Below are 144,179 nucleotides of genomic sequence, written 5' to 3'. Positions count from 1 at the left end.
ATCACCCCAGTTTATGCCTTTGTTTCTACCCTGTTTTTTTTGTTGAATTAGCTTCCCTCCACATCTACACTGCTTTAGCCCCTAAACATTAGAGATGAGCGAACACTAAAATGTTCGAGGTTCGAAATTCGATTCGAACAGCCGCTCAATGTTCGTGTGTTCGAACGGGTTTCGAACCCCATTATAGTCTATGGGGAACAGATACTCGTTAAGGGGGAAACCCAAATCCGTGTCTGGAGGGTCACCAAGTCCACTATGACACCCCAGGAAATGATGCCAACACCTCTGGAATGACACTGGGACAGCAGGGGAAGCATGTCTGGGGGCATCTAACACACCAAAGACCCTCTATTACCCCAACATCACTGCCTAACAACTACACACTTTCCACATTCAAAAAAATCTCTATCAAAGTGGGAAAATACCTGGAAACCTTCTTTACTCCCCAAATGGATGGACACAAACCCCAATTTAAGCTCAACAAACAGTAACAACCACCCCTTTAAATCACGTTCCCCATGACAACCACAAATGGAATAGGCAATGGGAATTCCAAAAGCCCTCACCCTTAACTGTCATTTTGAGTGTGTGTGTGTGTGTGTGTGTGTGTGTGATGTGGTAAGACCTTCCAAAATTCACTTTTCTAGCCCTTAACATGAGCCCTTCCAAACAAAGTTACATGACCTTAAGCTGAGCTACCAGCAGAGATTGAGGCCCTTGGCATGAGTAGAGCCTTGCACCAGCAGTGTTTTTGGCACTTAGGGTGAGTTGAGCCTTGTACCAGCGTGTGTCCCTTAACATCAGGCGGGCCCTAAGTTCTGCGCTTTGCACAAAAGTTCCACATTAACTAGGCTGAATGGTACAAAGATTAGTAGGCCCGAGAACCAGGAACAGGTCTTGCAATGGCTGTCGGATAACGCTTAAAGCACATTGTCCACCAGCCAGTCAGCCTCTACCTCCTCTTACCCAACAGTCTTGTCCTCCTTCCACCCAAAATTCCCAATCTTCCCAGAACAATAACCCCAACTGTCCCTGCTCCCCAGAGCTGTTCTCCCTTCCTTTGACTGTACCGCAACCTGCCCCTCCATTTCGCGATTCCACGGACCTAACAGACGAGTATCTGTGTCCAGATGCTCAAACACTAGAGTCTCCTCCATTCCATCTCCGGTCGATTTGGTGGCGGATGACCAGCAACCCACCCTCATCGACGACGATGAGACGCAGTTGCTGTCAGGGCAGCCAGTTGACATGCGCATTGTGCAGGAGGAGGAGGCGAGACAGGAGTTGGAAGAGGAGGTGGTGGACGACGAGGACACCGACCCCACCTGGACAAGGCAGATGTCAAGCTGGGAAAGTAGTGTGGATGTTGAGGCAGGTGCAGCACCAAAAAGGGTAGCTAGAGGCAGAGACATGTCCAGAGGCAGAGGTCAGCTGCTTTGCCGAAGCCAGGCCAGACCCGGAATGTCCGAAGATGTTCCCTTTTGTACCCAGCCCAGAAAAACTCCCCCATCGAGGGCACGTTTCTTGAAGGTGTAGAGTTTTTTCAAGGAATGCGCCGAGGACAGATATAGTGTCGTCTACACAATTTGCCTCTCGAAATCGAGTAGGGGCCCTGAGAAGAGCAACCTGTCCACCACTTCAATGCACCGTCATTTGGAATCCAAGCAATGGAATCAGTGGCAGGCAGCAACGGCAGGACAAACGTCGCCCGCCGTTCATGCCACTGCCTCTGCTCACAGTGCTGGCGATGCACTCCAGAGGACGAGCCAGGACATCACTTCATCTGCCTCCGCCACTTTGTTGACTTCTCCCTCATCCTCCCCTGTTTCTGTCTTATCTCCTTCTCCTGCACCATCAAAGGCACCATCAGGCGCTTCTTTACAACAACCCACCATCTCTCAGACATTGGAGCGCCGGCAGAAATACACCGCTAACCACCCACCCACGCAAGCCTAGAACGCCAACATCGCTAAACTGCTGGCCCAGGAGAGGTTGGCGTTCCGGCTTGTTGAAACTCCCGCCTTCCCGGACCTGATGGCAACTGTGGCACCTCACTATGCCGTCCCTAGCCGTCTCAACTTCTCCCGGTGTGGCGTCCCCGCCTTGCACCAGCACGTGTCACTCAACATCAGGTGGGCCCTTAGTTCCGCGCTTTGCTGCAAGGTCCACTTGACCACCGACACTTGGACAAGCGCCTGTGGTCAGGGATGCTGCAGTGCTTATCTTTAATGACAGGCAGGGTGAATGTGGTGGAGTCTGTTCCCCGGGTGCAAACTGGGGTGGCCTATCTCCTCTCCCAGGCCAAAATTCATGGCAGGAGTAGACTGAAACCCTACGACGCTGCAACCTCCACCACAGCTACTAGCGGCAAACGCTAAAACACTGGTGTGGGGAGACGTCAGCAGGCGGTGCTGAAGCTCATCAGCTTGGGGGACAGACAGCACAGTGCCTCCGAGGTCAGGGATGCCATCCTGGCTGAGATGGCATTTTTTTTCCCTGCTACACCTGGGGCCTGGCATTTTTACGCCTGTGATAATGGCTGGAACCTGGTAGCGGCTCTGGAGCTTGCCAGCCTCCAACACGTTCCATGTTTGGCCCACGTCTAACCTAGTGGTGCAAAGTTTTTTAAAAACATACCCAAATGTACCGAAGCTACTGTTGAAAATGCGGCGCTTGTGCGCTCACTTTTGCAAGTGCACAGGAGTCGCTGCTAGCCTAAAAACACTCTAGCAAGGCCTACATCTGTCCAAACACAGGCTGTTGTCCGTCATTCACACACGCTGAAACCCTACAATACCATATCTTGAGCAGGGTGTGTGAGCTGCACAGACCTTTGATGGAGTTCCATCTACAAAACCCAAGGGTTCCTCAAAGTCAGCAACCAAAGTTTCTGCACCATGAGTTTCCAGGGGTGGCAGAGTTATGGCTAGGGGAAGAGGCATGGATAGGGATGATGTCTAGGGGCAAAAGCAGTGTGGATGTGGAGGCAAGCTAAGCAGGAAAAACTGGGGGTACAAGCTAAGGCATGGACTGGGGTGATGTCTAGGGGCAAAAGCAGTGTGGATGTGGAGGCAAGCTAAGCAGGAAAAACTGGGGGTACAAGCTAAGGCATGGACTGGGGTGATGTCTAGGGGCAAAAGCAGTGTGGATGTGGAGGCAAGCTAAGCAGGAAAAACTGGGGGTACAAGCTAAGGCATGGACTGGGGTGATGTCTAGGGGCAAAAGCAGTGTGGATGTGGAGGCAAGCTAAGCAGGAAAAACTGGGGGTACAAGCTAAGGCATGGACTGGGGTGATGTCTAGGGGCAAAAGCAGTGTGGATGTGGAGGCAAGCTAAGCAGGAAAAACTGGGGGTACAAGCTAAGGCATGGACTGGGGTGATGTCTAGGGGCAAAAGCAGTGTGGATGTGGAGGCAAGCTAAGCAGGAAAAACTGGGGGTACAAGCTAAGGCATGGACTGGGGTGATGTCTAGGGGCAAAAGCAGTGTGGATGTGGAGGCAAGCTAAGCAGGAAAAACTGGGGGTACAAGCTAAGGCATGGACTGGGGTGATGTCTAGGGGCAAAAGCAGTGTGGATGTGGAGGCAAGCTAAGCAGGAAAAACTGGGGGTACAAGCTAAGGCATGGACTGGGGTGATGTCTAGGGGCAAAAGCAGTGTGGATGTGGAGGCAAGCAAAGCAGGGAAAATGGTGGCTAGAGGCAAAGGGATGTCCATAGGCAGCAAGGGCAAAGATGCAAAACTCTCCCGTTTCAAGAATTTTCCTGACTTGTTTCCCCACAAAACATTCCTGGGAGGAGGGCTGAAACACCACCCTCCTCCTCCTCCGCTGTTAGATTTACCCCAGCTACGAGCTGAAAACGCTGCAACACTGGTGTGGGGAGACGTCAGCAGGCTGGGCTGAAGCTCATCAGCTTGGGAGACGGACAGCACACTGCCTCTGAGGTCAGGGATGCCATCCTGGATGAGATGGCAATTTGTTTATCCCCGCTGCCCCTGGGGCCAGGTTTTTTAGCTTGTTGGAGGCTCTGGAGCTTGCCAGCCTCCAACACGTTCCATGCCTGGCCCACATGTTCAATGTAGTGGTGCAATGATTTTTAAAAACATACCCCAAATTAGCTGAGCTAAGGGTGAAAGTGCGGCACTTGGACACCCACTTTCCCAAGTCTACAGTACCTGGAGCTAGCCGCAATACACTCCAGCAAGGCCTACATCTGCCTGAAGCACCTACTGTTGTGCGAGGTCACCACACGCTCTAACCCTAGATACCGTATGTTCAGCAGGGTGTGTGAGCAGCAGAGACCTTTGATGGAGTACCAGCTACAAAACCCAAGGGTTCCTCAGAGTCAGCTCCCTCACTTTCTGCACCATGAGTTTCCATGGGTGGCAGACTTATGGCTAGAGGCACAGGCATGGATAGGGGTGATGTGTAGGGGCAAAAGCAGTGTGGATGTGGAGGCAAGCTAAGCAGCAAAAACTGGGGGTACAAGCAGCCGGTGACATCATCACTGACAAGCACAGCTGTCTGTCAGCTGACAGGCTGACTTTCACCAAAATGAACAGACAATGGATAGACTCATCATATACATGTCAGTTACATGACAAATTTAGTGCAATTTGCAAGTCCAAGATGGTTTGGAGATCTGCGGAGAGGAATCTCACCACCTCTTGCGGGTGCCATCATTTGGAAGGCAAGCCCTGGGCTCAGTGGGTGAGAGCAAGCGCAGGATAATCGTCGTTTGGCCTGGCGGCCACTGCCTCTTCCACTGTTGACAGGGCTGGCGCTGCAGTCCAGACCAGGAGCCAGGACACCTCCACATCTGCCTCTGACACTTTGGGGAGTTCACCCTTATCCTCACCTTTTCCTGCCATTTCTCCTTTTGCCCGCGCCATCATGCGCCTCTTCCCAGCAACTCCCCATCTCCCAAGCCTTTCATTTCATGCTAAAGTACAGCGCAACCCACCCACATGCCCAAGGCTTCAACGGCCTCATCTCAAGAAATCTGGCCCAGGAGATGTTGGAATCCCGGCTGGGGGACACTCTGCCCTTTTTGGGCAGAGTGTCTACTGCGCCACCGCACTGTGCCGTCCACACCAGCACTTTCCCCCAAACATGAGGCGGTCCCTAAATTCAGCGCTTAGCCCTAAAGTTCCATGTGACCAGTTACGAATGGACAAGTGCATGCGGACAGGGACGCTACCTTTCAATTTGGGCACAGTGGTTGAATGTAGTTGAGGCGTGGACCGGGTCGCAAAATGTGGTGGCCTGACTTGTCTCCCCACACAACATTCCTGGGAGGAGGGCTGAAACACCACCCTCCTCCGCTGTTAAATTGACCCCAGCTACGAGCTGGAAACGCTGCAACACTGGTGTGGGGAGACGTCAGCGGGCCGTGCTGAAGCTCATCAGCTTGGGGGCCAGACAGCACACTGCCTACAAAGTGAGTCATGCCATCCTCGATGAGACGGCAATGTGGTTTTTGCCACTGCACCTGGGCCCAGGCATGTTGTCATGTGTGATAATGGCCGTAACCTGGGATTGGCTCTGTAGCTTGGCAGCCTGCAACATATTCCATGCCTGGGCCACGTTTTTAACTCATTGCTGCTAATCTTTTGAAAAAGGTACCCCAATGTTCCTGAGCTACTGGTGAAAGTGTGGCGCTTGTGCGGATAGTTTTTAAAGTGTATAGTTGCCGCTGCTAGCCTCTATGCACTCCTACAACGCCTGTACCTGCTGGAACAACGGCTGTTGTGCGACGTCTCCACACTGCTGGCACTAAACATATCATGTGTTGAGCAGAGTGTGTGAGCAGCACAGACCTTTGATGTAGTTCCAACTCCAAAACCCTCGGGTTCGTCAAAGTCAACTCCCTCAGTTGCTCAACCATGAGTGGCCATGGGTGGCAGACTTATGTGAAATCCCATCCCATCCATTGCACTGGACACGAAACATTAGCATGCGCTCAGCACAACTTCGGATATGGCAGATGCGTTAAGCAGGGTGCAGGGTACAACACAGACCAGGCCCGAGCACCAGGAACAGGTGTTAGAAATACTGCAGCATCTGCCATTTCCTTCCAATTTTGGGGTTTTGGACCCGCCACCGACTTGTCTGGACCTAAGTGGGGATCATGAGACACAGTTGCCATCAAGGCAAGCTGTGGTCATGTGCGGTTTGCAGTAAGGGGGCAGTGCGCAATTGGAAGAGGAGTTGGTGGATGACGAGGCCACCGACCCCACATGGACAGGGGTGATGTCTAGGGGCTAAAGCAGTGTAGATGTAGAGGGAAGCTAAATCAACAAAAAACCTGGGTAGAAGCAAAGGCATAAACTGGGGTGATGTTTAGGGGTGAAAGCAGAGTAGATGTGGAGGGAAGCTAAGCAGCAAAAACAGTGGGTAGAAGCAAAGGCATGCAAAACTCTACCCTGTTGGAAGACTTATTCCTAGGTCTGGAACACGTTAATGGCCCCCCTGGACAAATTACTGCCACTCAGGGGCCTAGTGTCACCAGGAGGGACAAGTATAGGCGCATGTTGTGGGAATACCTGGCCGACACCAGCTCTGTCCTCTCCGATCCCTCTGTGCTCTACAGCCTAAACTTATTTTCTCATCTTTTTTTCTGAACTGCACATCTCTTGCCTGCTTCCTTTGGGATCTTAGAAATGGTGGTCCACTTCCACAGATGGTAACTTCAATAGACAGTGTAACGGAAGTAGCTGAGGGATCGCTGTCTTAACCACTTTTTGGCACAAAATTAACTTCCAAAGCCAAATATGGTGCAAGTATATGATGCAAGGACACCTACACACCTATCTCTGACACATTGGGGAGTTCACCCTCATGCGCCCTTTTGGCCTGCACCATCATGCGACTCTTCCCAGCCACTCCACATTTCCCAAGCTTTTCATTGCAGGCAGAAGTACAATACAACCCACCCCCATGCCCAAGCCTGTAACAGCCTCATCGATAGACTGCTGGCCCTGGAGATGTTGGTGTTTGTTTATGCTTCTGGAGACCCAGGCCTTCCGTCAGCAGATGGCAGCTGGGGCACCTCCCTATGCTGGGCCTAGCCGTTACTACTTCTCTTGGTGTGCTGTCTCTGCCTTGCGCCTGCATGTGTCCCATAACATCAGTCGGGCCCAGAGCTCTGCGCTTTGCTGCAAGGTCCACTTGACCACCGACACATGGACAAGCGCCTGTGGTCAGGGATGCTGCAGTGCTTATCTTTAATGACAGGCAGGGTGAATGTGGTGGAGTCTGGTCCCCGGGTGCAAACTGGGGTGGCCTATCTCCTCTCCCAGGCCAAAATTCATGGCAGGAGTAGACTGAAACCCTACGAAGCTGCAACCTCCACCCCAGCTACTAGCGGAAAACACTGTAACACTGGCATGGGGAGATGTCAACAGGCCGTGCTGAAACTGATCAGCTTGGGGGACAGACAGCACAGTGCCTCCGAGGTCAGGGATGCCATCCTGGCTGAGATGGCATTTTTTTTTCCCTGCTACACCTGGGGCCTGGCATTTTTGCGCCTGTGATAATGGCTGGAACCTGGTAGCAGATCTGGAGCTTGCCAGACTCAAACACGGTCCACGCATGGCCCACGTTTTCCAACTTGTTGGTGCCATGTTTCTTTGAAACCTACACCATTGTGCCTGATATACAGGTCAAAGTGGGGCCATTTTCGTAAGTGAGAACTAGCCTCTGCTAGGCAGAAAACATTCAGAGCACACTCCTCTCATCTTCGCACCGTTGGCTGGCGGAGGAAGACGAGGGGGTTGGAGTGGCATCTGATGTCCCTATCCCACACGAGGCTAGAGGGTGCACTTCAGTGCATCCCATTGCTTCACCACAAATGGTGTGAAGGGGAGTGGAAAATGGAGGAAATGGAGAGTGACCCTTACAGTTGGGGCCAGCAAAGGCATGCCAAGTAACACACTGGCACACATGGCTGACTTCATCTTGGGTTGCTTTTCAACACATATTTCACATCATGAAGAACAAATAATACTGGATTTTTTCAAGCCTCGAACCCCGGTCTAGGTCTAATGTCTGTTCCTTTCTTATATTAGGGGAGAGGGAAAAAAAATTACTTCAGTGATACGTTTAGCGTACATAGACTGACTATTAATGTGTATCCCACTTAGTGTTGTTAGGGTTACACACCGTCACAACCTGGCTAAAGCTTCTATAGCTGTTAATAAAGTCAACATAACTTTACGGTATCCAAAAAGACAGCTGGTACCGACAGAGAGCAAGACAAATGTCACCCAAAGCTGTGAGCTCTGAACACCCACAGTGACTTTGGCGTCATCATCATTATAAGGGAGCGGGTGGTAATAAATAACTTGGCAGTGCCTAAAACCCAAAAAGCTTATACAACTATATTTACATTAAGATACACAAATGAAACTTTTCAGTAGCATGTCATGAGACAAGCTGATAAGCTCTTCCTTTGTGCAGTGCTATTTGAAAGTTAAACGCTGCCTTTATTTTAATTCTGGAGAAGGTGCAGACATTAGATTTAGAACATGTTGTCTTCATTGTCCAAATCCTCTATATAGGTAACGTGTTTTTCGGGCCGAGCTGTCTGGGAACGAGCTGGTGCAGCACTGACAACCTGGGTGAATATGGCAAGAGCCTGAGATGTAGGGTGAATGAATCCCCAAATTATTTGTGGAATTCCCAGTGAGACAATGGCACTGTATACCAGTATTAAAAATTGTGGGTGCACATAACCCCCATATATTCTTTGAATTCCCAGTGAGACAATGGCACTGTATAGCAGTAGCAAAAATTGTGGGTGCACGTCACCCCAATATATTCTTTGAATTCCCAGTCAGACAATGGCACTGTATACCAGTATTAAAAATTGTGGGTGCACATAACCCCCATATATTCTTTGAATTCCCAGTCAGACAATGGCACTGTATACCAGTATTAAAAATTGTGGGTGCACATAACCCCCATATATTCTTTGAATTCCCAGTGAGACAATGGAACTGTATAGCAGTAGCAAAAATTGTGGGTGCACATAACCCCAATATATTCTTTGAATTCCCAGTCAGACAATGGCACTGTATACCAGTATTAAAAATTGTGGGTGCACATAACCCCCATATATTCTTTGAATTCCCAGTCAGACAATGGCACTGTATACCAGTATTAAAAATTGTGGGTGCACATAACCCCCATATATTCTTTGAATTCCCAGTCAGACAATGGCACTATATACCAGTAGTAAAAATTGTGGGTGCACATAACCCCAATATATTCTTTGAATTCCCAGTGAGACAATGGCACTGTATACCAGTATTAAAAATTGTGGGTGCACATAACCCCCATATATTCTTTGAATTCCCAGTGAGACAATGGAACTGTATAGCAGTATTAAAAATTGTGGGTGCACGTAACCCCCATATATTCTTTGAATTCCCAGTCAGACAATGGCACTGTATACCAGTATTAAAAATTGTGGGTGCACATAACCCCCATATATTCTTTGAATTCCCAGTGAGACAATGGAACTGTATAGCAGTATTAAAAATTGTGGGTGCACGTAACCCCCATATATTCTTTGAATTCCCAGTCAGACAATGGCACTGTATACCAGTATTAAAAATTGTGGGTGCACATAACCCCCATATATTCTTTGAATTCCCAGTCAGACAATGGCACTGTATACCAGTATTAAAAATTGTGGGTGCACATAACCCCCATATATTCTTTGAATTCCCAGTGAGACAATGGAACTGTATAGCAGTAGCAAAAATTGTGGGTGCACGTAACCCCCATATATTCTTTGAATTCCCAGTCAGACAATGGCACTGTATACCAGTATTAAAAATTGTGGGTGCACATAACCCCCATATATTCTTTGAATTCCCAGTCAGACAATGGCACTGTATACCAGTATTAAAAATTGTGGGTGCACATAACCCCCATATATTCTTTGAATTCCCAGTGAGACAATGGAACTGTATAGCAGTAGCAAAAATTGTGGGTGCACGTAACCCCCATATATTCTTTGAATTCCCAGTCAGACAATGGCACTGTATACCAGTATTAAAAATTGTGGGTGCACATAACCCCCATATATTCTTTGAATTCCCAGTGAGACAATGGAACTGTATAGCAGTATTAAAAATTGTGGGTGCACGTAACCCCCATATATTCTTTGAATTCCCAGTCAGACAATGGCACTGTATACCAGTATTAAAAATTGTGGGTGCACATAACCCCCATATATTCTTTGAATTCCCAGTCAGACAATGGCACTGTATACCAGTATTAAAAATTGTGGGTGCACATAACCCCCATATATTCTTTGAATTCCCAGTGAGACAATGGAACTGTATAGCAGTAGCAAAAATTGTGGGTGCACGTAACCCCCATATATTCTTTGAATTCCCAGTCAGACAATGGCACTGTATACCAGTATTAAAAATTGTGGGTGCACATAACCCCCATATATTCTTTGAATTCCCAGTCAGACAATGGCACTGTATACCAGTATTAAAAATTGTGGGTGCACATAACCCCCATATATTCTTTGAATTCCCAGTGAGACAATGGAACTGTATAGCAGTAGCAAAAATTGTGGGTGCACGTAACCCCCATATATTCTTTGAATTCCCAGTCAGACAATGGCACTGTATACCAGTAGTAAAAATTGTGGGTGCACATAACCCCCATATATTCTTTGAATTCCCCGTCAGACAATGGCACTGTATACCAGTATTAAAAATTGTGGGTGCACATAACCCCCATATATTCTTTGAATTCCCAGTGAGACAATGGAACTGTATAGCAGTAGCAAAAATTGGGGGTGCACGTAACCCCCATATATTCTTTGAATTCCCAGTCAGACAATGGCACTGTATACCAGTATTAAAAATTGTGGGTGCACATAACCCCCATATATTCTTTGAATTCCCAGTGAGACAATGGCACTGTATAGCAGTAGCAAAAATTGTGGGTGCACGTCACCCCAATATATTCTTTGAATTCCCAGTCAGACAATGGCACTGTATACCAGTATTAAAAATTGTGGGTGCACATAACCCCCATATATTCTTTGAATTCCCAGTCAGACAATGGCACTGTATACCAGTATTAAAAATTGTGGGTGCACATAACCCCCATATATTCTTTGAATTCCCAGTGAGACAATGGAACTGTATAGCAGTAGCAAAAATTGTGGGTGCACGTAACCCCCATATATTCTTTGAATTCCCAGTCAGACAATGGCACTGTATACCAGTATTAAAAATTGTGGGTGCACATAACCCCCATATATTCTTTGAATTCCCAGTCAGACAATGGCACTGTATACCAGTATTAAAAATTGTGGGTGCACATAACCCCCATATATTCTTTGAACTCCCAGTGAGACAATGGAACTGTATAGCAGTAGCAAAAATTGTGGGTGCACGTAACCCCCATATATTCTTTGAATTCCCAGTCAGACAATGGCACTGTATACCAGTATTAAAAATTGTGGGTGCACATAACCCCAATATATTCTTTGAATTCCCAGTCAGACAATGGCACTGTATACCAGTATTAAAAATTGTGGGTGCACATAACCCCCATATATTCTTTGACTTCCCAGTGAGACAATGGCACTGTATAGCAGTAGCAAAAATTGTGGGTGCACGTCACCCCAATATATTCTTTGAATTCCCAGTCAGACAATGGCACTGTATACCAGTATTAAAAATTGTGGGTGCACATAACCCCCATATATTCTTTGAATTCCCAGTCAGACAATGGCACTGTATACCAGTATTAAAAATTGTGGGTGCACATAACCCCCATATATTCTTTGAATTCCCAGTGAGACAATGGAACTGTATAGCAGTAGCAAAAATTGTGGGTGCACGTAACCCCCATATATTCTTTGAATTCCCAGTCAGACAATGGCACTGTATACCAGTATTAAAAATTGTGGGTGCACATAACCCCCATATATTCTTTGAATTCCCAGTGAGACAATGGAACTGTATAGCAGTATTAAAAATTGTGGGTGCACGTAACCCCCATATATTCTTTGAATTCCCAGTCAGACAATGGCACTGTATACCAGTATTAAAAATTGTGGGTGCACATAACCCCCATATATTCTTTGAATTCCCAGTCAGACAATGGCACTATATACCAGTATTAAAAATTGTGGGTGCACATAACCCCAATATATTCTTTGAATTCCCAGTGAGACAATGGCACTGTATAGCAGTAGCAAAAATTGTGGGTGCACGTCACCCCAATATATTCTTTGAATTCCCAGTCAGACAATGGCACTGTATACCAGTAGTAAAAATTGTGGGTGCACATAACCCCCATATATTCTTTGAATTCCCAGTGAGACAATGGCACTGTATAGCAGTAGCAAAAATTGTGGGTGCACGTCACCCCAATATATTCTTTGAATTCCCAGTCAGACAATGGCACTGTATACCAGTAGTAAAAATTGTGGGTGCACATAACCCCCATATATTCTTTGAATTCCCAGTCAGACAATGGCACTGTATACCAGTATTAAAAATTGTGGGTGCACATAACCCCCATATATTCTTTGAATTCCCAGTGAGACAATGGAACTGTATAGCAGTAGCAAAAATTGTGGGTGCACGTAACCCCCATATATTCTTTGAATTCCCAGTCAGACAATGGCACTGTATACCAGTAGTAAAAATTGTGGGTGCACATAACCCCAATATATTCTTTGAATTCCCAGTCAGACAATGGCACTGTATACCAGTATTAAAAATTGTGGGTGCACATAACCCCCATATATTCTTTGAATTCCCAGTCAGACAATGGCACTATATACCAGTAGTAAAAATTGTGGGTGCACATAACCCCAATATATTCTTTGAATTCCCAGTGAGACAATGGCACTGTATACCAGCATTAAAAATTGTGGGTGCACATAACCCCCATATATTCTTTGAATTCCCAGTCAGACAATGGCACTGTATACCAGTATTAAAAATTGTGGGTGCACATAACCCCCATATATTCTTTGAATTCCCAATGAGACAATGGAACTGTATAGCAGTATTAAAAATTGTGGGTGCACGTAACCCCCATATATTCTTTGAATTCCCAGTCAGACAATTGCACTGTATACCAGTATTAAAAATTGTGGGTGCACATAACCCCCATATATTCTTTGAATTCCCAGTCAGACAATGGCACTGTATAGCAGTAGCAAAAATTGTGGGTGCACGTCACCCCAATATATTCTTTGAATTCCCAGTCAGACAATGGCACTATATACCAGTAGCAAAAATTGTGGGTGTATATAGCCCCAATTCTATTGCTAGGGGACTTGCAGGGTATTTCTGAGGTGAAGGTGGGGGGGCACACCGTTGGAACGGGGATTTGGGGTGTATATATGGGGTATACGGGAATACACTGTCAGTGTGTTCCATTCAGGATCCTGGGAAAGCTGGGTTGCGGCGATTGAGCCCGTCAGTGCCACGTTACACTGACAAGCTTCTCCCTGGAATTGAAGTTATATGTAAGCCCAATATATTCTTTGAATTCCCAGTGAGACAATGGCACTATATGGCAGTAGCAAAAATAGTGGGTGTATATAGCCCCAATCCTATTGCTAGGGGACTTGCAGGGTATTTCTGGGGTGAAGGTGGGGGGGCACACCGTTGGAACGGGTATCGGGGGTATATATCGGGTATACGGGAATACACTGACAGTGTATTCCATTCAGGATCCTGGGAAAGCTGGGTTGCGGCGATTGAGCCCGTCAGTGCCACGTTACACTGACAAGCTTCTCCCTGGAATTTAGCTCTTACAAGAGCTGTTGGTTGTCTTCTCCTTCCTATCCTAGCCTGTCCCTGCCTACCCAGAATCTAAGCCCTAGCTAGCTGGACGGAAACCTCCGTCCTCGGTGAATTGCAAGCTCAGAATGACGCGAAGCTGGGCGTCGCTGTTCTTTTAAATTAGAGGTCACATGTTTTCGGCAGCCAATGGGTTTTGCCTACTTTTTTCAACGTCACCGGTGTCGTAGTTCCTGTCCCACCTACCCTGCGCTGTTATTGGAGCAAAAAAGGCGCCAGGGAAGGTGGGAGGGGAATCGAGTAATGGCGCACTTTACCACGCGGTGTTCGATTCGATTCGAACATGCCGAACAGCCTAATATCCGATCGAACATGAGTTCGATAGAACACTGTTCGCTCATCTCTACTAAACATCACCCCAGTTTATGCCTTTGCTTCTACCCTTTTTTTTTTTGTTGAATTAGCTTCCCTCCACATCTACACTGCTTTAGCCCCTAACCATCACCCCAGTTTATGCCTTTGCTTCTACCCAGGTTTTTTGTTGATTTAGCTTCCCTCTACATCTACACTGCTTTAGCCCCTAGACATCACCCCTGTCCATGTGGGGTCGGTGGCCTCGTCATTCACCAACTCCTCTTCCAATTGCGCACTGCCCCCTTACTGCAAACCGCACATGACCACAGCTTGCCTTGATGGCAACTGTGTCTCATGATCCCCACTTAGGTCCAGACAAGTCGGTGGCGGGTCCAAAACCCCAAAATTGGAAGGAAATGGCAGATGCTGCAGTATTTCTAACACCTGTTCCTGGTGCTCGGGCCTGGTCTGTGTTGTACCCTGCACCCTGCTTAACGCAGCTGCCATATCCGAAGTTGTGCTGAGCGCATGCTAATGTTTCGTGTCCAGTGCAATGGATGGGATGGGATTTCACATAAGTCTGCCACCCATGGCCACTCATGGTTGAGCAACTGAGGGAGTTGACTTTGACGAACCCGAGGGTTTTGGAGTTGGAACTACATCAAAGGTCTGTGCTGCTCACACACTCTGCTCAACACATGATATGTTTAGTGCCAGCAGTGTGGAGACGTCGCACAACAGCCGTTGTTCCAGCAGGTACAGGCGTTGTAGGAGTGCATAGAGGCTAGCAGCGGCAACTATACACTTTAAAAACTATCCGCACAAGCGCCACACTTTCACCAGTAGCTCAGGAACATTGGAGTACCTTTTTCAAAAGATTAGCAGCAATGAGTTAAAAACGTGGCCCAGGCATGGAATATGTTGCAGGCTGCCAAGCTACAGAGCCAACCCCAGGTTACGGCCATTATCACACATGACAACATGCCTGGGCCCAGGTACAGTGGCAAAAACCACATTGCCGTCTCATCGAGGATGGCATGACTCACTTTGTAGGCAGTGTGCTGTCTGGCCCCCAAGCTGATGAGCTTCAGCACGGCCCGCTGACGTCTCCCCACACCAGTGTTGCAGCGTTTCCAGCTCGTAGCTGGGGTCAATTTAACAGCGGAGGAGGGTGGTGTTTCAGCCCTCCTCCCAGGAATGTTGTGTGGGGAGACAAGTCAGGCCACCACATTTTGCGACCCGGTCCACGCCTCAACTACATTCAACCACTGTGCCAAAATTGAAAGGTAGCGTCCCTGTCCGCATGCACTTGTCCATTCGTAACTGGTCACGTGGAACTTTAGGGCTAAGCGCTGAATTTAGGGACCGCCTCATGTTTGGGGGAAAGTGCTGGTGTGGACGGCACAGTGCGGTGGCACAGTAGACACTCTGCCCAAAAAGGGCAGAGTGTCCCCCAGCCGGGATTCCAACATCTCCTGGGCCAGATTTCTTGAGATGAGGCCGTTGAAGCCTTGGGCATGTGGGTGGGTTGCGCTGTACTTTAGCATGAAATGAAAGGCTTGGGAGATGGGGAGTTGCTGGGAAGAGGCGCATGATGGCGCGGGCAAAAGGAGAAATGGCAGGAAAAGGTGAGGATGAGGGTGAACTCCCCAAAGTGTCAGAGGCAGATGTGGAGGTGTCCTGGCTGCTGGTCTGGACTGCAGCGCCAGCCCTGTCAACAGTGGGAGAGGCAGTGGCCGCCAGGCCAAACGACGATTATCCTGCGCTTGCTCTCACCCACTGAGCCCAGGGCTTGCCTTCCAAATGATGGCACCCGCAAGAGGTGGTGAGATTTCTCTCTGCAGATCTCCAACCCATCTTGGACTTGCAAATTGCACTAAATTTGTCATGTAACTGACATGTATATGATGAGTCTATCCATTGTCTGTTCATTTTGGTGAAAGTCAGCCTGTCAGCTGACAGACAGCTGTGCTTGTCAGTGATGATGCCACCGGCTGCTTGTACCCCCAGTTTTTGCTGCTTAGCTTGCCTCCACATCCACACTGCTTTTGCCCCTACACATCACCCCTATCCATGCCTGTGCCTCTAGCCATAAGTCTGCCACCCATGGAAACTCATGGTGCAGAAAGTGAGGGAGCTGACTCTGAGGAACCCTTGGCTTTTGTAGCTGGTACTCCATCAAAGGTCTCTGCTGCTCACACACCCTGCTCAACATACGGTATCTAGGGTTAGATCGTGTGGTGACCTCGCACAACAGTAGGTGCTTCAGGCAGATGTAGGCCTTGCTGGAGTGTATTGCGGCTAGCTCCAGGTACTGTAGACTTGGAAAAGTGGGTGTCCAAGTGCCGAACTTTCACCCTTAGCTCAGCTAATTTGGGGTATGTTTTTAAAAATCATTGCACCACTACATTGAACACGTGGGCCAGGCATGGAACGTGTTGGAGGCTGGCAAGCTCCAGAGCCCTCCAACAAGACAAAAAAGCCTGGCCCCAGGGGCAGCGGGGATAAACAAATTGCCATCTCATCCAGGATGGCATCCCTGACCTCAGAGGCAGTTTGCTGTCCGTCTCCCAAGCTGATGAGCTTCAGCCCAGCCTGCTGACGTCTCCCCACACCAGTGTTGCAGCGTTTTCAGCTCGTAGCTGGGGTCAATCTAACAGCGGAGTAGGAGGAGGGTGGTGTTTCAGCCCTCCTCCCAGGAATGTTTTGTGGGGAGACAAGTCAGGAAAATTCTTGAAACAGGGGAGAGTTTTGCATCTTTGCCCTTGCTGCCTATGGACATCCCTTTGCCTCTAGCCACCATTTTCCCTGCTTTGCTTGCCTCCACATCCACACTGCTTTTGCCCCTAGACATCACCCCAGTCCATGCCTTAGCTTGTACCCCCAGTTTTTCCTGCTTAGCTTGCCTCCACATCCACACTGCTTTTACCCCTAGACATCACCCCAGTCCATGCCTTAGCTTGTACCCCCAGTTTTTTCTGCTTAGCTTGCCTCCACATCCACACTGCTTTTGCCCCTAGACATCACCCCAGTCCATGCCTTAGCTTGTACCCCCAGTTTTTCCTGCTTAGCTTGCCTCCACATCCACACTACTTTTGCCCCTAGACATCACCCCAGTCCATGCCTTAGCTTGTACCCCCAGTTTTTCCTGCTTAGCTTGCCTCCACATCCACACTGCTTTTGCCCCTAGACATCATCCCTATCCATGCCTCTGCCCCTAGCCATAATTCTGCCACCCCTGGAAACTCATGGTGCAGAAACTTTGGGAGCTGACTTTGAGGAACCCTTGGGTTTTGTAGATGGAACTCCATCAAAGGTCTGTGCAGCTCACACACCCTGCTCAAGATATGGTATTGTAGGGTTTCAGCGTGTGTGAATGACGGACAACAGCCTGTGTTTGGACAGATGTAGGCCTTGCTAGAGTGTTTTTAGGCTAGCAGCGACTCCTGTGCACTTGCAACAGTGGGCGCACAAGCGCCGCATTTTCAACAGTAGCTTCGGTACATTTGGGTATGTTTTCAAAAAACTTTGCACCACTAGGTTAGACACGGGCCAAACATGGAACGTGTTGGAGGCTGGCAAGCTCCAGAGCCGCTACCAGGTTCCAGCCATTATCACAGGCGTAAAAATGCCAGGCCCCAGGTGTAGCAGGGAAAAAAAAATGCCATCTCAGCCAGGATGGCATCCCTGACCTCGGAGGCACTGTGCTGTCTGTCCCCCAAGCTGATGAGCTTCAGCACCGCCTGCTGACGTCTCCCCACACCAGTGTTTTAGCGTTTGCCGCTAGTAGCTGGGGTGGAGGTTGCAGCGTCGTAGGGTTTCAGTCTACTCCTGCCATGAATTTTGGCCTGGGAGAGGAGATAGGGTACCTCAGTTTGCACCCCGGGACCAGACTCCACCACATTCACCCTGCCTGTCCTTAAAGATAAGCAGCATCCCTGACCACAGGCACTTGTCCAAGTGTCGGTGGTCAAGTGGACCTTGCAGCAAAGCGCGGAACTAAGGGCCCACCTGATGTTGAGTGACACGTGCTGGTGCAAGGCGGGGACGCCACACCGGGAGAAGTTGTGACGGCTAGGGACGGCATAGTGAGGTGCCACAGTTGCCATCAGGTCCGGGAAGGCGGGAGTTTCAACAAGCCGGAACGCCAACCTCTCCTGGGCCAGCAGTTTAGCGATGTTGGCGTTCTAGGCTTGCGTGGGTAGGTGGTTAGCGGTGTATTTCTGCCGGCGCTCCAATGTCTGAGAGATGGTGGGTTGTTATAAAGAAGCGCCTGATGGTGCCTTTGATGGTGCAGGAGAAGGAGATAAGACAGAAACAGGGGAGGATGAGGGAGAAGTCAACAAAGTGGCGGAGGCAGATGAAGTGATGTCCTGGCTCGTCCTCTGGAGTGCATCGCCAGCACTGTGAGCAGAGGCAGTGGCATGAACGGCGGGCGACGTTTGTCCTGCCGTTGCTGCCTGCCACTGATTCCATTGCTTGGATTCCAAATGACGGTGCATTGAAGTGGTGGACAGGTTGCTCTTCTCAGGGCCCCTACTTGATTTCGAGAGGCAAATTGTGTAGACGACACTATATCTGTCCTCGGCGCATTCCTTGAAAAAACTCTACACCTTCAAGAAACGTGCCCTCGATGGGGGAGTTTTTCTGGGCTGGGTACAAAAGGGAACATCTTCGGACATTCCGGGTCTGGCCTGGCTTCGGCAAAGCAGCTGACCTCTGCCTCTGGACATGTCTCTGCCTCTAGCTACCCTTTTTGGTGCTGCACCTGCCTCAACATCCACACTACTTTCCCAGCTTGACATCCACCTTGTCCAGGTGGGGTCGGTGTCCTCGTCGTCCACCACCTCCTCTTCCAACTCCTGTCTCGCCTCCTCCTCCTGCACAATGCGCATGTCAACTGGCTGCCCTGACAGCAACTGCGTCTCATCGTCGTCGATATGGGTGGGTTGCTGGTCATCCGCCACCAAATCGACCGGAGATGGAATGGAGGAGACTCTAGTGTTTGAGCATCTGGACACAGATACTCGTCTGTTAGGTCCGTGGAATCGCGAAATGGAGGGGCAGGTTGCGGTACAGTCAAAGGAAGGGAGAACAGCTCTGGGGAGCAGGGACAGTTGGGGTTATTGTTCTGGGAAGATTGGGAATTTTGGGTGGAAGGAGGACAAGACTGTTGGGTAAGAGGAGGTAGAGGCTGACTGGCTGGTGGACAATGTGCTTTAAGCGTTATCCGACAGCCATTGCAAGACCTGTTCCTGGTTCTCGGGCCTACTAATCTTTGTACCATTCAGCCTAGTTAATGTGGAACTTTTGTGCAAAGCGCAGAACTTAGGGCCCGCCTGATGTTAAGGGACACACGCTGGTACAAGGCTCAACTCACCCTAAGTGCCAAAAACACTGCTGGTGCAAGGCTCTACTCATGCCAAGGGCCTCAATCTCTGCTGGTAGCTCAGCTTAAGGTCCTGTAACTTTGTTTGGAAGGGCTCATGTTAAGGGCTAGAAAAGTGAATTTTGGAAGGTCTTACCACATCACACACACACACACACACACACACACACTCAAAATGACAGTTAAGGGTGAGGGCTTTTGGAATTCCCATTGCCTATTCCATTTGTGGTTGTCATGGGGAACGTGATTTAAAGGGGTGGTTGTTACTGTTTGTTGAGCTTAAATTGGGGTTTGTGTCCATCCATTTGGGGAGTAAAGAAGGTTTCCAGGTATTTTCCCACTTTGATAGAGGTTTTTTTGAATGTGGAAAGTGTGTAGTTGTTAGGCTGTGATGTTGGGGTAATAGAGGGTCTTTGGTGTGTTAGATGCCCCCAGACATGCTTCCCCTGCTGTCCCAGTGTCATTCCAGAGGTGTTGGCATCATTTCCTGGGGTGTCATAGTGGACTTGGTGACCCTCCAGACACGGATTTGGGTTTCCCCCTTAAAGAGTATCTGTTCCCCATAGACTATAATGGGGTTCGAAACCCGTTCGAACACACGAACATTGAGCGGCTGTTCGAATCGAATTTCGAACCTCGAACATTTTAGTGTTCGCTCATCTCTACTTATAAGCATGAACACACACCGGACATCTGGTAGTACCGCACTTGAAAAATCCTGACTGTGCTAGCCATGTTTTTGTATTGCTGTCACCTGTAAGCATGCTAGGGGATAACATGTTACCCAGAGTTCTCCCTCTGCGTGAAATGAAACGGCAGCCTGATTTAAGGATTTGAGCTGTAATGTCATCCTGTAATAATAAAGGAATGTATTTCTTTACAATATCAGTAATTTGATTATAGTTGGGACTATAATCAGTACAAAAGTATACACTCTGAATATTTTGTTTAGAATTGGATGATTTCCTGGAGGAATCCAATAAAAGAGTAGATCTATTCTTTTTATCTATCAACTTGTCCGCTCTATGGAGGGACCATTGTGGATAGCCTCTTATTTTTAATCTATCAAAAACTTCCTGTTTCTTGACTAAGAAGTCCCCCTCCTCTGAGCAAGCCCTTTTGGTTCTAGTGACTGCACCTAAAGGTATGGATTTGATGGTGTGAACAGGATGGCAACTGGATGCGTGAAGAATTGTGTTGCCAGATGTCTCTTTGCGAAATAAAGATGTGATAACACGGTTGGAGACAACATCTCCTGTCGTGGTCACATCCAAAAAATTGATAGACTCTTTGTCCATAACATGGGTAAACTCAAGGTTCATGTCATTCCCATTCAGATATTGTACAAATAACGGTACGGCCAATATATCGCCCGACCAAACTATCAGTAAGTCATCGATATATCGACCGTACCAATGAATGTAAGCAGCATAAGGATTATAGATGGAATAAATATATTTCTCCTCCCACCACGACATGTATAAGTTGGCTATTGAAGGTGAAAAATGGGCCCCCATAGGGGCACCGCATATCTGCAAATAAAAAGTGTAATTGAAAACAAAGTAGTTGTGTTGTAATAAATACTCTGTCACCATTATAATAAATTCACAGAATTCCTCTGTGTAATCTGAGTAACTGTACAGGTGGTGGGAGAGTGCAACTAAAACCTTATCATGTGGGATGCATGAATAGAGAGATTTGACGTCGCATGATACCCATGCAAAGGAATCATGCAATTCAAATTTATCAAAGACCTGGAGCACCTGCTTAGTATCCCGGAGATAACCTGGGGTGCGCAAAACGAATGGTTGTAGAACGCCATCCAGCCAGTCACAAGTCCTCTCGCCGAGGGAACCAATGCCCGATATGATCGGACGAAGTGGTGGCTGGATGGCATTCTTATGTAATTTAGGCAAACCATGGAATATAGCCACCGTTGGGTTACGCACTAGCAAGTACTCCAGGTCTCCAGCATCCAAAATACCTAATTCCAAGCCTTCATTTAGAATTTTCTCTAGTGTAACAAAAAATTGCTTGGTAGGATCTGTATCCAAAACTCTATAGGTATTCCTATCCTGTAAAATTGTCATGGCAGATTGAATGTAGAAACTCCTATTGTCCCTCCTTTGTCAGCCATCTTAATAATTAATGACTGATCTTGAGTTAATGTACGTAAAGCTGTTCTTTCCCTATGGGTCAAATTATCTTGAACTCTAGTAGACACCAATTCAGATTGTAACTGTTTAAGGTCCCGCACCACTGCATGTTGAAAAGAATCAAAAGCGGGCACTCTAGAGTGCACGGGGTAAAAAAACTGATTATTTGTTTTTACCTTGGCATTATGTACACAGCGTATAGGTGTAGAGCTCTCAAGTTGTAATTTGAATAGTTCTACAGTACTAAGTTGTTCCTGAAAATTAAGATTTTTGAAATCATTAGTAATAACATTACCATCAACCTGTGTTTCATTAATGTTTATGAATTCATCATCACGAGAAAAGAAATGTCTTTTGACAGTGAGGGAACGTATGAAACGGTTAACGTCTAATAAAGTTTCAAACGAGTTAAAACGTTCCACGGGTACAAAATTTAGACCTCTACTTAATAATGTTAGCATCTCTGGTGACAAAATTTTGGAAGATAAATTAGTAACAATTTCAGGTTAAAGATGGATCTGCGACACTCCTCTTCATTAATAAAACTTTTACTTTATTCCATTATCCAAGACAATACAAAAACTCCATGTAAAAGGTAGAAAAAACAAAAAATACAAAAAGACGCAATAAAAACCGCTGTCAGTGAAGCATAGCTGACGCGTTTCAAGACCGTCTAGGTCTCTTATTCATAGCTGTTTGAGACCTTAAACAGCTATGAATAAGAGACCTAGACGGTCTTGAAACGCGTCAGCTATGCTTCACTGACAGCGGTTTTTATTGCGTCTTTTTGTATTTTTTTGTTTTTTCTACCTTTTACATGGAGTTTTTGTATTGTCTTGGATAATGGAATAAAGTAAAAGTTTTATTAATGAAGAGGAGTGTCGCAGATCCATCTTTAACCTGAAATTGGTATATACATTATCCTGGTCTTGGAGTCCCAAAGGCAGCGGATCGTGCACCTCCCTAAGAAATTTGTGCAGGTGAGCTTTTTCATGACCAAAGTTTTTTGCATTTATAAATTAGTAACATTGGAAACATTTGGTACATCGAGTCCAACATTACTGTTGACAACCAGTACTGTATTCTGGGAAAAATCATTTGCAACATTTGATGCCAAATATGAATGAGATGAACTTGGAAAATCCATTGAATCAGAAACAGAATAGGTCAATTCAGTTGTCCGTTGAGTAGAGCTTTTTATTGGCGCATGGACCTTGTTTTCCTCGAGGATTGTCGTGGATTTCCTTGTATGTTTGCGGCCAGCCCTGTAAAAGCGTTTTTTGACCGAGTGGATGATGCACTATGATTGGAAGAGTGGTTGGTTTCACGTGAAACATCCATGAGACTCTCACCATCCGACATATCCAATTCCAAGGAGCTAAAGGACACGCGTCTTGATGAATTGTTGGTACGATCCTGATAATTTTTATATTGATTTTTATTTTTATTTCTATTTTGAGAATTTTTCAGAATAGAGCGAGGAGTAGAAGAATGTCGATTGCTCCATCTGTAAACTTGACCTAATTCGTAATCCTGTTTATCACGGATAAACTTCCTCTTTTTAATAGATATGATGTTATTCTCCAGATCACGAATTTTGGTTTCAATCTTTGGAAAAATTTCCTGGTAGGATTTAGACTCCTTATACTTAACAAGTATATTCATTCACTCATTTATTGATTGAGAACATTATACAAATTGTTGGCAAGCTGTTGTGCACACGGTCTTAATTTGCTGACAGGTGTATGTGAACATGTGGACGATTCTCCTGCGGTTCATAGGTATGTTTTTAATACACCGTAATGCGCACACTGACAAGTGCATGATTTCCTTGTGGTTTATTGGGTCTTGTATTTCGTATATGGGTTAGATAATAATTTTACAATATAATCTTCGTACATGTAAACGTTTCAGGCCATGCCAATATTTGAGCCAGTTTAGGCGTCTGGGTGTAATTGGATTCATAATATGTTCATATTGATTGATATGTCTATGTCACATTAATGTTATATTTATGTTTGTGTTCTAAACGTATTTATTTTCACGTGTGTTCGTTTAAGATCTTGTGAATTAATTATCTTTAATCATGGTCTGCCTGGAGGGGTATATATTGTGCGCCTTCAGTCTTACCATTTATCGCTATGACTAAGAGGTAACTACACCTCGAAATGCGTCAGCGGCACTTCAATGTAATGTAGGTCTTGTTTTTGTTTCATGTTCTGTGTCATCGACATGTTTTTACATTTTTCCACTGAAAAGTTTTTTCAAATTCACTAAGGTGATTGCGCTATGTTTTTATGATATAGCAATAAAAGCTACGTTTTAAACAGTTGACAACCGGTTTGGGTGCTGGATCGTACTTTACTTCTTTGTGGTTCATAGTGCCCTTGTCCGGAGGGCATATCCGTGCACCACTCAGGTGTCATTTATATATTTCAATTGGCTGTGGATCAACTTTACTATGTGACTCTCACTGCTGTCACCCTGCTGACTCCCGGCCACGCTACTGACTTGCTGGCTATGCCACTGCCTCATGCGCAAGATGCCACTTTCTTCTCCCGATGATGATAAAGCCCCTTTGTCAGCTGGTACTCAATTATGATCAGCTACTGCATCATCGACTACAGTCTGCAGGTCACTGATGTGCTCCTCAACGGTCTCTGAGCCAGGAGCCTGACATGTTCAACCCAGACGACAGGTCAGGAAGACCCATAATATAATTCAGCAGAACTTAAAATTTCCAGGATCAGGATATTGAAGGCCTATCCTCAGAACAGGACATTAATATCAGATCGGTAGGGGTTCAGCTTTTTACATCCCGATCAGCTGTTTGATGGGGACGTGATGCAAATTGCTACAGATTATTGTGAAAGTTTCTTTAAAACCATCACTATAGATTTTGAGACCCAGGTACAACCATGTTTTGGCTTGTGAGGACCAAGCTGAAAAAGTTTCAGAAGCCCTGTTTTAGACTGTATAAAAAAGAGAATTTGTAAGAAACCAAATTTATTAACAGTAAATCATACTGTGTTTATATGTCCGGAACTCAATGTGCAGAACATATCTACAGAAATATACAGGACAAGGTTTGTGTGAGATCAAGTTCAAATAATAGACCAAAAGACAAGCCTATCAAAACCTCCCACTGTCCTGGTTTGGAAGAATCTCCTTCAAACATATTTGTTCCCTAAGATCATATATGTGATAATGATGCTCCCGATCCATCTTCCAAAATCTTTCTTCACTTCTGTGCGCAGCTTTTCTCACTTCATATGGAAATATAAACCCCCTAGAATCTGTTGGACTCTGCTGACTAGGGGTAGAAGTCAGGGAGGAATTGGACTACCAGATGTAAAAAAGTATTACCAAGCAATTCAACTGTGCTGGTGGGCCCATCTGACATTCCCTCTGGCATTGACCATATTTGATTCTTTTCTAACAGAACTGCAGAACTTGTGGCTCCCTTCCAGATTTCTAAACACTAATGCAGCGAGGAACCCACTACTGATTGGTGCTATTGAAACCTGGAGAGATCTTTGGCATCACCTAGCACCGACCCCATCCCTTTGATGCCAGCAGGCCTGGTTCCCTTTGCTCTGAAGACGGAGAAAACTCCGTATGACGATCTGTGGTCATTACCCAACACCATCTCACTTAGAGAAATATCAAAGGACACCTCCTTAGTCACTGGAGATGAGGTTACCAACCTTAAACCGATGCTGAAGCTCTCCTTCTTACATAAACAGCACCTCCAGCACTTCCTTATGAGATTTGCAAGGGATCTCCCTGTGAGAACCAAATTAATGCCATTCGAAAAGCTCCTCCTGTCTAAAACTAAAATGCTTCGCAAGACCTCGGTCTTAGTATAAAGATTTGTCTCACCTGAGGTACCTTACAAGCCTGCTTTCTTACACAGCTGGGAAAAAGAGCTTAATATAGAGCTATCTGAGGCGGATGTCTCACAGATGTTGCGGACGTCACAGATGTTGCGGACGTCAAGGGTTTCTCGCCTTGCATTAGAGTAAAAGAAGGTCATTACAAACTAATTTCTAGGTGGTATGGAATCCCAGACTGGCTCTACCACAGAAGCCTCTCAAGCAAGAACGAATGTTGGAGATGATCATCCCAAGAGGGAACGTACCTGCACATTTGGTGGACGTGTCCACTCATTGTGCCCTACTGGAAAGAGGTCATGGAAAATCACATCGACAAAATTGACTCTCACCCCAAAAGTACTCTTCTTATCCCTTTCTAACAACACTTATTCTCCCAACAAAGACAGACTTGTTACACAATTGCTGGCGGCTGACAAACTTCTCATTCCGCAGTTCTGGCTGCAACCTGTCCCACCACTGATTCAGCTATGGGAATCCAAAGTGCAGGAACTCACACCTTTCAAGGAGCTCCTCTGATGGTCCAACAGAACATATGAGAAATTTCAAAAGATTTGGTCCCCTTGGCTGTCATACCGAAAAACAAGACCTCCCCTCACAGGAAGAAATCCCTGAGGATAACACAGCTGATGTCCATGTACTTGTGGTATCTTCTTCTCAAACCTTCTTCACCCTCTTCTCCCCCCCCCCCCCCTCTTCACTCTCTTCTCACCTCTTTAATTCCTCTCTCTTTATTTTTCCACAACACGTATATGCTGATGCAGGACATGTTTTACTTGATATTGCTCATAAGAATCTTTCTATTGCTTAAGATGGTTATTGTCTGAATGATTTGTATTGCTATATGTACCAAATCGTGATACACCCCTCTTCTTTTCTCTACCCGTACTTGTTTAGAAAAACCAATAAAACTTGTTGAATTAAAAAAAAACAAAAAAACAATAGACCAAAAGACATTCATAGTCTAGACTATGTCAAGTCAGCTCCTATTGTTTTAGTTGTATCCTATATGTAGGACTAGATTTTACAAAGAACCATAGAAAATGTACATAAGTTAAAATTAAGTGTTGCAGGAATTTTTGTATTCTTATATTGTTGCCATATTCTTATATGGCGCCACCAATCTGTTCAGTATTTTCATCATTGCAATTTTGACTTCTTTATTCCTGAGACAGTAAATAAAAGGATTCAATAATGGAGTAATAATTGTGTACATAACACCCACCAGCTTATCCTCATCCTTCCCATAACTCGACTTTGGTCTCAAATACATAAAAATGACAGAACCATAGAAAATAGTTACAACTATTAAGTGAGACGTACACGTAGAAAAGGCTTTTTTCCTTCCAGTGGTTGAGTGAATGCTCAAAATTGTTGATATGATTTTGATATAAGAGATAATTGTCAATATAAGGGATCCAACGGTCATCCCACCCCCAAAGATGAAGACCATAAGTTCATTGAGGAAAGTGTCTTTACAGGACAGCTTCAGTAATACTGGAACATCACAAAAGAAGCTGTTAAGTTTATGAGATCCACAAAAAGGTAAAGTGAATGTTAATGCGGTGTGAATCAAAGCATTTGTTGCCCCAATGGCCCACGATCCAGCGATGAGTTGAATGCAGGCTATTTTTTTCATAATCACAGTATATAGCAAAGGATGACATATTGCATTGTATCGATCGTAAGCCATGGCTGCAAGTATATAAAATTCCGTCCCAGCCAACAGTAGGACACAGTACAACTGAGCCGCGCAGCCATAGAATGATATGGTTTTATCTTCCGAAAGGAAATCTGACAACATTTTTGGAGCTGTAGATGAAATGTAAAAAATTTCGAGAAAGGAAAAGTTGGTCAGAAAAAAATACATTGGATTCTGAAGATTGGGGCTGAAATTATATGCAAGAATTATAGAGAAATTTCCAAGCAACGTAATTATGTACATGAGAAAAAATGCAGCAAAAAGAAAAAGTTTAAGCTCCGGCTTCTCAGAAAGTCCCACAAGTGTAAAGTCTATCTCAAGGGTCTGGTTATGGTTATGCATTGTAAATCCTTTGTTCTGTAAAGAAAGCCGTTTACAAATTGAATTGTAGTAGAATATTATATTATAATGGTTTAGTATATTCATTACTAGAGATGAGCGAGTACTATTCAAAACTGCCATTTCAAATAGCACGCTCCCATACCAATGAATGGACGCGGCCGAACTGCAAGGGGTTAAGCGGCCGGACGCCGGCTCTGGCTGCGTGCTGGATGCATCCATTCATTGCTATGGGAGTGTGCTATTCGAAACGGTAGTTTCAAATAGTACTCGCTCATCTCTATTAATTACCCATAGCAATGAAAAAAAATTCATAGTAATGAATAAAACCTGGTGAATCTTCTATGATCTCTAACTGTTTTTTTAAAGGGGATATTTAGGTTAGCTGAAGCATTGCTTCTTACAGGTTCCGGAAGATGAACAGCTCATGGGAATGACTCCAATAAGTTTTCATAAAAACCACTCAACCATCAGTTCCTTTCATCAAGCAAAAGGTTCTATGTGACTTTGACAAGGGGCAAATTGTTATGGCCATGTCAGGGTATCTTAATAACAACAGGTTTTGGAATTTTTCCTAGTATGCAGGGTTTAGTACATTACCTATGAAAAGTGGTCCAAAGATAGACAATCATGATCTGTAGATAAGTCCAAGGACCATTGATATGCCAAGGGAGCAAAGGTGGTCTATTGGTCTGAAGAACAATTATATCACAAATTGCTAAAAAGTAGAGATGGGTGAAACAATTCCTACTGAACTAGGTCTGACCCTATATTCTAGATTAGTTTTTTTTTCCGAAACCAAACAAATTGACATTTGTCTCAGACGATCTTAAATGGTCGCCACATTGTAATCTGGGGTCTCTATATGAAAGTGATACTATCATATTCTTGAGACTATAATAGGTGGAGGCCCAGAGGAAGTGAAAAAAATATGAAAACATGCCTACTCACCTTCCATTATTTATTTGGGCCTCTTTATGGCATCCGATGCTCTCCTGTTGACGTCCAACACTCTTCTGTAACGTCATCAGTCTGTGTTCAGCGCTGTGATTGGACCTCAGCAGTGGCCTGGGCATACCGCGAGTCATAAAGCCAAGAAGCCATTTCATGACCACTGGTGGCTTAATCACAGGTCTCAGTGGTGACCACCAGGCTTGACGACATCACAGAAGACAGCTGGATGACATGAGGAGGCCCAAAACAGGTAACAGAAGGTGATTATGATTTTTTTGTTTTATTTTATACATCTCCCCTGGACTTTCACATAACATTTGACATAACTTTGGCTGTGTCTGCCTTAGAGAGCTAGAAATTAGGATGTTGTAATGCTTAAGGGGTTTTTACTCAAACTATGGAGTGCTGGGGTTGGGGTAAAAAAAAGGAAGGATACTCATCTACCCCTGATTGTAGCATTGGGCCACCCATTTTATCCTGTGCTGGCACGGGCCAGAAATGAAGTGGTTCAGTTGACCTCAGCGGTTACATATTGGTGATCAGTAACATATTAGAGTGGTGTCATTGTTACCCAATATGTAACTACCGAGGAAGATATATATCTGTTAGATTTTTCAAGGTTGTCCCCATTTGCTTTGATGACAGCTTTGCACAATCACGGCATTCTCTCATTCAGGTTCATGAAGTAGTCACCTGGAACGGTTTCCCAACAATTTTGAAGAATTCCTGAGAGATACTGAGTACTTGCTGGCTGCTTTACTTCAAGGTACCATTTCTCTCCTACCAACCCCTAGAAAATTGCTTTCATTTTTGTATTTTTTTGTCTCTTATAGATTTCACTTTATCTTACATAAGGAAGTTCCAACATAAAGAAAAGCAGATTCCACCATAAATCTGAGGCAAATCCATAGTGAATACACAGAAAAATCAACACGTGTTATATCCAAATAGCATGAAGTGCTCAGCAAACATTTCTGATGAATAAATTCACTAAATACATTCAATAATTCAACACATTAGCATCTAAGCATCGATTGCATGTCTAAAAATGTTACCTAATATTTGTCAAACAAACCTGTCATATAAAGACTATATAAATGCCACGTATCACATATGTTGCAGCACATTTAGTAGCAATACACTAGTTACTGGATCTTATATACTGTTTATGAGACACTGGGGATCCTGGAAATCTCTTTGGGCTTAATTTACACCAAGGTGATAATTTCTAAATAACAAACAAGATGTGCACATCAATATACACAAATGTATCCCTTTAATTACCCTTAGGACGAGGCCTCACGTGCAATTTAGAACAACATCAATTACATTTTTGTAGTGCCTTTTGATTTAACCTTTTAAATGGGGAAGTCCAGGATTAAAAAAAAAAAAAAAACATGACTTCTGCTTTCCCAAAACCAGCATGACACCTGTGCATAGGTTGTGTACACCATTACAGCTCAAGCTCGCGGACTGCAAGAGAACCAAACTGAAATAGCACATATGGGATGGCGCAGAATAAGGGAGGTGGGGGCAAATATGCAACACACAAAACTTTACTGACTAATGTTTACAGGTCCAGTCTCTGACCATGAGGGTAATGACTATTTGATCATATCTAATACATAGTTACTGTTATTTGGTTTTAGGCCTGTTCTTTGTCTCGGGCCTTGACTTGTTTGTTTTGGACCTGGTCTTTACATTTGGAATGGTCGATATTACAGCCGTTGTATTGGCAGGCTGGTCTCTTGCAGGGTACACTTATTCTCCTTCTGCACACGTTGGTCTTCAGGCATCACTGCCATGGTATCCATCAGAAATTTACTGCTGGAAAATCTGCCATTACAGGGAAGGAGACTCTAGCGTCTCCTCTTTGTGTTTTTGCCTGCAGATCAGGTGAAGGAAGACAGCTGCACAAATGGAGAGCGTGTTAGGGTTGGTTCACACTTGCGCTTGTATTTCGTCCGTAAGGAGTCCGCATGGAGACCCCCCCGGACGGAATGCAATCGCGATTGCATGCGATGTGCTTGCAAAGCACATGGAGCCCATAGACTATAATGGGCTCCATGTGCTTGCCGCGCACTGCCCGCACGAATGAATTGTGCGCGGCAAGCACACGGAGCCCATTATAGTCTATGGGCTCCATGTACTTAATTGCACAGCACTTGCATTAAGATAAGATAAGATCATTTCAGAAGGGAAATTTCAGCATGTTACAGCAGCATAGTAATACAGATACAGGATAATACAGAGTAATATATTACAGACGTAGACACACATAAGCTGAGAAGAGAAGATATACTAGGAGTCCATAGCAGCTAAGGAAAAACGGAAAAGAAAGAGGAAGACCTCATAATCATTAGTTCTCTGTGCGGAGTGATCTTCGCTTGGTCTGATGTAGATTATACAGTCTGGTCGCGGTTGGAAGGAAGGACCTGCGATAGCGCTCCTTCTCACACTTGGGGTGAAGCAGACGGTCACTTACAGTGCTGCCAAGTCCCATCAGGGTCCCATACATGGGGTGGGATTTGTTCTCCCGCATGGAGGTCACCACAGACAGTATCCTTCTGTCACCCACCACCTGTACTGGGTCCAGGGTGCTCCCTAGGACAGAGCTGGCCCTCCTGATCAGCCTGTCAAGTCTATTTCTGTCCTTGGTTGATATACTGCTCCCCCAGCAGGCCACACTGAAAAAGATGGCTGAGGCAACCACAGAGTTGAAGAAGGCCCTAAGAAGTGTCCCCTGGACTCCGAAGGCCCTCAGCCTCCTGAGCAGGTAGAGTCTGCTGTGGCCCTTTCTGTGCAGCGCCTCCAGGTGATCAGCCCAGTCTAGTTTATTATTGAGGAGCATGCCCAGATACTTATAGGTCCTGACTATCTCAATACATGTTCCTTGGATCTCCACCAGGGTCGGAGCACCTCTCCGTTTACTAAAGTCAACTACCATCTCCTTGGTCTTCCCAGCATTAATCCTGAGCTGGTTCTGCTGGCACCATTCAACAAAATCCCGGTTTAAGTCTCTGTATTCCCTATCGTCGCCATCAGTGATAAGGCCTACTATAGCAGAGTCATCGGAGTACTTCTGTAAGTAACAGCTGGATGAGTTGTGCCTAAAGTCAGCAGTGTACAGTGTGAAGAGAAATGGGGCAAGAACTGTACCTTGTGGTGCCCCCGTACTACAGATCACAGTGTCAGACACACCGTCTTGGGCTCTCACATACTGAGGGCGGTTTGTCAGGTAGTCTAGTATCCAGTTGGACAGGTGATGGTCCACACCACCAAGGTTCAGCTTCTCCCTCAGTAGCCCTGGCTGAATGGTGTTGAACGCACTGGAGAAATCAAAGAACATTATTCTCACAGTGTTCCGGGGTTTCTCCAGGTGAGAGAGAGCTCTATGAAGAAGGTGGATGATGGCATCATCTACCCCAATGCCCGGCCGATAGGCAAACTGGAGGGGGTCCATAGCGGAGCTCACTAGGGGGCGTAGGTGTGTCAGAACCAGTCTCTCTAGGACCTTCATCAGGTGGGATGTCAGTGCTACAGGTCGGTAGTCATTGTAGCCCATCGGGTTGGGTTTCTTTGGGACTGGTACCACGCAAGATGTTTTCCACAGTTGAGGTACCACTCCCAGCTTTAGTCTCATATTGTACATGTGCGTAATAATGCCACTTAGCTGGTCACTGCACATTTTAAGAACTCTTGCGCTTATACCATCAGGTCCTCCGGCCTTGTCTGCTTTGGTCTTCTTCATTTCCTTACACACTAGAGACTCCTGCAGGGTCAGATATTCAGATTGCAGTTGACCGCAGTTCAGTGGGGGTTGGGTCTTGGTGTGTGAGGAGAGGGGGGTTGGCTGACATGCTGGTGGAGGGAGCATTGGCTTGGACTTGAATCTATTGAAGAATAGATTAAGCTCGTTAAGCCACTTCCTGTCCCCTACTGTTCAATGCCCTGTCTTTTGTTTGTGCCCAGATATAGCCTTAAGGCTTTCCCACACCTCCGAGATTCTACCCTCCCCCATCTGTAGTTCCATCTTCCACCTGTAGTTAGCATTGGTATTCTGTCCGGGGGGGTCTCCATGCGGACGGAATACAAGCACTAGTGTGAACCAAAACTTAGAGTAGAAGCAATACCCAAGGTGAAATTAGGTTTATTGTACTAACAGAAAATGTGTAATATGCATTAAACCAAAATTTGACCGGTGCAAAAGTATGGGCACCTCAACAGAAAAGTGACATTAATATTTAGTAGATCCTCCTTTTGCAAAGATAATAGCCTCTAGCCGCTTCCTGTAGCTTTTAATCAGTTCCTGGATCCTGGATGAAGGTATTTTGGACCATTTCTTTCTACAAAACAATTCAAGTTCAGTTAAGTTTGATGGTCGCCGAACATGGACAGCCCGCTCTCAAGTGATCTGAAAACAAAGATTGTTCAACATAGTTGTTCAGGGGAAGGATACAAAACGTTGTCTCAGAGATTTAACCTGTCAGTTTCCACTGTGAGGAACATAGTAAGGAAATGGAAGACTACAGGGACAGTTCTTGTTAAGCCCAAAAGTGGCAGGCCAAGAAAAATATCAGAAAGGCAGAGAGGAAGAATGGTGAGAACAGTCAAGGACAATCCACAGACCACCTCCAAAGAGCTGCAGCATCATCTTGCTGCAGATGGTGTCACTGTGCATCAGTCAGCAATACAGCGCACTTTGCACAAGGAGAAGCTGTATGGGAGAGTGATGAGAAAGAAGCCGTTTCTGCACGTACGCCACAAATAGAGTTGCCTGAGGTATGCAAAAGCACATTTGGAGAAGCCAACTTCATTTTGGAAACAAAGATTGAGTTGTTTGGTTATAAAAAAAGGCGTTATGCATGGCGTCCAAAAAGAAACAGCATTCCAAGAAAAACACTTGCTACCCACTGTAAAATTTGGTGGAGGTTCCATCATGCTTTGGGGCTGTGTGGCCAATGCCGGCACAGGGAATCTTGTTAAAGTTGAGGGTCGCATGGATTCCACTCAGTATCAGCTGATTCTTGAGAATAATGTTCAAGAATCAGTGACGAAGTTGAAGTTACGCCGGGGATGGATATTTCAGCAAGACAATGATCCAAAACACAGCTCCAAATCGACTCCAGCATTCATGCAGAGGAACAATTACAATGTTCTGGAATGGCCATCCCAGTCCCCAGACCTGAATATCATTGAACATCTGTGGGATGATTTGAAGCGGGCTGTCCATGCTCGGCGACCATCTAACTTAACTGAACTTGAATTGTTTGTCCAAAATACCTTTATCCAGGATCCAGGAACTGATTAAAAGATACAGGAAGCGACTAGAGGCTGTTATCTTTGCAAAAGGAGGATCTACTAAATATTAATGTCACTTTTCTGTTGAGGTGCCCATACTTTTGCACCGGTCAAATTTTGGTTTAATGCATATTGCACATTTTCTGTTAGTACAATAAACCTCATTTCAATCCTGAAATATTACTGTGTCCATCAGTTATTAGATATATCAAACTGAAATGGCTGTTGCAAATACCAAAATATTTAGAACTAAAAATGATTAAGATTAATAGAGGTGCCCAAACTTTTTCATAGGACTGTATATACAGGATAAAATAAGATGTACAGTGCAATGTCCATATATAGAGAGCAAGAGAAGTGTTACTGTGCAGAGTCTATATACAATGCAAGTAAAGTGGTAGTGCAGTGTCTATATATATATAGGGCAATATGGTGGTATGTGCGAATATCCATATACAGGGCAACAGAAGTGTGCCAATATTAGAACTTTATCTAATCCATTTAGGACCCTACCTAACCCATTTCTAGCTCTCTAAGGAAAGCACGGGCAAAATAATGTCAAAGTGATAATAACATATGTGTCTATGGGAAAACGGATAGTAGCCAGTGGATGCAAACTGTTAATTTTACGACACATTGCAGAAAAGGTGCCAGTCTATATGTTTATCATACACATGACATCTACAGTAATGGGTTTTATTTTGCTTTTATTATGCCAACAGTATGGCCATGTTAAGGAGGACTTTTTGGGATCAGACGCCACATCAATATGGTATTGGTATTGGAAAAAGTAATGGATTTTACAGCGTACCGTATTTTCCGGACTATAAGGCGCACATAAAATACTTCGATTTCCTCAGAAATCGAAAGTGCGCCTTATAGTCCGGTGCGCCTTATATAAGGCTTGAAGCGGCGGCACGCGAGGAGTTAAGCGGCGGCCGCCGGCAAAGTCTGCATGCCGCTTCCATACATTGCAATGGGAGCGCGCTATTCAAATAGTATTCGTTCATCTCTAACTATTTGAATAGCGCGCTCTCATTGTAATGTATGGAAGCGGCATGCAGACTTTGCCGGCGGCCGCTGCTTAAAGAGATTCTACTAGAGATGAGCGAGTACTGTTCGAATCAGCCGATCCGAACAGTACTCGCTCAACTCTAGATTCTACCATTAAAAGAACCTCTTCCCCCTAACCACGTCGGAATAGCCTTAAAAGACTATTCGTCTCTTACCTTTCCCATAGCCAGCGCCGCCTTCTCCCTGAGCTGTGTTCGCGCCTTCCGTGTCGTCTTCTTTGGGCCTCATGGATGACGCATGCGCAGTCGGCTCTGGCTGCGAGAGCCTGTTAGAGCCGACTGCGCATGCGTCATCCATGAGGCCCAAAGAAGACAGAGACGGAGCTGCGGAAGAAGGCGGCGCTGGCTATGGTAAAAAGGTAAGGAGATTATTCCGACGTGATCAAGAAGGAAGTTCTTTAACTCCTCGTGTGCCGAGCGCTTCCATTCATTTCAATGGAAGCGTACCATTGAAATGAATAGAAGCGGCTGGCACGCGGGGGGTTAAGCGGCCGCCGGCAAAGTCTGCCGGCCGCCGCTTTCAATCATATAAGGCGCACTGGACAGCGCTGCGCCTTGTAGTCCGGTGCGCCTTATATATGGACCTAGGCAGGACTATAAGGCGCTCATGGGTAATGCGCCTTATAGTCCGGTGCGCCTTATAGTCCGCAAAATACGGTATTTTGATTTTATTATATCAGCAATGTGGTAGTGACTACAACAGAATTTGAAGACAAATATACACTAAAAGATCATCTGTCTGCCTGGTTGAAAAGGGAAGGTTTTATTTATTTATTTATTTTTCTAAATAAAAGAGATCTCTTTTTGGAAGTATGTGGTGAACCAACATGCATTGGTATTGGAAGAGGCTATGGCTTTTTTTTTGCGGGGGGGGGGGGGTCTCTTTTAACCTTTTTGTTATTATACCAACACTGTCTGGATACAGCAGAGTAGCTCATACACTGTGTGGCTTCTCTGATTCAGGCTCATTAACTGTAAAACTCATAGCAGCGCTTCACCTTACACCCATAAAGGGTGTGGAAGCAATGGCTTGCCCTTGTCAAGTTGGAGGCCAGAGGTAGTCCAGTGAGGAGTAACTGAAGCAGGTGGATAGGTCCCTCTGGTGTTGGAATTGGACTTGCACGTACGGGGTAGTGTTAGTATTAACATCTGGTCTTAAGTTTGTGGACTGTTACCACTGTCACTCAAACATTAATCCAGTGGGTCATAAATCTAGAAAGTCAGGCATGTCCAAAGTCTGGCCCAGGGGCCAATTGTTCAAATTTCCACCACGCAGTCTCTGTCATCAAAGTGATAATATGTGGCCCACCAATACTGTTGACCACAGCAGACTCAGACTGGCCCACCTATATATCAGATATATATGTGTGTATGTGTTTTGTACTGTTGTGAGCAAATTGAGCTGGATCTGGAAAGAGGCTCATAGAACATCACATTAGTCCATAGACCGATGCTGGTCTCCGGGCCTCTTCTTTGCCATCACAGACTGCTGAAGACTGTAATGAGGCCTCAAGGGTCTGTGATGGCACTGAAGAGGCCTAGAATACCAGTGCCCAGGAGAGATGGGTAACACTGATTTTTATGTTTCTGAACTTCCCGCATGGCTCATTATACTCTGGAGTCTGAGGAGAAAGACTGGTGTGAGACATTACACTTTTTTTTTTAATGTAGATTGTGAGCCCCATATAGGGATCACAATGTACTTTTTTTTTTTTCATTTAAGTATGACTTTGTAGAATGGGAGGAAATCTACACAAACACGGGAAGAACATACAAACTCCTTGCAGATGTTGTTCCTGGCGGGATTTGAACCCAGGACTCCAGCAATGCAAGGCTGCAGTGCTAACCACTGAGCCACCATGTTGCCCCTAGACCTTACACTTTATGGAAGTTACTATGGGATTTTATACTTGGTGAGTGGCCACAGTGGGACATTATGTTGCATGGAGGACACTATGGGACATGATCCCTGGTGAAGGGGCCACTGTGGGACATTATACTGTTTTACGGGGACACTGTTAGACTTTATACTGTATGGAGGCCACTATTGGGCAAGAAAAGGGGCCCTATACCTGTGGGGGTGGGAAGGGGCCCAAGTCAAATGTTTTCTATGGGGCCCAGTCTTTGTTATGCTCCTGCCCTGTATGTAACATATTGCAAAGCCAAGACTGAGATGTCATATGCAGTGACATATATGGTTTTGCTTTGTTTTACAAATACTGATTCTCACTGATGGTAGAATAGTGAAAGAATAACATATACACCAATAGTGCAAAATGTTCACCAATAATGCATCTAATACTGTAATTTAATACATACTCCAATATACAATATACAATGAACTATTGTATTATATCTATGACAACCTTTTGAAGGCATTATTTCCTTTCTGAGAAATGGAATAACCCCAAAAAAATCTGAGAAAAAAGGGAAATTGGATATAATTTCACACAAAACTCTAAAAATGGGCTGGACAAAATTGTTGCCACTTTTTCAAAATTGGGGGTAAACAACTTTGTTTCAAGCATCTGATGCTCGTTCAAACTCACCTGGCAAATAACAGGTGTGGGCAATATAAAAATCACACCTGAAACCAGATAAAAAGGATTGTGTCTGTGTGTGACACACTAAGCATGGAGAACAGAAAGAGGAGAAGAGAACTGTCTGAGGACTTGAGAACTAAAATTGTGGAAAAAATATCAATGATCTGAAGGATACAAGCCCATCTTCAGAGATCTTGATGATGTTCCTTTGTCCAGGCTGCGCAACATAATCAGGAAATGTACAACCCATGGCACTGTAGCTAATCTCCCTGGACATGGATGGAAAGAAAAATTGATGAAAGGTGGCAAGCAGGATAGTCCAAATGGTGGATAAGCAGCCTCATCAAGTGTCCTGCAGGCTCAGGGTGCATCAGTGTCAGCACAAACTATCAGTTGATATTTCAATGAAATGAAACACAATGGCAGGAGACCCAGGAGGACCCCACTGCTAACTGCTGTGAGAGAGGAGACTAAGATAAAGCTTTTTGGTAAAGCACATCGTTCTACTGCTTAACAAAAACGGAATGAGTCCTTCAAAGAAAAGAGCACAGTGCCAACAGTCACATATGGTAGAGGTTCAAAGATGTTTTGGGATTGTGCTGCTGCCTCTGGCAATGGGTACCTTGTGTGCAAGGCATCATGAAATCTGAAGACTACCATGTAGGGCCCCGTATCAGAAAGCTGGGTTTGTGTCCTAGGTCATAGGTCTTTCAGCAGGACCTAGGACCAAAACCTACTTTTAAAAAAGCACACAGAAATGGGTGGAAACAAAGCGCTGAAGTGTTAAGAAGTGGCCAGCAATGAGTCTTGATCTAAACCCCATTAAACACCTGTGCAGAGATCTTCAAATTACTATTTGGAAAAGAGAAGACACCCTTAAAATATGAGACACCTGGAGCAGTTTGCGAAAGAAGAGTGTTCTCAAATTCCAGTTTAGAGATGTAAAAAGCTTGGCAATGGTTACAGGAAACGATTGATTTCAGTTATTTTTTCTTAAGGGTGTGCAACCAAATATCAACTTGTGGGTGCCAGTAATTTTGTCCTGCTCATTTTTGGAGTTTTGCATGAAATGTATTATTTTTTGGCTTTTTTTCAGTTTTGTTTTTGTGTTGTTCCAGTACATAGAAACTTGTGTAATTGCAATGATTTTCTGGGAGAAATACTTCATTTTCTGGAAAAATTTCAGGGGTGCCAACACTTACAGCCATAACTGTGTTAAGGGGATATCGTCACTCCTTGGGGAGAGACCACCATATAAGTGTGTTTAGACTTATTAAGCCTTTAGCACTCCACTTTGCAAGGGACCATGGGAAGAATGTGCAAATCTGTCTTCCATTATGTAATTAGGAAGTCAGGTGCCTCAGTGTTGCGAACCAATAGAGGGCGCTCACTGGAATGTGCAAGCCTGTCTTCCCTGATGTAATTAGGAAGACAGAATCTCAGTGACATAGCCCAATAAAGGCTACTCCCTTTAACATCATGCTCGACCTTCCAAGAGGCCTTTGTTTTGCAATGATGCTGGGATTATTACCAGGTATAGTCTCTCAACCGAAGATGGCCATTTCGATGTTATTGTATCTCGTCAGCCCGGTGTAGAGAAGACTAACCTGGTAGAGGTGAGAGGCTTAGACAGGGTTAAGGGGATATCGCATTCCAGTGAGTGCCCTCTATTGGTTTGCAACACTGAGGCACCTGACTTCCTAATTACATCATGGAAGACAGATTTGCATATTCTTCCCATGGTCCCTTGCAAAGTGGAGTGCTAAAGGCTTAATAAGTCTCCACACACCTATATGGTGGTCTCTCCCCAAGGAGTGACGATATCCCCTTAACCCTGTCTAAGCCTCTCACCTCTACCAGGTTAGTCTTCTCTACACCGGGCTGACGAGATACAATAACATTGAAACGGCCGTCCTCGGTTGAGAGACTATACCTGGTAATAATCCCAGCATCATAGCAAAACAAAGGCCTCTTGGAAGGTCGAGCATGATGTTAAAGGGAGCAGCCTTTATTGGGCTATCTCACTGAGATTCTGTCTTCCTAATTATATCAGGGAAGACAGGCTTGCACATTCCAGTGAGCGCCCTCTATTGGTTTGCAACACTGAGGCACCTGACTTCCTAATTACATCATAGAAGACAGATTTGCATATTCTTCCCATAGCCATGACCGTATTATACATACTCAGAATATACCGTACATACATATATAATATAATAAAAGAAGAATAATTTTTTTAAAGTAAACTTTAATTTTTATTCACAAGTTTTTCACGAATTATCTTTCTAGCCGCTATTTTGACATCACTATTCCTTAGACTATATATAAAAGGGTTTAACAGGGGTGTGATCACTGTATACATGATTGCAACTAGGCGGTCATGTTCCATTATATAATTGGATCTGGGTTTCAGGTATATAAAAATTCCAGACCCATAAAAAATTGTCACAACAGTAAAATGGGAGACACAAGTTGAAAAGGCTTTCCTGCGACCGGAGCTGGAACGGATCTTTGATATGGTATAGATGATATTGGCATAAGAGATAATGGTTAACAATAGAGAACCCATAGTTACAAAGCCACCAATAACAAAGGTTGTAAGTTCATTGATCCAGGTATCGGTATAGGCTAAATTAAGTAAGGGCGGGATATCACAAAAGAAATAATCGATCATATTCGAACCACAAAAAGGTAAGGTAAATGTAAGTGTAGTGTGTATAATAGCATTTACTATACCAATAACCCATGACCCAAAAATATACTTTATACAAGATTCTTTATTCATAATAATGGAGTACAGAAGTGGTTGACATATAGCATTATAGCGATCATAGGCCATGGCTGCTAGAATATAACAATCTGTACTGCCTAATAACATAAGAAAGTATAACTGCACTACACAACCATAGAAGGAGATCATCTTATGTTCAGATAGGAAATTCGACAACATGTTAGGTAGTGTGGTAGAAATGTAACATATATCAAGAAAAGAAAAGTTAGCAAGAAAGAAATACATAGGTGTGCGTAGAGTTGAGCTATAGGTATAAGCAAAAATAATAGACAAATTTCCAAGAACAGCAATGATATAAATGAAGAAGAATATCACAAAAAGTAGAACTTGGAGACTAGGAATATCAGAAAGCCCTACGAGTGTGAACACTGTCGGTGTCGTACAGTTTTCCAAATTCATTAAAAAGAATTATCGAAAGACAAAAGGTTCTAAAAATTAGAAACGTACAATAAGTAACTCTCGAAGGTGTCTCGAAGGAGACTAGGAATGTAAGAAAGTCCTACAAGGTAAAATGCTGTCAAGTTTTCCAAGTTCATTAAGAATCTGTATCTGTGTGTTTGGATGTTTGTGTGTTTGGATGTTTGTTATTCAATCATGCAAAAACAGCTGAACAGATTTAGATGAAATTTGGCACATAGATGGTTTGTAACCTCAATTAAAACATAGGCTACTTTTTATCCCGGTAAATGACATGGCTTCATGACTCTTATGAATTTATGTTCATATACTATGTTACACTGCAGGAGATTTCAGCTATTTGCAGTTTTGCCAATAAAGCCTGCTCTGTTATCTCTCGATAACACTCAGTGGCTTCAAGACTAGCATCTGTGTATTATCTGATTTGCAGAAGCTGCTGACACACCAAGATGGGAAAACCCCTTTAATCTAAATTGGAAGATGTAGCAGAGCTGAGTATGCAGAGATGTAGCAGAGCTGGGTATGCTGTGCCTACGCAGAGATATAGCAGAGCTGGGTATGTAGAGCTGTAGCACAGCTGTGTATGTAGTCAGCTTCACACCAGCTTTCCATAGCAACTAACCTTTTCTTTTGGTCCCACTTCACAAACAAAAAATGAAATATAACCATGCAAAGCCGGCTCCTCTGGCTAGTTTTTAATAGACTTTGAACTCCTCATTCACCAGGACAATTTCTCTGTTCCATATTCTTCTAGGCCCCAAATACAGGGATGACAGCATACAGTAAATCAGCTATTCAGCAGGTATTACTATGGTGCCTGTGTTCATCCCATAACAGCAAAAGAAATGTAATGCAATGTCATTTATACACAGGCCAGGTCCTGCAAAGATATATGCTCTGTTATATAGAAGTCATTGTGTTCTTGTATGTCCTTTGTATGATGATTAGAAATGTCAAAACTACAATGGGAAAAAAAGCCAATTACAATGCAGGGGCACCAATCTGCCATGTATTGTCTAAGACCCTGTACATTATCTACACAATACATGCATGCACAAGATCCTGTTCATTTCAATAGTTATCTGCCTTCTGTTTCCCAGATCTTCTTTATATAGTCTTTTCGTTCTTTTTTTTTTTTTTTTTTTCATCACCTGAAGATAATATTCTAATTGCTTTATTGGTTATACACAAGGGTCTAATTATAATAACGTCAACAAAGAGAATATTCATAATATTTACGGTTTATAGAATATTGCTGTAGAACTATAGACATGTAGTATTTCTTTCATGATATATCATGGAAAGTTATTTTGGTTGTAACAAATGTCTAGTACAGTGCTTGAAGTGCACATCATCTTAGTAGATTTTAAGGGGTGGCTAAAGTAAACTGCCCCTACCATAAACTGCACAGCCCCCCATAATATATATAAATTAAACTGTAGCTGTTTTAGTGACATTAATCTGGACTTATTAAATTCTACATACAAATATAGCAAATTTTAAAAGGGATCCTATTATTGCATGCCCTTTTTTTCTGACTAACACGTAGGAATAACCTTAAGAAAGTCTATTCTTCTCCTACCTTTAAATGTCTTCTCCATGCCGCCATTTGGTAGAAATCTGGGTTTTCTTCGGTATGCAAATGAGTTCTCTTGCGGCACTGGGGGCGGTTCTCAGCACTCAAACAGCAATGTGGGCATCTCCAATGCTGCGAGAGAAATCTCCAGTGACGCCTTTATCTTCTTCTGGAACGCCCTCTCACTGTGTCTTCTTCTGTACTGGGTTTCAATCTTCTAGGCAAGCGCAGTCAGCTCTTCCATCAGGCCTCTGGCAGAGCCGACTGCACATACCCATGGCCACAAGAAAATGGCCGTTTACACCAGCTTACTGTGTAAGCGGCCACCAAAAAATGGCTGCTTACACAGCTTACTGTGTAAGCGGCCATTTTCTTGTGGCGCCGGCATTCGCAGTCGGCTCTGCCCAAGGCCCATAGGCAGAGCCGACTGCTCATGCATAGAAGATTGAAACCCAGGACGAAAGAATACACAGTGAGAGGGTGTTCCAGAAGAAGATAAAGGCGTCACTGGAGATTTCTTTTGCAGCATTGGGGATGCCCCAGTGCTGTTTCAGAGCTGAGAACCACCCCCAGTGCTGCAGGAGAACTCATTTGCATACCAAAAAAAAAAAAAAGGGATTTCTACCAAGCGGTGGCGTGGAGAAGACATCTAAAGGTAGGAGAAAAATAGCCTTTCTCAAGGCTATTCCTATGTGTTAGTCAGAAAAAAAGGGCATCCAATAATAGAATCCCTTTAATTTGACACGCATGAATGGTCACAGGACCTTTTGCTGTTGGCATGAGAGGATCGTACTGCACAGGTCAGCTATAAAATAGTGATGTCTTTTTGAGACCGGGACATCTGGAAGAATAATTTTCCACAGGAAAAAACGTTGAGCGGTACCACGAGTCCTGTGTCATGCCAAGAGTAAATCATCCTGAGACAATTCATATGGAGGGTTGCTGTCATCAAAGGGAGTGGTATCACTCACTATTTTGCCTAAGAACACTTTCCATCTGACTGGGATGTCTAAGGCCCACCAGTGGAATTGTTACTAGGGGCCAACTGGTAGAAGCCCATAAGAATGTCGTATAAATGCATCTTTTCTCCAATTCCACCCCGCTCTGATTTTTTCCAGCTTCCCAGTACATTGTACAGAATAATAAATGGTAGCATTATGAAGAACAACTTGTCCCACAAACAGTTAACCCTAATATGGCTCTGTGAATGGAAAAATAAAAAAGTTATGGGGTTTGGAAGGGGGGAGTTGAAAATGAAAATCGAGAAATGCCTCTGGTGGGAAGGAGTTGACTGTATACAATCCTTGTCCACGTTGAGTTCTATGACCATGCCTATTCCCATTTGAGCATACGATTGTGTGTACATTAATGTATACCGTATCTATGTAGATTGCTTTCTAATCCATGAAGGGTTCTATAGCTGCATCATCATTAGATAAATGGGATAAAAACATTGCTAATCCTGAATCTGCAGCCCCGAAGAGCTTGTCTTGGCGACCATATTACAACAGTATATACAAACTTTAATACATTCTGTGAGCAATTGAGGTAACTTTATTCATTTCATATAAAAAGCCTATATACCATAGGAAATATGACATATACTGATATACATGTCTGGATAGACTGCAAGTCCATTCAGTATTTTTGAGAAATCGTCATTCGATGCATCAGTCTCCTCACTGCCATCTTTACATTTCCGTTTCTAAACGTGTATATGAATGGATTTAGCAGCGGTGCAATAACTGTATACATCACAGCAATCAACCTGTCTTGATCCATTGAGTAACTGGATTTTGGTCTAAAATACATAAAAATTCCAGAACCAAAAAAAATGCTAACCACTGTGAAGTGGGACACACAAGTAGAGAAAGCCTTCTGCCTGCTCGTGTTTGACTTCATATTGATAATGGTGGATATGATCTTTACATAAGAAATCATTGTCAATATAAAGGATCCTACAATGACTGACCCGCTGATAACAAAAATGGCAACTTCATTGAACCAGGTATCAGAGCATGAGAGTTTAAGTAACGGGGGGATATCGCAGAAAAAATGATCAATTTTATTGATGCAAAAAGGCAATGTAAATGTAAGAACAGTGTGAACAAGGGCGTTCAATGCCCCAAGAAGCCACGAGCCAGATATAAGCTGAGTACAAACCTTCTTGCTGAGGATGACACTATATTGAAGAGGACGGCATATGGCGTTATACCGGTCGTAGGCCATAGCTGCAAGCATATAACACTCCGCTCCACCCAAAAGTAGAAACCAGTACATTTGTATTACACACCCATAAAAAGAGATGGTTTTATGAGTCGCGAAGAAATTTGAAAGCATCTTGGGAACCGTGGAGGTGATGTAACATATTTCTAAAAAAGAGAAGTTGGCGAGAAGGAAATACATAGGGGTCTGTAGATTAGGGCTAAATCTAATGAGAAAAATAATGGATAAATTTGCTAAAATAGTTGTAACATATATACATAAAAACAATACAAAGAGCAAACACTGAATCTGCGGAATATCGGAGAGGCCAACTAGAATAAATTCATCAATCCTAGTGATGTTTTTGCATTTCATGTCGTTGTTTGTTTCTGCAGAAAAAGAAAGACATTAAATATGCAGAAGAACATTGTAGATGTAGATCTCTAAATGTCTGGATCAGATGACTGGATTAAATTAGCACTAAATATAGAACAAAATTACTTTGTTTAAAAAAAAAAAAAAAAGACAGAAAAAAACATTTTCACAGAAGAAACTAAGTTTAGTATTGCAACTCAGCTCCAATGATGTGAATAGGAGAAAGCAAAAATTTTTCAACAATCCTGGTGAAAATCCCCTTTTTATCTTAAATGATTGCTTTGATGCAATCCTAAAATTTCTATAAAAACTCTACTATGTTGCAAAAGATCATGTCTTGTCCCATTCCCTTTTGCTACTGAAAGGTGAGAAGAAATGTGTGCATCTTCCTCCTACATTGCTAGAAAACAAGAGGAGCTGAGTAGGGTTGAGCGATCGTGTTCGGAAAAGATCGGATTCCGATCGGCGATCGAGAAAATTTCATGATCGCGATCGGAATTCCGAACACGATCTTTTTAGGTGGGATCGAGATCGGTGATTATTTCCCACAATGCTTTGCTACTGGTCAAGCATTGTGGGAAAAGCTAACAATGTTAGCCTTCACACTGAGTATACGCTCCGCTCATTCTGAGCAGAGTGTATACTCAGTGTGAAGGCTCCGCTGCGGTTCCATAGGAATGAATGGAAGCAGCCGGCACACAGCCTTAACCCCCTGCGCGCCGGCTGCGTCCATTCATTATAATGGGAGACTAGCTATCATCTCTAGTAGCTAATTACCTGCAGAGATGGCTGGTCCGGTGCCTGGTGTTCTCATTCTTCTTCGCCTCGCTGCCCCCGCCTCCCAGGTTAGTGTTAAAGAGCTAGGAAGAAGGCGGGGCTTGTGGCTTATGGGAGGGGAGACATGGCATCTCCCCTCCCAGTACCCACCCACACTCTCTTAACCTGCCCACACTCTCCTAACCTGGGAGGCAGGGGGCAGCAAGGTGAATAAGAACGAGAACACCGGGCACTAGACCAGCTGTCTCTGCAGGTAAGTGGACACCAGGGGGACTAAGTAGCCAGAGGATTAAAAAAAATCCTCTGGCTACTTAGTGATTTAAAAAAATCACTACATTCTAACAATTAAAGCATTCAATTGTTAGATTCCATGTTGTATAGTGAATAGGATTGTTTTTAAAATCCGATCTCTGATTACTAAAAAAAATCCCATTGACTTGAATTGGGATCGGAATTGAGATCGAGATCGGGTTCGAATGAAAAATGATCGGAAATCGGATTTCAAAATCGATCCTGAAAAGTCAAGATCGATTCAACCCTAGAGCTGAGCCAATGGCCATTTACAGAGTTTAGGAGGAAAGGCAATATCAGACCATGTTGCTCTGTTTGGTAGAACTATGAATAATAAAAAGGATAAGTATAAGTGGTCTAGAAGGGTTTTTGGTGCTGACAGACTCCCATCAACGCTAAATATTTGTATTCATTAATAGGTGCCGCTCCCGTTGGAATATTTCCTCTAGACTCCACCATTTCCAAGCAATTGTTTCTGTGAATTTCAGCACCCAATATGATAATTAGGCTCTTCGTCAGGTGGATGGTCCCAGGCTGTCTGCCGCAGCCCAGTAGTGGCCACTTGACATTAGAGAGTCTGATTTGCCTACAGAGTGCTGAAACCTGTTTGCTTGGGTACAGTGGTGGCTAAAGAAAAAATTCCAACTGCACTAGAATCAGCGGAGCGTCAAATATTGAAGGATGCATAGAACTGGAGCTGATGGAGGTGGTGATAGGTCATGTTACAGGCTGATGTTACATGGTCTAGTTGGCCATCCTTAAAGAAGCACTCCAGAAAATGACCCTGTGGTCAAACTCTCAAAGCCAAATCTATTAGATTATCAATCTGTCTCTCATAGAGGTGCATTCAGAACTCCAGAGGAGAGCACATAACTTCACAATAAAGCAGTCACTAACTTATTCTAGAATATTATACTACACACACTTATTTTCAAACAAAAATGACAAAGAATTTTACTGGAGGGCTTCTTTAAATACATTTTATATGGCCAGATCTCATGCATTATGTATATTGGTTAGTAAGAAGTATTGAGCTTAGACTAGATCACCTTCTGTAGTGTCTACCACTGGCATAAACTATACAATAAATTATAACGACAAAAACTATGAATCTAAAAATGTGAATTAGAAAATTTTTTAAAAGAAATCTAACAAGTGTTATATTTGTAAATCGGAATTTAAAACATTAAACAAAAATGGACAAAAACATTCCTAGAAATATATTCCATTATTCAATTCCATGAACGGATACTTACTGTATGTAACTGCTCATCTGGATCTGATAACTTCAGAAACACAACATTTTATATTAAACATATTGCAAACAAGTTTTAGTCACATTTCAAGAGCTGAAGAATAAAAAGTATTTCTAACTGATTTAAATTTCCAAATTACATGTTTTTTTGCTTGCATGTTTGTTTATGGGCAAAGAAATTTGAGCTTATTTTTGCAATATGAACATTGCAAGTTGTTATATATGAGTTGTGTAGTTATGTCTGTAGCAGGTCATTCGGGTACGATGACTGAAGATGTTCCTGAAATTCAATGTAATATATGGTACGGCAATACACCAGAGCTTAATTATGCTACTAAATAAATCAAGATTCAAGGGAATTATTAGAAATCTAAAATAAGCAATGCTTAAAATACTTTATATGTATTGGTCTTTAAAGAACTTAAACCTCTGACCAATCACAGAAGACTAACAAAGAACAAAAAGTATTAAAGCATGTAAAATACAGTATATTTTGTGTGTGTATATATATCCTATTAATATGATAAATGTGAAAGTTTGTGAGTTTGTGGGTTTGTGAGTTTGTGTGTTTGGATGTTTGGATGTTTGGATGTTCGGATGTTTGTTCCTCAATCACGCAAAACCCGCTCGACCGATTTGGCTGAAAGTTTCCACAAACATAGTTAATACACCCGATTAAACAATAGGCTACTTTTCGTCGCAATAGCACACATACGTTTGTGCCAGGACCCCCACAAAACCCAAACTCACACCACCATCTCTGCAATCTCACACACTTTGGACCATAGCAAGCCCCAAAATTCATATTGCCCTCTACAGCTTAGCCCCTAACCCCACACAATCACATATACATATACTTTACCACTTTGCCCCTCACCTTAACGATACTCCAGGAGGCTCTCTTTAACGCTCCAGAGCAGCCATGTTTGCCAACCCCCACTGCTCTGACAATCCGCGACACCACCCACCCATGTCTATACCCCTAGGCGGTCTAATAAAAGCAAAAACAAAAAAAAGGAAAAAAAAAAATACAAAATAAAAACTATTACAAATTCAAATCCCCCCCTTTCCCTAGAACACATATAAAAGTAGTTAAATACTGTGAAACACATACATGTTAGGTATCCCTGTGTCCGAAATCGCCCGCTCTACAAAGCTATACAATATTTTGCCTGGACGCTTAACACCGTAGCGGCAAACATACTGAAAAGTCCAAAAACGCCGTTTTTTCACTATTTTCATTATCAAACAAATATCAATCAAAAGTGATCAAACCAATAGCATTTCCCGAAAATGCAACAACTAAAAACTACACCCGGCCACGCAAAAAAGACATCCCCGACACAGACAAATAAAAAAAGTGACTGCTGTCAGAATATGGCAACTTTTAACAACAAAAAAATGTCAACACACTACTGGCAGAAAATAACAAATCATACAATGTTGTATATCAAAGTATATTAACTTCAAATACCTCTGTCCCAAAGACACTATGTACAGTTTCTCAGAACACCGTATAGCAGCTCAAATACAAATTAACTTCAAACACAAAAGTCTCAGTCTGAATTGCAGCAAAAACAAGATACAAAGTTACATTTCATATCCCATACCTTATACACAGTACGAAAACCTTACCCGCGCCTGTATTTACCCACTTCTACAATCACCACAGACGAAGTCGCGGGTACCAGCTATATATGTATATATATATATATATATATATATATATATATGTATATATATATATATATATATATACAGTATATATTATAGATACACTATGTTTTTGAGAGTGAGTGCACTCATAGGGTAAAGTCGGACTTGAGCACCTAGACAAATGATTGAGTGCTTGGCCTTGTGACTCAAGATTTTAGACCAAATACTTACCACTATCATAGATGTTGTCAATAAACTATCTGAAATGGGCACGCACCAATGTGAATGAATGTTTAGCTCTGGTCGTCTGTTATATGGTCAGTTACTATACTATATTTGAATGGATGATGTGTACTATAATACCTCAACAGTACAGATGAGCAAACCTTGCAAGATTCATTTTGTTTTGGGTTCAGGTGGGTCAGGTCCCAGATCCATTCCAGATTGAACAAGTTTGGTACAAACCACAGCTTAAATTGGCTTAAAACATAGCCTACGCAATTTGTAGCTCACTTAGGCAAATACAGGAAAAATATGCAAATACGTTTTTCAAGATGTAAATAGGAAAACAGTGCCTCTGCTGCCCTCTAGGGCTAGCCCTCTTAAACATCATGCATGGCTTGGAAAATAGATTTGCATATTTTTCCCACAATCCCCCAGTGGAGCAAAAATGGCTTAGTAAATTCTGTACGCCTGACAAGGTGCTCTCTCTTCAAGGAGAGATATTATCCCCATAACCTGGTCCAGAAAGTCCCTCATCTTTGCCAAACCAGTTTTCCCAACGCTGTGCCGAAGAGATTCAACCAGATCGAAACAGTGCTGTCCACAGGTGGGATTCTGTTAGAATAGAATAAATAGAATAAATTGGTTTGGCATATCCTCACATCATAGCAATAGACTTGAAAAAGCCAGTATAGATTTGCCATAAATAATACAAGTAAGGTGATAACTCCCTTTTATACATTTAAGAAATTGGAAATTAGGAGTATAAGCAGACAACGTGACAACCATTGGTGTATATACCAGGGTAGCAGATATAATATCTGCTATGTGGCCTAATAACTGAGGGAGTCCACTAGAGATGAGCGAGTAGTATTCGATCGAATACCTCCCCTGCATAGTTATTGGTATTAAAAAAGTGCCAGGGAAGGTGGGAGGGGAAGCAAATTTTTACTGTGTTTACCGCGTGGTATTCGACTGAGTACTCCAATAACTATTCAGGGGAGGTATTCGATCAAATACTACTCGCTCATCTCTAGAGTCCACCATTTAGAGATAAGATACAGTTTGTGTTGCCTGTGGATGATGGAAAGACACTTAAATACTTGGCCACATTCCAAGATTTGCTATTTTGTCTGATTATTTCTTGTTTTTGGAAATCGCAGCATGTCAATTATAGCTACGTAAATGCCAGCGGTTTCCCCATAGGTATAATTGAAACAGAAAGTCCGCAGAGGAAAACTCTGGAAACTTTCTGTCAAAAGCTCTGTGGGAAGAACCGCGATGTGTTGCCGCCACGGTTTTTCCCGCAGCGCTTTTTTGCTTCGGGACGCCCCATGTGGCCTTTGTCTTAAGGGGTTTTCCAGGCAAAAAATATGTTTTCAAAAACGTCTGTTAGTGCTATCAATAAGTTAATAAGGGCACCCAAGTACCTTTAGTAGTGTTTTGAGTGATTTCTGTGTGTCTTTGGGAGCTCCTGGCATCTTTTGCATTTGTTTACTTGGTGTAGCATCCTGTGTACCTTCCACACTACCTCGCTCTCACTACCCCCCCTCCTCTCTCACTCCATTATAACCACCCAGCTAAGGTATCCGACCCACTACTAGCCCTTCCCAATTAACTCAGTCAACCCCCTCTACCTTCCCTTATCTCACCACATCATACTTAGCTATTTACATCTCTGGGAGACAGCCCCTCCTTCTTTTTTGTGCACAAGCTGGAGACTCTCCTAGCATGTGCACAGACAGGAAGTACCTGTGACGTCTGCTCAGTATAGATGGCATACCCGCTCTACTGTGCATGTGTCGCAGGCGCCTCCAGACTGTGCAAGCACTTGCAGAAAGGAAGAGCCATTCCTGGTCACATAAGTATTGATGGGGTTGGGGGAGGGAGGACTACTCGTGACGTTCCGTTTCGGAATCGGTGAAACGGAACGTCACAGGTGTTTTATTCATTATTACCCCTAGTTCATACAATAGGCTAGTACTGGTGAAGGGGTCAGCTAGCAAAGTCATGCTGATCAGAAGTAATTCACACCTATAAATTCTATCACTACATTTTTTGCTTTCTGTGGTTTATAACAAGGGATTGAAAATTACTAGTGAGAGACACAAAGGAAATGACAGAATAATAAAAGCTGCTCAGCAATAAAACCTTTCAAGGAGCAAAGATCATCCTGTACCTGGCAGGTAATCGCAGAGATCAAATAAAAATCTAGTTACACCAGCGACTGATATGAGCGTGAACAAGGAAGCAGCTCCTTGCATAAAACACCGGCACTGAAATCTCCTTTATTATTATTATTATTATTATGGTTTATTTATATAGCACCATTAATTCCATGGTGCTTTACATTTGGGGGTTACATACAGTACACAGAATATACAGGTAGATATAATACTAACAATGACCGACTGGCACGGTGGGGTAGAGGTCATTGGAGGATCTGAGGTTACATGTGGGCAGGTAGTGGGAGATTAGGTCAGAGATATATGGAGAGGACAGGTTGTGGATGGCTTTGTATGTTAGCGTTACGTTTTTCGGGAACGTATTGATGGTTTCACATTATTGTCTCTATCATCACATCAATGGTCATTTCCTATGAATAATATTTGTATGTCCGTCACTTTCTGATGTCAGGACCAGGCAATCACACAAAGATGTGCAACTCTACATAGACACTGCTTAGCTTTCCCTGCAGACACAGTCCATCATAGATCAATTTTTTAGGAAGTTCCTTCTTCTGTGTTAACCACTGATTGATTCTTTATTGCCGGCTGGGTGAATTACGTAGTATTATGTTCCAGCTGCTGCAGAACATCATAATACACAGCTGAAACACAGTTGTTTTACATGAATAGATTAATATATTGTGGTCAGTAAGTCCTTACCTGGTCAAAAGTGGTTTTGCAGTAGTTGCAGTGTGTATTATAAGTTCTCAAACCACAAAAGTATCAGAAGGCAACAAGTAGTTCCTTGACCGGAATAACAGAACTTTGCCAGGAAAACTCCCATAAAAAGTCACATGACCTGCACGTCACTCCTGTAAACAGTTCCCTGATATTCCGTGAGCTAAAGCTGAAGACATCACAGAATATAAAGGTTTGTCAGATATCCAAAAATGTTATTATCAATTAACCAGTGTTTATAATCATATGAGATGTAGAGATTTCTATTCCCTGATGTGTATAGAAGAGGTCTTGTAGTGCAGGTTTTGTAGAAGATGTCTTTTAGATGATGTATTGTAGAAGGTGCCTTGTAGAAGGTAACTTGTAGAACATGTCTTGTTCAAGGTTTCTTGTAGAGCAGTTTTTGCAGAAGTCTTTTAGATGAGTGCTGTTCAGATCGGCTGATCCGAACAGTACTCGCTCATCTCTATAGATGATGTATTGTAGAAGGTGTCTTGTAGAAGGTATCTTGTAGAACATGTCTTGTAGATGGGGTTTTGTAGAACAGGTGCTGTAGATGGTGTCTTATTGAAGGTATCTTGTAGAACAAGATGGCTATGGCTATGCGGTAACCCATCTCTGCACTCGGAACTACACTTGGATGTTATGATTTTATCCTTGGAGTACGACTCCATCAAAATAAAAGTGAAGTTTTAATTTAATCTATACCGGACTCCCGGGTGTTGGATTTTCCACTATTATTTAATAATATATTGGGTTCAAGAGACGTATTTTAATATTTTATTTATATGAATTGAGGTCATATGTAAGGCCAATGGCAGGGTCTAAACATCACCATGTTCTGGCTAGTGAGAAAAGATAAAAACAGAAGCTCTGTTGGACAAAGCCTTGTTGGCTCCCTTCAATGTGGTGGAGTGTGTCTAAAAGCCATGGGTGCCTTTTGTGCCCAATGCAGATATAAAGAAAAGACTTAAAATGTACATGAGTTTTCATTAAAATGTGAAATATGTGCAGTGTCTTGCTAGGCAGTCTGTTCTACAACTGTATAGGCCTTCATATATTGTGTCCTATCAGTTTTTCTGCTGCTAATGTCCTCATTTTGGCTGAAGCACATTTTCTCATTTTACTTTGATGTTGTGGGTGTGTACAATAAGGAGCAGCCTTTCCCCTTCCCCTATCCATTATTACTACTTTGGTTTGTTTTCATGCACTTTTGCCAGGAGTAACTGTACAAGAGCAAACAAATTGCCGAGAAATGCCCAAGTAACCGTTATATAAGAGATCCATGAACACTGAACTGCAAATATAAAGCAGATATATGCAGATACCCACTACATTCTAGAATCTATCATTCAGGCATGACCCAGGAAAAGAGCAATCTATGAGCACTGTTGGGGTCATAATAGCCCCAGAGCTTATGTTGTTGTAGTTTCAAATTAAATAACAGGCCAATATCGGCTAAAGCCGATCTTGGACCTGGAGAATCACACAGACACATGGTGGTAGTGTATCAAAATGGATTCTGATTTATTGTTACAGAAAGTTAGCATTTATACAGACAAAAGCAGGTTGGACTTTGACATGATTGGTTATAACATAAGCTGTGGCACATGACTATTGGATAAGGTCTGCATCTCATTATTATACTCCAACCTGGGATGACCTTTCTCATGACCTACAGAAGAATTTACAATATTTATGTGTAAACCAACATCTTACACTAATTCTAGATGTATATATCACAGCACGAGAGATAATGATCACATGCTATCTGACCAGTCCGGTCTGTGGCTAAGGGTTAACTGGTTATAGAACCTGTTATGAGATTCTTACCACAACAGATAAGGAGTTATAACCCAACCATCAACATTCCACACGCCTTATCCCCTAAAGGGGTCTCTTAGACTCTAAACAGACATCCTTATGAAGCTTATATAAGAAAAAGGTTACAAGATGGCTGACAAAAATACAAGATGGAGGATGTGATCCTAACAGCACATTGACTAAAGCTGCATGCTGTCTTTGAATAATATCCCATCTGTAATCACACATAGAATACTTTATTCTTACATTATAAGCTGCAAGATGCTGCAGAATCTTCAGTTCTTGTAGTTTGCAGACATGTGTGAGGCTGCGAGTAGAATCAGACCTTCCTATCTTCATTCACTCTCATCACCTCATTGACTTTCTGTCTCACTCATATATTGTATCTAGGGACAGACTTCCCTGGTAACAAAGGCAAGAACCTTAAAGAGGTTTTACAGGCAAAAAGAAGCAATATTTTCAAATAAAGTGCATAAAGTACATTTTGGTCCAGAATCACAATTTATAAAATAAGACTAAAGTGTATAAAAGTGAGACTAAAATATAGATTATGTACACATCTGCGTTGTGTCTTACCGTTGCAGTGCCATGTCTACACTCATCACAGATGAAGCCTCCTTTACTACCTCACAAGCAAGACCTCAAACTGATGACGTGAATGCAGCAAAAGAAGGCCTGCCCCAGATTATTCAGTCCAACATACCCAACCCATTACTCATATTTTACCGTGGAGAACCTGAAGTTCTTGGAGTAAGTTGGAGTCATCTTTACAGGGGACCTGACACCACTGTATATCAGAGAAGTTAGCATTCTACATTCACTGTTGCTGATTCACTTCTTCCATCCATAGTTTTCTTTTACCTGTATGCCCATTTAGTTGTTATTGGTGCCTTTAGCTCTGTAAGTGACAGCAGTAAATAACCTAGAAAGAAGTCCTTGGCAGTTTAGCACCAGTGACTGAGGTGACATGATACCACTGAAGTACCCATTTGGCTATTATTGCCATCATTACTGACATTAATAAGAGATGAATGAAGAGCATACAAATGAAAGAAAACTATGGATGGCATCAATGAAGCTGTGGTTAGAATTGCATTTTGCTGGAGTTACTGATGTGAGATGTGACAGATCCTCTTGCAGTATCCAGATTGCTATTGCTTATACTAGATTTGTCTTTTTTGCCTCTGGGTTGTGTTTGTATGTCCTGTCTTCTGTGTTCCATGTTCTCTGTTCTGTGTGCCTGTATATTGTTTTGCAGCCACCCCCTTATTGTTTCCTGTAGTTCCCCCCTGAGTTTCAAACCCTGCACTTAGTACAACAGTGGTGGGGACTGAAGACTTTTGTCTCGTGGGAAACAATTCTAGCTCAATTCTAGTCAGTGAGTTGTTGGTCAGTTCCAGTTTGCAGAAGACAGTGAAAGCCAGCACTGTGTACTGAGCCCCAATGGCTTTCCATATAGCCCCAAGGAGGAAGACTCAGCTAAAAATACCCAAGGAGAAAGTCTCAGCCCAAGGCTCTTCCATAGGCAGCCCTGAGCTAGGGAGTTCAGCTGTGTACAGTTTAGACTTTATGCCAGGAGGAGCAGTGGATTCCTTTGATAGGAGGAGTTGTCCCTTCTCTAAAGTAACCATACTTCTGTAAGGACTACCCTGAACTACTACCTCCATTATCTACTGCTGAAAGAGACAGAAGAGAGGAGTTATAGTTGGAGTTGGAGTGGAGTTACTAGAGCCTTAACATCCCTGGGCACTCTCCTAAGACCAAGGCTGAAGAGTTGGACACTGGAAAACTACAACCCCCATTTGGAAGCTGCTTGTATTATTACTGTTAAGTTGCTGAGTAAAATGACACCCTGTTTCACTGCACATCCATCTGCCTGAGTCGTTCCTGCATTACCACCAGGGCCCTTCTGACTTCCATCATAACGGTTCAGCATAGAGAGGTCCCCTCTCCAATCAGAAGCGCCCCATGGGAAAACTACTAGAACCAACATCAGTTATTATAGCAGGCCTCCCTCATTGGTGTTCAGCCTAGGAGCAGAACTGAGGAGCGTGGTTGAGTGTGCTTGGCCTAGCTGGTGCCACATCATCTGCCATTACTACTGTTATACTCCGGTTACCTTCACCTGGGCTGCAGCACTCTTTAGTACATCTGTTCATGTAATATATGCATTTCCTAATGATATTATATCTTAAAAATAAGATCAGTGGTTCTTTACACAAAAACATAAGTCTCTGTAACTCACCTTAGACAAACAGGTCACGTTTCTGTTTCTTTTAAGTGGTCAGTTCTGATAGTGGTCTCGTGGTTATTTCAGATTTTGCAATGACATTGTCAGTACGCTTTGAAACCATTACCCTTTGGATGGTGAATCCAATAGCATTCACCACATAGCCCAATAGCATTCACCACGTAGCCCAATAGCATTCACCACGTAGCCCAATAGCATTCACCACGTAGCCCAATAGCATTCACCACGTAGCCCAATAGCATTCACCACGTAGCCCAATAGCATTCATCACGTAGCCCAATAGCATTCACCACGTAGCCCAATAGCATTCACCACGTAGCCCAATAGCATTCACCACGTAGCCCAATAGCATTCATCACGTAGCCCAATAGCATTCACAACGTAGCCCAATAGCATTCACCACGTAGCCCAATAGCATTCATCACATACACCAATAGCACCTTATTGTATCTTGTTATATTAAGGACAAATGGCTTTTATTTGTCTTATTTTGCAGACTGTTCAGATATTTCTAGGAATCGTCTTTCTCTCATTTGGCATCATGTTTTCGATTATGTGTGAGAAGCCATGCCCTTACCTAGACAATATCACAATGTCTTATGTGCTCATATGGTCCAGTGCTTTGGTAAGACAATTTACATCTAAGACTTTTATTACAGTTCTTACTTTATGCAAAGAAAGTAAAGAAAAAGAGTAAAATATTGAAAATAAATGCCCGATTTCCCTTGTTCCCTTGTTCTGTTACGTTCCGGACACATTTTGTATCAAATGTGTCCAGAGCATAACATCCATGTTTTTTCTTTGGATATAAAAAGTCATAAACCGATTTTAAAAGCTGCATGCACCCAGTCATAAAATAAGCGCATGCACTGCCAGAGGAAGGGACAGTAAGACCAGCGTAAAACATACTGGTCTTGAAAAATCGCTTTCATTGTGCTGTGCCTAGTAAATTATATGAGGGAGAGGCAGCTGGTTCCAGGTCTTTATCATTAATGGTATTTGAGTTTCCTTGCCATGCACTATACACTCAGGTCCTGCAATAGACGTTTGCTATATGCCCAGGGCCACTACTTACCATGGAGACCCAGGAAGCCTCCACCACCATCACTTACCCTCATGACAATGTTGGTTCCTTTAATTTAATAGTAAAAATCACAATTGGAGCCTATATATTTTAAAGGTACTAGCCATCACTATTTATATTGGTAGTCTGAGCTCACTGCTTACCTACTAATGACAGTTCCCAGATGGTCTTCAGAAATGCTATCTGTCCAAGACCAATATTCGTTGGTGCACTCCATTGTAGAATGGTCTGCCTATATTGTACAGATATTGCATTTTTTAACTTGAACCAATAACATATTGTATCATGATAACGAACGACAAAACTATTGAAAACCATGGGAAAAGATAAGTTAAAGTATGGCTTAGCTTGTTAATGGTAATATTACATTTTGTCATGTCTCCGGTAGAACAAAATGGAGAGAACCACATTTATGTACTATGTGCTGCATGTGGTTACAGTAGGGCTAAGGACATTTTAATCTGGCACCACACAAAAGTTTATCAGATGTTCTCATAGGGTTCCTATTCTATGTAGTGCACCCTAATCTTAAAGGGATTGTCCACAAATAGAACAAAAGGATGAGGCCGGGGAAGGTGAGACATAAAATAAAACTCATACTCACATACCTGAATGATGTCACCGGTTGCTCTCCTGTGGACATGTCCGGTGCAGAACGTTCATCAGTGACCGCACAGCACACATCGGACTGGACATTGGTGTTGGACACTGGAGCACAGGACAAGCGAGTATACATTTTTTTATATCCCACTTCCCTGAGTTCTGAAATTCGTGGACAAGCCCTTTAACAACATTCCCCCAAAAGTAGCTTAGTTTTGTTGGTTTATCCTTGGTTTCCCTATATGGCTGATCAGACACATAAGTTGTACTATTCCTATCATTATTGGTGACAACCAGCTATCGTGCATGGAAATGAATATATAGTTGACATAACCCTGCCTTTTTATTTCCAGTAATATACAGTTTCATAAGCTAAATCCGCTCTGAATCTCTGATTTTTTTTTTTTTTTTTTAACTATAGTATATTGTTTCTGGATCAGTTTCACTTGCTACTTCACTCAAACCCACAATAGTCAAGGTAAGAATATTTTTTTGCAAACAAGAAAGAAAATGTACCTAAATTGTACCTGTTTAGTGAAACAAAAACACAAGTTATATTAAGAGCAATTCCCCATTTTACTACATTTCCAAAAAACTCATCCACTTTAAAGGGGTTGCCCAAAATTACAAAAAATGGTCGTTTTTGCTTGCTCTCAAAATGAGCACTACAGTACACTTGTACACCAGTTTTATGGTATTTGTGGTAGATTTACTCCTTTGACTTCAAAGGAGCTGACCTTCAATACCATATATACTGTACAGTCTATATTCAGGTCTGGAAGAAAGCAGCCATGTTTTTTCCCCTTTACAACCACTTTAAGTGTTAGTGGGCTCATCTTGAAACCCAACACATTTTTATAAGGAAACCCAGTTGAGCATTGTGAGACTGGCTTCTCTAAGGAATTGGCAAAAATAATCCATGTCTGACCATATGGAGCAACCATGTAATGTAATGCAGGATCAGGTTGAGTCTGCGAGATCTAAGCTGCTGTTACAGAGTGCCCTCTATGATATCCAATACAGGTTTTCAAATTTTACAAATGTCACATTTGACCTGAAACTGATAAGGCTTTGACCGAGATGCCAGAAGGGTCAATGCCCACAATCAGTGCGCACCAATCGTGGACATTAGTGCTGGATGTCTGCTGTATAAAACAGCAGATCCCCGGCGGCTATGGCGGCCGCCTAACTCCCCAGTGGCTGGCGTATTTAAACACCTGGCATCTGCCGTACTAGTATGGTGGATGTCCGGAAGGGGTTTAACCCCTTCCCGACATGCGCCGTAATTGTACAGCGCATGTCGGATGTGTAACTATGGCGACCGCCTGGGAGTCGGTCGGCTGCCATAGCCGCCGGGTGTCTACGGGTGTCTACTCCGGCGCCACGGTCAAAGGCAAGACACCAGAGCAGCAGGACTGGACCACACTGGGAGGACACTGGAGCACAAGGGACAGGTGAGTATTATTTTTTTCTATTTTACCTTCCTAGTCTATTAAAATATAAAAATGCACCTGGACATCCTCTTTAACTACAAACTGCAGATACAGTCATCAGGCAAAAAATTCATTTTTCAGCATAAATAAAGTTTCAAGCCAAGATTATGAATCCTGTTTCAACCACAAAAATGTGGATTATGGAAACAGTGAGGTCCAGGAACTTCCTGTTTGTGAACTAGTAGAGTTGAGTTCATAGTTGTGAAGTAGCAGAGATAAGTTTGTAGTTGCACAGTAGCTGCATTAAGTTAAGTTCCTGGTTGTTCTTCAGCACAGCTGAGCTTGCAGTAAATGCAACAGTGGAGCATGAACCAGCAATAAAACAGAGAGGCGCCATAGTACAGATGTGGATTACATGAGCAGAGGAAGGAACCAGAACCAGGAATGCAAAGACCAAGAGTTACCAAAGGCAGATCTCCAATAGAACAAGAAAAAAATAGTTACAATGAACAGTATTTTACCCCAGATGTAACCAGAAGACACCAAGAGTAGTGACTAGGAGAAGACATCGGACCTAACCAAGTGTTACCTGAGGAAGGCATCAGTCTCAGAACCAGGAGTTGCAGGAACAGGGTCCAGGAACAGGCCACAGTTGAAGCCAAAAAAAACAGCAGTATTTAAACATGGGCCAAATCACATTGCAAAATAAAGATCATAGTAATAAGACTCGGGTATTGTCACTATACCAGGACTGGGTCATTGTCAGTCATGGTAGAAGAACTGGTGCACAGTTACCAAATCAGGACTGGAACACAGGAGTAAGACTGGGATGTAATGACCAAAGCAGGATCATTACCAGAGGAAACAATAATTAACTAACCCAGTAATGAAGGTTCAAGGCTGGAACATAGTCACGTATAGACAATATTCAGGTGATATCACAAATCCCAGGAACAATCTATAACAGAAACTAGAAACAAATGTAAAACAGGGACCTTCTAGGAAAAAAATGGAACTAGTAAGCAAACTGCATCAGAAGTCATCAGAAGTCAATGCAAATATGATGTTGTCCGGACCCAGGAAAAGGTTAGCCAATTGAACAATTCCAAGAAAGCACAACATTGTAGACCTGGGTCGCAACCAGAATATTAGATCTAAATTCATAGAGTGAAGCAGGATGAAACCAGCACAGACCATCTGGATCAAACGGCATCCATCCAGCTGAAAGGAAATGAGTAACAGTACAGTTTGTGAAGTTGCTCTTGTTTTCTCAACACTTAGGAAACAGGTATTCTGCCCATTTTGCATTCCCCTTAAAACAACCCTGCTCATCCTGTAGTCAGCACCGTTACAAGGTCTCCTTTTGCAGCCAGCTGTCATAAAGCCAGAATGGCTGATGTGCTGTGACAGGTATACAATTCTATAGAATTCTTTATATAATTGTTCACCTTAATAGTTCTAGTATTAGGTCGATATAACCCATGATTTCCAATTTCTGATGTAATGACTGTTCATTTTCCTTCCAGGTGCGAGCAAGTTTGGTGATGACTATGATCAGTATTGCTGCCGCTTCCTATGCGATACTCGTGGTCATACCTATTTTTCCTTCAGCACTATATATTCCATATCCTGATACGTATGTTTTGGCTTGCGCATATTATAACCCACATACGGAATGCATAGGAGCATTTAACCCAATGGTATATTTTCTATCATTTATCTTACTATGCAAAAGTGAATGTCCACTGTTTATCATCATGTCATGATGTCCAACATTCTACAATATGCAGTACAATACAAGCTAAAGAATATCTAATAGCTCATTCCTAAGCCCCATTCTTTCCTCTCCTGAGCAATTTTTTGTATGTCCCAGGCGTCAGCGCAAGGAACTCTTAATGTCCATTGCTGTCATCCTATGACAGAAGACAGCATCGGACATTAGTAATATCATATTAATTAGGTTCTCTACTTTCAGATGGGTGGTCCCTGTCTGTCTGCTCTAACCTAGCACAACCCACCTGGCAGTAGAGAGCCTAGTTAGGACATTGGATACTGAAACCAATACCACCAATTCCTTACGATCAGTGATGCCTAGAGAGAATTCCCCTGGATGGCCACACATATCGAATAGACGTCTTATAATAGAATATTGCAAAATAATGTTGTTTTTAAAATGTGGTCATTTTGTTACACACATATCTTGACATGTATAGCCAAGGGCAAAGGTAAAGAAAAGATGCATTCATAACATTTTATGGGTTATTTCCATCACACATATTGATAGAATATGCCATCATTTTCTGCTAATATTTCTAGAACTTATACATATCCAAATAATGGGGATCTCCTGCTAACCAATGTGTCACTTTGAAAAAAAGGAATTGATGTGAGCATACATAAGTGTGACTTTCTCGATTATAGTTTGTGAAACTTATGGAAACAACCAAGCATTTACCATCCTACATATACTGCAATGGAGAATGGAGTCACATTAATACAACCATCTTTTCCACCCTGGACTACAAAACAGAGAATCCTAAATATAGTGATGCCAGATATGGTAGATACCCACAGGTTACAGGTTGTGCATCCCTACAGAGCAGCAGTAATAACCATGGCTAAGTGGATCCAAAGGTCCCTCTGCCATACAATATAAGAACTCACCAGTATTATTATTGGAACATGGTAGGTATAGGGCTGATACAGATTTTACATTGAGGCTGGGAGCATCAAACTATCCCTTTGGCATAGACACAGTAGTTATATGTATTGAACTTTTTGATTTTGGCGCAGAAGTCTTCATACAAATGAGATAGATGAATATCAGTGCCAGAAGATGAATCCCACTGTATAGAATATATTGACAGTACTACTAGGGATGTGCAGAGTAACCTTTTTTTCTGTTTTAGGTGTGCTTAGGTGGTATCGTAATACTCTTCTTTTTACTTACCATTCTAATGTTTTGCATCACCATATCCACATCAGTGTTTGCATGCAGGACTGTATGCCGAAAATCGTATAATGAAATGGTGAGTTACTGCTCTTCAAATATACAATATGTAAAATAGTCAACAAAAATCTAGGGACATATTCACATGGGCAATATTCCATTTACTGTATATACTCAAGTATAAGCCGACCCGAATATAAGCCGAGGCCCCTAATTTTACCACAAAAAACTTGGAAAACTTCTTGACTCAAGTATAAGCCATGGGAGAAAAATGCAGCAGCTACTGGAAAATTCTGGGTGCAGTAGTTGCTGGGTGATGAGGAAGGGGAGGGGGTGTTTTGGTTGTCTGTCTGCCCCTTCCCTGAGCTTGAGGACTGTTTTTTTTCCCCAACTTGGAATTCAGCCTGGCTGAATATAGGATATCTGCAGTGCTCCTATTAACCCCTTCCCCACGGAACAGGAGCACTGCAGATCCCCTATATTCAGTAGACCGGGCACTTTCAGACACAGGGATACCTAATGTGTATGTGTCTCACAGTCATTTTCTACTTTTATATGTATTCTAGGGAAAGGAGGGATTTACAACTTTTATTTACTTTATTTCTTATTATATTTTGTTAAAGCTTTTTTTTTTTTTTTTTTTTCCCCCTCACTATTTTATGGGAGATTCTATACATTACTATTGCGGCTAGTCATAGACCCCCCCCCCCCCCACAAAAAAAAGAAAAAGTTTTTTTTTGCTTGACTCGAGTATAAGCCGAGAGGGGCTTTTCCAGCACAAAAACTGTGCTGAAACATTCAGCTTATACTCGAGTATGTACAGTATATGGTCTTCTAAAAGTGAAATTGATAATTAAAATATCACAAAAGTCAGGGGCCACACGGTGGCTCAGTGGTTAGCACTGCAGCCTTGCAGCGCTGGAATCCTGGTGTTCAAATCCCACCAAAGGCAAAGAAAAAAAAAAATCATCTTCAAGGAGTTTGTATGTTCTCCCCGTGTTAGCATGGATTTCCATCCCATATTCCAAAAAGATATACTGATAGGGGAAAATGTACATTGTGAGCTCTATGTGGGGCTCACAATCTACATTAAAAAAAAAAAAAAAATCAAAAGAGTCAGAGCTTAACCCTTCTACTGGTTCATACATTTCTACTACAATTGAAACCAAGTAATAAGTGATAGACTTAGGGGTAGTAAAAGGAACAATAATCTGACATGACTTCCTCTTCAGCTATTGGCTGAAGCTACACCTCATAGACTTCCTGTCCTGCCCGCCCCTTCATGCTCTACATATAATACTAGCAATAGTAAGAACTCTCTGCGCCACTTTAGCTTCTTCTGCCCGCATTTGTTCTAGAAATTATGTGAAAATTATGAGCGAGTTCACAGCATTGCCAGGTGCATATAGAGGGGGATCATGTTTTGACTTTACATTTCTATACGCCAATACACTAGCATTTAAAGAATACTAGAAATACTATTGAAACTTTTAGACAGAGAAATTTTCTTACTGAGAAGGGTGGAGTCTGTGGCCCAACTAATAGGGTGCCTGCTTCTCATGCACAAGGTCCTGGGATTAAATGTTAAACATTTTGATATTCAAATTTTACAATTTGCGATTGATTCTATTCATTTATTTGCTATGTATTTATTTTAGAGTGTGGTTATCTATCGATGTACACCTTCAAATGTAGCAGGTACATCCACAGAAGCGCCTCCTCCCTCTACGACTTTGCTGGATGCTTAACCAGGATTTAAAGGCACGTCCCAGGGATCTAATACAAGAATATTCATGCTAAGTTGAAGAACTCACAACCTGATGCATTTATATACCAGAGGATTCATCGTTCATAATAAATTTACAATACACAATAAAGAAATATAGTATTCAACAAGAAGACTGCACTATAGTAGTACAAGGAATATAAATGTCGTCTAACTTGGAAAAAAGGGGGATCTAACTACAAGAAGAGCTTAGCAGATACAGTAGATTGTGAATGAGGTTGGGTAGGATTCATTCCAAAACAGTATCATGTCTGTCCACCAGTTGTATATGGTATTTCAACCCAGAGTCGAACTGGCCCACCAAGGTACCAGTGAATCCTCCAATGGTCCCATGTCTTTAGGGCTCCCTACCGGCTTTTTTTCTAATAGGCAGTGGAGGAGCGGTAAGGCCCCTATTCACTTACATCTCCCCGCTCCATGTCCTGGGGCCCTCCGTACGCACTGGCATGAGACTAAATGGATGCTGGTGGTGGACAACGGAGTGCTGGGGACAGGTGAGTATGCTTTTTTTATATTTTTTATTTTTTTTATTTTACACCTTCTGCCCGCTACATGGGTAGCTCCAAATGCTGACGGCCATTTTAAAGGATTTAAAGGATAGGCCATCAATGTTACATCTGAAGGGGTCCGATAGTCAGGACCTCTGCAGATCAGCTTTACCAGGACAGTGCGGCTATAGGTAATGGTGACAATTCTAGGAGCCATGCTGTTCACTTGCCATACAGGATGTAGCAGTGGGTTTACGTGTTGCAGACCGTATGACGGGTGAACAGCATGGCTCCCAACACGTTATCTTTAGCTGCTCTGTCTCAGTACAGCTGATCTGCAGGGTCCTGGTGGTGGGCCCCTAGAAACATTTCCACTGGTGAGCACTAGACATCCCAGTCTGACACTGGTTACAGTCACCGGAAAGGAGTTTGTCACTTTGGGCCAGCATTAGGTTGCCAAATCGGGCAACTGCCCTAGGCCCTCATTCAACATGGGGTCCCCCGCCTTCAGCTGAACCATTGCAATTTAGCTGCTTCTCCTTGGAAGAGAGCTGACAGACAGTCTCACAGAAGAAAAGCACAGATGGTGAAAAGTGGCCCATTGGGTCTGACTACAACCGCCATGGAGACAGGAGCATCACCGGTTTATCTGTTAGTGTTGTCCCCATCTTTAGGTGACCTTTGACCCCTCTAAAAACATAAACATCTCTCTGTCTTTCCTCCTTCACTATGACTGCTTAAAGCTGTCTTCTGCTTTCTCCACTACCCTGTGTGCTGGATCTACCTGTCGGCATCCCAGAGTTTTGGTAAGCCAGTAACTCAAAAATAGTGTATGCATTGAAATGCTGGGGAAAGCTAGATATGATTTTTTCCCTTAATGATACACCTGCCTTGGCCCCTCTGGAAAATGTCCAATTTCTGGAAAACCTCATAAGGAATAAAATCCCATAGTTTATATTGTAAATGTCCCACATTGGCCTCCGTACAGTATAATGGCCCTTAATGACCTCTATACACAGTATAATGTCTCACAGTGGCCCTTCCATACAGTATAATGTCTCATAGTAGCCCCTGCACACACATCCTAGATATAATGATCAGTAATAGTAACAGTGTTACTCACCTCTCCTGGGCTCTGTACGTTGTATTGCAATTTATGGGACAATTGCAAGTTCAAGCCCCCTAGGAGGGGTTAATAGTGAAAAAAAAAGTTAAAAAAATATAGAAAAAAACCAAAACCATAAAAGTTCAAGTCCCCCCACTTTCCTTTTACTTTTCACTTTACTGTTATAGTTCTAATAGTACAAATTAGGTATCACCGTGTCAGAAAACGCCCCATCTACAAACTTATAACAATATTTTTTCCTGTATGGTGAATGCTGTAGCGAGAAAAAAGAAAGTCAAAAGTGCTGAACTGCCATTTTTTTGCAGTTTCACCTCTGATAAAAATTGAAATAAAAAGTGATCAAATGTTTTGTTCATGACTTATTTTTGGAGAAACACAGTAATTATATTCTGGGGTGAGCATGCTTCATTTATCCTGGGCATCCTTGCAGTTTCGGGTTGTCCACCGATGTCCTCTTCAGACCTCTTCCTAACTCTGGCTGATGTCACACACCACAGAGCCAGTGCTGAGACCTGTCACACCGCTTGGTTCCCGGGAGAGGTGAGACAAGGTGACTATAACTGTGTGCTAGTTTTGCTCACCTGCCCTGGTCCTCCACATATACTCTGGGGTCTGTCAATAGACAAGAATATAATAGTGTTTCATGGGTGATGAACCCCAAATGTTTTGGAAATTTTGGGTCCAATCCAGTTCTATCCAAATCATTTTACTCATCTCTAGTCAAAAGTAGTAATATTTGAAACAAAGCCACAAAATTGTGACTTGTGCATGTCACTTTTCTTAAAAACTTTACAACTCAACAAATCTACTGGTGCCAATAATGACTACAATATACAATCAGTCCACAGCTGAAATAGATTTCAATTGCTACTGAATGGACCACCTGATATAGGCCATTATTAACATTCTTGTATTAACCCCTCCAATTCCCAGCAGTTGTTACATGGGATATTAACTCCTTCACTCCCAGAAGCATGTACATTGTTGTATTTAACCCCTGCACTCACAGCAGCTTGTACTTACAGGCTTATTTTTATTCACTGATGCTAGGGTTGAGCGATCGGGATCGGAAAAGATCAGATCCCGATCAACGATCGAGTAAATTTCACGATCGGGATCAGCTGGAAAATGATCGGAAATCGGATTTTAAAATCGATCCTGAAATCTCAAGATTGGCTCAACCCTAACTGATGCATAACATCAATGTAAGTCTATGTCTCTCTGAAAAAAAGCAGCATGAATATGTGTGTCATGGATCCATAGACATTGAAAAGTATAGTAAACAGAAAAAAAAGTTGATCTGTTTCTCATGCACATAAAAGAGTGATGGACCATGAACAGGAAATTACCCGCAGATAAGCAGCTGCAGTGTTATCCATGATTATAACAGACATTACATATCCGCACATTGATGACGTATGAATACGGTATTGTACTGCACAGGAGTTTTCCTCACAAGTACTATAACATGGCACATGATAATGTCACATCTTAAATATAATACTTTTGTTTCTGTCCAAATATGAGTTCAGAAAAGCAAATGACAAACGCTCTTGAGCTGGCACACGTCCCAGTAACACAGAATACGCAACTGCTCCTCCTACATGAAGCAACCTGAATGTTCAGCCATTCATGTAAACAGTTTCTCAATCCCTCTGAACCAGCGGTCAGGAAAACACCAGATGAGTCTTGAGATCAGGACATAAGGTACTAGAGGAGCTAAAGAGTCTGGACTGCAGACAGATACATTAGATGTTACTAGGGAGCTAAAGAGTCTGGACTACAGACATCCTCTACGTCTGGAGGAGAGAAAGTTTCACCAGCAACATAGAAGGGGATTCTTTACAGTAAGAACAGTGAGGCTCTGAAAGTCTCTGCCCAGGAAGTGGTGATGGTGGATTCATTAAACAAGTTCAAGGAGGGCCTGGATGCCTTTCTTGAAGAGAAAAGTATAACAGGTTATGGACTCTAGATTTTAAGGACACGTTGAGCCAGGGTCTTATACTGACTGCCAGATTGGAGTCGGGAAGGTATTTTTCCCCCTGAAATGGGGCAATTGGCCTGAGCCTCATGGGGGTTTTTTTTGCCTCCGTCTGGATCAACACTGTAGGGGACTGTAGGGTTATAGGTTGGACTTGATGGACTGATGTCTTCATACAACCTCATCTACTATGTAAGTATATAATATATAAGCTTAAATTCATCAAATTAATCTGCCGATTCTTTTAACATTTAGGAGCCATGTCTCCAGACAAAGCAAATACAGGTGAATTTGTGATCATCTCTCAAGTGAGACAAAATGATAAACCTGAAGAAGGACAGTTGTCCAGTGTTCCAGCCAGCATGCCCAAGCCAGTTGTTGCATTTTATCGCGGAGAACCTGAAGTTCTGGGGGTAGGTCCATTTCACACAGCTTTTATTAGAGGTGAGCTGGCCATGGGGTTGTTGGTTTACCTGTAGGAGAATTTTGCCTTGAAACACACCTACTGCTATGATTTTCACTGAAATAAGTAGTACATGTGGATACTGTATATATGTGTAGGTGACTTGAGCACAATGCCTATATAGGATCTTTGTATGGCATGGAAATAATGACAGATTGTGGCAACCTATGAGTATACAAACACAGACTTAGATAGGATATCACTTTCCTGCCATTGATTGTCTCCCTTTCAGCTAATTTGAACTTCACTAACTGTCGCTAGAAAAGTTCCATCCATAGATACATTCATGCTTATGATGTGAGTTCACAATATGTGGAGGAGGAAGGTACTGGATTCACTTCACACAGTGAATGAAGAGGGAAGGACCTGATTTCTCCTCACAGGCTCTAGACATCTGTAGACAGATTTCTCAGAGCACATCAGGCACTGAGAGAATTCTTCAGCTTCAGCTGTGACTGAGGCACCAAAGGGGTTAATCCCCTGGATCAGTGTGGGCACCAATCACGCATCAGCACCGGGTGTCTGCTGTATAACACAGCAGACTCCCGGAGGCTATTGCGACCGCCCTGCTCCCGAATGGCCACCATCTTTAACCCCTTCCCGCCGATGGCATTTTTTGATTTTCGTTTTTGACTCCCCTCCTTCTAAACCCCATAACTTTTTTATTTCTCCGCTCCCAGAGCCATATGAGGTCTTAATTTTTGAGGGACAATTTTTTCTTCATGATGCCACCATTAATTATTCTATATAATGTACTGGGAAGCAGGAAAAAAATTCAGAATGGGGTGGATTTGAAGAAAAAATGCATTTCTGCGACTTTCTTACGGGCTTTGGTTTTACGGCGTTTACTGTGCAGCCAAAATGACATGTCCCCTATATTCTGTGTTTCGGTACGGTTCCAGGGATACCAAATTTATATGGTTTTATTTACATTTTGACCCCTAAAAAAATTCCAAAACTGTGTTAAAAAAAATTTTTTCTAAAAGTCGCCATATTCCGACGGCCGTAACTTTTTTATACGTAAGTGTACGAGGATGCATAGGGCGTCTTTTTTTGCGGGGCCAGGTGTACTTTTTAGTTCTACCATTTTTGGGAAATGTTATTGCTTTGATCACTTTTTATCCAAATTTTTGTCAGAATCAAAACAGTGAAAAAACGGCGGTTTGGCACTTTCAACTATTTTTCCCGCTACGGCGTTTACCGAACAGGAAAAATATTTTTATAGATTTGTAGAGCGGGCGATTTTGGACGCGGGGATACCTAACATGTATATGTTTCACAGTTTTTAACTACTTTTATATGTGTTCTAGGGAAAGGGGGGTGATTTGAACTTTTAATTCTTTTTATATTTTTTTATATTTTTTTTAACTTTTTTTTTTATTTTTATTTTGCATTTATTAGACCCCCTAGGGGTGTTGAACCCCAGGGGGTCTGATCACTAATGCAATGCATTGCAATGCATTGCAAAAAAGCATCCTTTCTTTTGCAGGCTGCATAGACCAGCCTGCAAAAGAGAGGCTTTGCAGACAAGCCTGGGAGCCTGTACAAGGCTCCCGGCTGTCATGGCAAAGGGACGTCAGCCCTGGAGCATGCTCCAGGAGCCGGCGATCCCAGCCAAAATGGCGGCGCCCATGACCGTGGCGCCGGAGGGGTTAATGCCTCCGATCGTTCCGATCGGAGGCATTAGAGCCGGTTGTCTACTGCTTAAAGCAGTAGACACCCGGCGGCTATGGCGGCCGCCCGGCTCCCGGGCGGTCGCCATAGTTACAGACCCAACATGCGCCGTACTATTACGGCGCATGTCGGGAAGGGGTTAAACACCCAGCATCTGCCGTACTAGATATCAGGAAAGGGTTAAATAAACCTTTCACCACCTCCAACAATTCAAATTCTCAGCATCTGTTAATAGAAGCTGCTCCACTGATTCCAGCACCATTGGAATTATTTCTCTAGCCCCCACCATTCCCAAACAGGAAGGAAGGCAGTGTTAGAGCTCAGAATCACACCCCCTTGTCTGCTCCTGCCTGACACCTCCCTCCTGATAGTACAGAGCCTAAATAGTATATCAGGCAAAATAAAAATAACAGCAATGATTGCTCGGGAACGGTGGGGGCTAGAGAAAAAATTCCAACTGTGCCAGAATCAGTGAATCAGCAGCTATTACATGATGATTACATGATGTGAACTTGTTGAAGGTGGTGGAAGGTTCTCTTTAAGGGGTTAATAAGGGAGGAAGAAAATAATTGGTTGCAAAGAAATGTAAGAAGCCTGTGTTTTGTTTTTATGCTTTATGTTTATATTATTTTCCGTCTATTTTTTCTGACATAAATATTGTAATCCCCATATTATTCACTAATATCTTTCTATTAATTTCCATATTTTTACTTGTTGACCTTCTACAGTTACTGTATACCGTAAATAGTGGAAATGAATTTCTCTTATTTTGCAGACAACACAGATATTTACAGGAATTCTTCTTATATCCATTGGGATTGTTTTGACAATACTCATAGATATAGAGAGTTTTATGGGACTTGTGGTCATCTCTGGTATCCTTATCTGGTCTGGATTATTGGTAAGATGTGCACATTTAAAGCAAATGTCCGGTTGTGTTGCTTTCCTGCTATTTATCTACCTGTGTATTTGCGGCCTGACAGCTCAGATTCAATAGGACAGAGCCAGTGGCATAACTACCACCATAGCAGCAGAGGCAGCTGCCACAGGGCCCAGGACATTAGGGGCCCAGCGACAGCTAGCCCTGCTACCACCGCTCTTATCACAGACAAACTGTTGTAACTGCGATAAGATCGGGGGGGGGGGGGGGAGCTTGTAGGACCTCTAGATGAAGGACCTTGTGTGACGTCAGCCGTCACATGACTAGGTGTCTTTATAGCCCGTGCAGTCCTGCAGGAGATGAAGAGAAGGAGAGATGTGGTGCTAAGTACTGAGGGGGAGGGGTAATGGGAGATGCAGGATGGAGAGTGTGTCTGTGTCTATGTGTGTGTGTGTGTGTGTGTGTGTGTGTGTGTGTGTATGTATGTGTGGTGTGGAGGAGGGGAGAGGACAGTGTCCTGATATCTGTGTATTAGGAGGAGGGGGCAGTGTCCTGAGATCTGTGTATTAGGAGGAGGGGGAGGTCAGTGTCAGTAGATGGATCAGTACTCTACACATTGTTTGTATTCAGACTTGCCTGCAATTGTTGTTACTAATAACTGTGTAATAGTAGTCAGGGGGCGCTCTGTGTATTGTATTGTACTGAAGGGGAGGGGGATGTGAGATGCAGGATGGAGAGTGTGTGTCTGTGTGTGAGTGAGTATGTATGTGTGGTGTGGAGCAATTGAGGAGCAACAGTAACCTAGGGGAAGATGGAGGGGAGGACATGAAAATGGGGGTAGAGATGAGGGGTGAATGAAACTGGGGGCAGATGGAAGGAGGGCATGAAATGTCATGTGACATCCATGCATTATTAAAGATGGCCAACACCACCACAGACTGCAGTGGAGCTGGAAACAGGTGTGTAGCTTTTTTTATGTCTGTGTCTCCCCTTGGTCTCTGATTATTATACTCTGGGGTCTGAAAATACCCCAGAGTATAATAATTGTTCATGGGTGTTCATTATGGGGCATAATCCTGTGTGCAGGGGCCACAATGGGGTGTAATACTGTGTGCAGGGGCCACTGAGGGACATAAAAGAGCGCGCAGGAATGCGGCATGGGGGGGGGGGTTGGTCAAGGTCTTCGGTGTCGGTCAGGAAGGGGGGGCCCCCATGTCAAAAGTTCGCCACGGGGTCCCGCCATTCCTAGTTACGCCACTGGACAGAGCATATCTATACAGTCTATAGGTAGTTATTGGTTCATGCTGCTACTCTCTTTCTCCCGTCTGCATCTCTGCTTCTTCTGGTTGACTGCTGTGTATCACAACAAACCCACCACTAGCCCACCATGGAGTCTGTGCAAGGACAGTACAAACTTCTCAGCAATGGAAGAAATGATCAAATAATTACCTAAAACGACTGTAGTAAATAAGCTGGAATGTAGTTGTAGGGTGTGAAGAAGTAGCAGTTGCACCTGAGACCAGGTACTTTATCAGCCTAAAGACCCCTTTTAGGAGCATTGCTTTATTATTACATTAATCCTATTATGGGCTAAAAATTTATTATTTACTAGAATATTAAAAATCCTCAACTCTGCACTTTTTCTGATACTGTGCACACTCAGAGAGAAATCAGTCTGACATCTCATTCTCTGGTTTTTATTCCTCTCCTCCTAAGGGGTAACAAACACACATTTAAGCTGAAATATTTTCACACTGATAAGAATTCGCTTCTGTGTTTATCACACTTTAAGGGAGTCCATTAGCAGGAAAATGATATAATTTGTTTTGGGACCCAGGAGCGTCAAGTTACACCTCTGATGCATCTATGTGTAATGATTGTGGTTGCAGGGACTGTGACCGCAACTGGCCTGGTGGGGTACGGGGCCCACCTGGTTCCACAACAAGCTGTACAAGCCTGATGTCATATTATGTCTGTACATGTCACTGAGTCCTTTAGATGCCTGCCCAGGGGAAGTGATTAAAAATAACAAATCTTTATAGTTGCCTCTCCTGGGCTTCTGACGATCCCCATCATCCTTTTCATGGCTCTTCCGGCCTGAGACTGAGGTCACGTACCCCAGGGGTCACTACTGGGGCCTGTGATTGGGCCCTGGGCCTCTACTTATTATACTCTGGGGCAGTGGCGTAACTACCACCATAGCAGCGGTAGCAGCTGCCACAGGGCCCGGGACATTAGGGGCTACCGCTGCTATCATTATGCTCGGAGGTCTTTTCGGACCCCCGAGTATAATGATCGGGGTCCCCTGTTGGTGGAATACTTTCCACCAACAGGGGGCCCCGAAGCTGCAGCAACGGCTGAGACACAGGAGCTGCAGGTCTGGCTCCTGTCAGCGCTGCAGGACGTTCCCCCTCTCTCCCCCCTCCCTTTCTCTGCTGTCCTCCGCCCACCAATGAGAGGAGGAGGCGGGGCTTATCCCTGCCGTCCAGCACAGAAGAGAAGAGGAAGAAGCTGCTCCAGGAACATGAAACTGAAGCTACACAGGTACGTACTGGGGTTACTGTACTTATTACTATCAGGCATTTGGGGGGATTACTTGTGTTTTAGTAACTCCATGTGCCTCATAGTAATAGCAGTTAACCCCATCATCTCCCTCACATTAACCCCTGTTTGCCTCACCATAAGAGTTACTGATATGTGAGACATTTGGGGGTAATAGTAATGAAGATACTTTATTATTACCTCCATGTCTCTCACATATCAGTAACTCTTATGTGAGGCACACAAGGCTTAATGTGAGGGACATGATAGGGTTAACTGTTATTAATATGAGGCACATGAAGTTACTAAATTGTAATGCACAGGACCAGATTTTTTTTTATCCACAATTTGTCCTGGTATAGCGGTCATCGGTGACAGTATTTAGTCCTGTAGGGGCCACTAAGGGACATAATACTGTGTGCAGGGGGCCACTATTGGGTATAATACTGTGTGCAGGGGCCTCTAAGGGACATAATACTGTGTGCAGGGGCCACTATTGGGTATAATACTGTGTGCAGGGGCCTCTAAGGGACATAATACTGTGTGCAGGGGCCACTAAGGGACATAATACTGTGTGCAGTGGCCACTATTGGGTATAATACTGTGTGCAGGGGCCACTATTGGGTATAATACTGTGTGCAGGGGCCACTAAGGGACATAATACTGTGTGCAGGGGCCACTATGGGACATAATAGAGCGCACAGGAATGCGTAGGAGGGACTCGGTCGAGATCTTCGGTGTCGGGGGGGCCCCATGTCAAAAGTTCGCCACGGGGCCCCGCCATTCCTAGTTACGCCACTGCTCTGGGGTCTAAGTCAGAACCAGAGGACTGAAACTCACAAATATTTGTTGCATTTCATGCAGTTCACCTGAAGCGACTCAAGGGGGACTAAAAAGATTACAAAAAAAGACTCTTTTGGTTTTCTGTCTTTTCAATTTTTTTGGTAGAAATCAACCTCACCTTGGGCCATTGGCATTGTTGTTGCATCTCAATCACATTAATTGGGAATAAGCTGCAATACCAGAAACTGGTTTTGGGCACTGTCAATAAAAGAAGAAACAAAAAAGAAAACTTTATGATCATTCATATACTTCTCAACATGTATATTATCTTCTGTATCTTAATCTATAATTATTTTCTTTCTTGATCTCATTTTTATAGTTTATTATCTCCGGATCACGGTCAGTGGTTGCTTCAGTGAAACCAGCAGTAGGAAAGGTAAGAACAAAATAGTGTAAAAGTCATCAGTGGGGTCTCCTTTAAAGGGATGCTCTGCCTAGAAATTAATCCTAAAAGTAAAGAAGAAATATAGTTGTCCTCTCTGTTTATCAGTCTGCAGAAATCCATTTCAGAATCAGCACCAAATTCATTTGTGTGAACATACCCTAACATGGTTGAAATCCAATGGTGTAGGGTATATGAAGCAGGCTCCGGAGCTCCATTACCCCATGGCAGCCACAGGAGTAGGCACTCACCAGCAACTTCCAGGGGATCTCTCTGTGTCCGAAGGACCACACCTGCAGTGCAATATGATCATGGGGATAAACCAATTATACCACAGACTGTAATATTATACTATTGAATGCACCTTCTGTTAAAATCACCAAGTTCCTATTAAATCCTGACTCTTTAGTAGGAACTACACAATGTCAGGCCTGTTAGCATTCAGAAGGCTCCTGGCCACCACAATCTCATTGCAGTGAGCCTTCAGTCATCAAAGGGAGCCTCCGGCCTCTTAATTAGCAACCACAATCATGGATATTTCCATAACAGCAGGCATTATGTTTAAAGACCCAGCATCTACAATAAATGTATGGTGTTCTTATGCCATACACACGATCACTGAGGCAAGTGACTAGATGCGGTAGTCTAATGAATGTGAAGTCATTGCTGCTGGTCCAGTATGGACTTTGGCAGTAGGGACTGAAAAAGTGGTGCTGGAATGGCAGGGTCTTTAAAGTGTTAGTAAAGGGTATTTCTCTGTGTTATTCAGTTTTTTATCAAATGGTAAAGGCTTCCAATTTCATGGGTCCTATCTAACCTGCTGGCTAATGTAAATTCAAGATTTTTCCTAAATACATTGTCTTAGCAATGCTGCTTCATTTGTTTGCTATGTGAAATTAATCCACCCATTGTTTACACAATGTTGTCAGGGTACCCGGCCTGTTCTACCTCCTTATGTAGGCTAATAGGACAGAAGAAGAGACTCATGGCTCTCTGAAAGGGAGTGAGTTCTCGGATTACATTTGCTCTTAGAGCAATTATCTCCTGCTATTAGGTCTCGGGTAATCAGGTCAGATAATTAAAGTTTGCTGATAAAGGCTTGGACAGTGTGTATCTTTCTATGGGGGATATTGAGTTTACTGCAAGTCCCTTGTCAGTCCTGGCAGCAAGTAAGTTTATTTTTCTCTCCAAACCTCTGTCATATAATATACATTTACTGTGCATATGATCTTAATTTATATTAGATTTCTAGTCATGATAATAAATAACTGTTTATGGTAAAGGCAATATCTATCTCTAGTGTCCTGTCTCATAGTGTCCTGTCCATCAAACAGTCAAAGCCCACACCCCAACTTGTTGAAGAATACAGGAAGTGAGAAAAAGATGCAGCAGGCAAACTGCTGAGAGAGGGAGGTGGGAAAACCCTTTCAAGCTCTCACTGAATTCAATGAGAGCTATACAGAAATATATAAAGCCTTACCTCTACCAACAGCCTTAGAAAGAAACTTACCTGCGGTGATGGAAGACCAGGACATATACCTTATTAAGACTAGACGACAAAAGAAAAAAATATCCAGGAATCGATCCCTTGATCCAGTTAAAACGTAACTTTTAATTGAAAAAACATCTCATTGCAAAAAGAGATTAATTAAAAACTATATGCAAAACACATAATGTAAACCGGCGTCTGGCTGACGCGTTTCGGAGAATATTTTCTCCTCAATCATGAGGTATTAAAACCCATGCATCTCCTTCCAGTGAATTGGGATCAAGTGTCGGTACAAACAACATTGGCAAATACTGTGAGTGGGCTGTGTTTTTTTCTTATTGTTAATAAGACTAGGGTATATCTAGACTTTTGAAATAGAGCACCCCCACAGGAGAAATTAAGTATTACAGAATGCCCATTAAAATCAACGTGCCATCTATGTATAACACTTACACGCTAAGTGCTCTAGAGCAAAAGACTCTTTTATTACTCTTTTGTTGATTATCATCCATTAAATATCTTGTCTCCCAACGTTCGTAGAGGAAACCTTTCTATGCGTTTCCTCCGTGGTTTTCCCACAGCACTTTTTGCTGCAGTCCACTATGTGGGGCCTTAGCCTAACTCCATATTCCCTTAAGCAGACAACTCTTATTTTGTGTTCTAGGTAACATCAATCTTGGTGATGAACATCATCAGCTCTCTGGCTGCAGCTTGTGGAATCATTCTTTCTGCGATTGATCTTAGTTTTGGACAGTTCGTGCATTCATCGTGGCCACATTGTGCACATTATAAAAGTGATGCCCAATGTCTAGGAAATTTTTATCTCACGGTAAATATTATTTTTCTCTTTTTATTTACAAAAATCAAAAACTCATTGGTAGCCAGTTGATTGAGCAACATCACTTGCAGCAGCCCAGCTGGGGGGAAGCAAAAGGCCTGGCTAAACATGGACACTGGCTCTGTCTCCTTGTACTCTCCCGAACTGTATAGTGCTGACTCACTTCATCCTCTTAACTCAGAGATGAAGAGACCAACTGTTTCTAACTAGAGGTTCCTTAGTCTTGGATTGCATTAATTGCTCAGCCAACTACAATAACTTCTACTCACCTGTACACGCTCCTGACCTGGCCGCCCTCCGCTGCTGCCTTCAGGGTGTGCTGTAGCTGACAAATATCAAGCAAGAAAGGAGTATTTCCAAATATATAAAGCTTAAATTTGAAGTATGAAAAAACAAATATGAAAAAACATCACAAGACAAAGAAAAAATATATTAAAAACCATACCATACAACAGACAAAAAACGCCATATATGAACCCGTTGACGCACTTCAGGGCACAAGACCCCTAGTCATAGCAATGTTGAACACTGAGTGAAACCAGCTAAATACCCCTGGTAGTCTGTCTGCTATAATCAACATGTTTAAAGAGGACCTTTCATCAGATTGGGCACAGGCAGTTCTATATACTGCTGGAAAGCTGACAGTGCGCTGAATTCAGCGCACTGTCGGCTTTCGCGATCTGTGCCCCGGGTAAAGCGCTATCGGTCCCGGTACCGTAGCGCTTTATAGTCAGAAGGGTGTTTCTGACAGTTAGCCAGGGACGCCTTTCTGCCCAGCAGTGCCTATAGTGCTGTACTGTGTGAGCGGGGAGGAACGCCCCCTCCCTCTGCTCACACAGCTCGTCCATAGATGAGTGTTATCAGGAGCGGGAGGGGGCGTTCCTCCCCGCTCCACAGTACAGCGTGATAGGCGCTGCTGGGCAGAAGGGCGTCTCTGGCTAACAGTCAGAAACGCCCTTCTGACTGTAAAGCGCTACTGTACCGGGACCGATAGCGCTTTACCCGGGGCACAGATCGGGAAAGCCGACAGTGCGCTGAATTCAGATGAGTAAACATTGGACAGATGGGTAAAAATTATCGGCACTTGCTTATTACAATAACACAGTAAGTAGCTGCCTATAAAGTCAGTTTATTCCATAAGGCGACCTGAAATGATGGTCTCAAGAGGAAGATGTGCCCATGATTATACTTTGGGGTGCTACAAGGATGCCCTGGTGTGGCAAGGTGAGTATTAGTGTTGCTTTTCCTCATCTCCCCTGGGATTCCGATTATTATACTAGGGGGTCCAATTGCATTGGAACAAGTTTGGAACGGCCTACCCTCACAAATAGTCACAAAACTAATCTCATACCAAAACTATCTGTATAGGTATTCTTCATTTTAGCCACAATGATGCAATGTGACAGTAGTTGTATATACATCCTTTACATATGTGCTTGTACTATGTTGTACTATGTTCAGGTTCCTCACAGGCTTTTTCATATAACATAGATAACATTCCTGTGTGCGTCTTGGTCTACAGAAATTGTAAATTTTTCCTTTTCAGACTTCTATGGACGGAATCAATTTATTTCTTTTACTGCTTTTTATGCTGATGTTCTGCATTGCTATATCTTCAAGTGCGTTTGCATGTAAAACTGTGTGCAGATCGTCATTTCAGGAAGTGGTAAGTTATCGATTTTATAGTCTATTGCAATTTTTAAAGGAACTGGATAGTAACTTCCAGAAATCCTAAGAGGACACGTGTTTGTAAAGTTAGGTCTCATGCATACACAAAGCAATGTAAGGGCTCGTTCATACGGGGACAGAGGGGGCGGATTTTGGCGCGGAATCCACATCATAATCCACCCCCTCACAATGGTAATCTATGTAGACCACTAGCGATCTTTTTTCCGTGAGCGGCATGTTGCAAAAAAGAAGCGAGTTGCCCTTTCTTCCCATGACGTCTGCTTCGCGGCAGCACCCTCCAGACTAGGCCCATTCATTTTGCGCCTACTCCAGAATGGCAGGCGTATTTTGGTTCAGATTTTGACGTGGCTTCCCGCGTCAAAATCAGGACCAAAATACGCTATTCCGTGCCCGTGTGAACTAGGCTTAACTTGTACAGTGTCCCCCCCAGAATGGACTCATTCCATAACAATGTCATTTTCTACATGTCCTTCTAAGGGTATGAGGTACCTTGTTGTGGAAATGCAGCTTTTTTGTTGCAGATTTTGGCTCAAAAAACAGCAGCAAACTTTGCAGCAAAAAACACTGTTTCCTCAACATGGGGCCTTAGCAAGGGCATAACGTGAGGGGTGCAGAGGATGCAGTCACACCAGGGCCCAGGAGCCTTAGGGGGCCCATAAGCACTGGTATCAGTATTAAGACTGCAGCTTCCATCTGGTCCATAAACCAAGGAGACCCACAGATTACCCTAACCACACTAAGGTGGATTAAACTCCTTAGCTCCCATAACCATCACTATCAAGAATTCACTGTAAGGATGAGGTAAGGGGCCCCGAAAAAAAAGACTGCACCAGGGCCCACAAGACTTTAGCTATGCTACTGGGTCTTAGGGGGCGTTCACACTACCGCCAGTGTCCGACAGGTAGTGTCCGCTCCTAGTGTCCGTTCAAAATCTCGCACGGACATTAGGAGCGGACACTAGCTGTGTCCATAACACCTGTCATTCATTTAAATGGTGATCAGGTGCGTTCTTTTGCACTCCGTGCCTGTCCTTCACTGTCCGCTTGTAAAGATGTCCGACTTTTCAAGCGGACAGAAAAACCCGACATGTGAACGCCCCCTTAGCCACATCTTGTAGATTGACCCAGTATGCTTAGTGTCCCCAAGCTACTGCCACTACTCTCTCCAGCCCCTGACTTGATGCACCTTCCTTAGTTTCCATCCCATGCTTGTTGATGGTGTTCAGTTATCAAAAAAGGATTTTGGTTACACAGTAAACAAAAAAACAAATACAATTTAAGGCTGAGGCCCCATGTAGTGAAATGGAGCAGAAAAAAAAAGCTGCAGAAAAAAAAACATAGCGTTTTTCATTGCATTTTCCTCTGTGGACTTTCTGCCCTTATTATACTTATACGGACAACGCCAGCGTTTCCGCAGGTAAATTTGACATGCTACGATTTTCAAAAATGTAAGCTTTTCCACTTTGGATATTTTTTTCTGCAATGTGTGGATAGTATTAGCCCTAATTTCATTCACTTTGCAGGTACTGTAAAATGCTGCGTTTTTTTGTTTTGTTTTGTTTTTTTGTAACATGGGGCTTCAGCCAAAGACTATTGAAGATATTTTCATACGTACAAAGGTTATTCAGTTTATATAGATTTACAAGACTATACAGTTGTTAAAGTTGGTTATGCAGGGAAAAAATCTTACCAGTGCATCCACGTAGTGGGCCACAGCCAAAAAGTACATCATGTTTTTTTCCACATCGCTTTTCACAGAAAGTTCACAGAGTTTTCCTCTATGGACTTTCTGCTTCAATTATACATATAGGTAAACCATTGATGTTTTCGGAGGAATAATTTACATGCTGCAATTTACAAAAACACAATAGTTTTTTAAATCGCAGCATGTCCACTGTGTATTTTTTTCTGCAGCGAGTGTGTGGTGTTAGGCCATCCACTTTGCAGGTACTGTAAAACGCCACGTTATTTGGCAAAAATAAACTATTAATACTTGGTTTGCAGAACAAGGTGGGATGCTAGAACTCTGTGTTCAGTCTCGTCTGCCTCTGCTCTGTGACTACAAAAGCACTTTACTCCTGCTGCTTGTACATGGAGTAGAGTGGAGTTGGTCATGTGACCAAGGGTAGAGCATGGGAGGTAGAGGAATGAAAACTTCTGGTCCCTCTCAAGAATTGATTCAGATCAGGTGGCTCAGGTCTAAAATTTATTTCAGGTCAAAAAAGTTAGGACCAAAAGTAAAATTATTATACTCTAGATGAAGGCCTGGGAGTGGGGTAAAAAATAAAAAACATTTATACTCCTCTTACCTCACCTCTGTTGGACCTCCTCGCATCGTCCATCACTCTTTCTCGGCCTCCTCTGTGACGTCATGCACCCAGAGTAATCGCTGAGGTCTATGTGGATTCTGTTTTTCGATCGCTTGTACAATATTCATATGTTTTGTTTCAGACTGTGGTCATCTATCAAACCACTTCATTGAATGTATCTGATCCAACCAGAGATCTTCCTCCTGACTCCTCGGCAGCCATGACATCTGACCTTAAGACACAGACATGAAGGCATCAGTCACAGTGATAGTCTCTGCAAGAGGAATATGAAGAAATGTGAAAATTAATGCCAAGATTCTTATATGCAAGCTGTGACTTCATAACATCCCTAGTATCTTTGTAATTAATGTACTGTATTTTTCAGACTATAAGACAAAACTTTTTTCACCATATTTGGGAGGAAAATAGGGGTGTGTCTTATAGTCCGAATGTGGGCTGTTTGGGCGGGGCGGAGGAGCAGGGATACAGCATCACCCCACTCCTGATGCCGATGAGTTCCTGCAGCGGGGCTACCTGCAGCAGGAGGAGTGGGGCGATGCCGCAAGCCCTGGGCTGAAAGCATGTCCCTGCGATGTGAGCCATCATCTGTGAAGATGATGATGGCCACTCTGCTGCAGAGTGGTCGCCATAGCTACAAGGTCTTCTGTAATGTACAGCGGAGACCCGGAGCAAATGCCCGCAATCAGAGTCCACTCTGATCATGGGCATTACTATGTTAAAACCACAACTAAAGTGTAGAAGTAGTACCCGGGGCTGGTCCCCACAGGCCCCATACCTTTCACTTTGCAGGCCAGCTCCTGCAGCATGTTTCTGTGACAGGAGGCCTGTCATAGTAATATTATTATTGTGGCTGGTTTATGACCAGCCTGAATAGCAATGTACAGAATCTCCCATAGGCTGCATGGGACTTGCAATGAAATGATTGCAGGTTCAAGCCCTGTAGGGGGACTAATAAAATAGTTAAAGAAAAAAATTATATATATATATATATATATATATATATATATATATATATATATATATATATGAAAATTCTAAATCGCTGCAATACACATACACCTCTGGTATCCCTGTATCCGAAACAAACTTATAAAAATATTTTTCCTGTACGGTGAGCATCGTAGCGGGGAAAAAAAAATCTAAAGTGCCGAACTACCATTTTTTTACAGTTTTGCCTCAGATTTAAATAAAAAGTGACCAAAGCAATAGACATTCCCCCGAAATGGTATAGCTAAAAAGTACATCTGGCCCTGAAAAAAAAATGCCTTATGTATCCCCGTACAGTTGCATGCCCCCTTGCAGCTGTTACAAAACTATAACTCCCAAATATTATTTAAGTTATTGAATATTTTACCACATTTTTTTGCTTCAAAATTTTTCTCCCTATTTTCCTCCTCTAAAACCTAGGTGCGTCTTATAGTCCGAAAAATATGGTAAATTATCCCCTTTACTATACTTAGCCACAATTAGCAATAAAAGTCCCTCCTTGTATTCTGCTTTTTATTCTGCTGTATTCTCTTATTCCACTTTTTTTTTGTCATTTTTTTTGTCATTAACACGTCCCTTTCAATGATTCTTGTTTTGTGATGTACATGAAAATAGTGCAATGTTGTGTTAGCCAGAAAGAATGATGTAATCATAAATGTGAGTATGTCAAAGAAGACAATTACTATAGAAGTAATACCTTTATAGGTTCGTACCTCCCAATTTTCAAAGGAGCGAAAGAGGGACAAAATCAGTGGCGCATGCAGCATCTGGTAGAAAATTTACATATTGCAAGCCACCTTTCAAGCCCCACCCATGCCAGTTTTGGCTCTACCAATTCCCAACCATGTCCCTTTGTGCCCCCATATTGTATTATGCTGTTTGTGGTCCCCAAACAATATAATTTCTCTTTGTCCCCATAGTATGATTCCCCTCAATATAGCCCCCACAATATAATGCCCCCTTAATGATGCTTTCATAGTATAACTTCCCCCTTTAATATGGCCCCCACAGTGTAATATCTTCCTTAACGTGGTGCTATAGTAAAACGCTCTCTTAATGTGGCCCCTACAATATAACATCCTCTTAATACGGCTCTCACAGTATAATGCCCCCCTTTATATGAACCAACAGAATAATGCCCCCTTAATGTGGCTCCCAAGATATAATGTCGCCTTAATATGGCCTTACATTATAAAGCCTCACTTAATTTGGGTCCCACAGTATAAATTCCACCCCACCTTATTTCAGGGAACATAGTTCAATTGCCCCAGAATACATTATAAGACCCCAGATAAAACTTAACATGTCTTATTAGGTGAAAATTGTCATTATCCTCCTTTCCAGCCGTTACACCCCAATGCCCTGGCCGCAAACCCTCTGTATGTGTTCAGACACTTTATCAGTCACAAGATAATCCAAAGTCATGACAGTCTGTTAGATGAATACCTATCCATCTAAGGCTTGATTCACATATGCGCATGGGTTTCTGTTTGGGGGCGTTGTTTGGGGACCCCCTGAACGGAAACCTAATCCACATAAAAAAAAGTAGTTACCTTAGGACCCCATAGAATACAATGGGCTCTTTGTGGTTTCTGCTCGCGTTCTGCACAAAAAAACATGGAGAGAAAAGTGCAGCTTGCAGCGCTTTTCTCTCCACATTTTTCATACGGAGAGGGGGACTGGAATCGCAAAATGCAGATGTGAACCGGGCCTACAGGGGCGGATCCAGGGCCGGGCGAGCCGGGCAACCGCCCGGGGCCCCGCGGCGCGGCCCGGACCTAACAAAATGGTCCCGGTCAGCATGTCCCAATTTCCTACGCACGCCGATGAGCTGAATACATAGGCGTTTAAAGCAGGAGCTGTCAGCTCCTGCTTTAACGCTGAGCTCCGGCATTTGTAGCCGCGATGTGATGACGTCACATCGCGCCTACAATATGTGTATGAGGGAGAGAACAGAAAGAGCTGCGGGGGAGCGAGGGAAGGTGAGTGTATTTTTTTGTGTGTGTGTTAAACATTTAGGTGGAAAATAATGTAGGGGGCCCATGAAACTGGGGGCATATGAGGGAGGGGGGGGAGAACGGCATGACACTAGGGCAGATGAAGGGGGAGAGAACAGTATGACGCTGGGGCAGATGAACGGAGGGAGAACGGAATGACACTGGGGCAGATGGAGAGGGGGAGAACAGCATGACACTGGGGCAGATGGAGGGGGGAGAACGGCATGACACTGGGGCAGATGGGGGGGAGAACAGCATGACACTGGGGCAGATGAAGGGGGAGAGAACAGCATGACACTGGGGCAAATGAAGGGGGGGGAACGGCATGACACTGGGGCAAATGAAGGGGGAGAAAACAGCATGACACTGGGGCAGATGAAGAGGGGAGAATGGCATGACACTGGAGGGGGGAGAACGGCATGACACTGGGGCAGATGGAGGGGGGAGAACGGCATGACACTGGGGCAGATGGAGGGGGGAGAACGGCATGACACTGGGGCAGATGAAGGGGGAGAGAACGGCATGACACTGGGGAAAATGAAGGGGGGGAGAACGGCATGACACTGAGGCAGATGAAGGGGGGAGAACGGCATGACACTGGGGCAGATGAAGGGGGGAGAACGGCATGATACTGGGGCAGATGAAGGGGGGGAGAATGGCATGACACTGGGGCAGATGAAGGGGGGAGAACGGCATGACACTGGGGACAGAGATAGAGGGGGGGACATGAAACTAGGGGTAGATGAAGGGTGTATATGAAAATGGGGGAGAGATGGAGGGGGGACATATAATTTACGGGTGACTGTAGGAGGATTATACTGTGTGGAATCACATGAAAAATGAATGAGAATGGGCGGAGTCGAGCCGCACGTTTTATTCCCTCTTTCTAGTCTTCAACAGTTGGGCGGTACAGGTAAGAAGCGCGAGACCCCCTGGTAAGTAGGGCCCCACCAAAGTCAATTGCCCAGGGCCCCGCAAACCCTGGATCCGCCACTGCGGGCCTAATACAAGATCAGCTCGAGTCTGCCAGAACAGAAGCCACTGGTACTAAATATGTCTTTGTTCTGGTTCATAGAGGGGGTCCTGAATGCACATAGACAGGGGTGCTCTTTGTGAGACAAACTCTTTCATTGTATGCACCTTTTAGTAAGTGGTGTGGCCATAATAACCGACCTCTCATGTAAGGGGTTAATATGTAATGTTATACTGTGTATGGCTCTTTCTTATTGCATCCTCTCATGTACTGTAGCTGGCACACTTCCCAGTAAGACAAAAAATGAAGCTGCTCCTCCCTACATGTAGTCACGTGATCGTTCAGCCATTCTTGTAAACAGTTTCACAAATGCCTCTGAACTAACAGCAAGGAAACAACCAGGTAAGTCTTCAGATAAGAACACAAGGTACTAGAGATACTAAAGAGTCTGGACTCCAGACAGATACATTATATGGTATTTTGTATATGGGAATCACAAGAAGAGAGTTGCTGCTGTGCTCGGCTCACACTGTAGTGTCTGTACTGGTTACATTGTATCCACTCCTCTGCTGTAACAAGTAGCCGATCTGAAAGCTTCTAAGCCTCGCAAAGTAATCAAGAACTTTATCATCCATTATCAACAAGCAGAGGAATTGAAACACAAAGTAACGATAAGTTCATAGTACTCAAATGTCTTGCAAAAACGCCAAATATATATTAAGACATCATATACATATATAACTAAGGTAGTCTACGTTATTAATGAGAAAGCATACTTTCCAATTAACCTGTTATATGCTGTGTTCAATGCTGACTGCAACACCTAAAGCTGGTTCACAACTGCGTTGTGCTTTTCTCTGCCAGTTTCAGTATAAAAATGGCAGACACCCGATGGACACCTGGCAAATCACAATCTATTCTATTGGGTCTGCAGGTGTCTGTGTGTAACAACTGTTTTTGCAGTCCGTACTTGTCATTCTAATCTCCCCACGGGGGGTGTGAACCTACCCTAAGTCGTTTTACAGGGAAAAAAAAGTTTAAATAATAGACTTTGGATGAAATATAATTACACACAATTGGTATCATCACAAATCCATAACAACCCCTAAAATAAAATAAGTCTATTTATTTATTCCACATGAAGGTCACAATTAAGGTTTTCTGCTCATTTCACCTTTCAAACAAAAAGTAATATCAACTTATCAAAAAAGTTGTACGTACCCACAAAACACAAAGTCTTGTAAAGCGACATTGAAATAAAATTTCCAAAGTTATGAAAGTGGAAATGGAGAGGGATAAAATGTGTTGGTTTGCTAAAGGGTTAAAATGTACATAAGGCACAGGAGGTGGGCCAAGCCATGTTTATTTGAGTCAGAAATTCAAAACCTTGCAATAAAAAAGGGACATCTTGAGGCCCGACATAGTGAGCCACAGCCGACAAGCTCTGCACAGTTTCCTATACAGGCCTCTTATAAATACTTCCTCCCTTATAAATAATAGCCCGTTTTGTAAATAATAAGTCCCATATATATATATATATATATATATATATATATATATGTTATGACCCGGTCTCAGCAGTCTTGGCCTGTTAGGTTCAGGCGCGGAGTGTCCGGACGGCATTCAGCGCGTGAATCACCTGATGCACGGCAGGGGAATATTCACACCAGACATGTTGTTTCTGCTCTGGCACTCGGGCGTGGCTCACGTGGTGAGTTGCCTGGTGGATCAGTGCCTGGTGTGTCTTGGCCTCTGAAGGGGTTAAGTTCTCTGCAGTGCTGAATACTTTACAGGCCATGGGCGAGGCCTTCTCCTTACTATATAAGGCTGTTGCACTTGCTATCTGATGCCGGTCTTAAACGTCTGTTCCTGTTCCCCAGTCTGTCGTCTGAAGCTGCTACCATCTGCATCCCGGCCCATCCAGTTTCTTGCTCCTGTTCACACAGGACTAGTTCGCTAAGTATTGAGCTTATATCCAGACATAGTGTTCCGGGCGCAGCGAGCCCTAGGTATTTTTCTGTTTGGAGGTTTGGAATTTTTTTGGTAGGGGTTTTTATAGTGTGTGATACTCAGTTCTGTTTTTTTTCCTATCCCTTGCTTTAGTTCAGTTATTCTGTGTTTCACGTTTATTTTCTCCCTATGCTTTTGCGTTACTCATGTTCACCATTAGTCCAAGTCTGGACATCCATGGGGGGCTTGTTCTGTATCTGCCTCTCCTTCATAAATGTGAAGCTGGACAGGGGCTCTATTTCCCGTTTGTAGGTTAGCTACTTCTCCGGCTGTGCTCGTGCCCATTCAGGCAAGTTAGTCGGGCCCACGGCTACTTCTAGTTGTGCGAGGCAGGGTGTAGGAGTATCCACACTATAAGTCCAAACTGCTCATACTTATTTTTGTTTTTTATATATGTTTTTCCTTAACTGGACTGAGAAGTTATCAGTCCAGGGCCAGTCTGTGGTCGAGGATCCCCAGATCATAACAATATATATATATATATATATATATATATATATTTCCCTTTATAATAGACTCATTATATGGATAGTGGCTTCACACAGTATAATACACTCCCCAGAGGGGTTTTGTCAATAGACTGCTCCACAGTGGCCCAACACAATATAATATGCTCCCCCCAGTACCCCCCCCCCCCCCCCAGTATAATGCTCTATAGTGGCTACACAGAGTATAATATGCTCTCAAAAAGCCACACACAATATAATACACTCTACAATGGCCCCACACAGAACAACAGGCTCCCCACACTGCCCCTTCCAACAGTATATAGCTCCATAGTGGCTCACAGTATAATATGCTCCCCAGAGGGCCCCTTAGTGTAATGCTCCTCAGTGCCTCCCACCAGTATATGGTTCATAGTTTCCCACACAATATAATAGAGCACACCCCCCTTCCCCAGTATAATGCTTCATAGTGGGCCCCACTTAGTGGCTCCCTGACTAATGCTCCACAGTGGCCCCATACAATATAATATGCTCTCCAGAGGGTCCTCTCCAGTATAATGCTCCACAATGGCATCGACACAGTATAATATACTCCCTAGAGGAGTTCCCACAGTATGATGTTCCACAGTAACCCAAAACAGTATAATATGCTCCCCACAGTGCCCTCCCAGTATAATGCTCCACACTGCCCCACACAATTATAATATGCTGCACAGTGTCCCCACACTGTATAATAGGCTCCCCACACTGCCCCCACCCAGTATAATATGCTCTCCAGAGGGCCCCCCTAATATAATGCTCCACAATGGCCCCACAGATTAAACAATATGATATGCTCTCCAGAAGGACCCCTTTATTATAATGCTCCACAGTGGCCCCACAGAATATAATATGCTTTCTAGAGGGGTCCCCCAGTATAATGCTCCACAATGGCCCCACAGAATCCATCAGTGCTATTACTATATTATACTCTTCAGACCCCAGAGTATAATAATTGGAGGCCCAGGGGAGGTAAGGGAAAGCAACAAAGCGTTATACTCACCTTGACATACCTCTCCTGGGCCTCCTTGTGCTGTTCCACTGTCCCCGCTGGCTTCCTCTTCTCTGCGGCTGATGTCGCACATTATGGACGTCACCACTGAGGCCTGTGATTGGGCCTGGCCTCAGCAGTGATGTTCAGAACATGTGACATTACCTAAACCTAAACCGTGAACAGGTGACGAAAAATGTTTGTTCGTTTTACTCACCTCGGAAAGGGGCCCTGCAGTACAACGCTGGATCCCTTTCGGTTATTGATATGGTTGTGCCTGACACCAGGATCCGGAGTCATCAGGCTCCAGGTCCTGGAGGCCTCTTTTGGGGACGGGGGTCCTGGGCAGTTGCCTAGTTCACACACACACATACACACACACACACACACACACCACTAATAATGGCCCTGGGTGTGCTATGCCTTGGAATCAGCTCCTATTAAAGCCGGTTGAACACAAGCGTGTGCTAACCAGTGGCCGTGAATTAACGGCACGGGCAGCACGTGGGAGACAAATAGATGTCACCCATATGCTGGTCGTGCACCGTTTGTGCTTCTGCAGCCCCTTTCATTCAATGAAAAGGAGCCGTGGAAGCAGGGCCGCAAAATCGAACAGGAATAGAACCTGTTCTATATTTTGCGGCCTGGACTGTTGGCCCGCACACATGACCCTGCAATTCACAGTCATGTATACAGGCCTATAGAAATGAATCGGTCAGTATGCTATCTGGGATATCCTGGATAGCACACTGACCAATCATACAGTTGTCTGTAAAGGGACTAACAGATGTTAACTGGAGCTGGTGGAGACGATGAAAGGTCGTCTTTAATCTAACTAATCTACCCTTTGCTGTTATATTTTAGGGGCCATGTCTACAACAACTGTACCACATGCAGGTGACTTTGTGATTATCTCTCAAGTGAGACAAAGTGGTAAACAAAATGAACCTGAACCAATCTCTGGTGTTCCGGCCAGAATGCCCAAGGCACTTGCTGCATTTTATCGCGGTGAACCTGAAGTTCTGGGGGTAAGTCTATCTCACATAGCTGTTATTAGCGATGAGCTGGTCATGGGGTTGCTGAATTACCTACAGGAGGTTTTTGCTATGAAGAACATCTTTATTACTGGTATTTTACCAAAAATCAGCAGTACATGTGAATACTGTATATATGTTTAGATGATTTGAGAACAATGTCCTCAATGCAGCGACATGAAGAGATTTGCAAAAACATTTAAAACTAGCCTAAAAAAGGCGCACATGCAAATAATTTAGCCAAAAAAGGGGCAGATGATAAATATCACCCCTGTACCCTCGTAGCAATCCTTGCAATATTGGGAATGCACGTGTGGAGGAGAACTGGGGTGTGCTTGTTTATAGGTTTAATTGAATGTTTTTGTGATATCACTTGATCTCCTATAGATACTGTATATTATTAATAGTTGAAATGTCATTTTTGTCATTTTATTGCAGACAACACAGATATTTACAGGATTTCTTCTTATATCCATTGGTATTGCTTTGACAGTAGCTGACAGTGCGATATTGAGCTTGACAGTCCAGAGCCTGTCAGGTATCTCTGTATGGTCTGCAATTCTGGTAAGACTTTCCAGCACTTCGCTGCTATGTATTTACCTCTTTGTTTGCTGCTTGACTGCACTTCAGCTCAGATTCATTAGGACAGAGCATTAGCGCCTACAGGTAGTCCGAGGTAGCTATTGGTTCGTGCTGCTACTCTCTTTAGAGCTTCTACCGCTCTGCTTCTTCTGACTGGCTGATGTGTATCAACACAAGCCCACCATGAGCTTACTATGAAGTCAGTAAAAGGAGAGCTTACTTCTATTACAGCAAGGGCAGAAATAAGAGTACTAACTAAATAAGAGTCTGCAGGAAGATTAACATAAATCTAATGGCAGTACCCTGTTTCTATGCTTTCCAGAGATGGCTTTCTTATTCTGCATTGCAGCTACATTTTCATGAAAATCAGAAATTATTCTTAAGCAAATGAGTTTATAATACGCAGTAGCTACAACCTCCAAAGTTAACCGTACACATTGCGCTACCACGTTCTTTAACGCATCTTAACATTTTAGGCTAGGGCCCCACATAGTGGGCCATGGCAAAAAAGCACTATGGGAAAAACTCAGTTCCATCGTGTTTTTCACTGCAGACTTACTGCTTCTATTATACCAACAGGGAAACCGCCGGCGTTTCCGTGGGTATAATTGACATGCTGTGAATCGCAGTGTTTCTGCTGCGCATATTTTTCTGCAATGGTCAGATGGGATCCACTTTGCAGTGACTGTAAAAACACTGTGGTTTTTGCAGTGGCATTTCCGCCACATGGGGTTCTGGCCTAAAGAACTCAAAAAATTGGAGGAAGTCCTTGTCCATAGTTTTTTTTTTTTTATACACACACGGTGGTTATATTGCAAAAAGCAACGGTTTTATATACAAATTAGCTCATTTTGAGGATTTGCAATTGCAATACACTTGTTATTTTGGAGTCAAATTTGAGGTTAAAGAAGTGGCTTTCCAAAATAATTTTTTTTTTTTTTTTTTTTTTTTTTTTTTTTTAAAAATTTCCCTTTATGGGAGCAGAATGCTGCACCAGCATGACGTTGGTGTTGGAAGACACAAGGTAGGTTTGTATTTTATTGTTGTTATGCCAACAATGTGACAGTGGCAACTACAGAATTTGAAGAAAAATCTATGGCACACTGTCACTGTATCTGCCAGTTGCAAAGTGATGAAAAATTGACTTTAGAAGTATAAAATATACACTTACTGGAAACCAATCTTAACCAAAAACAAGAATAAAGTTTTGGCGCTCAGCCCCATCAACTTCAAATTTTCTCCAATACCTGAAACAGCCTATGGTCAGGAGTGGAGCTATTTTAGACTAAGCCCCCTTGGCAGATGACCGTGCATGAGATCCGACTGCTATCCTTGTTTTTCGCGGATAGCATACTGACCCATTCATTTCTATGGGAACAAGCACACGACCATGTTTTTCACTGATCAGTGTGCGAGCCGTGATTCCGCACCGCATCATATAGAACATGTCCTATTCTGTTCAGTTTTTGCGGAATGGACTCGCCCATAGTAGTCTATGGGAAACTAAAAACCTAGGACAGCACACTAATGAAGTGTGTCAGCAGTCTGCCGTCCATTTTCGCAGCAAGCTAGGGATATCTTTAGACTATAATAGGTTGAGGTCCGGGGAGGTGAAAAAAATAGACCTCCTTGACACGTCCGATGTCTTGGTCTCCCCGGTGACATCAAACACCCCAGGTCACCACTAGAGATGAGCGAACAGTAAAATGTTCGAGGTTCGATATTTGTTTCGAGTAGCCCCTCAATATTCGACTACTCAAATCGAATATCGAACCCTATTATATTCTATGGGGGGAAAATGCTCATTTCAGGGGTAGGCAACGTTCGATCAAATTATACTTACCAAGTCCACGAGTGAGGGTCAGGCTGGATCCTCCGAGCAGTCTTCTCCGTGCAGCGTCCCCGCAGCATCTTCCGGCTCTGAATTCACTCTGCCAGGCATCGGGCCTGGGCAGAGCCGACTGCGCATGCCTGCACTACAAGCGGACATCTGCAGTCGGCTCTGCCAAGGCCCGATGCCTGGCAGAGTGAAGTCAGACCCGGAAGACGCCGCGGGGAAGCTGCACGGAGAAGACTTCTAAAGGTAGGAGAAGAACCAGCATTGATTGGCCGACTGTATAGCATTTGGCCAATCAATGCTGGTTCTGCATCAAACTTTTACATTCGAACAGCGAGTGGTACTCGATCGAGTACGAGTATTTCAAATACCGTAGTATTCGATCAAATACCTACTCGATCGAGTACTACTCGCTCATCTCTAGTCACCACTGAACCCTGTGATTGGGCCACAGCAGTCATATGGGCACACCAATGTTTTTTTTTTAAATCTTTTTACATCTTCCCTGAGCATCTACCTATTACGCTAAGTTCACATGGGGTTTTTCAGTCTGGAACAGGTTCCAGACCAAAATACAGGTAGCAGCAACTGGATGCCGGTGGATCCCAAATGAAAGGGCCTAGTCGGGAGGAGGGAGTGTCTTCAGGCGGATGTCGCGAGGCAACTCTGCCTGAAAGAATGAGCATGTCCCTTCTATTTCCGGGAGCTGGAACAAACGGCTCCCGGAAAAAAGAACTGACCAGCTCCCATTGATTTCAATGGGAGACGTCTTTTAGGTCAGGATTTTGAGGCGGATACAGCCTCAAAATCCTGACCAAAAAAGCCCATGTGAACTTACCCTTATTCTCTGGGGTCTGAAAACAATAAGAATAATTTCCCCTCCATTTCATCCAAATTTGTTCGACCCTAATAAAATCAGGGATCCGAGCTACCTGAACCTGAAATGAAACATATTTTGGGAGGTTCGGCCATCTCTAGCTGTGTCTGGTAATGCATCTATGCTTTATTCATTTGGATGGAAAAGAGCTGCAATACAAGGAACTTCATCTAGTTGGGAGGGAATCTACATATCATAAGTGGTTGCAGTTAGAGATGAGTGAATACCGTTCGATCGAGTAGGTATTCGATCGAATATTAGGGTATTCGACATATTCAATTCCGATCGAATACCACGCGGTAAACGTAGTAAAAATTTGTATGGCCTCCCACCTTCCCTGGCGCTTTTTTTGCTCCAATAACTGTGCAGGGAAGTTGGTGCAGGAAGCAAGAAAACATAGACATTAGAGATAAACGAGTATTATTCGAAACGGCCGTTTCGAATAGCACGCACCCATAGGAATGAATGGAAGCGGCCGGCATGCAGACTTTGCCAGCGGCCGGCCGCTTAACCCCCTGCGTGCCAGCTGCGTCCATTGATTCCTATGGGTGCGTGCTATTCGAAAGGGAGTTTCGAATAGTACTCGCTCATCTCTAATAGGCATCGAAAAAAAAAATAGGAAAAAGTCATTGGCTGGCTAAATCAGGTGACCTCAGATTTATAAGAATAGTGGCAGCCATATTCGTGTCAGATGCGGTTTGGAGTTAGTTAGGGTGAGACATTGTGTTGAGGGTGAGAAAGACTGTAGCTTTTGCTAGGCAGGAAAACATTAATCAACAGCTCTTTTCAGAGCTACACTGCAAGAACAGTGTATATACATTGAACTTGCCAAAGATGCATCAGGGTAGCATCAAGGGACCGGGACTTGGACGTGGAAATCCAGCTGGGGATCCAGTCCACAGTGCAGCAACTGGAGAGGGGAAGCCAGCAGTGCCCCTCGTCATTAGCACAAGGGGACGAGAACGGGGACCTGAAAATCCAGCCGGGGATCCAGTCCAAAGTCCAGCTACTGGAGAGGGGCAGCCAGCAGTGCCCCTCGTCATTAGCACACAGGAATGAGGATGGGGACGTGGACGTGGAAATCCAGCTGGGGATCCAGGCGGCAGTAGCTCAACTGCGGATCCAATTAGCTACTGGAGAGGGGCAGCCAGCAGTGCCACAACATCAAGCAGGGTGCAAGATACCCCGCTGACGAGGCCCGAGCACCAGGAACCTATACTAGGGTGTCTACTAGCTCACGCGGCGTCTACGTGCCACATCACGCGGCACGTAACTCTGTGTGAACCCTCCCTTTGTCTGACTGCTTGTTGCTTGTGCTGCAGCATTTGGAGTTGGCTCTGTCAGCCTTGTGATGAACTCCTCATTCTGGATCCCATTACTTTTAACAGTCTCTAAAGTCTTTTGACACTTTGAATTTTGTTCAGTTCCAAAGGACTCTGTGTTTAGATTTGGCTCAGTCGCAGTTCCAGGACATGCCTTGGAAGGCAAGGTTTCCTTTAGTGGCTCCATCTCAGCAGGATGATGATGATGAAGCTTGGTTACATCTGGTGTCGGAAGAGAAAGTGGTTTCTGATCTACATCTAAAGTACTGGAGCATGTTGTTTGGACTATTAATACCTGATCAGAACCCTGTAGAGGTAATGTAGAGTCCCATATTAGAGGACTATTACCGCTAGTAGTGGTTGCAGCCAATTCTCCACCTTTGCGGTCCTCTAAATAAAAGTTGCCCCCAGGACTTAATGCCAAAATGTTATCAATTTCACAATCAAAATCAAGGTCAATGTCTGGGTCCTCAGTCCAATCCACTGCATCAATCCAACACAATGAGAGTGATGGTTCTGCAAACACTGTTTTAGGGGCAAAGAATTTTAAAGGGGCTAAAACTCTGCTTCTGCAAGGCTCAACTCACTTAAAGGGCCTAACACTCTGCTGGTAAAAGGCTGAAGTCACCTCAAGGGCTTCAATTTCTGCTGGTAACTGAGCTTAAGGGCCTCTAACTTAATTTGGAAGGGCTCACGTTAAGGGCCAGAAAAGTAATTTTTGGAGGTTTCACCACATCACACACACATAAACAATGACAGTTAAGGGTGGGGACTGTTGGATTTCCCATTGCCTATGCCATCTGTGGTTGTTATGGGCAACGTGATTTTATAGGGGTGCATGCTAATGTTTCTTTAGCTTTAAATTTGTGTTTCTGTCCATACGATTGTGGAGGAAAGAAGGTTTCCAAGTATTTTTCCACTTTCCATATCAAGTTTGGAGTGTCTAATTGATAGGCTGTGATATTGGGGCAATACTGGGACTTGGACGTTTTAGATGCCACCAGACATGCTTCCCCTGCTGTCCCAGTTGCATTCCAGAGGTGTTTGCATCATTTTCTGGGGTGTCATTGTGGACTTGGTGACTCTCCTTAGTCGAATTTGGGTTTCCCCTGAAACGAGCATTTTTTCCCCATACACTATAATGGGATTCGATATTCGGTCGAATAGTCGAATATTGAGGGGCTACTCAAAATGAATATCGAATATTTCACTACTCGCTCATCTCTAGTAGCGGATAAAGAAAATCTACAATCCTCTGATAAACTTTGTTGTAAAATAAAAGTTAATATTTCATTTTCGTTTTTATAGTTTATTATATCTGGATCACTGTCAGTGGCTGCTTCAGTGAAACCGACAGTGGGAAAGGTAAGAAAACATTTTGGCCTATGGTGTTCAGTAAATTTTTGTCTAGAATGGAATACAAAGAGCAAAGTAGTATAGATGTTTATCACGTGAGGTTCACATCTGCATTGGAGTCTCCGTAGGATTCCGCTTAATCCTGCAAGGAGGACTTTTCTCTTCGCTGGTTTTAGTATACAACTGGTGGAAACTGGGCGGAAACCCGGAGGACCCCATTATAATCTATGGGGCCTGATAACTGCTATATAAACAAACAGGGTCTATGTCTTTCATCTGCAGGCCCAAACAACAGACATCAGAATGCTAGTATGAACCTAACATCAGTCTGCAGTATTTTCTGCCTAATACACAATTGTACAAATAGGGGGCATTTACTCAATGGATAGAGAAAAGGAATTTGAGGCTTCAGTCTCAGATTCCTCTTTTAATTCTGGTCCTGTGCATCCCTCAAAGCTTCCAGTTTTACTCAAATGGGATGATCCAGCTTCCAAAATTTATCCGCAAATTCATCCACAGCAGTGCTAAATCCTCACTGTTCCCTTGCGCAGCCATTTCTTGGCTTTATTTTATTTGAGACTCCTTGTATCACTGTTATTTACATGCAATGAGTCTGTGAAGAAACTACATTTCCCAGGGAGTGCAGGCAGATGCATCATGGGAAACGTAGTTTCTTCACAGATTCACTGCATGTAAATAAGTAGTACAAGGAGTCTTACGTAAAATAAAGCCAAGAAAAGGGGACAGTGAGTATTTAGTACTGTGATGAATGTATTTGCAGATAATTTTTGGAAGCTGGATGACCTCTTTAACCTTAGAAACACTGGAACTAATCGGCAGTTGTCTCTTCTCTTCTCTGATCAACCCCAAACCAACATGATTGTGGGGTGCCAAGCAGTTGTTACGACAGCTAAGGTACCATATTCGTACATCTATTACATCCTCCTTCAGACTTAATGTCATTGTTTGCTGGTCTTTGCACAATACACTGCAATACTGAAATATTGCAGTATATTGTACCAGTGATCAAACTATCATGTATTTAAATAGCATTTAGAATGTTCTTATAAGCTCTTCACTAGATGGTACCGCACTCCAACTATCTCCATAGACTGGGCCTAACCTCTAATGACTAGTGCTGGCACCACAATAATGAGAGAGATTCATTTGTTCATATTTGGTGAGGCTGCCATTTTGGCAAGCATCACAAGCCACCGATACCTCTATTTCCTCTCCAGCGACTGCACTACTTTGGGCCCTCATGCCTTTTGATGAGCTGAGCTAGAGAGAAATTACCTAGTTACTCCAAGCAGCCGAACTCCTAATACCACTTCATCGGAGGACTACTATTCCCCCAGTATTTGGGAATTGGCAGAAAAGGTGACTCATAAGTAGGATGGAGGAATTAGCTAGTTGGGCAGAAAGGAATAAGAAAAAATTTGAAAAACCCGGGACCCTCGAAGGAAATACAGGCACACTTTCACTCATAATTCCCTTAACCAGACAACCCCTTTAAGTAAGACTTGTTTTCTTGTGTTCCAGGTAACATCAAGCTTGGTGATGAATATCTTCTGCTCTCTAGCTGCAGCTTGTGGAATAATAATTGCTGGAATTGATGTAGGTTCAAGGTTATTTTACATCATATCCTGGAGTGGCTCATATTGTGCACATTATAAAAAAAATATCCCGTGTATAGGAGCTTTTACTCCCTTGGTAAGAATCATTTATATTTTGATTGTTTAATTTTAACTGATTGGTTCAGCATCGAAATATTAAATTAATATTATTTTATTGTTTGTTTTTTATACTTTATTTTTAATCTTTTTTTTAATAGTTTTTACTTGTCCAACAAGGGGACTTGAACCTGGAATCTCCAGCACATCACACATAGGCTCCCTATGTGGTATAGGGAGCAGCAGTCAGGAGGCCATTGCTTGGGCCCCTGGCTGTCATGGCAAACCTCTCACGGAGGATCCAAGTGGTAGCAATCTTGCCCAAGATCAGGGCATCCGAGGGGTTAATCCTCTGCATTAGGAGTATCTTTGGACTCTGCAGCTAGTCCTGGGCCTTGGATGTGCTATACAGACGAGTGCCGGAAGTATTGCCACTGGCATTACAGCACTGTATTATTATGGCTCTGAGCCTTAACTTTACACTCAGCACAATGTAATAGCACAGTGCAGAGCAGGAAGGGGTTAAATAGCATTATAAGGATAGGTTCATATGGAGGAATCTGGCACAGATTTGGGAGCAGATTATACCTCCGAATCCATGACAGATGCCATTCCGAACAGGATGTGGGAAAAAAATCTGCATTCTATTTGATCTTGCTGCGGATTCCACAGCCCAAAACTCCCTGCTAATGAGGCCCATTCATCTGGCCTAATGAACAGAGGAAATTCACAGCAAAATACCGGTGCCCTGCATCAGCATCCTGTCGCTGCAATGCCATGGCCAAAGAAGACAGTGGAAAATAAAAAGTAATTTGAACCAAGGTGCGGCGCATGCACACTCTTGCCAAGGTGTACTCCTCTAGCGGCACTGAGGAGCTGCACTGGCACAGGAGTACAGCAGATAGGTACAGTAAGTATTAAGCTTTTCTATTTGTAATGCAGCCACAGATTGCTTTATAACTGTAAGTACCCCAATTACCTAACAAGGGTGATCTTTTGGGAAGCCTTTTTTTTACTTCTATTGAACCCCTTTTTTCTGGTCTATTGAGACAGTAAGGGTCCATTAACATGGAGGGAAATGGTGAGGAATTTGGTGTGGAATTTTTCATGCTGAAAAAAAAAGCCTCCCATTGATTTCAATGGGTTCTGCTAGCTAGCACTGCTAGCTAGTGGGGGAAAAAAAGCTAGCAGAACCCATTGAAATCAATGGGGAGCTTTTTTTTCAGCGTGGCCAATTCCACATCAAATTCCTCACCTTTTTCCTCCGTGTGAATGGACCCTAATACTGATTGAGGTGAGATAAGTATACCTTCTGGGTGATTATGTTATATATGATTTTTTGTTCCTTTGGGACACTCTGGGAAATCAGCCCTGGGCCCTACACATGCCTAGTGAACTGTATTTTATAATATTCACTGATACACTTGTTTATACCAGATTTTAAGTGGTAATATTTTACGTAAAGTTTTAGACTTAGTTCACACTTGTATGAATGTGAGGAGAATTTGGTGGCAGAAGAACGAAGAATATACTGGGACACATTTCACATATTAAATGTACCAGAAATCTTCACACAAAAAAACTAGCGTACATGTAATAGGGTCAAATGCAGACACTGCACTGTATTTTACGGCAGCCTACTCAAAGGTGGAACAGCGCAGCCAGGTTCCTGCTATACCATTACTTTTGGAAGTAAGGGCCAAAAACTCAACAACGCACCCACACGTAACAGTTTCACCAGACTTTTTCCCTGTGGTATTTGTCAGCTACTTTAGGAATTCTCAGCAGTTCACAGAAGTAGTTTCACAAACCACAGGTAATGCAGCGTTCACACTAGCGCCACTGTCCACCCTTTGTGATTCTGCCTAAATCCCCGGAAAAACAGCACGGAGATGGCTTGCCAGCAGTCATTTTAAAAAAAAAAAACATTAATTTCAATCCATTTTTGGATTTTGGATGTAGATGTAGCCGATGACCTGGGGAAGAGGCAGCCAGCAGAAGAAGACAGAGGCGGCGCTGGAGAGTTTTCAGCAAAGGGTAACACCCCCTGTGCTGTCTGAAAACACATTTACATATGGAAGAAAGAAGAAATTTCTCAGGAACAGCAGCGCGGATCAGAATAATAAAGATAAGAGAAGAATAGCCTTTCTTAAGGCTATTCCGACATGTTCTTAGTTAAAAAAGGGATTCTAATGATAGAATCCTTTTAAAAATCAATTGAAATGAATTGTGAACGCCGCATAACAGTGTTAGAGTTGCTGTACTACAGCAGCACACAGTGGTATTCCTATTAGTTCAATCCACATGGAATTGGGACTTCAGACTACTGCTGTAACGTCTCTGCCTGTTCTGGTCACTGCTCTATTACCTCTTCTCTGTAATTGATTTTCTACCACACCATCTCCTGCACCTTTGTTTTACTCCACTCCTCAAATAATTAATCTTAGCCTTACCTGTGTGATTGACAGCCTGTCTACCAGTCAAGCGTGGAGCGAGTTCTGGACTTTCCTATAAACAGGTCATATGCTCACACATAGTTGCTGTTTATTGTGACTTTGTTTCTTGTTACATTGTTCTCTTTCTATTGTATTGTATTAATGACCTCCTGACCTTTGGCTTCCCTTGTGGCTACTCTTTTGGATTACGATTTGGTACTGCTTTGCTTCTATGGCTTTGACCATTGACTTGCTGACTCCTATTCTGTGTTGTTTGTCTTGTCCTATTCTGTGTGTCACTTATTCAGAGAAGGGATGGTTGTCAAGTTGTCCCTGTCATTAGGACAGGTGTGGCAAGTAGGTAAGGATAAGGGTTGGGTCAAGTTTAGGACTCAATCTCTCTGTCTTCCTCTTCCTTCCTGGATTCAACAGCAGCACTGGGGAATTGCTGAACTGGCAATTCCCTTACAATTTCAAAAATTTGGTGAAAGTTGAAAAACACAAAACAAAAAAAATTACCAAATTTTGTACAATTTTAAGCCATAATTTTTGCAGAAATTAGGGCCTCTTTTTCCACAAAACTTCACTCACTTTTATAACCTGGAAAAATTTAATCTAAAACTACATGCACCAAAATACACTGACGTGTGCCGAGATGTAAAATGTATGATAAAAGTTGCAAATTTTGGTATACATCCTGTACAGTTTTAGTACTATGTTCAGGTTCCTAACTATTTTTTCATGTAAGACAAAAGAAATTTATGTAAGTTTTTTCTTTTTCAGCCAGCTTACCGAGGCATCACATCGTTCTTTTTAATGCTTTTCATCCTGATGTTTTGCATTGCTATATCTTTATGCGTGTTTGCCTGCAAGACTGTGTGCCGGACGTCTTTTGAGGAAACTGTAAGTTATTTGATTTTATAATCTATTCTAATGGGTGCTGGATGTATAGTAACTTCTACCAATCCTCAGGGAGTGTTCACGCTACCATTCGTGACTGCCAGTCAGGGGTGAACCTGCCCCTTTCGCCGCCCGAGGCGAACGACAGATAGCCCCCCCCCCCCCGGGAGGAGGGGGCGGAGTGGTGTGAAGGGGGTGGGGCTAAGTGAAGGGGCTGGGCTTATCGGCATTCGCAGGCAGAGAGCAGGCACGGAGAGGACCTGCTCTCTGCCTGAGCGTGAGGGGAGGCCGCTGGAACAGCGCTGCTCCAGTGGCCTCCCCAATCCACCGCTCGGTGCTAAGCTAGTCCAGGACAGCGGTCGCTTCAGGTCGCCTCATGGGAGGTGCGGCGCTGCTGCCAGTAGTGTCTGCTGCTAGTGTCCATTACAAGATTTTAACAAAGGATACTAGCTGAACTATCAGAAATCCATTAAAATCCCTTTGAAAGCAATAGGATTTTTATCTGATGTCCGTTAGTGACTATTATGTCTGTGTACTCTAAATGCATCATCATGGGAATCGGCCTGAAGAATGAGCATTGATTTCAATAGGAGCCGTCTGTTTGGTCAGGATTTTGAGGCGGATACGGACTAAAAAATCCTGACCAAAAAACCCCGGGTGAACTTACCCTAATGGTGACACGCTATCCTGAAGACAGGGCATAGTGGAATTGAAGATTATCAAGGCCCACCAGTACCTAACTAACTAGGCATACAAGGTAATCATTGTGAGAGAGGCGAGATAACAGTCAGTTTATGCAAAATGTATATCATGTATACACAGCACATCTACGAGACAGCAGCGTTATACAACCAACAATACATTTAGTCTGAGGCCCCATGTTGAGGAAATGCAGATTTTTTTGCAAATTTTGCTGCATTTTTTTTTTTTTTGTTAGCCAACGCCAAGAATGGCTACAAAAGGAATGGGGAATATATATGAAGCTCTTATACTTCTACCTTCTGCTTAATTCACTCCTGGCTTTGGCTCAAAAAACCACAGCAAAATCTGCAACAAAAAAAGCAGCTTTTCTACAATGGAGAAAACATTGCAGAAATAGATGTGTTCTAGGGTTTTATGGCATATACGTATAGCATACACTTTTATAGCATACCCAGTTCATGCACAATGTTTAATCTACAGTATGTTTATATAATCTATGGTTTATGTAGAATATTTTATGTTTTGGAATCTAATTTCAAATCTGGGTCCCTGTAAGACAATTCTGGGAACATAAAGGGCACCCAAGTGGGAGATCGTTGATCCAGAGTGTATGTGCTTAGTAATGGAGGTACTACATGGCACTAGAGTAGCTGCAACTTTAACCCCTCATTTTCCAGAAAATTGTTTTTGCTGTAGTTTTATTTTGCATGTGCTCAAAATAAATATGAGCGTTGTTTGCCAAAACCTAAGTAGGGACTATCTGTGATGGCAAGAATACACATATTCCAGTAACATGCTGCATACATTTCTCTACCAGGAGGACCATGAGTATATTTCACACACTATAGTGGTATTATATATACAGTATATCTCACAATGTCCTCATGGTTGTTATCTTATCGCACCATACTTGCTCTCCTTATGTATATCTCACAGGGGCTGAGTTAGAGGGTAACCATTTCCTCACTAGACTTAGTCTCTGAGACACTTCACTGAAACCGTGGACATGTCCCTACTGTGGCTATAGCTGTACATGGACCTAGACAAGCCTAGAGATCCTGCTAGTGGAGACTTTGTGTGTGTATATATTAGTATATAGTATAAATATCTAAAATGTGACAATCAAATCAGTAAATATTTAGAATTTCAACAGTGCAGCCTCAGGTTTTAGGTCTGATAAGGCCAACAACAAAGACCAAACAAAATTCTACACCCGCGAGCACTCACAGTACTGATTATTCATAACTAAAATGATTTGGTCATCTACAGAAGCTAATATGCTTGATGATGGTTTCCATATAGTAATGCAAGGATTTTGTTATTCTGTAAACTAAACAATAATCCATTAGGTTATTCCTTTTGTATGACTATAGATATCAAATGTGATCACTTGTACAATACTCATATGTTTTATTTCAGACTGTGGTCATCTATCAAACCACATCATTGAATGTAGCTAATCCAAGCAGAGATCTTCCTCCTGACTCCGCAGCAGCCCTGACATCTGACCTAAATACACAGACATGAAGTCGTCAGTCACAGTGATGCCACTCCAAGAACAATATATGTGAAACTTATTGACACAATCCTTATATCCAACAAGTGGCGTCATAATATTTCTAGTATGTGTGCAATATATCTATATACACTGTATTGGTCAAGTGTTAGTGCAATTTTATCAGGACTGGCTCCAGGTTTGTGTTGGACCTTGTGAGCCCCTTTGTGCAGCATCCCAGTGGACACGGCTTCAGACACTTACTATGCTATATTTATTGCATGGTGTAATAGGTACTTAGGTACAGATCACACAATGCAATTAAAATAGGTTAGAAGTTATTGTGTTTGCTTCCTTTGTGTGTTTGGGCTTTTTCCACTGAGGAGGAAGACACCTGTTTTTAGGAGAGCCATGGTCCAGTCCAACCCACAGTTGGCTGGATAAAGGGGGGCCATTAAGTGAGTCTTTGGTGGTGCCTCCTGCCAGTTGCAAGGAGAGTCAGGACAGTGAAGCCCATGTATATTACAGCAGCCCTGAGACAGGGAAGACATTGCTGTCAGCTTGAGACGGAGGAGTGGAGTTTACAAGTGCCATTTTTTTAGGAAAACCTGTGGGTATCCAGAACCTTAGAGTGCAGTCCCAGATTCCCACAGGATAAAAAGGAATATTCCTGCAAGTCAATATATTGCACCGAGAAAGAGAGAGACAAATCAAGAATTCAGCGCTTGGCTCATCCCCATCCTACTTGGAACAACTCCCATTGAGAACTGTTCTGCTGTGTTGCACTGGAAGCTGTGCTGGTTCCTGTTGCATCACAGACAGTAAAGTTCAGCTCTTGCTCACCTACAGCCTGTGTCTACTGACTCCATTCCTGCACTTTCCACCAAGGGTCCTTCCAACTGCCCCCACTGTCCTCAGTAAGCTGAACAGCGCCTTGAGGGAAACTACCATCACTATCACCATCCCTGCAAACTCCCTTTAGCACTGCGATAACTGAGTAAATGAGCTGGAGGAGACAGTTGAGACCTCCCCCAAAAAACACAGAGAATTGCGTTTGTTTTTCGCTGTGGCAGACTGCTGGAATGGCTATAGGTCTTCTGTAACTTTTGCAATGCAAAGGCTGAAAACTGCGGGTGAGTTCTGTTATTGATATGCCCCCACAAGTGTAATGGCCACTTATACCCCCTATACAATGTTTTACTGATGCGGACATGTTATCGATAAACAGGGAATTCAATAACCCTTTATGTCGAGGTCATAAAAGGTAAGGTCTGAATGCTAGTTTAGAAAATCAGTAGTGTGCAGGATACCTAAGGGTAAGTTCACACGGTGGATGTGGAACCCATGAAGCAAAATCTGAAAGGACATATCTGCCTCCTCTTGAAATGAATACCAGGCAGGCAGATTTTTTTTGACGAATTTTGCCACACAAAAATCTGCCGTAAATATTTAACATCAGTGTCCTTTTGTTCAGTCCATCCTTGATGCCCATTTGCCATTTACTGCCCCTTTAGCACCCTTTATCACAGGGTCAATAACTGACAAATGGGCATCAAGGGAGCACTGAACTAAACTGAAGAATTCTAAAGGGGAACCAGGAAGGTTCTAGATCCTCTTCCCATTGGCCATTTATTACCCTTTTTATATCTTCAGTGCCCCCATTCATCTGTAGAACTGTTATAGGTTTCCTATATACCTTACACCAGAAAGCGATCGAGAGTCACCCTAGGAGATGTGGTGCAAGAAAGGGGTAGATAGAATAATACATTTCCTTTTATATGTTACCCAAAGTTTTGCCTTAAAAATATAATTCAGCCTGTAATGAATGAGCCCTCGTACTGCTCTGCTGATGGAAACAATAAAAAGATAGAACTCGGAGAATGTGCAATGAGTAAAATCAAAAGAACCACTTAGTCCTGAAGACCCAAAATAGGTGGCATCCCTAGGGGGCTACGAGGGCAGTCCACACCATGTCCTGCCAATCTACCCATCAATAGTAGTCAATAAACTTCACTGTCTTAGCCTCAGAATCCATGGGCCTCACTTCCCAACGGTATCCACAGCCTTTCAACTTGTTACAGGAAGGATGCCAGCCTCAATGCTGTAAGATACATCACGATCCAACTGCATCTTGCATTTAAGAAAAATCAAAGCATGTGGAAACATACACAGTCCAGTCACATTAATATGGCCACCTCTCAAAATCCAAAATAACCACCTTTGGCAGATCGGACTGCTGCGAGACATGCAGAAAGAGAGGGGGTGTTGTGATGATATTCACTGTGATGTTGAGCCATGGCGACTCCAGTGCCATGTCCAGCTGTGCTAGGTTACGCGGTTGAGCATCCATGGCACAAACAACCCAGTCGAGGTGGTTCCACAGATTCTCAATTGGGTTCAAGTCCGGGGAATTTGCTGGCCAAGGGAGTACAGTAAACTCATCCTGGTGCTCCTCAAACCAGGCACATACACTGTGAGCTTTTTTTTTTTTTTTTTTAATGTAGATTGTGAGCCCCACGTAGAGCTCACAATGTACATTTTCCCTATCAGTATGTCTTTGGGATATGGGATGGAAATCCACGCAAACACGGGGAGAACATACAAACTTCTTGCAGATGGTTGTTTTTTTTTTATGCCCTTGGCGGGATTTGAACACCAGGACTCCAGCGCTGCAGGGCTGCAGTGCTAACCTCTGAGCCACCGTGTGGCCCCTGTACACTGTGAGCTTTATTACTCGTCGCATTGTCCTGCTGGTAGATGCCGTCATCCTGAAGAAAAACAATTCACGTGTAGGGGTGAACATGGTCCGCAAGGATAGATGCATACTTGTGTTGATCCATCGTGCCTTCCACAATGATGAGTACACCTAGATGGCTGATGACACATGACTTCTGCGATTGGTTATTTAATGTTGACATCAAAAGTAGGCGGTGGTCACATTAATATGACTGGACTGTGTATATACTGTGGAAATTTGTGGAGAGTGCAGAGGCCACCAAAGAAGTATCTCCATGTGGGCAACCCACAAGTATCCAGAGGCTACCATATAAGGAAGGTCACTTTCACACAGACACATTCTATCTATGAAATGTACAGTATAATGTATGTACAGTATTCAGATAGGTCGGCTCACTTTATGCTACATAAAATTGCCCATTGTCGTGTTGCAGGTTTTTTTAAAACTTTTTTATGTTGGTGATTTCTGGTCACAGTATTACATGGATTTTTTTTCTGACATTTCCCTATGCCAGGGAAGCAGAAATCACCATGAAATTTGCAGGAACCACCACTACAAAAACCATGATTTTTGTAGGGCATATATTGAACATGTAATATCTGAATGTAGAACTTTATGCCAAAAATAGTAAGCCAAAGATGCCAAAAAACCCAGTGTGAATCTACCCTTCGTCATTTTGGTAATCTGGTATCCTGCGCCAGCAGAGGATGCACTGAATTCATGATAGTCACCTAGGTGAAAATAAGGGAAAGCTAGCCCCCAAATATAGCTCTCGTGATGACAAGGGTAAACTACCCCTGTCCAACTTTACCCTACTAGTCCCTACGCATTTCCTGGATCATCCGAGCCCTTCATCAGGGTCTCATTTCATATTAGTCTCTGGGTAAGTATCTATACACAGTCTTCAATACCTGGAGTCAGAGTGGGGTGAGGGCTCCGAGAGTTAGGCTATGTGTACTGTACAGATTTTTTGCATTCATGTGCTGAATTTACAAATGTTATGTGGATCTTCTATTTATTATTAAACTATATTAACCCTTTCCTGACATCTAACGTATTATTAACCCTTTAAGAATGCAGTTTTTACCTCAGCAACTTTCATATTTCCCTCACCCCTCCTTCCAAAATTCATATATATTTTTTTTTTTCTGTCATCATAGCTATGCGAGGGTTTATTCTTTGCAGGACAAGTTTTACTTTCATTTGCCATCATTCTGGGTTACATATAATGTTTTGATTAGCTTTTACTTATAAGTGTATTAGGGGTCCATGTAAAATAGCACAATTCTATCATAGATTTTTGCAATTTGTTTTTACGGCGTTCATTCTGCATTAAAAATGACATGAGAGCTTTTGTAATACCATATTTATGTTTTACCACTTTTACAAATAAAACGTCACTTTTTGAAAATGAACGATTTTCCTGGGGTCGCTGTATCCTGACGGTTATAACTTTTTTACTGTACTGTTGACGGAGATGTCAGGGCTCTTTATTTGCAGGGCAAGTTGTACTCTTTATTAGTACCAATGTTTGGTATATATGACTTTTTGATCACTTTTTATTGTTATTTTTTGGGGAAAGCAAAGTGACCAAAACACGTTAATCTACGAATTTATTTTTTTTTGGGTGTTCACCATACGGTCTATCCCGTATGGTGAACACTATTTTTGAATATTGGGGACTTATACGCATGTGGGGATACCTAACTTGTTTATTTATTTTTATTATATATTTTTTAAATATAAAGTTGTTTTTTTAACTTTTTATTATTCATTTATTTATTTTTTGTTTGGTTTTTCTATGTGCGTGTGTTGTTGTGGGTTTTTTTTTTAAACTTTTTACATGTCCCACAAGGAGATTTGAAGCTGGGATCTCAGATCCCCAGTGCAATGTGCAAACTTCATTGAACTTCATTCAAACTTCATTCCTAAGGGAAGGATGCATAGGTCGTCAAGAGGCCATGGCCTGACCTCCTGGCTGCCATCACAACCCCTCAGAACCCACTATCTTATCACAGGGGGTCTGAGGAGTGACAGGGAGGGGCAAGACCCCCTCCCGAATGCCATGATCGCCATTGATCATAATATAGCCAAGTGCCGGAAGTAATGGCACAGGCACAGTTTCCGTGCCTGTGGCATTACAGCACCTTATTATTACAGCTCTCAGCGTTAACTATGCGCTCAATGCGACATAATAATACAGCACACAGCATTAAGGGGTTAAGATCCACACTGTCTTGGTAGCAATGATCTAATAATATATAATAAATTTTATTTGTATAGCACCAACATATTCCGCAGCGCTGTACAATTTGATCTATGGAGGTCCCAGGTGGCCTTCAGATGTAATATTGATGACCTTTTTATAGCTTCTGATATATGCAAAAACGGACATAACAGATTTATGAATGTCCCCTCACTTTGCTGCCTCAATATATAAAATTAAATATACAAAAATTTATCAAAAGTAACCTAAATTTCTGCATTCGGAAAAGCGCTGCTGCAGCATGAAGACAACAAAAATCAATGAAAAGTCATTGAAAATTGCTTTTCCAATGATGTTTCATTGATATAGGATGCAGAAGTTCAAGTTAATTCTGCTATATGTGTATTTTAAGGCAGCATTACGATACACTTCAATACAACATGTGGTCCGAAATCTAATACAGCTCATAAGAATTGGGAAAGAATATATTAGAGATAAATGAGCAGATGCAAGCTGGCAAAGTGCCTAGAAGCGACCAAACGCAGCAACCCCTCCCTACATGATGTCACGTGACTGCTGAGCAATTTCTGTAAACAGCTCCTCGACTTCCTCTGAACCAACGGTGAGGATAAGTCACTGGATACAGCGTCTTCAAATCATAAAACAAGGTACTAAGAGGCCAGCTGTCTAGACCAGCGTTTCCCAAACTTTTGGAGTCGAGAACTATTCAGGACAGAAATTCTGTAGGGAGCACTTGACATATTTTACCTAAAACCTACATAGGTGCCAAAGATAACGAGCGATATTAAAGATGGGTGGGGGGGAGATTTCTAACAATTAAATATTACATTTTCTATTAACTTTATTCAAAAAATTTTCTATATCAGTCAGTTAAAAAAATAAGGAACTTAACTACATATAACGAAAAACAAAAATCCTGAAAACACAGATCCTATTTCTTAAATCTTAAAAAACTTAATGTCTTTATTTTAATGTGAAGAATGAGGCTGCTATGATTTGCACAGTTTAGTAATATCTGGTTGAATTTGAGATAACTGCAATTGGATGTCAGATTCCGCATTCAGTCGAGATCTATATTTTGGTGGCCATATAGGCCGAGAATGCTGCTTCGCATAAGTATGTTGTTGCAAAAGGAGGAGGAATAATCTTCGCTTTATCTAACAAAATTTTAAATTCGTCTTTGAGTTGACACCAAAAATACATATTTTAACTTTTTAACATAATATTTGAACATACCTGTTTGATGTTGAAGCCGCTGCTCCTACTGGAGGGTCTGTCTCAGTGGTATTAACTGCATTTCGGAAGGATCCAGTCTTTAAAGGGATCCTATCATTAAAACTCAATTTTTTCTCACTAACATGTCGGAATAGCCTTAAGAAAGGCTATTCTTCGCCTACGTTTAGATGTCTTCTCCGCGCCACCGTTCGGTATAAATCCTGGTTTTCGTCGGTATGCAAATGAGTTCTCTTGCAGTACTGGGGACGGGCCCCAGCGCTCAAACACCACTGGGGGCATCCCCAATGCTAAAATAGAACTCTCCAGCGCCGCCTCCATCTTTTTCAGGAACGTCTTCTTCACGTGTCTTCCTCCGGAGCTGGCTTCAAACTTCTAGGACTCGGGCCTAGGGCAAAGCCGACTGCGCATGCCCGCCGGCCACAAGAAAATGGCCGCTTACAATACTGTGTTACATACTGGCTATGTGTCTGAAGAAGTAACCAGGTTATCTCACTTCTAACATTGATGGCTTAGACCTAGTATCGGCCACCAATATTAAATCTGCACAGAACTGACACCCATGACCCTCACAGATCACTGGTACCGAGACAGCGCAGTTTGAAGTATTGTTTGCAAAGATTTTAATAAGACAGCTCTATTGAACCCACACCCACCGCTACAGTTTGTACGTCTTATAGTATGTAAACAATACCATGAACCGCGCTGTTTCTGTACTGGTGATCTGCGGGGTCCCGGTTGTCGGACCCCGACAGACCTAATATAGATGGCCTATCCTAAGCAAAATTTATGTCCATTCTGGCACAAAGACATCTACACCAGTTAAATACCAGAAAACTTTCATAAGTTATAGGCTAAGGGTCCTTTCACAGCCTACGCTCATTTTCGAGCCGGAAACAAAGTCGGATATGCAGGACTTTGTGTCTGGCTTAAAAAAAACGGTTTCACCGCAGACAGGCAGAAGATGCTCATGGGCGGTCACCTTTGCAAACCCATTCAAGTGAATGGGTTTTAAAACTGACCGCTGGGTTTCTGATCCCTGTCCAGTTTTACCGGGGCAGAAGATGGAAACCCGGACAAATGCACAAACTAGACAACAAGCACAAGTGTGAAAGGACCTTAAGGCCTTATGTAGCGGGCCGCAGCAAAAAAAAAAAAGCTGTGGGAAAAAAACGCAGCGGCAACACATCACAGTTTTTCCCGTAGTGCTTTTCACAGAAAGGTTTCCTCTGCAGACTTTCTGCTTCCATGATACTTATAGAGAAACCACTTGTGTTTCCGTAGATATAATAGTCATGCTGCGATATCCAAAACCGCAACGGTTTTGGAAATAGCAGCATCTTCGCTGTGCGTATGTGTGGATGGGACTCACTAGAATCCTATCCATTTTGCACAGACTGTAAAATGCTATGGTGTCCATGCCACGTCGGCTCCTGTCATAATGAATACATTGGGCCAAGGTATCTCCACGCCAACCCCCTTGCTCCCCGACCCACTCTGCCCTCATTCACACAATGTGGTGATCAAGGTACAGATCGGGGATTGGCACAAGAAAGGGCCTTGCCACACAACATCATCCCACTATGACACTTATTGTATAGAGGCATTGATACATTTCCCCCATTGACTACTAATGATCTGAATGTGGAGTAGATGGTCTATCTTTCCATTCCCAAATACATTCCACAACAAAAATTCTGGACAAACTTGAAATAGTAATTTATACTCAGATTCTTTGCACTATTTATGTTTTTTATGTTGTTACGTCTCCTGTTGAAAAGAGATAAAGCAATAAAACTGCAAAAAGAAATCTAGAAATATGAACGTGATTGATAAAGAATAAAATAATTTGTTGCTTTCTATTTCATTATAAGAGCCATGTCATGTCAGGTCGTACCTGATGCGGGAGACTTTGCTGTTATCTATCAAGTGAATCCACAAACTGAACAAAGAAATGGACCAGAACAAGAGTCCTGCCATACCCCAGCAAGCCTGCCCAAACCTATTGCTACATTTTACAGCGGAGAACCCGAACTTCTGGGTGTAAGTCCATTTCATGTGGTTGTTAATAGAGATGAGATGGTTATGGGGTTCCTGGTCACCTATTACAGAATTTTGCTTTTGATATGCAAACTCCTACATGTGAGTATATAAAACACTGTAATATATGGGACGGACCTAAGGAGTAGTTTACTGCCTTCGTTCAGAATTTGAACAAAAACGACTATGGTCTGTATTTTACTTATGAGATCGAACCGAGTCGTATGACATTCCTCAATTTGACCATATGTAAGGAGGAATCGGGTCAACATGCCACTTGTGTCCATAGAAATCTACCACGATGGCAGAGCTGTCATCCTCCAGCACTTAAAGAAGGTATTCCGAAGGGGCAGTACCTTCGGATTAGAAGAAACTGCTGACGGATGTCTGATTTTTTTGTCATGGTGAGGGATTTACAGGGGAGATTCCAAGATACAAGCTTGTGCCAACAACGTCCAACAGTTCTTCATGATGCACTGATAAGGTGTTACATACAGGGGCGTAACTACCATAGAGGCAGTGGAGGCGGCTGCTACAGGGCCTGGGCCATTAGGAGGCCCGGTGACAGCTGCTACCGCTGCGTTTTTTGTTTTTTTTGATAGGCCGTTACAGACCCTATTTAATTGCCGATCCTGGCTGGGTCGGGATCGGCAAGTGACACCGCGGGCCCCACAAATACTATCATTATACTCAGGGGTCTTTGCAGACCCCCGAGTATAATGATCGGTGGACCGGGAGAGGTAAGGGAACATAAAAAACACTGTTACATACCTCTCCACGATCCTGCCAGGCCTCCTTCATACTTGTCTGACGTCTCTGATGTCACATGAACCCGGCCTGCTTCCCGGGTCATGTGACATCCGACGTCATTAAGGAAGGACGAGAGCGGTGGCCGACAACAAAGGAGCCGGGGGACAGGTAAGCAACTGTTTTTTTTTTTAAATGTTTTTATTCCCCGGGTCTCCGATTATTATACTCTGGGGTCTGAAAAGACCCCAGAGTATAATAATTGTTTATGGGTATCCACTATGGGCTGTGTGCAGGGGCCACTATTGGGGATAATACTGTGTGCAGGGGCCACTAAGGGACATAATACTGTGTGCAGGGGCCACTAACGGACATAATACTGTGTGCAGGGCTAACTAAGAGACATGTGTGGAGGGGGGGGGGGTCGGTCGAGGTCTTCGGTGTCGGTTTGGGGGGGGGGGCATGTCACGTGGCCCCGCCATTCCTAGTTACGCCACTGGTTACATACATGATTATTGATCTAGATTGCAACTTGGATATTAGTACTTTACTTTTCTGGATTGGTGCATTGTGAGGGGATTTAGGAAGGTGGCTTGCACGTTGTTGGCACAATCTTGTATCTTTTCTTGTCCTTCCAACTGATAATCCATAATCTGCTATGCTCATATATACATTATCCATGGCAATGTCTATATAGATAATTATTACAATACTGCACCTTTGCCTGCATTGTACTGGTTTGCTGGCACTTTAACCTTACGGTTTCCCTGTTATTTATATGTAATATTTTGTCTATGTGTGTCCTTATATTTTATATTTTGGATACAAATAAAATCTAATATTTTATAGAAACGTAGGTTGTGGTTGTTTCTTGTTTAGAGATTTCTATTGATATTTTTTATATCATGAGTTGATCTTCTACACTTCTACTACTAATGGATTGAATAAATCATCACTTATTTTTCAGACAACACAGATATTTACAGGAATTCTTCTTTTATCCTTTGGCCTTCTGATGACAATAGTTTTCACTGCAACAACATACCACTTTGGACTTGTGATAGTTACTGGCGTCCCATTATGGTCTGGAATATTGGTAAGCTATACACATTAAAATGGATGGTTGTAATGCCTAAATGCCATTTACTTCACCTAGTGCTCACTGCTTGGCTGATTTTAATTTAGCTTCAGTGGAACAAAGCTGTGAGTTGTGTATTTAAGTTTAGCTACAGTGACTATGCAGAGTCTAACCCTAACCTATCTATCTGCAGGGCTGGGGTGATATGCTGGGTCTGGTAACCCTAACCTATCTATCTGCAGGGCTGGGGTGATATGCTGGGTCTGGTAACCCTAACCTATCTATCTGCAGGGCTGGGGTGATATGCTGGGTTCTGATCACAGACTCCGTTTTATGTATTGTCCATGCACTCTTTTTTTTTTTTTTTTTTTGTAGATTGTGAGCCCCATATAGGGATCACAATGTACATTTTTTTTCCTATCAGTATGTCTTTGTAGAATGGGAGGAAATCCATGCAAACTCGGGGAGAACATACAAACTCCTTGCAGATGTTGTTCCTGGCAGACGATTCGAACCCAGGACTCCAGCGATGCAAAGATACAGTGCTAACCACTGAGCCACCGTGTTGCCCCACACTCTACTTTCTATATACAATACTCACAATGGATTTAGGTCACTCATACAGTCCTATGAAAAAGTTTGGGCACCCCTATTAATCTTAATCATTTTTTGTTCTAAATATTTTGGTGTTTGCAACAGCCATTTCAGTTTGATATATCTAATAACTGATGGACACAGTAATATTTCAGGATTGAAATGAGGTTTATTGTACTAACACAAAATGCGCAATATGCATTAAACCAAAATTTGACCGGTGCAAAAATATGGACACCTCAACAGAAAAGTGACATTAATATTTAGTACATCCTCCTTTTGCAAAGATAACAGCCTCTAGTCGCTTCCTGTAGCTTTTAATCAGTTCCTGGATCCTGGATGAAGGTATTTTGGACCATTTCTTTCTACAAAACAATTCAAGTTCAGTTAAGTTTGATGGTCGCCGAACATGGACAGCCCGCTCTCAAATGATCTGAAAACAAAGATTGTTCAACATAGTTGTTCAGGGGAAGGATACAAAACGTTGTCTCAGAGATTTAACCTGTCAGTTTCCACTGTGAGGAACATAGTAAGGAAATGGAAGACCACAGGGACAGTTCTTGTTAAGCCCAGAAGTGGCAGGCCAAAAAAAATATCAGAAAGGCAGAGAAGAAGAATGGTGAGAACAGTCAAGGACAATCCACAGACTACCTCCAAAGAGCTGCAGCATCATCTTGCTGCAGATGGTGTCACTGTGCATCGGTAACAATACAGCGCACTTTGCACAAGGAGAAGCTGTATGGGAGAGTGATGAGAAAGAAGCCGTTTCTGCACGTACGCCACAAATAGAGTTGCCTGAGGTATGAAAAAGCACATTTGGAGAAGCCAACTTCATTTTGGAAACAAAGATTGAGTTGTTTGGTTATAAAAAAAGGCGTTATGCATGGCGTCCAAAAAGAAACAGCATTCCAAGAAAAACACTTGCTACCCACTGTAAAATTTGGTGGAGGTTCCATCATGCTTTGGGGCTGTGTAGCCAATGCTGGCACCGGGAATCTTGTTAAAGTTGAGGATCGCATGGATTCCACTCAGTATCAGCAGATTCTTGAGAATAATGTTCAAGAATCAGTGACGAAGTTGAAGTTACGCCGGGGATGGATATTTCAGCAAGACAATGATCCAAAACACCGCTCCAAATCCTCAGGCATTCATGCAAAGGAACAATTACAATGTTCTGGAATGGCCATCCCAGTCCCCAGACCTGAATATCATTGAACATCTGTGGGATGATTTGAAGCGGGCTGTCCATGCTCGGCGACCATCTAACTTAACTGAACTTGAATTGTTTGTCCAAAATACCTTTATCCAGGATCCAGGAACTGATTAAAAGCTACAGGAAGCGACTAGAGGCTGTTATCTTTGCAAAAGGAGGATCTACTAAATATTAATGTCACTTTTCTGTTGAGGTGCCCATACTTTTGCACCGGTCAAATTTTGGTTTAATGCATATTGCGCATTTTGTGTTAGTACAATAAACCTCATTTCAATCCTGAAATATTACTGTGTCCATCAGTTATTAGATATATCAAACTGAAATGGCTGTTGCAAACACCAAAATATTTAGAACTAAAAATGATTAAGATTAATAGGGGTGCCCAAACTTTTTCATAGGACTGTATATCATAAATAGAGATGAGCGAGTACTGTTCGGATCAGCCGATCCAAACAGCACGCACGCATTGAAATGAATGGAAGCACCTGGTACTTCTGCTTTGACGCCGGCCGGCCGCTTAACCCCCCGCGTGCCGGCTACGTCCATTCGTTTCAATGCGTGCGTGCTGAACGGAGCGGCTGATCCGAACAGTACTCGCTCATCTCTAATCATAATTCATTCACCTGATAAACTCTTTTTGTTCTTTATTTTTTTCTATGTAATTTTATTTTCTTCTAGTTTATTATTTCTGGATCCCTGTCAGTGGCTGCTTCTGTGAAACCAACAGTGGGAAAGGTAAGGGAGAGAAATTGGTGAAAGATTTAGTAGACTCCCCCCCCCCCCTTTAATATGTTTTGAAGGACTGCCTAGTACATGAATAAAAGTTGAAGGGAGAAGATGTAGATGTGAGTCAGGCCTTAGACAAGAATGATATATATTTCCTATCAACTTTTATTCATGTACTAGGAAACTCATGAAGCAGTCTTTCAAAAACATATTAAAGGGGGGGAGGTCTAATACTGAGGACCTAATACTGAGGACCTATTTACAGCATGTAGATTTACAGGCCCGATTTACAGGATTTACAGTGATGGCCCCTATGTGATCTCTGGGGGTCTCACACCTGGACCCACTCAGATCATCAGCTCCAGAAGCCTCCAGAAGTTGCTTAACTTAAGGTTTATTATTCTTGGTATTTGGACTATTTGATGTTGTTTTTTGGAGGTCATCCTGAATCGCTAAAACTTTGTCCCTGAAGTACTAGGCAATTTTTAGACAGAGTTGTGATGGAATAGCAGGTCTTAGGCAGTGTGGATTGTAGAGTTTATATATTGTGCGGAGCAGATGTTGCGGCCAGTTCCTTGGGTTTTCTATTGCTTGTGACAGAATGGTGGACTTTTTCTTATTTATGGTTCATTGGTAGTTTGTGGGGTGTAGGTTCAGTGGGATTTTATCCTTCGGTAATTGATGTTTTCACCACTGATATCACATTCAAGTGTTTTTTAAGTTTTTTAAGTTTTTTGATGGAGTGAACAAACCAGTCCAGGGTGCGTGAGGTTTTGGGTTGAAAATTTTGGTGTACTAGTGATCAATAGCCATCTAAAGCAGAAGACATGTTTGTTGTACTTCCATACTAGGTGGTGAGGGTCTGAAGAAGTGTCAGACTACCAGTGAGCTTGTTCTACTACTGAGGTTGTTCCAGATTTCTTGGAAAGATAATCCTTTAAGGATTCTGTATTTCATTGGTTCTATGTTTTGGTGTATGGCAGCTGGAGAATGAGAAGTCCATACTGTGGTGACCTGACCAAGTGACTGGACTTACTGGTACCTTTAAGACTTCCAGTCCTTTTTAGAATATTAGGTCAAGACTGTGACCTTTCTGTGAGTTGATGTGTGGACCAATGGAAGAAGCCTAATTCATCCACAGGTAGTAAGTACCTCTTTCCCAATTGGTGAAAGGCAGTCATCTATCCATGCATTAAAATCTCTAAGTATTATCCACCTTTGGTGGTCTAGCTTTAAGATGGACAACAAGTCTGTTAATTCCTTGAGAAATACTGCTCCTTCTCCAGCACCAATGAACTCAAAAGAGATGGTTGCATCAATGGGGAGCACTTTTATCTTCAGGTGGATTTCTCTCTTGTCTGTCACGAGGCAGCAGCAGGTACTTATTTGGTATTTTGGCTCCCCGTATGGGGCCTGAATTTCCATCTGTATTATTGGAGGTCCCCTCAGGATCCAAAACTAGTAGCAACTGCTACCACTGTACCCCCTACCGCTTCACCCCTGATAATAATGACTCTTATTCTACATTGCAGATAAAGTCAAGCTTGGCGATGAATGTCGTTGGCGCTGTAACTGCAGGTTTTGGAATAATACTTACTGCATTTGAGATTAGCCTGCCAATTTTCACTCCAAACTTCCTGGAGTGGCCATATTGTGCACATTATCAAAGGGATGTGCAATGCATTGGCAACTTCGTAATTATGGTAAGAATCATTTCACTTTTATTCCTAAATCCAATGTTCTGTATTTAAGTTTTATTTATACACACAATTGTAGGAGCTTCTTAACCAAGGCTATTCCCTTTTCTCTTTCAGCCTGTTTATATATGTTTTTTATCATTTATTTTAATGCTTTCTACGCTGATGTTTTGCATTACCATATCCACAAGTGTGTTTGCATGCAGAACTGTCTGCCGAAGGTCTCTTCAAAACATGGTAAGTTACCAAATATATAGTTTATTGCATTCACTAAAAGGATTTGGTGTAAGTTCCACCAATTTTAAGAGGACCCCTCACTTCAAAGCTAGGCCTCATGTATACACAAAGGCATATACAGGTATCCTATTCAGGGGCACAGAGAGTCTGCATGGAGACCCCCCGGATGGAATACAATCGCAATTGCAAGCGCTGTGCTGTCAAAGCGCATGGACCCCATAGACCAGTGATGGAGAACCTTTTTGAGACTGAGTGCCCAAACTGCAACCCAAAACTCAATAAATTATCGCGGAGTGCCAACATGGCAATTTAACCTTAAAACTCTCTGGATCCACAATTGTGGACCTACAAATTACAGTCGTGTGAATGGGGCTTTACTGGGTACTTTTGAACAATTAATGTTCACTATTTACATTGCACAGGATCTGTTTTATAGTGACCGTGAAATGTTATTACAGCCTGTACTAATATCACGTCTGCTATAAAACAAATAATGTGTGATATAAATAGTGATGGGACGCCACACAGTACAATCTGCCCCGCAGTGGCCCCCACACACAGTACAATCTGCCCTGCAGTGGCCCACACACACAGTACAATCTGCCCCGCAGTGCTCCCAACTCACAGTACAATATGCTCCGCAGTGCCCCCCACACGCAGTACAATCTGGTCCGCAGTGGCCCGCACACACAGTACAATCTGGCCCACAGTGGCCCCCACACACAGTACAATCTGGCCTGCAATGGCCCCCACACATGATTATACCTGTATACTCCACCAGTAGCCCCCTCTCACACAACATGAAATGGTCCACAGTAGTCCCATCCCACACAGCATGAAAGGTCCACAGTATCCTGCTCCCACACAGCATGAAATGGTCCACAGTAGCCCCCTCCCACACAAAATGAAATGGTCCACAGTAGCCTCCTCCCACACAACATGAACTGGTCCACAGTAGCCTCCTCCCACCCAGCATGAAATGGTCCACAGTAGCCCCCTCCCACACAGCATGAAAGGTCCACAGTATCCCGCTCCCACACAGCATGAAATGGTCCACAGTAGCCCCCTCCCACACAACATGAAATGGTCCACAGTAGCCCCATCCCACACGGCATGAAAGGTCCACAGTATCCCACTCCCACACAGCATGAAATGGTCCACAGTAGCCCCCTCCCACACAACATGAAATGGTCCACAGTAGCCCCATCCCACACAGCATGAAAGGTCCACAGTATCCCGCTCCCACACAGCATGAAATGGTCCACAGTAGCCCCCTCCCACACAGCATGAAATGGTCCACTGTAGCCCCCTCCCACACAACATGAAATGGTCCACAGTATCCCTCTCCCACACAGCATGAAAGGTCCACAGTATCCCCCTCCCACGCAGCATAAAATGGTCCACAGTAGCCCCCTCCCACACAACATGAACTGGTCCACAGTAGACCCCTCTCACACAGCATGAAAGGTCCACAGTAGCCCCCTCCCACACAGCATGAAATGGTCCACAGTAGCCCCCTCCCACACAACATGAAATGGCCCACAGTAGCCCCCTCCCACACAACATGAAATGGTCCACAGTAGCCTCCTCCCACACAACATGAACTGGTCCACAGTAGCCTCCTCCCACCCAGCATGAAATGGTCCACAGTAGCCCCCTCCCACACAGCATGAAAGGTCCACAGTATCCCGCTCCCACACAGCATGAAATTGTCCACAGTAGCCCCCTCCCACACAACATGAAATGGTCCACAGTAGCCCCATCCCACACGGCATGAAAGGTCCACAGTATCCCGCTCCCACACAGCATGAAATGGTCCACAGTAGCCCCCTCCCACACAGCATGAAAGGTCCACAGTATCCCGCTCCCACACAGCATGAAATGGTCCAGAGTAGCCCCCTCCCACACAACATGAAATGGTCCACAGTAGCCCCATCCCACACGGCATGAAAGGTCCACAGTATCCCACTCCCACACAGCATGAAATGGTCCACCGTAGCCCCCTCCCACACAACATGAAATAGTCCACAGTAGCCCCATCCCACACAGCATGAAAGGTCCACAGTATCCCGCTCCCACACAGCATGAAATGGTCCACAGTAGCCCCCTCCCACACAGCATGAAATGGTCCACTGTAGCCCCCTCCCACACAACATGAAATGGTCCACAGTATCCCTCTCCCACACAACATGAAAGGTCCACAGTAGCCCCCTCCCACGCAGCATAAAATGGTCCACAGTAGCCCCCTCCCACACAACATGAACTGGTCCACAGTAGACCCCTCTCACACAGCATGAAAGGTCCACAGTAGCCCCCTCCCACACAGCATGAAATGGTCCACAGTAGCCCCCTCCCACACAACATGAAATGGCCCACAGTAGCCCCCTCCCACACAACATGAAATGGTCCACAGTAGCCTCCTCCCACACAGCATGAAATGGTCCACAGTAGCCCCCTCCCACACAGCATGAAAGGTCCACAGTATCCCGCTCCCACACAGCATGAAATTGTCCACAGTAGCCCCCTCCCACACAACATGAAATGGTCCACAGTAGCCCCATCCCACACGGCATGAAAGGTCCACAGTATCCCGCTCCCACACAGCATGAAATGGTCCACAGTAGCCCCCTCCCACACAGCATGAAATGGTCCACAGTAGCCCCATCCCACACAGCATGAAAGGTCCACAGTATCCCGCTCCCACACAGTATGAAATGGTCCACAGTAGCCCCCTCCCACACAGCATGAAATGGTCCACTGTAGCCCCCGCCCACACAACATGAAATGGTCCACAGTATCCCTCTTCCACACAGCATGAAAGGTCCACAGTATCCCGCTCCCACACAGCATGAAATGGTCCACAGTAGCCCCCTCCCACACAACATTAAATGGTCCACAGTAGCCTCCTCCCACACAACATAAACTGGTCCACAGTAGCCTCCTCCCACCCAGCATGAAATGGTCCACTGTAGCCCCCGCCCACACAACATGAAATGGTCCACAGTATCCCTCTCCCACACAGCATGAAAGGTCCACAGTATCCCGCTCCCACACAGCATGAAATGGTCCACAGTAGCCCCATCCCACACAGCATGAAAGGTCCACAGTATCCCGCTCCCACACAGTATGAAATGGTCCACAGTAGCCCCCTCCCACACAGCATGAAATGGTCCACTGTAGCCCCCGCCCACACAACATGAAATGGTCCACAGTATCCCTCTTCCACACAGCATGAAAGGTCCACAGTATCCCGCTCCCACACAGTATGAAATGGTCTACAGTAGCCCCCTCCCACACAGCATGAAATGGTCCACTGTAGCCCCCGCCCACACAACATGAAATGGTCCACAGTATCCCTCTTCCACACAGCATGAAAGGTCCACAGTATCCCGCTCCCACACAGCATGAAATGGTCCACAGTAGCCCCCTCCCACACAACATTAAATGGTCCACAGTAGCCTCCTCCCACACAACATGAACTGGTCCACAGTAGCCTCCTCCCACCCAGCATGAAATGGTCCACTGTAGCCCCCGCCCACACAACATGAAATGGTCCACAGTATCCCTCTCCCACACAGCATGAAAGGTCCACAGTATCCCGCTCCCACACAGCATGAAATATTCCACAGTATCCCGCTCCCACACAGCATGACATGGTCCACAGTAGCCCCCTCCCACACAGCATGAAATGGTCCACTGTAGCCCCCGCCCACACAACATGAAATGGTCCACAGTAGCCTCCTCCCACACAACATGAACTGGTCCACAGTAGCCTCCTCCCACCCAGCATGAAATGGTCCACAGTAGCCCCCTCCCACACAACATTAAATGGTCCACAGTAGCCTCCTCCCACACAACATGAACTGGTCCACAGTAGCCTCCTCCCACCCAGCATGAAATGGTCCACTGTAGCCCCCGCCCACACAACATGAAATGGTCCACAGTATCCCTCTCCCACACAGCATGAAAGGTCCACAGTATCCCGCTCCCACACAGCATGAAATGGTCCACAGTATCCCGCTCCCACACAGCATGAAATGGCCCACAGTATCCCGCTCCCACACAGCATGAAATGGTCCACAGTAGCCTCCTCCCACCCATCATGAAATGGTCCACAGTAGCCCCCTCCCACACAACATGAAATGGTCCACAGTAGCCCCATCCCACACAGCATGAAAGGTCCACAGTATCCCGCTCCCACACAGCATGAAATGGTCCACAGTAGTCCCCTCCCACACAACATGAAATGGTCCACAGTAGCCCCATCCCACACGGCATGAAAGGTCCACAGTATCCCGCTCCCACACAGTATGAAATGGTCCACAGTAGCCCCCTCCCACACAGCATGAAATGGTCCACCGTAGCCCCATCCCACACAACATGAAATGGTCCACAGTATCCCTCTTCCACACAGCATGAAAGGTCCACAGTATCCCGCTCCCACACAGCATGAAATGGTCCACAGTAGCCCCCTCCCACACAACATTAAATGGTCCACAGTAGCCTCCTCCCACACAACATGAACTGGTCCACAGTAGCCTCCTCCCACCCAGCATGAAATGGTCCACTGTAGCCCCCGCCCACACAACATGAAATGGTCCACAGTATCCCTCTCCCACACAGCATGAAAGGTCCACAGTATCCCGCTCCCACACAGCATGAAATATTCCACAGTATCCCGCTCCCACACAGCATGACATGGTCCACAGTAGCCCCCTCCCACACAGCATGAAATGGTCCACTGTAGCCCCCGCCCACACAACATGAAATGGTCCACAGTAGCCTCCTCCCACACAACATGAACTGGTCCACAGTAGCCTCCTCCCACCCAGCATGAAATGGTCCACAGTAGCCCCCTCCCACACAACATTAAATGGTCCACAGTAGCCTCCTCCCACACAACATGAACTGGTCCACAGTAGCCTCCTCCCACCCAGCATGAAATGGTCCACTGTAGCCCCCGCCCACACAACATGAAATGGTCCACAGTATCCCTCTCCCACACAGCATGTAAGGTCCACAGTATCCCGCTCCCACACAGCATGAAATGGTCCACAGTATCCCGCTCCCACACAGCATGAAATGGCCCACAGTATCCCGCTCCCACACAGCATGAAATGGTCCACAGTAGCCTCCTCCCACCCATCATGAAATGGTCCACAGTAGCCCCCTCCCACACAACATGAAATGGTCCACAGTAGCCCCATCCCACACAGCATGAAAGGTCCACAGTATCCCGCTCCCACACAGCATGAAATATTCCACAGTATCCCGCTCCCACACAGCATGACATGGTCCACAGTAGCCCCCTCCCACACAGCATGAAATGGTCCACTGTAGCCCCCGCCCACACAACATGAAATGGTCCACAGTAGCCTCCTCCCACACAACATGAACTGGTCCACAGTAGCCTCCTCCCACCCAGCATGAAATGGTCCACAGTAGCCCCCTCCCACACAACATTAAATGGTCCACAGTAGCCTCCTCCCACACAACATGAACTGGTCCACAGTAGCCTCCTCCCACCCAGCATGAAATGGTCCACTGTAGCCCCCGCCCACACAACATGAAATGGTCCACAGTATCCCTCTCCCACACAGCATGAAAGGTCCACAGTATCCCGCTCCCACACAGCATGAAATGGTCCACAGTATCCCGCTCCCACACAGCATGAAATGGCCCACAGTATCCCGCTCCCACACAGCATGAAATGGTCCACAGTAGCCTCCTCCCACCCATCATGAAATGGTCCACAGTAGCCCCCTCCCACACAACATGAAATGGTCCACAGTAGCCCCATCCCACACAGCATGAAAGGTCCACAGTATCCCGCTCCCACACAGCATGAAATGGTCCACAGTAGTCCCCTCCCACACAGCATGAAATGGTCCACAGTAGTCCCCTCCCACACAACATGAAATGGTCCACAGTAGCCCCATCCCACACGGCATGAAAGGTCCACAGTATCCCGCTCCCACACAGTATGAAATGGTCCACAGTAGCCCCCTCCCACACAGCATGAAATGGTCCACCGTAGCCCCATCCCACACAACATGAAATGGTCCACAGTATCCCTCTTCCACACAGCATGAAAGGTCCACAGTATCCCGCTCCCACACAGCATGAAATGGTCCACAGTAGCCCCCTCCCACACAACATTAAATGGTCCACAGTAGCCTCCTCCCACACAACATGAACTGGTCCACAGTAGCCTCCTCCCACCCAGCATGAAATGGTCCACTGTAGCCCCCGCCCACACAACATGAAATGGTCCACAGTATCCCTCTCCCACACAGCATGAAAGGTCCACAGTATCCCGCTCCCACACAGCATGAAATATTCCACAGTATCCCGCTCCCACACAGCATGACATGGTCCACAGTAGCCCCCTCCCACACAGCATGAAATGGTCCACTGTAGCCCCCGCCCACACAACATGAAATGGTCCACAGTAGCCTCCTCCCACACAACATGAACTGGTCCACAGTAGCCTCCTCCCACCCAGCATGAAATGGTCCACAGTAGCCCCCTCCCACACAACATTAAATGGTCCACAGTAGCCTCCTCCCACACAACATGAACTGGTCCACAGTAGCCTCCTCCCACCCAGCATGAAATGGTCCACTGTAGCCCCCGCCCACACAACATGAAATGGTCCACAGTATCCCTCTCCCACACAGCATGAAAGGTCCACAGTATCCCGCTCCCACACAGCATGAAATGGTCCACAGTATCCCGCTCCCACACAGCATGAAATGGCCCACAGTATCCCGCTCCCACACAGCATGAAATGGTCCACAGTAGCCTCCTCCCACCCATCATGAAATGGTCCACAGTAGCCCCCTCCCACACAACATGAAATGGTCCACAGTAGCCCCATCCCACACAGCATGAAAGGTCCACAGTATCCCGCTCCCACACAGCATGAAATGGTCCACAGTAGTCCCCTCCCACACAACATGAAATGGTCCACAGTAGCCCCATCCCACACGGCATGAAAGGTCCACAGTATCCCACTCCCACACAGTATGAAATGGTCCACAGTAGCCCCCTCCCACACAGCATGAAATGGTCCACCGTAGCCCCATCCCACACAGCATGAAAGGTCCACAGTATCCCACTCCCACACAGCATGAAAGGTCCACAGTATCCCGCTCCCACACAGCATGAAATGGTCCACAGTATCCTGCTCCCACACAGCATGAAATGGTCCACAGTATCCCGCTCCCACACAGCATGAAAGGTCCACAGTAGCCCCCTCCCACGCAGCATAAAATGGTCCACAGTAGCCCCCTCCCACACAACATGAACTGGTCCACAGTAGCCCCCTCCCACACAGCATAAAATGGTCCAAGTAGCCCTCTACCCACACAGAATGAAAGGTCCACAGTAGCCCCCTCCCCAGACAGTATACACATACTGTACACAATATACTTACTCGAACCTGAAGAGCTGCCGGGCATTCTCTTTTCTGTTCACTGCGTGCGCTGATGACTTACGTCATCACGCCCGTGCTGGTTCAGAGGTTACACTCTGTAGTCAGTGTAGGCCACGCGGTACGCACGGCCTACACTGAGCTACATTGACCACTTTCTGCTGGATATGCATTTGCACAGCCAGCTGAAGGCAGCGACCGCTCACTAACGGGGAATCCTGTACCGGATTACCTGTTAGTGAGCGATCAGGGCAACCGCACGCGTGCCATAGGTTCGCCATCACTGCCATAGACTATAATGGGGTCCGTGTGCTTGCCACGCACTGCCCACACGAATAACATCATTGCCTGCACGAATGATTCATGCAGGCAGTGCGCAGCAAGCACCCGGACCCCATTATAGTCTGGGGTCTGGGACCTTTGACTGCACAGCACTTGAAATTGCAATTGTATTCCATCCGGGGAGTCTCCATGCAGACGGAATACATACGCTAGTGTGAACCAGGGGTCATCCTGGTTATATTGTTCATTAGTGTTACAACCACACACTCTAGTATGAAAATATTCCTACTGCATCTAAATTCCAAAGATGAGCTTTGCCACACCCATGGGGTTTTTCCATAAACATAACCATACTTAAATTTGTAGACAAGAGAAAGTCTTAAAGATTTTCTCTAATCATCTTAGCACTGACAGTCTGTTGTGTTGATCAGTTGCGAATGGATATGACCATGAAATCAGGAACTTTCTATGATCTGGGACTTGTCAGAAACCTAACCATGATTTCCTTATTGTGGTCTGGTTATTGGGGAGGGACACCGCATGCATTACAAGATACCTCAACCACAACAGGAAAATCATGGCTGGGTTTCACTTGTAGTTCACTTGTACTATACAAATCTGTTTTATTTCAGACTGTGGTCATCTATCAAACCACATCATTGAATGTAACTAATCCAAGCAGAGATCTTCCTCCTGACTCCGCAGCAGCCATGTCATCTGACTTAAAGACACAGACATGACGGCATCAGTCACAGTGATACAGCCACTGCAAAAACAATACATATGAAGTTCAATGGCAAGACCCTTATATGCAACCTGTGACCTTTTATCCATATTTGCCAATTTTTGGAAACTGCTCTCAGGGAGAAGGGGCCAGTGGCACATTTTTTGTTGCAAATTAATTTTCAAGCTATGTTCCTGGTTTACATGCAATGCCCCCTGGTTTACAGGTAACATCCCCTATTTATTTATAGGTCAAACATCCAGTCAAAATAATGCAGAATGCTGAACGATTTTGTCTGGTAAAATGCCCGGCACAATTGCTGCACAATTTCCTACTTTACACAGGAATGCTGCACATAACCTTCATATTTTATTCATAGGTAAATTTACGGATGTGCCCTCAACCCTGGCCATGTCATATTTATCCCTATCCTGTCATTTTGTGCCCCACATAATAATAGCGCCTTTATTTGTGTAACACATAGTATAATGCCCCGCAGACAGCAGGGGTAACAAGGTGCATGATTGAGTACAGAGCTGAAGGGTCCCTGCACCCCTATTGCATTCAACTGTATTTGCATTCTAAGAACACAAATAAACTGGAAATTGGGACATACCACCCAGGATGATTGGGCATTTGGGAGATTTGCCAAGTCATCCAGGAGTCTGGGAAGCTTCTCCATTTTTCACGAGTCTTCAGGAAAACTCAGGAGAGTTGGCAGCATGGTTTTATCATTTATAGTAACTGTTGTGAGAAGGTGACAGGCAGAGTGCTGGAGTCCCACTATATCAACCCCAGGTTACTAACCTATGTGTGGTCCAGGGCGGATCTGGAGTAGGCCTCAGCCCAAGTGTGGGTCATAGGCTCATTACTGGCCCATACAAGGCTGAAGAGCCTGGTGAGACTGTATCATGCTTAGGCTCCGTTCCCACGGAGTAACGCGCCACTCATTCTGACACGTAAACACGTGTCAGAGTGAGGTGCTTCAAAACAGATCCCATTGACTTCAATGTGTGCTGGTTTACACGCGTATCACATTGAAAACAATAGGTTAAAAAAAAGCCTCCCATTGACTTCAATGGGTAGTGTGCATAAGCCGGCACCCATTGAAGTCAATGGGATCTGTTTTGAAGTGCCTCACTCTGACACATGTTTACATGTCAGAATGAGCAGCGCGTTACTCCGTGGGAACGGAGCCTTACTTGTTTGTTCGTGTGGCTATTATTAGACAAGCAGGGTTTTGCCTTTTTTTACCTGAAGTCAAGGTTGTATTTTATTTTGCTTATCCTCATGTGTAGGTTTATTTATTTAGCAGTTAAAAAAAAAAAAATTTTTTTGCTGCAATATTTGTGTCCCTGTCTCTGACTGTTTGCGAGCACACCACTGCTTCTACTGAGTTAGCTTCCCCACACTGTGCAATAAATTACATTGCAAACTTGAATATATTATAAATAGAGATGAGCGAACACTAAAATGTCTGAGGTTCGAAATCCGATTCGATCAGTCGCACGCTGTCGCTGCACGGAGAAGACTTCTAAAGGTAAGAGAAGAACCAACGTTGATTGGCAGAATGTATAGCATTCTGCCAATCAACGCTGGTTCTGCATAGAACCTTAAACTTTGAATAGCTAGTAGTGTTCGATCGAGTACGAGTATTTCAAATACCATAGTATTTGATCGAACACCTACTCGATCAAACACTACTCGCTCATCTCTAATTATAAACTATTATACTATATGTCACATACACTATGGTGGTTTTTTTTATCTTCAATATATATTATGTTCTGTAGCATCTGTCTTAAAGCATAATTTATATGTATGAAGGATAAATCAGATAATGCTGATATATTTTATGATCTGTATCAGGGCTGCAAACCCTGTTCTGTCCATAGTCAAATGACCTGAACTAGCAGCATCATAGAGATCTATATTGTGGTGAGTTGAGACTATAGCACCTACAGTCAGGATGGGATATATGGACGTTAATATGGACCATAAAGTCTATCCACATAATGGTCATCTAATGCTAGAAGAAACAGAGAACTGCATTAAAGTAGATCTCCTGTCTCACCCCTTATGGCTTAGTATCCTGTACTGTATGTGCAAAATAAAGAATGGGGGAGAGTCTGAGTTGTTGTCTGAGTCTTGGATAAGTTCTTGAGAATATTCTTAAACACAGCAGCCAATATTAACAAGCAGCACTGCAGTATAAAGCAGAGAAGAGAGACTAACTCTGTGAAAAGTGACCCGGGCAAAACCGCAATGCATTTTTGCTGTGTTTTTTCCACAGTGCTTTTTGGCTGTGGCTTGCAACATGGTCCCTTATCCTCAAAACCAGATTAAAAGCATGGAACTATCGGCTCACTATTCAAGCTTTTGGTTATGATGCCTGAAAGTGGTGTGATTATTACTGAGGGTGCAGGGGGCTTTATGTGGGCGCTATTTAAGGGGCATTAAATTATGTTTGTAGGGGGGCTACTTAGAAAACGTTAAACTTGGCCCATTAATGTATTAAAACTACCCTGTCTGTACTGCAAGTGAAATTGGACATCACATCCCGAGCCCAGAGTGGCAAACAGTGTCAACGCAATCCATCAAAATTAATTTGTATGACATTGGTTTAATAGCCTGATACAGTGGCTTGCAAAAGTATTCATAACCCTTGAACTTTTTCACATTTTATCACTTTACAAACACAAACTTAAATGTATTTTAATGAGATTTTAAGTGATAGACAACATAAAGTAGCAGATAATTGTGAAATAGAAGGAAAATGATACAAGGTTTTCAAAATTTTAATCAAATAAAAACCTGAAAAGTGTGACATGCAAAAGTATTCAGCCCCCCCCCCTGTACTCTGATACCTGTAAATAAAATCCACTGCGCACAATTGTCTTCAGAAGTCACTTAATGAGTTAATAGAGTCCAGCTGTGTGTAATGTAGTCTCAGTATAAATACACCTGTTCTGTGAAGGCCTCAGTGGTTTGTTAGAGAACACTAGTGAACAAATAGTATCATGAAGACCAAGGAACTCACCAGACAGATAATGTTGTGGAGATCTTTAAAGCAGGTTACAAAAACATATTCCAAGCTTTGAGCATCCCAAGGAGCACTGTTCAATCCATCAAACAAAAATGGAAAAATTATTTTAGAACTACAAACCTACCAAGACATGGCTGTCCACATAAACTAACAGATCGAGCAAGCAGAGCACTGGTAAGAGAAGCAGCCAAGAGACCCATGGTCACCCTAGAGGAGCTGTACAAAGTCACAGCTCAGATGGGAGAATCTGTCCACAGGACAACTGTAAGTCGTGCACTCCACAAATCTGGTAATCATTATGGAAGAGTGGCAAGAAGAAACCCAGTGGCGTAACTACCACCATAGCAGCAGAGGCAGCTGCCACAGGGCCCGGGACATCAGGGGCCCGGTGACAGCTGCTACCACTGCTATCATTATTCTCGGAGGTCTTTTCGGACCCCCGAGTATAATGATCGGGGCCCCCTGTTGGTGGAATACTTTCCACCAACAGGGGGCCCCGAAGCTGCAGCAACGGCTGACACACAGGAGCTGCAGGTCTGGCTCCTCTCAGCGCTTCAGGACGCTCCCCCTCTCCCCCCCCTTTCTCTGCTTGTCCTCTGCCCACCAATGAGAGGGCTGAGGAGAGCCAAGGAGGCGGGGCTTATCCCTGCCGAGCTCCTGCCGTCCTGCACACCAGAGGAGAAGAGGAAGAAGCTGCTCCAGGACTCCAGGAAAATGAAACTAAAGATACACAGGTACACATTACATACTGGGGCTACTATACTTATTACTATCAGGCATTTGGGGTGATTACTTTTGTTTTAGTAACTCCATGTGCCTCATATTAATATCAGTTAACCCTATCATGTCCCTCACATTAACCCCTGTGTGCCTCACCATAAGAGTTACTGATATGTGAGACATATGGGGGTAATAGTAATGAAGATACTTTATTATTACCTCCATGTCTCTCACATATCAGTAACTCTTATGTGAGGTACACAAGGGTTAATGTGAGGGACATGATGGGGTTAAAGGGGTTGTCCCACGTCACATACTCACCAGTCTTCGTTGTTGAAAAATCTTCCAAAGTCTTCCGGCTTTGTTGCGTCATTGGTGGGCGGGGTCACATATGCAAAGCCAAGCGGCGAGATGCCGCTGGCCTTGCGTGCGCGCTCATAGACCAGTCTAGCCTTCACAATGCAAATACAGGTCTACCCGACATCCGCCTCTCTCTATTACAGCGGGTGTCGGGTCTGTATTTGCATTGTGAAGGCTAGACTGATCTATGAGCGTGCACGCAGGGCCAGCGGCATCTCGCTGCTTGGCTTTGCATATGTGAGTACAGCCCCAGCATCCGCTGTAATAGAGATGCTAGAGATGTTAATCCACTCCTCCGCCCCCTGGAATAGCAGCATCGCTCCTGCCGCTGCTGGCTTCATGCAGGGCAGAAGCATAGCGATGTTGCAGGCATCTGTGCCGGCGTCTAACCCTCCCCGGCATCCGCCTCTCCATTACAGCGGATGCCGGGGAGTGTAGACGCCGGCACAGTCTGTATTGGCAGCCCCTTCCACTCAAAGGGTAAACTACCCCCCCCCCCCCTCCAGGCTCACTCCCGTGCACTTAGCCCCTCCTCCCTCCCCCCTCAGAGCAGCAGATACATCACTTGACTTATGAGCAGATAAGTCAAGGGATGTGTCCCAAAAAAATGAATAAAGTAATATAGCGGCTAAACAAAGCAGTTTTGCTGAAGCAGTGTATTTAGGAAAAGTCTTACATTGACATTAACAAACAGTATAGATAGGATCCTTGTGATGGGACAACCCCTTTAACTGCTATTAATATGAGGCACATGGAGTTACTAAATTGTAATGCACATGACCAGATTTTTTATCCACAATTGTCCTGATATAGTGGTCAGCGGATGACGTGACAGTATTTAGTCCTGTAGGGGCCACTATGGGGCATAATACTGTGTGCAGGGGCCACTATGGGACATAATACTGTGTGCAGTGGCCACTATGGGGCATAATACTGTGTGCAGGGGCCACTATGGGGCATAATACTGTGTGCAGGGTCCACTATTGGTCATAATAGAGCGCACAGGAATGCGTAGGAGGGACTCGGTTGAGATCTTTGGTGTCGGGGGGGCCCCATGTCAAAAGTTCGCCACGGGGCCCCGCCATTCCTAGTTATGCCACTGAAGAAAACCATTGTTGAAGTGCTGCTTGCATCTTGCCACAAGCTATATAGGGGACATAGCAAACATTTGGAAGAAGGTGCTCTGGTCAGATGAAACCAAAGTTGAACTTTTTGGTCTAAATGAAAAGCGCTATGTGTGGTGGAAATGTAACACACTGCTCATCCCCCTGCACACCCCATCCCCTCTGTGACACATGGTTGCCGCACATCATGCTGAGGGAGACATTTCTTCAGCAGGGACAGAGAAGCTGGTCAGAGTGGATATGAAGATGGATGGAACTAAATACAGGGCAATCCTGGAAGAAAACCTGTTGGAGGCTGCAAGAGACTTGAGACTAGGAAGGAGATTCACCTTCCAGCAAGACAATGACCCTAAATATACAGCCAGAGCTGCAATGGAATAGTTTAGATCAAAGAATATTGTCCGGTGAGTCAGACACTTAAGTAGACTGGCACTCCATTCACAAGGAGGCTTTAGGTTAAGGCCCCATATACAGCACTATGGTTGCCTCAAAATAATCTTTAAAAAAATTACAGAATTGCAATTTTGCCTATATCCCCCTCCTAAAATAAATTAATTCAGTTAATTATATGTACTCACAAAATACAAGGTTTCATAAAGCTATAGTTAAATAGCATGTAAGAAGTTCTGAACGCTGGAACGCAGAGAAGGGTAAACTGTTACTAGTTTATAGGAAAATCGGTATCAAACTGATGCTAGTACCATGTGGGGTGGCTTCTACACTTTCCAAAGAGGTTTTCTTGTTTTGCATTGCAGCTCCATTTTTATGAAAATCAGCATTTATTCTTATAAATTAGCTGGAAAGGACTTTATGGGTTTTTATTCTTCTGCTGAGGCGTCACTCTCTGCTCTGGATAACTGTGCATAACGGCTACCCAGGTCTGTCCCCATTGTTAGAGTGACAATATCCGCTTTGTCTGCAGTTATGGGCAGTTATCTAGGATGGAGAGCAATTCAGAGCCTCATCTTCCCCTTCTGATGGCTTCTTGCTCCACTGAGCATCAGGCTGATGCAGCAATCCTATGCTCGCTTATGATATCACCCACTGGGGTTTTGTTACACTATCTCAGACAATGGGAGCCCATAGCCACTACAGTGGCTAATTCTTTGCTATTTTGTTGACCCCTTTTATTGTGTCTCTAGATCATTCTGCTCTTTTGCTATATTGCTGGTCCTGCCTTACATACTGACAGTCTCCTCTCTGATACTAAATACAGCTGCACCAGTTCTGCAATCCACAGATTCCCCTCTGCTTCATCACTGAACCTATCTGTTACAATTCCAGCTCGGCTCCACCTTGTGACCACAGCCCAGGTTTCTTGCTTCATTTCTTCATCCTCTTCATCCTGTGTCTTCCAGTCAGCCACTTCCTACATCTCTAACCGTCAGCTCTATTACTTTGTCGCGCTGCTCCACCACTACTGTCTATCTCTGTCCTCCAGGCTTCACCACAATCTTTGGACAGCATCTTAGGAGATCAACCACATCCAGAGTCAACCTAACAGGACCACCAGTGTTTAGCAGAGATAAAGTCCATTGGTTCTTGAAGATCTCCTGACTACAGGTTGGGTTGGTACTATCATCTCTTCATAGAGAATCAAACCAAACTTCAATGTCTTTTTCTTTTAGTTTGTGGTTTACTTTGCTTATGTAACGTCTCTGTCTCTTCAAGTTTAAGCACTACCTTCTTCTCGCACGCTGCAGCGCAGGAGGCATGCTCAATTTGATTCTTTGCTTAGAGTTTATTGTTGCTCTGCGTAAACACTGTTCAATTACCTATCTCTGTAATTTAATTTCCACCACACCCATCTCCTGCACACACCATCTTGTACAACTCTTTTGGATTACAATTTTGTACTGCTTTGTCTCTCTGGCTTTGACTCTTTGGTTGCTGGCTTCACTTCTGTATTGTTTGGCCCTGTCTTGTTCTATGGGCCACATATATCTAGGACTGGCTTTGTCGACCAGTTGTCCTCTGCCGCCTAGGGCAGTAAGACAAGTAGGCAGGGGCAGTGGTGGGTTCCGCTTAGGGCTCAGTGTCTTGTTGTACCCCTCCCCCCACCCCCAAGGTTCACTAGCAGCTACTGGGGAATTGTTCCTCTAGCAAGTCTCTTACAACTTAGTTTAGTATCTGCTGACTGTTATGGTGGTCTCTGGTTGCAGAATTTTGTAGCCTGCCAGGACTTCTTCTTTTGCCCCAGCTTACAACTTGGCATACCTTCCTACGAGAACATGCACAAGTGCTTTACTATGAAATATTCTTTTGTGCTGTAGTCAGGGTTCTTATTGGTCCATTGTTTATATAGCATGTATGGCAAGTTATCATGTCTCCTTCTCCCCAATATGTTGATGGCATACCAACATCAAACAGCATATTTCTACTTTCACTGAATTTCTTCCTTTCTTTCCGCTATGCCATTCTTTTCGGGGTTGTGTGAGACGATGATTTTGAACACTATTTTATTCCATTTACGTTCCCATGCACAGCATCTGTACAGTCCAGTCTTGTGTCAGAAAGGAGATCTATGTCAGTTAGGAAGAGGGATTACTAAATTTACCCCATTGTCTACTAATGATCTGATACCACAATAACAATTTGAGACAAACTTGGAGTATTAGGTTATACATAGATTCTTTGAACTTTTCATGTTGATACGTCTCTTGTTGAAATGAGATAAAGCCAAAAATTTTTTAAAGGGGCTGTATCAGCAAAATCATGCTGATGGAGCCCCACATATGCGTGAATAGCCTTTAAAAAGGCTATTCAGTCACCGTAAATGTTATATTAAACTACCCCCCCCCCCCCCGTTTTAAAATAATACCCTAAAAAAGAATGTGATCTACTTACGCATCGTGCACGCTGGGCAGGCATTCAGGGTGTGTCTTCTTCTTCATCCACGCCTCTTCTTCCTCCGATGTCCTCCGGTCCTGTCCTCCTCCGGCGCTTGCGAACTGACACTGATAAAAAAAAAAAATGGCCTGGGCGCATGCGCAGTAGCATGCAGCTTCTACTACAGCTACTGCGCAGGCGCCCAGGCCATTTTTTTTTTTATCAGTGTCAGTTCGCGAGCGCCGGAGGAGGACGGGACCGGAGGACATTGGAGGAAGAAGAGGCGTGGATGAAGAAGAAGACACACCCTGAATGCCCGCCCAGCGTGCACGATGCGTAAGTAGATCACATTCTTTTTTAGGGTTTTATTTTAAAACTGGGGAGGTAGTTTAATATAACTTTTACGGTGCCTGAATAGCCTTTTTAAAGGCTATTCACGCATATGTGGGGCTCTATCAGCATGATTTTGCTGATAGAGCCCCTTTAAAAAGAAATCTAGAAATATGAACGTGATTCATAAAGAGTAAAATCATTTGTTGCTTTCTAATAGGAGTCATGTCCAGTCCGGTTGTGCCTGACGCAGGAGGCTTGGCTGTTATTCATCAAGTGAATACAAAAACTGATCAAAGAAATGGACCAGAACGACAACAGTCCTTCAATACCCCAGCAAGCCTGCCCAAACCTATTGCTACATTTTACAGCGGAGAACCCGAACTTCTGGGTGTAAGTCCATTTCATATACTTGTTAATAGAGATTAGATGGTTATGGGGTTCCTGGTCACATGCAAACACCTAAATGTGACTATATAAAACACTGTAATATATCCCATCTAGGGGAAGGAAATACCTTCTCGGAGAAAAACTCTAAACTTGTTAAAAATATGATACCAAAAGTAAGATGCAAAGAAATAGCCTTTGTTGTACGGCTTCTGTATTATTATATGAACATTATATTTCTGTTATGTCCCCCCCATTTTTGCCATATTGTACATCCCCACACAACATGATAGCAGTCTAAATATTAGAGCACTTAGAGATACCTTTTGCTTGTTTTTGTATATCATGAGTTGATCTTCTATACTTACTGCTGTACTACTAATGGATTGAATACATTGTCACTTATTTTGCAGACAACACAGATATTTGCAGGAATCATTCTTTTATCCCTTGGCCTCCTGATAACAATAGTCTTCACTCAAACAACATACTACATTGGATTTGCGATTCTTACTGGCATCCCATTATGGCCTGGAGTATTGGTAACGTCTACACATGAAAATGGATGGTTGTAATGCCTAAATGCCATTTATTTCACCTAGTGCTCACTGCTTGGTGAATTCTTGATAGTGATGGTTACGGGTGCTAAGCAGTTTAATCCACCTTAGTGTGGTTAGGGTAATCTGTGGGTCTCCTTGGTTTATGGGCCAGATGGAAGCTGCAATCCCAATACTGATACCAGTGCTTATGGGCCCCCTAAGGCTCCTGGGCCCCGGTGCGACTGCACCCTCTCAAGTAATGCCCCTGACAATAAGATAATTGTCACATGCTGTAATATTAAAATGGCTCCAGTGTCCAGTGCAGTGATGGACCCATGCCCACCCACGTTTAATATACAAAATGTCAGAAAAGATACAACGCTGGCTCTCAAGACTGCTAAAAACCCTTGTGAACAACATTAACCCCTTCCTGTTACCTTTATTTTTTTATTTTTGCGTTTCATTTTTTTTCTTCTCATTTTCCAAAAGCCATAATTCTTTTAGTTTTCCGTTAACAGAGGTTTAATTTTTGTAGGACAAACTGTTACTCATAGTAGCGCAATTTAATATCCCGTATAGCATACTGGGAAGCTGGGAAAAAAATCAGAATGAGGTAGAATTGGAAAAATAAAAATGGTAAAGATGACACATTACCTATATTCTGTGTCGATACCAAATTTATAAAGCTTTAGTATATTTTAATACCTTTAAAATCTAAACTTTTCAAATCAAAAATTAAAAATTTTGTGATACCTAGAACTTTTTTATATTTCCATGTATGGAGCGATTTAGGGGATTTTTTTTAACAGGGGAAGTTGTGGCTTCTATAGATATAATTTTGGGGAATGTACAGTACATTGTCTTGATCAATTTTTATAAAAAATTTTAGGGAGGTGAACAAACGAAAAAAACAGCAGGTTGTGCTTTTTTTCCCCCGCTCCATTTTTCAGTGTTTCAGTTTTGTTTTGTTTTTTTATAAATATGTCAGTTTTGGATGTGGGGATACTGGGTGTGCCCCTAGAATAAATTCCCCTGGGTCTGAGACATCCCAGTCTGACACTGGTTGTACATAGGCTATCTCTGGCACTCCCATTGAGATGAATAGAATGGTGCACACCCTGCCTGATCTATCTGCACTGACTGCTCAGGAACAATGGGAGTTAGAGAAAAAATTCCAACTGCATTGGAATCGGAGGAGTGACACCTATTAACAGATTCTAAAACAGGAGTTGGTGAAGGTGATGAAAGATCCCCTTAAAATTTTACCACACGTGTCATGTAATGTTGTTAATGTATTTTGCTATGTATGAATCTGCGTGCTTTCTCGTTTGTATTAGATATGGTTGTGCATAGGACCTGCACTCAATATCTTAAAGGGAGTCTGTCAACAAAATCCAATATATTAAGCCAGCCCTGCAGATAGGTGGGTTAAGTAAATTAGTGTCTCAATTGCCAAGATAATACTGTTTGATTCAGGTAATCCTAACCTATCTATCTGTAGGGCTGGGTTGATAGGCTGGGTTTTGGAGACAGATTCCATTTTAGGTATTGTCCGTGCCCTCCGTTTTCTGTATACAATGTTCATAAATTATTTATCTGATAAACTTTTTGTTTTCTTTTCTTTTTGTCTAATTTTATTTTTCTTCCAGTTTATTATTTCTGGATCCCTTTCAGTTTCTGCTTCAGTGAAACCAACAGTGGGAAAGGTAAGAGGGAGAAATTGGTGGAAGATTTAGTAGGCCCCCCTTTAGCCTGGGGGCCTCACATGTTGTAAAAGCCACCGTTTGGCTGCCACAGTTTGGTAGGTTTCCTTTGCGGACTTTCTGCTTCCATTACACCAATGATTCCCAAAGTGGTCCAGGTGGACCCCCAGGGAACTCAGCCGTGACACAAATTTCCATCGTTCTTCACAATTTTTGACGAGTTTTGGGAATATTGTAGAAATGTAGCAGCAGGGGGTCCACCGAAATCAGAAAAATTTTGAAAGTGATCTACGAGAAAAAAAGTTTGGAACCTCTGCATTACACTATCGGGAAACTACCAGCCTCTCCGTAGGTTTTGGAAATCACAGCGTCTTTTTCTGCAATGTGTAGATGGCATTCGCAATGACTTTTACTTTTATGCCACCAGGGGCCCCGGCCTCATGCAGAATTCCCTTAGTCAGACCGCTTTTACCGCGATTTTACAAGATTTTAGTTGATGAACTATCATTAAATTAAGTCATCGATAACTGATGGTGGGGAGCGGACACCGGCCACTGGCCCAATACCAGAAGCAGATGGATTTATACATTGTATAGCGGTTGTGTGGCATTACTGCAGCTCTTCTCCCTTTGAAGTAAATGGGAACTGAGCTGTAAAAGCGCAACGTTGCTGCTATACAATGTACTTCTGTCTCTGTACACTGTATAGTACCTGCTTCATCAAGAGTCCCAAACAGGACCACTCCCTCGATAAGATATTTATGGCCTATGCTAATGATATTCCATCAACAAAAAAAATAACAGAGGCATAGCCTGAAGCTCCTGGGCACCAATGCTAAATCTGTAGTGGGGCCCCCACCTGCTATGTGTTATGTAGAACAGTGGCATGTTGGGGACCCCTCAGGATCCAGAACCCAGTAGTAACTGCTACCGCTGTACCCCCTGTAGCTTCAACCCCGATAATAACTCTTATTCTACATTGCAGATAAAGTCAAGCTTGGTGATGAATATCCTTGGCGCTGTAGCTGCAGCTTTAGGAATAATGTTTACTGCATTTGAGATTTTTGTGCCATATTATACTCCTAGCACCCTGGTGTCGCCATATTGTGCACATTATCAGAGTGATATGCAATGCATTGGCAACTTTGTAGTTTTGGTAAGAATCATTTTAATTTTATTCCCTAAAATAGTTGTTATGGTACCCCCACACTATGAAATTGTGATGGGAAGTTGTGAAAACATAACTTACCCCAGAATGTTCTTGTCCGCTGACCATGTCTAGTATTACAGCCCCCTCTACTTAATGAACTAATCATATTAATGGGGTTCTACCATAAGGACACTTGTCCCCTATCCACAAGACAGGAGATAAGTTTCCTTAATATCACAACCCCTTTCATGTTTATGCTTGGTGTACAGTAATTTTCCATCATCTAGAAATCTAGGCCGTGCAATCTGTTTCTATGTAGCACCCAGTAGTATGGAAAAGTGCAATCGGCTTCTTAATATAAGTGACGCACCATGAATAGTCTTTTCCTTCAGGTATATGGCCATTGCTTCTTACTAACTGCAGGATGGGACTACATTTTGTGTGTAGTCTATAACCATGGAGACACAGCGTTCTGTATTTAAGTTGTATTTCTACACACAATTGTAGGACTGTCTTAACCAAGGCTATTCCCTTTTCTCTTTCAGCCTGTTTATAAATGTATTTTATCATTTATTATAATACTTTTGACGCTGATGTTTTGCATTACCATATCCACAAGTGTGTTTGCATGTAAAGCTGTGTGCCGAACGTCTCTTCAAAACATGGTAAGTTACCAAATACATAGTTTATTGCATTCACTGAAGGGATTTGGTGTAAGGTGCACCAATTTTAAGAGGACCCCTCACTTCAAAACTAGGCCTCATGTATACACAAAGGCATATACACGCACCCTGTACATGCACATACAGTAGAACCAAGTGTTACCTAGCTATGGACAATTCATGATCCGCTGTTCCCTTACAACACGGGTCTGTACTACAACAGTCTGCTTTATAGACACATGGAGGCTTCTTTAGCTTCCTTTTCTTTTAATGGAATTTAAAGGGATCCTATCTTTCAAACACTTATTTTTTCTGAGTAACACTTAGGAATCGCCTTAAGAAAGGCTATTCTTCTCCTACCTTTCATTGTCTTCTCCGCGCCACCGTTCTGTGGGAATCCCGTTTTTTTGTCAGTATGCAAATTAGTTCTCTCGCAGCACTGGGGGCATCCCCAATGCTGCGCGAGAACTCTCTCCAGCGCCGCCTCCTTCTTCGTCAGCAGCGTCCTCTTCATCCTCCTCTTCCGGTGCAGGTTTCAGACTTCTAGGCCTCGTGCAGAGCAGACTACGCATGCCCACAGACCACAAGAAAATGGCCATTTTCTCGTGGCCTGTGGGCATGTGCAGCTTGCTCTGCCCAAGGCCCGAGGCCTAGAAGTCTGAAACCTGCGCCGGAAGAAGAGGATGAAGAGGACGCTGCTGACGAAGATGGAGGCGGCACTGGAGAGAGTTCTCTCGTAGCACTGGGGATGCCCCCAGTGCTGTTTGAGCGCTGGGGCCCGCCCCCAGTGCTGCGCGAGAACTCATTTGCATACCGACAAAACCAGGAGTCCTACGGAATGGCAGTGCGTAGAACACATCTAAAGGTAGGAGAAGAATAGCCTTTATTAAGGCTATTCCTACGTGTTACTCAGAAAAAAAAGTGTTTGAAAGATAGGATCCCTTTAAAGTGAAACTTGGGATCAGTTGTGGACTGGACCAGCTCACACTACATTCACAGACTGTTATTAATGTCCGTTGCCGCAATCCATCATAAAAGTAACATCAAGAGTAGCAAGGTAACAGACACAGAGCCCCCTCTTTCTGTATCCACTCTTATTGACTCCCATGTAAATAAGATGAAGCTATCTTGCGTCATGCTTGTTTATTTTGGTAACGGAAAAAGTCGGGCATGCAGAACTTTCTCCCATCACAAAAGTTAATAAACATGATGGAAGAAAGCTTCTGTTATGCTTTTTACATAGGGATGAATGCAGGCGGACCCCTGATAGTCAGGTAATCCTGGTGATATTGTCCATTAGTGTTAAAACCACACCATCTAGTGGCAGATATTACCACAACATCTAAATTCCAAAGATGAGCTTTGTCACACCCATGGGGTTTTTCCATGAACATAACCATACTTAAATTTATAGACAATTAAAAGTCTTAAAGATTTTCTCTAATCATCTTAGTGCTGACAGTCTGTTGTCCTGATCATTTGCCAATGGATATGACGATACAAATCTGTTTTGTTTCAGACTGTGGTCATCTATCAAAATACATCATTGACTGTAACTGATCCAACCAGAGATCTTCCTCCTGACTCCGAAGCAGCCATGACATCTGACTTAAAGACACAGACATGAAGTCATCAGTCACAGTGATACAACCACTGCAAGAACGATATATATGAAGTTCAATGGCAAGATCCTTATATGCAACCTGTGACCTTTTAGCCATACTTGCCAATTTTTGGAAACTGCTTTCAGGGAGAAAGGGCCAATGGCATGTTTTGTTGCAAATTCGTTTTCAAGCTTTGTTCCCAGTTTACATGCAATGCAGAATGCTGCACGATTTTGTCTGATAATATCAGGCTCATTGTGCTGCACAATTTCATACTTTACACAGGAATGCTGCGCATTTTATTTTATTCATGGGTAAATTTCCAGATGGGCCCCCAACCCTGGCCATGTCATACTTGTATCCTGTCGCTTTGTGCCCCCACACAGTAATAGAGCCTTTCTTTGTGTAAGGCACAGTATAGCAGGGTTAGCAAGGCGTCTGGCTGAGCACGGAACTGAAGGGTCCCTATACCCCCATTGAATTCAACTGTATTTGCATCCTGAGGACACAAATAAATAAGAAATTGGGACCCACCACCCAGGATGATTGGGCATTTGGGTGATTTGCCAAGTCCTCCAGCAGTCTAGGAAGCCTCTATTTTTCATGAGTCTTCAGGAAAGAGCGTTGGCAGCATGGATCATTTATAGTAACTGTGCAATAAATTATTTTGCAAACTTGAATATATTATTATTATTATAAACTATTATACTATATATCACATGGTGTTTTTAATCCGCAATATAAATTATGAAAAAGAAAAAATAGACAGCACCGCGCTGTATATAGTGTAGTAAATAGGTATAGGGGGATATCGTCACTTCTTGGGGAGAGACCACCATATAAGTGTGTGGAGACTTATTAAGCTTTTAGCACTCCACTTTGCAAGGGACCATGGGAAGAATACGCAAATTGTCTTCCATGATGTAATTAGGAAGTCAGGTACCTCAGTGTTGCAAACCAATAGAGTGCGCTCACTGGAATGTGCAAGCCTGTCTTCCTTGATGTAATTAGGAAGACAGAATCTCAGTGATATGGCCCAATAAAGGCTGCTCCCTTTAACATCATGCTCGACCTTCTAAGAGGCCTTTGTTTTGCAATGATGCTGGGATTTTTATTGGGCCATATCACTGAGACTCTGTCTTCCTAATTACATCAGGGAAGACAGGCTTGCACATTCCAGTGAGCGCCCTCTATTGGTTTGCAACACTGAGGCACCTGACTTCCTAATTACATCATGGAAGACAGATTTGCATATTCTAAATAGGTATAGTGAGGGACAATCCTAAAATGTTGGTTGCTCTCACCTGGTCGGGTTGTGAGGGATCACAACTACCGTATGAGTTTGGAATCGTTTACTAGGGTGTTCCTCCCTGAGGGTAGTGTAAGATGCAGCGTCCAATCACCGGTCATGTAGAGAGTCCGGGATTCCGCACTTGTATGGTCAGCAAAATGAGGACGGACAGCAGGACGTACTATATCCATAGCCTACTACTATACTTCTCCTAAAAACATATACTTGATGTCAATAATATAGTATTCTGACCACTAAGATGGACTAAGGACCCTTTTCATAACTCACATACCATCTGAGCAATAGATGACAGGTGAAAACCTGTATCATTTTTATATAAACAACATATATTTTAATTGATAATTGGAAGAGATGTGTTTTGGTGTATTCTATTTTAACAGTTCTTATACACTTGATAAAAGGTCATGTGACCCGAAACGCGTTGTGTGTGTGAACCTCAATCCTTTGTTGATGGTCCTTGCAATATGAATTATGTTTCGTAGTGTCTGTTTAAATTATAATAGACAGTATTAAGGATATAAAGCTTAATTCGGATAGCCATAATGCTGATATATTTTATGATGTGTACAAACCCTGTTCTGCCCATAGTAAAATAACCAGCAGCATCATAGAGATCTATTGTCGTGAGTTCAGGCTATTGGATCTGCAGTCAATATGGGATATATGGACGTTAATATGGACCATAATATCTATCCACATAATGGTCATCTAAGTTAGCTCTAAAGCTAGAAGAAACAGAGAACTGCATTAAAGTAGATCTCCTCTCTCACTCCTTATTGAAACTCATATGGCTTAGTATCCTGTACTGTATGTGCAACCAAGAAGCAAAAGGTCAAAATAAAGAATGGGAGAGAGTCTGAGTTGTTGTCTGAGTATTCAGCCTCCTGTACTCCGATACCCCTAAATAAAGTCCAGTGGGGACAATTGCCTTCAGAAGTCACTCAATTAATTGAGTCCAGTTTTATGTAATTTAGTCTCAGTATAAATACACCTGTTCTGTGAAGGCCTCAGTGGTTTGTTACAGAACACTAGTGAACAAACAGCATCATGAAGATAAAGGAACTCACCAGACAGGGAGATCATCATGATGAAGCAGCAGGTGTCAGCTATAGTATAGAGCAGACAGTTGAAGTGGCATAGATCTTACCCTTTAACACCAGCATCTTAGAAGTTTGGCAGAAGCTTCGTCACAAACCACTTCATCACAAGCCGTGTTTTTCCTGATTATTCCAAATTGTTCAGTTTTTAATAAAGCCAAACAAATGGTGATTTGTCTTGGACAAATAAAAATGGCCACCGCTGCGTGAAAATTGCTGCTGTCATGTGTTTGACCAGGAAATACAGAGGAGACACATGTGTATGATTTAGACACTGTCTGTGACGTTGTAGCAGCATCTCAGTTAATAGACAGTGGTAGGTGGAGCTTACAGTGCTGATATCATATGGACTAAATAAGTTTGATCGCTAATGATCAACCTTTAGCTGCTGTAATGGTGGACATACAAATGCATCTATGATACATCTCACTGCGTCATACAGAACACAGTTCTCAAAAGGCAATAGGAATTCAAGCAATAGTTAGAGGACTAGGAGAACGTAGCAGAATCACACAATTACACAGGCAGATGTGTGCTAGAAATCAATAGAGATAGTATAGGATCATAGTAGTGAGGGCAAATCGGTGCTGCTGCTTACATAGACACATAGAGAGTACAGTTAACCCTTTCACTGCCAATAATCTAATATTGTCTGTTGTGCAGTAGAGCAGTTTCTTCTATATGCCCATTCTTTAAACATACTGCTTTACTGACAAAACAATCCTGTTAGTGAAAAATGTTTTGTTAAGAACTTTTTTACATAATGCTGTTCTAACAGCAAATCAAGAACCCAGGCAAGATAATGCACCCCTCCTTAATATAATAGTCCCTCACAACTAGGGTAGGGTGCTGAACATACCACAGCAGCCCTCAGTCACAATAATAATCACTACTTTGGCAAGCCAAAGTTAGAAAATTCAAGATAGTAAAACTTTATTATAGTATCTTGTAGAATTTTCAGTTAGTAGGTTATTACAGGTTAGATATCAAACATTTAACAGATCCTAGACATTTCAGCCCCACAGCCCTTCATCTTCGGGATATCTGTATCTTTAAGTCTCTGTTGACACACACGGTAGTGATGTTGATGTGATACTTGCTCCCATACAGGAATAACAAGGATGATCATCCAGTCACTGCACTAGTTGGTGTTGCATGCGCACCCACAGCAGCAGCAAACCATAGACACGAAGATCACTTTTGGAAGATTGTCCAGTTATTTTAGCTGGCAAGCCAGAAACGATGGTAGCACGCCCTAACTTTTTCTTTAAAATTCTGTCAATTGTCACTCCACTAACATGATGTTCATGTGACATTTGTTTCCATGAAGGTATAAACAGCTGCATAATCCAGGTTCTTTGCTGCCTCCCAAGTGTTGTTCTCAGGGTTAAACAAATATAATAGGAGGGGGAGAATATTCATTTTAAAGGATAGTAACTCTCCCCAGCCAATAGAAATTCCTAGGCTCCCACTTTTGCAATCAACATAATAATATCCTCAATGACATGAAGATTTTGATTTTAAGGGGAAACTTCAAATCCAAAAAAAGTTGGAAAAGTGTATGAATATAAGCTGATGACTTTGACACACTCCAGGGGGGTTTAAATTTGTTACATGGGTATATGTCCATCTACAGGAACATGCCCTCACATCACTAATCAAAGAATCCATAAAGCCACTCATTGAACTGATAAGGGCCTTGTGAACTGATGAATTGTTTACTTGTATGTACCAATTACCATCTACTCTCCCACCTAACATTCTATTCCTATGTGTCTCTTTTTGCATAAATATACATCCTTCAGAAATTGTGTTTAAACTATGCCTGACAAAGAGGTCTAAGCAGCCCCGAAAGCTTGCAATCTTTTTTGTTTATATTTATTTTTTTATGTAGATTGTGAGCCCTACATAGAGCTCACAATGTACATTCTTTTTCCTATCAGTATGTCTTTGGAATATGGGATGGAAATCCATGCAAACATGGGGAGAACATACAAACTCCTTGCAGATGGTTTTCTGCCCTGGGCGGGATTCGAACACCAGGACTCCAGCGCTGCAAGGCTGCA

General features: G+C 43.5%; 7 protein-coding genes across 12 annotated transcripts; 4 read left to right on the top strand and 3 right to left on the bottom strand.

Annotated features, from left to right (window-relative positions):
• Positions 1–26,678: 26,678 nt before the first annotated feature.
• LOC142209982 (olfactory receptor 5AP2-like) lies at positions 26,679–28,708 on the bottom strand. Its single transcript, XM_075279015.1, has 2 exons — positions 28,584–28,708; positions 26,679–27,480 (listed from the first exon to the last, which is right to left on the bottom strand). The coding sequence occupies exons 1-2, from the start codon at positions 28,706–28,708 to the stop codon at positions 26,679–26,681; spliced, it is 927 nt and encodes a 308-aa protein (XP_075135116.1).
• Positions 28,709–39,519: 10,811 nt separating this feature from the next.
• On the bottom strand, positions 39,520–40,693 carry LOC142209507 (olfactory receptor 5AR1-like). The gene is made up of 2 exons (XM_075278507.1): positions 39,778–40,693; positions 39,520–39,539 (listed from the first exon to the last, which is right to left on the bottom strand). Exons 1-2 carry the CDS (start codon positions 40,691–40,693, stop codon positions 39,520–39,522), a joined length of 936 nt encoding a protein of 311 aa, XP_075134608.1.
• A 3,232-nt stretch (positions 40,694–43,925) lies between these two features.
• On the bottom strand, positions 43,926–53,646 carry LOC142209981 (olfactory receptor 5AP2-like). Its single transcript, XM_075279014.1, has 2 exons — positions 53,628–53,646; positions 43,926–44,881 (listed from the first exon to the last, which is right to left on the bottom strand). Exons 1-2 carry the CDS (start codon positions 53,644–53,646, stop codon positions 43,926–43,928), a joined length of 975 nt encoding a protein of 324 aa, XP_075135115.1.
• On the top strand, positions 52,097–64,103 carry LOC142210597 (membrane-spanning 4-domains subfamily A member 4A-like). The gene is made up of 7 exons (XM_075279870.1): positions 52,097–52,167; positions 54,383–54,548; positions 56,546–56,674; positions 58,155–58,211; positions 60,693–60,866; positions 62,076–62,195; positions 63,775–64,103. The coding sequence occupies exons 2-7, from the start codon at positions 54,387–54,389 to the stop codon at positions 63,862–63,864; spliced, it is 732 nt and encodes a 243-aa protein (XP_075135971.1). The 5' UTR covers positions 52,097–52,167; positions 54,383–54,386; the 3' UTR covers positions 63,865–64,103.
• A 3,034-nt stretch (positions 64,104–67,137) lies between these two features.
• Positions 67,138–81,548, top strand: LOC142210598 (membrane-spanning 4-domains subfamily A member 4A-like). Of its 2 annotated transcripts, XM_075279871.1 has the most exons (7): positions 67,138–67,223; positions 67,753–67,910; positions 70,410–70,535; positions 74,218–74,274; positions 76,434–76,598; positions 78,154–78,273; positions 80,747–81,547. In XM_075279871.1, exons 2-7 carry the CDS (start codon positions 67,758–67,760, stop codon positions 80,852–80,854), a joined length of 729 nt encoding a protein of 242 aa, XP_075135972.1. In that variant the 5' UTR covers positions 67,138–67,223; positions 67,753–67,757; the 3' UTR covers positions 80,855–81,547. The 2 variants fall into 2 exon arrangements, with proteins under 2 accessions (XP_075135972.1, XP_075135973.1); XM_075279872.1 differs by lacking the exon at positions 78,154–78,273 and having other exon boundaries at positions 80,747–81,548.
• Positions 81,549–84,832: 3,284 nt separating this feature from the next.
• Positions 84,833–106,637, top strand: LOC142210595 (membrane-spanning 4-domains subfamily A member 4A-like). 2 transcript variants are annotated; one of them, XM_075279868.1, is made up of 7 exons: positions 84,833–84,984; positions 88,933–89,096; positions 89,541–89,666; positions 95,029–95,085; positions 96,619–96,789; positions 99,968–100,087; positions 102,206–106,637. In XM_075279868.1, the coding sequence occupies exons 2-7, from the start codon at positions 88,938–88,940 to the stop codon at positions 102,311–102,313; spliced, it is 741 nt and encodes a 246-aa protein (XP_075135969.1). In that variant the 5' UTR covers positions 84,833–84,984; positions 88,933–88,937; the 3' UTR covers positions 102,314–106,637. The 2 variants fall into 2 exon arrangements, with proteins under 2 accessions (XP_075135969.1, XP_075135970.1); XM_075279869.1 differs by lacking the exon at positions 89,541–89,666.
• Positions 102,339–139,854, top strand: LOC142210594 (membrane-spanning 4-domains subfamily A member 4A-like). Of its 4 annotated transcripts, XM_075279864.1 has the most exons (8): positions 112,281–112,361; positions 114,829–114,885; positions 133,884–134,053; positions 134,461–134,589; positions 136,236–136,292; positions 137,274–137,444; positions 137,984–138,103; positions 139,620–139,854. In XM_075279864.1, exons 1-8 carry the CDS (start codon positions 112,346–112,348, stop codon positions 139,725–139,727), a joined length of 828 nt encoding a protein of 275 aa, XP_075135965.1. In that variant the 5' UTR covers positions 112,281–112,345; the 3' UTR covers positions 139,728–139,854. The 4 variants fall into 4 exon arrangements, with proteins under 4 accessions (XP_075135967.1, XP_075135966.1, XP_075135968.1 ...); XM_075279866.1 differs by lacking the exons at positions 133,884–134,053; positions 134,461–134,589; positions 136,236–136,292; ... (1 more) ...; positions 137,984–138,103; positions 139,620–139,854 and adding exons at positions 102,339–102,408; positions 110,353–110,521; positions 116,409–116,579; positions 116,691–116,810; positions 125,160–127,384 and having other exon boundaries at positions 112,233–112,361; XM_075279865.1 differs by lacking the exons at positions 133,884–134,053; positions 134,461–134,589; positions 136,236–136,292; ... (1 more) ...; positions 137,984–138,103; positions 139,620–139,854 and adding exons at positions 107,812–107,892; positions 110,353–110,521; positions 116,409–116,579; positions 116,691–116,810; positions 125,160–127,384 and having other exon boundaries at positions 112,233–112,361.
• The last annotated feature ends 4,325 nt before the right edge of the window (positions 139,855–144,179 follow it).

Source organism: Leptodactylus fuscus, chromosome 6, assembly GCF_031893055.1.
Source record: "Leptodactylus fuscus isolate aLepFus1 chromosome 6, aLepFus1.hap2, whole genome shotgun sequence".
NCBI lineage: Eukaryota > Metazoa > Chordata > Amphibia > Anura > Leptodactylidae > Leptodactylus > Leptodactylus fuscus.
This window is presented reverse-complemented; position numbering and strand designations above follow the sequence as displayed.

Coding starts and splice junctions, on each gene's coding strand:
- LOC142210594 (XM_075279864.1), top strand. Junction 134,054..134,460: donor GAGAACCCGAACTTCTGGGT/GTAAGTCCATTT, acceptor CTTATTTTGCAG/ACAACACAGATATTTGCAGG. Junction 137,445..137,983: donor TTGGCAACTTTGTAGTTTTG/GTAAGAATCATT, acceptor TTTCTCTTTCAG/CCTGTTTATAAATGTATTTT.
- LOC142210597 (XM_075279870.1), top strand. CDS start 54,387: ATGTCTACACTCATCACAGATGAAGCCTCCTTTACTACCTCACAAGCA. Junction 54,549..56,545: donor GAGAACCTGAAGTTCTTGGA/GTAAGTTGGAGT, acceptor CTTATTTTGCAG/ACTGTTCAGATATTTCTAGG. Junction 58,212..60,692: donor TCAAACCCACAATAGTCAAG/GTAAGAATATTT, acceptor TTTTCCTTCCAG/GTGCGAGCAAGTTTGGTGAT.
- LOC142210595 (XM_075279868.1), top strand. CDS start 88,938: ATGTCTACAACAACTGTACCACATGCAGGTGACTTTGTGATTATCTCT. Junction 89,097..89,540: donor GTGAACCTGAAGTTCTGGGG/GTAAGTCTATCT, acceptor ATTTTATTGCAG/ACAACACAGATATTTACAGG. Junction 95,086..96,618: donor TGAAACCGACAGTGGGAAAG/GTAAGAAAACAT, acceptor CTTGTGTTCCAG/GTAACATCAAGCTTGGTGAT.
- LOC142209982 (XM_075279015.1), bottom strand. CDS start 28,708: ATGCCCAGGCCACTGCTGAGGTCCAATCACAGCGCTGAACACAGACTG. Junction 27,481..28,583: donor GCCCAAATAAATAATGGAAG/GTGAGTAGGCAT, acceptor ATATAATTTCAG/CCCCAATCTTCAGAATCCAA.
- LOC142209507 (XM_075278507.1), bottom strand. CDS start 40,693: ATGAATTTGGAAAACTGTACGACACCGACAGTGTTCACACTCGTAGGG. Junction 39,540..39,777: donor AGCGGCTAGAAAGATAATTC/GTGAAAAACTTG, acceptor ATAATTAGGAAG/ACAGAATCTCAGTGAGATAG.
- LOC142210598 (XM_075279871.1), top strand. CDS start 67,758: ATGTCTCCAGACAAAGCAAATACAGGTGAATTTGTGATCATCTCTCAA. Junction 67,911..70,409: donor GAGAACCTGAAGTTCTGGGG/GTAGGTCCATTT, acceptor CTTATTTTGCAG/ACAACACAGATATTTACAGG. Junction 70,536..74,217: donor TTATCTGGTCTGGATTATTG/GTAAGATGTGCA, acceptor TCATTTTTATAG/TTTATTATCTCCGGATCACG.